The 144,179-nt window shown below is 38.1% G+C and overlaps 4 protein-coding genes and 2 long non-coding RNA genes across 8 annotated transcripts; 3 read left to right on the top strand and 3 right to left on the bottom strand.

Moving 5' to 3' along the window:
* Positions 1-85,286: 85,286 nt before the first annotated feature.
* Positions 85,287-86,807, bottom strand: LOC138881598 (uncharacterized). The gene is made up of 3 exons (XM_070161835.1): positions 86,752-86,807; positions 86,280-86,652; positions 85,287-85,766 (listed from the first exon to the last, which is right to left on the bottom strand). The coding sequence occupies exons 1-3, from the start codon at positions 86,805-86,807 to the stop codon at positions 85,287-85,289; spliced, it is 909 nt and encodes a 302-aa protein (XP_070017936.1).
* An 11,602-nt stretch (positions 86,808-98,409) lies between these two features.
* Positions 98,410-103,671, bottom strand: LOC104217315 (uncharacterized). The gene is made up of 12 exons (XM_070161834.1): positions 103,312-103,671; positions 103,123-103,178; positions 102,962-103,049; positions 101,273-102,079; positions 100,712-101,008; positions 100,532-100,562; positions 100,226-100,435; positions 100,054-100,116; positions 99,538-99,962; positions 99,329-99,388; positions 98,796-99,240; positions 98,410-98,618 (listed from the first exon to the last, which is right to left on the bottom strand). Exons 1-12 carry the CDS (start codon positions 103,669-103,671, stop codon positions 98,410-98,412), a joined length of 3,051 nt encoding a protein of 1,016 aa, XP_070017935.1.
* A 7,250-nt stretch (positions 103,672-110,921) lies between these two features.
* On the top strand, positions 110,922-111,740 carry LOC104223484 (uncharacterized). The gene is made up of 2 exons (XR_710098.2): positions 110,922-111,218; positions 111,295-111,740. It is a non-coding gene; the product is annotated as an uncharacterized lncRNA (long non-coding RNA).
* Positions 111,741-116,696: 4,956 nt separating this feature from the next.
* LOC104223488 (putative late blight resistance protein homolog R1C-3) lies at positions 116,697-118,724 on the top strand. The gene has a single exon (XM_009774938.1). The coding sequence runs from the start codon at positions 116,697-116,699 to the stop codon at positions 118,722-118,724; it is 2,028 nt and encodes a 675-aa protein (XP_009773240.1).
* Positions 118,725-126,806: 8,082 nt separating this feature from the next.
* LOC104223486 (uncharacterized) lies at positions 126,807-131,895 on the bottom strand. 3 transcript variants are annotated; one of them, XR_710100.2, is made up of 2 exons: positions 131,531-131,895; positions 126,807-127,196 (listed from the first exon to the last, which is right to left on the bottom strand). It is a non-coding gene; the product is annotated as an uncharacterized lncRNA (long non-coding RNA). The 3 variants fall into 3 exon arrangements; XR_710099.2 differs by having other exon boundaries at positions 126,807-127,190; XR_710101.2 differs by having other exon boundaries at positions 126,807-127,180.
* Positions 129,149-131,286, top strand: LOC104223485 (putative late blight resistance protein homolog R1A-10). Its single transcript, XM_009774937.2, has 2 exons — positions 129,149-130,276; positions 131,131-131,286. Exons 1-2 carry the CDS (start codon positions 129,166-129,168, stop codon positions 131,175-131,177), a joined length of 1,158 nt encoding a protein of 385 aa, XP_009773239.2. The 5' UTR covers positions 129,149-129,165; the 3' UTR covers positions 131,178-131,286.
* Positions 131,896-144,179: the final 12,284 nt, after the last annotated feature.

Below are 144,179 nucleotides of genomic sequence, written 5' to 3'. Positions count from 1 at the left end.
ACATTCTTCCTTTACTATTCCACAGTTAACTGAACCTCTTAACTCCGACTTAATACCATATCTCACCATATTCCCCCATTTAGGGGAGTACTAAGATTTAGTACTACGACGATCCACCTATAGTTGTTTTACCTCTTCATCTTTGGCGTATTTTCACATTATCAATGAACCTTAATCACCTTATGGTAACCTTCTGTACCAGGGATAACTAAATTTCTTACGCACGAAGGTGACACCTACTGTAACTGGCACACTTAGTCCCTTAAGATTAACTCTGCTCAGAGTGCTTGCTTTAGGTAAGCGACTTCCTAAATGGCCTTTAAAGGTTATTCGTCTGTTGTCTATTCTATTATTGTTGGAGCACGATCTTTGAAATTCTCACGATGTCGACCATTATCAAATCCTCCGGTCCCTAATTCATGTTCGGTTTTATCTTGTTCACCAGCCCATACTGATTTTTATTACTCTGGGGTCTAACCTTTCCTCCTGGTAATCACGTTGAAGTCACCAACTCATTTCTCGAAATAAAAATATGATTTTATGGCTTATACTCTTTTATTGCCTTAAGGCTTGTCACCTCTTGTATTTTCCTTCACTTTGACTATAGACTCTGTCATCGTGTCATATTTTGATTTACTGTTATCACCCCTATATCACATCTTACTCATGATGCTTCATTTATTTTCTTCTTATTCTCCGGATAATATTCTTTTTGTCTATCACTTTATTCTGAAAACTTCAACAAAAAGTTCTTTCCCTATAAGCTCCCCTAGCTTCATCTCATTAGAATGCCTAACATTCTTTTTTTTTACTCGGGGCTAGAGTCATACTAAGGTAAATATTTGTCCCTTCTAGGATCCCACTGCCTATATTCTGAAATTTTTGAATATTCCAGTATTCGTATCTGATTGTACTACTCTAGAGTTCACCATCTGGGTGTCTTAGAAGGATATCTTTTACCACATTTGTACCATCTTTCGGAAACATTGGTTAATGATAACAACCTATCCACAATTTTTGGGTTACTCTAACTCCAACTGGATCCTGATATCCCATCTTTCTCTTAAATAATATCTGTTAGCTCCCATAGAACATAACTGAGATGGGTGTGGCCAATTGTACTTACCTCTGTCATTGATGAAGGTACCAAAATGCTTATATTTCTCTGCCTGATTTGAAAATATTGATAATCTTCATTATCTGGGTGCCTCGTACCCCTCTTCACCTTACTTCTTTTACTTGTTAAAACTTGTATCTAGCTTCTGAATTCCTCATAGATTTTCACCATATTCGTGAATAGATATCCGTGCCTTAAGGCTCCTTATTAAGAAGCATACACATCTTAGTACACACATGATCTGTTGAAGACCTCATATTTACTCATCATAAGCATGATGTGAAATCGAGTTCCTCTGACTCAACTCTTCCACATCCACATGCAATCTCTTACCAACTGTCTTTGTGGATGTAGGTATCGTTGTATTACGACTAAAGTCGAATTTAGGAGTTTGAATTCTTACAACTGAGCTCTACTGCACGATCTAGAGTAAGAAGAAAGAGTGACAGACCTAAATGCCCTGTAGCCTCCTGCTTATAAGTGTGGTGCACAACACACCCATAAACAAGACTCTACTAGACACGGCTTGTAGACTCCCTAGGACAGAACTGCTCTGATACCACTTCTGTCACGACCCAAACCGAAGGGCCGCGACGGGCACCCGGTGCCTTACTCAACTGAGTACCAACGTAACATATCTTTCTTATCATACTATCATGAGTAAATGAGCCAGAAAACCCGTCATGAGATAACAAGAATAAAACATAAGGGAATACTCAACATATGAAGACCCAACATGACATACAAACTTATATATGTGACATACGGGCCTATAAGGTCGACATGACCATTTGTAAACTCAAAACATAGGTCGACAAGGCCATACAAGTATCCATACACCTGACATCTGTCTACAAGCCTGTAAGAGTACATAAAATCATAAAGGTCGGGATAGGGACTCGCCATACCAATCAATATATATCCAAAGCATACTGACCAAATAGGCAACTCCGGAGCAAGTAGAGTGCACCAACACCTTCGCTGAACTGATAGCCTACTAGGAGGACTGTCAACCTATCAATCGGGACCTGTGGGTATGAAACGCAGCGTCCCCAGGCAAAAGGGACGTTAGTATGAATAAAGTACTGAGTATGTAAGGCGGATGTAGGACATGAAAAAGCATCTCACACGGGACTCAAAGGCTCCGACCGAACACAAGTGACTCCGGTCACATGGTTGTACCAACTAAACTAACGCGACTTGGGGACGCCCAACCGTCGCTACAAAATCACAGGTCTTCAATTACTTCGAATCTACTTCGAAAAGAACTGGTTAAACAGGCTATCCTCGATATAGGCAAAAGAGTTTCGACCACGTTAGATCCTAAAAATCGGCTTTGAGATACTCAGCCTCCGAGCCAAACCTCCCGAGGTACTCGATCATCGCCACATAATGACTCACAATCGAGGTTTTTTCTTAAGCTGTCAAAGAGTCAGGCAAACACTATTTCAAAAATCCTTATCGAGGGAAAAATAAAGCCCATATAAATGGTCGCTTCGACCCAAGGCGTAAGAGCCATTGTCGCCAGCCTAATGAGCCTTAGGGCCACACACATAAAAAGGTCGCTTCGACCCAAGGCGTAAGAGCAATTGTCACCAGCCCACACAGATACAAAACTTGAGGGTCGAATGAGCTCGAGTCGTAACCCAGTTCGAAGACTGAACCCAAAATAGTTGACTGAATATGCCTAAGAGCAAGGCGTAAGAGCCATTGTCGCCAGCCCACACTAAAAAAGGTCGCATCGGCCCAAGGCGTAAGATCCATTATCGCCAGCCCACATAAAATGTCACATCGACCAAGTGAGTAAGAGCCTGCGGTCCAGCCCAATGAGCCCCAGGGCCGTATCAAGAATCTAAGGATTTCTACAAACTCAAGGTCGATTTATCTGGCCGAAATCTCGGCAAAAAGGATCTAGGAAGATACAAAAATCGCAAGGTTTCCCCCTTGTACATGCATGTAATAAAATACGAGCTCCATTTACAGTGTACTGTGAAAGCACTATATACAAAGACAAAGAAAGAAAATAGACGTCCCCCTTGGGGACTACGACCTAACAACACCGTCCTCCCCATCTTCGGCATCAGAAAAAGAAACTTGGCATCATACTCATCCGCCTTGGGTTGCTCGATCTCCTCCGAAAGATCGAAACCCCTGGCATGAACTTCCTCGAGTGTTTCCCTCCGAGATTTGAGCTTTGTGTACTCTTAATGCTGCTCGTGCGACCAAAAGTTCTCCTTAGCTCAGCTCTAGAAGTGGCAGCACTATTCAAATAGGCTGTCACTCTCTGATCCACCCTAGTACTGCTCATTACAGCCTCGGCCCGGGCATTCACCACATCGGCCTTCGCCTTCGAGAGCTTAGACTCAAGCCTTGAGAGCATGTTCACCTATGCAGAATCACTCGCACGAGCGGTCCAGATTTGCATCTCCAGAGTGGAAACTTTAGCCAAAGCACTCTCTTTGGCCGTAACTTGGGCACCTACATGGGCCTGCAACTCGCCGAACTCACGTTTGACCCTACCAACTTTTCCCCAAAGTCGTTCCAGCTCCTCTGTTTTGCTCTCCAACTGAAATATCGAAGCATTAACCTCTGAAAATGAAAGAATGAGCATACGTCAACATGAAATACAAGATACTTGACTCTCGAGACAACTCTCGCGGCTCCCACTTCGATACGCCTCACACCGCAGGGATACCAGCTCGCTTTATTTTTTCACACAAAGAAGCTTAAGGGATTTCTCCCTATCTGAAGCTTTCTGAATCGAGCCTCATGGAGAAGTAGCTCGGATTTGAGCCACTCAAAGGCTAGCGAAAGAAAATTCAATGAGAAAAGAAGAGTGTGAAGCCAAAATAGTCCTATGCCGGTTACCAAACTTACCATAAAGCTGAGCCGCTGAGCCTCACCAAAGGCCGAGCCAATGTCGAACGGCTTAGTATCCTCCGACGAGCCTTTATCAGGAGAAGAAGAAGGCACCACACGCTCTTCACTCTTTAAAGCGCCATCAACAAAAATGAGGAATGTTCTTTCGAGAATGAAAGCCTCCGAAACTAAATGATCGGTCGAATTGCCTCTGTTGAACCACTGAGAAGGACTCACCCCGCTGCAAGCCTCCTCACACCCCTGACATTCTATTCGTTTATCATCGACCCTCGACCCCGAGGTCGGCAATCTCTCCTCCTCACCTAGAGGACATGGCCTCATCTGGGAAAAATCTCCAATACTTGCGGCAGCTAAGTTAGTACGCTAAAAAGAAAAGTACCATTCTGGGGAAATAAGCCACCAAGTGCCTACCATGATGCTTTGCCTCCCATCTCCCCTTAGACAGGTCTCGCCACCTGCGCTTATCATAGGTCAAACAAGCAGCCAACTTACAAGACCACTCGGTCAAATTCGGGACTCGTTCGGCAACCAAAGAGTCGCTACAAAAAAATATATATGCATAAAAACGTTGTTATGGAGCCCGCTTCTAGACAAAGTGATAAAAATACAGGTGTGACACTTACATGTGAAATTCCATTTCTCAGGAAAAGGGAAGAAACTCTCCAGGAATGATATCGATCGTCCGAGCTTGAATGAATTGGCTCATCCATCCTCGGTCTCCGTTCTCTTCACCGTCAATGGTAGGAGACCAGATAGATCGACGTTGTAGAGTAATCAAACCCTGATAACACAACGGCCGATATAACCTCACGAGATGACTGAGGGTAAAGTCGAGTCCGGCCTTCTCTGCAAAGTATCTTATCGTCTGCACTATCTTTCAAAAGGATGGGTGAGCCTGCGCCAATGTAACTTGGTATCTATGACAATACTCAAGCACGACCCGGTCGGGGAGACCCGATGTAAAAGTGTGCGTATATACGCTCAAAAACCCCTCGACGTAGGTCATGATTCTCTCCTCAAAGGAAGGCACTTATAGCACCACCCTTTCTCCCCATCCACAGTCTTTTCTAATCATTTCGAGGTGCTCCTCCCCTACTGATGAGATGAACCTCAACGCGTGATCCTGATGTCCTTGGACTTTGGGAGGTCTCTCCAATGTAAAGTCTTTCCTCGAGATAAATCACCTTGAGGCCCATTCACCGGGCACCGGCGGTGTACCACCGATCGGACACAGAATAGAGGAAGAACTCCCCTCTCCTTGATGGGCGGATATCGATGCAGCAATCGTGGCTACGATAAAATAAGAGCAGGAGGATATAGATGTGGGCAATAATTTTGAGTTCAAGCAACAGGAGAACTAGCGCAAAACACCAAGTTCTATGGTAGAAATGGTTACTCAGAGTAGAAGAATCTCCACTAAGGAAGCAAGTGAATGAATATATAGGGGCAAAGCAGTGGCTGCTCACCTACCCAGAGGGCCAATTAGTCCTGGCCATGGTAGCGTCACTTTTTCCTTGGGAAATGTACTGTCAAGACCACCCGGGATCACCCCGGGGCCCCCTTTTATCAAATCGCATGAATACTACTACCCCCCAAGAGTCGAGAGGTTTCGAGACCTCGGGGGCTTCTTGCCATCACAAGCATCGGCCCAAAGAAGCTATCAACCTAACTTCGATTGTAGGACCCAATTTCAGGGGGTCCCGATTACTCCAACAATGGGATCCAAAGGATTAGTATTACAATTCAAAGATTAGCTCCGCAAGAGCAGCAAGATATAAAGAATGGAAAGATTTGGGGCCGAAAAACCCTTTTTTATTGCCAAAAATATATTTACAAGGGACGTCTTTACAAGACTCACTTCCCCGGGAGTACATGCACAGAAAGAAAAAAGGGAAAAAGCAAAAGTGACACAAGTCCTACTCCTCATCTCCACTATCCTCCGAACCATCTCCAGATCCTCATCTGGAGCCATCAAAAACACCAACTTTCTCTCCAGCTCTCGGGCCTCCTCAATTCCAACTGACAGATCGATGCCTACGACCTCGATCTCCTCTAAGGTTTCTCACCTCGCCTCCACCCTAGCATGTTCGATGGCCCGAGCCAGTTTCTGCTTGGCCTTTATCGATACGTCATTGGCTATTTGATTCTCTGGCTATGTCCTTTAGGTAAGTAGCAACATTTCGTTCGATCTCGGACTTGGCCGCAACCAGCACAACAATCTCCTTTCGAGCATCCTTGAGAATATCATGGGTCGACGCCAACTTTGAGGTCACTACCTCATTTTGTTTTCTCAGCCTGAGGATCTCCACATTCAGTCGCCCAATCTACGAGTCATTTTGCTCGACCTGCTAAAAGAAAGGTAAGCCACTCTGTGTTGAACTATAGGAGCAAAGGTTGGGTACATGCAAGACAAAATACCTGCCCAGCAAGATCAGTATTTTCCCGGAGCACTCTCTCCAAAGCAGCCCGAAGTTCACCTGATTCTTTCTCCTTTCGGGCATAGTGAGCCTTCGACTCCCGAAGCCAAGAGGTAAGCCTCTCACACTCCTTTTCATATCATGAAAGCTCCTCGTGAAGCCTGGAGAGGGCATGATCATACATATCCTTACACTACAGCATAATAGAAGAATTAGAGAAACGGAGAATGATGTCTGAGTGTCACGACCCAAACCGAAGGGCCGCGACAGGCACCCGGTGCCTTACTCAACCGAGTACCAACGCAACATATCTTTCTTATCATATTATCATGAGTAAATGAGCCAGAAAACCCGTCATGAGATAACAAGAATAAAACATAAGGGAATACTTAACATATGAAGACCCAACATGATATACAAACTTATATATGTGACATACGGGCCTATAAGGCCGACATGACCATTAGTAAACTCGAAACATAGGCCGACAAGGCCATACAAGTATCCATACACCTGATATCTGTCTACAAGCCTCTAAGAGTACATAAAATCATAAAGGTCGGGATAGGGCCCCGCCATACCAATCAATACATATCCAAAGCATACTAACCAAATAGGCAACTCCGGAGCAAGTGGAGTGCACCAACACCTTCACTGAGCTGATAGCCTACTAGGAGGACTGTAAACCTATCAATCGGGACCTACGGGCATGAAACGCAGTGTCCCCAGGCAAAAGGGACGTCAGTACGAATAAAGTACCGAGTATGTTAGGCAGGAAAGCATAAATAAGAATAATAATGTAAAGAGAGAGATAGATGAGATACAACTTGTAACATCTGAGTGCCTCTGGGGGCTACTGATATGAAATGCATAATACATATATATACATAAACTTTTAAAAACATTCACCTCTGTGGGCATCATAATCATCATATCGTACCCGGCCTCAAAGAGGACTCGGTAAAAGCGTACCCGACCATCATAAGGTTCGGTAGAATCGTACCCGGCCACGTGGAGCTCGGTAAACCCAACTGATCAGTGGTTGCACAATAGGTGCCGTACCCGGCCGACTATAGCGCGGCTCGGTAGAGTAAAATAGATACTATATATAATGCATGCTAGACTCATGGAATCATCTTCTAAACCTTTTGGAGTGACTTAAGAACATTATGGACATCCCTACCATCAATATGAACCTTAGTAGGATTTAAGGATCATACACACTTGTTTAGAATAATTTTATAAGGAAAGAACAACATGGACAACCTTAGTTGCTAGGAGTAGAGTCATTATGAAATAGCGTATCGTTTATGTTCATTTCATTTTAGACCATGCCAAAAGAAAGAAGAAAGTGCCTTAACATACCTTAAACCCGTTGAGTCCTTAATCCCTTCCAAGCAACTCTTCAAACAAGTCAACTCAATCTATCATAGTATAAGGAGATTCAAAATCAGTGCTGAGCAAAGGCTAAGTCTATAACTTAAGCTAGTAGCTCGTTTACGTAAATTTGGGCAGCATCTCCCTTGTAACAAGGGCCTCCTCCAATACCATATACCAACAACAATTACCAGAGCAATCCATCAATACATAATTATCAATATCAAGACACCATATAACAATAGCAAGTCACAACTATATTACGACGAGCGACAAGCTCCGATTGGAATCCGTATACCCCTTATCAATCCTTATAGACTTCTTACTTCAACATAAAAGTATCATTAACATGATAATGAAGTCATTAATCAATGATTCCATCCTTATACCATATATTTATAATAACAAAAATAATCCACAACTTCAACTATCCCCAACTAGCAACTTTATTCACTAGTTCATGTCTAGCCCATCCATTTAACTTAATCAACATCAAGATAATCTTAGGCACAAGAAAGAACACAATATACATACCTCCTACAGTAACTTCAAGTCAAAATCCAAGTTATATTCAGTTTACAACAACTCTTAATAGCAATACAACACCATAGAAGTGACTTAAGCTAATCCAAGTATTATCTTGTAGTTTATCAACCTAACAACTTAACCAACATACAAGTAAGCTTAAGCACAATTAGTAGGCTGTTATAATCACCTTAGACAGCAGCAACAACTTAGAATATTATCCAAATACAGCCCACAACAATCCTCAATGACAACACAACCTCAAAGAGGTGTTGTTCTTCACTAGAACTAAGTTTTGATGTTGAAATATAGTGTAATCACTTTGGAATCACTTCAAACCCTTGTGGTATATGTTTAGAGGGTTAGGAGAAGTTTGGAGATGAATTTTAGTTGAAAAATGAGCAAAAATAGGCGTCCAAATCGTTTATAAATTGAAGTAGGTCAACCACTGCCTAAGTGGGTCCCATTGGGGTTTGCTTGCGCAGTCTCGCAAAAATATAAATATCTCTCTACTCCGATGTCGTATTGATGAACGATTTAATGCGTTAGAACGTAGACTCGTAGACCTTCAATTTGGTAGGTAGAACACCCCATGATTCCAAGTATATTTGGATAAATGCTTAGATACATTTGACCTAAACTTCAGCAAATTTATGAATGTAACTTGTGATGACCTTTGCCAATTCTTGTTCCACAACTTGCTTGCCTTCAAAATGTAGAAAATGAATATCATACGACTAAAATAACTCATATAATAACATCCTTATCATGTTAAGAACCCTAGTCTCACCCCAAAGTACATGTTATAATATTCCAAACTTGTCGACTTTTGACGAAACTCATTTTCTTCAATTGGTTTAGCTTCTAAGATTTCCAACCCTCTTGGTACTCGTTATTCATGATCTTAAATATTTTTAACCTCAAAGGTAACATGATTAACTTAATTTATTTTCTTCCAAATATAATCTCATTTCCGAGCTTACATCAATGACTTACGACGTACTCTCACATATGAAAACTTGGGGTGTAACAACATTCCCCCATTTGGAACATTCGTCCTCGAATGTTGACTGATGCGCTTATCAATTTCATATACTATGGCTCTTACAAATACTTTAATGCTCATATTTCCATCTAAGCAACTGTTTTGTGAATAAATCCAAATGCTTGGGCATTCCTCCCTTTTAGGCCTCTTTGTCACACCATGACATGTGGTTGGAATTCTTCCAACATCGTAACATTTGATACCTTATGTCATGCAGTATGTACGATTGTGTCCTTGTATAAGCGCCTAGCGACTCGTCTTCTCTTTTTCCTCCATCTTTTATCCAATCTCTAAGCCTCACTTTATGAACATATACAAAATTATGACAAGCTGTCCCTCTAGGCATCTATAGGTGTACTGATGTCTTTCGCTTGGTACTTTATCGAACTTAAGACTATTTCTATCTCTTGTATATATATCCTTATGGATTTACTACATCTAGGTTGGTTATACTATACCATAAAACTTACTTCGGTTTATTATTACCAAGGTTTGCTACCCAACTCCAGGTTACTCTCTCACTGCTTATCCTATATGTATAAATCTAAGTCATTTAGTGCTTCCTCATTATTATTCATCTAAAATAACAAACAAATATCATCTTGTACTTTGGAACTTGTACCCATATATTGTTTATTCACCTTAATGTTGATCTATAATCTATCACTGATAACTTGCAACCTCTTACGTAATACACTGTCACTAGTGCTCACATCTTATCGGGGAACATATAAAGTGATTTTCCTGATCCACCTAGGGATAATACTATACTTCAATAACCGTATTTCATTGCATCCCAACGCGATTCATCTTATGGGAGTATTCTAGTCCCGTGAAATTAATGAAATCCCTTTCTCGTTAAATCATTACTCAATCAAAGGCCTAAGCATCATCCTCTTATCTATCAAAATTAGACCCTTATTCTACTGCCAGGGCAGCATTCCATCTCTTCTAAATGCACCTAGTCTCAAACTCCTCTGTGTTCATTCAGGCTGTACCGAGCTTTTTATTACATATAGAAATCATCAGCTCCCTTGTTTTGATGGGTTTAATCCCGAGGACATACATACTCTCGTCACCTTCTAACTCACATTTTCATATCCTTACTCCTATCAACCTAAAACCTTGTTTCTCTACAATACTTTACCTTAGGACCTATACCGATCTATTTATACTACTCGCAACCTTCCTTTAACTTGCTAGCACCATAAATTTCCTTTCGTGCCTTCTCAGTTGTCCTTAAATGTAAGCAATTACTTTTGCTGGTCGTTCTATCACTTGTTGCATGAATACTTGGCTTGTCATTTTGCCCACGAATACTATAATTTCCTGTACCTCATATGATCTCAAACATCACCTTTGATGGCTTTTTTTTACCATTCATTAGCCATGATAGGTGCCACTTTCTTATGGAGTGTATACAATATTGTAGTGAGACTGTTGTTACAGGATCATTTACTCTTTAGCTCACTATGCTTAGGTGGAAACCTTCTTCCTTATTTCCTCAGCGAGCCTTTCATTGTAGTACTTAGGGAGACCTTCTGGCTATTGTAAAGTTGTGAGCTTGATATATCGTACACCCGAAGGTAATTTTCGTTATTCTTACTCACCTATAATAATCTTTAGTTACATAAATTTATGCCTTGTGCTCGTAGGGTTACTTCTAAGCTCAAATTTTTATTGTCTCTTTAGTGGCACTCTCTCTTATTTTTTTAAACCTTAAAAATGGTACCTTTAATTGCCTCAACTCCTATCTGAAATTTGTTCAAATGATTGCGATCTCATTTCTGCGAGACTGAATTCACTATGCTACGGTTCACTACATTTATCTTGCATGATCTATTGATTTATCTGTGACCTCTTATCTAGCCATAACTAGGCTCTTCCGGAATCAACTACTAATTACTCGTTGGTCCATTCTCATATATATATATATATATATATATATATATATATATATATATATATATATATATATTCTGCATAATCCCTCTTGGGATATATCCTTTGTCTTAACTTATCTCTTGCTACTAGCTCCTGATGTATCAAGTGTCCATTCACACTTATGTATTAATAACATCCTAGCCGGAAACTTTTACTGCCTCTCCCCGGTGTCGTGCTTGTATAATGTTCTGGAGTCGCAACATATCTGCAGGAACTAAATAAATGCAACATCATCCCTTTCTTCTTTTTACCACATTCTTCCTTTACCATTCCATAGTTAACTGAACCGCTTAACTCCGACTTAATACCATATCACACCATATTCCCCCCTTCAGGAGAGTACTAAGATTTAGTATAATGGCGATCTACCTATAGTTGTTTTACCTTTTCATCTTTGGCGTCTTTTCACATTATCAATGAACCTTAATCACCTTATGGTAACCTTCTGTACCAGGGATAACTAAATTTCTTACACACGAAGGTGACACCTACTGTAACTGGCACACTTAGTCCCTTAAGATTAACTCTGCTCAGATTGCTTGCTTTAGGTAAGCGACTTCCTAAATGGCCTTTAAAGGTTATTCGTCTGTTGTCTATTCTATTATTGTTGGAGCACGAACTTTGAAATTCTCACGATGTCGACCATTATCAAATCTTCCGATCCCTAATTCATGTTCGGTTTTATCTTGTTCACCAGCCCATACTGATTTTTATTACTCTGGGGTCTAACCTTTCCTCCTGGTAATCACGTTGAAGTCACCAACTCATTTCTCGAAATAAGGATATGACTTTATGGCTTATACTCTTTTATTGCCTTAAGGCTTGTCACCTCTTGTATTTTCCTTCACTTGACTATAGACTCTATCATCGTGTCATATTTTGATTTACAGTTATCACCCCTATATCACATCTTACTCATGATGCTTCATTTATTTTCTTCTTATTCTCCGGATAATATTTTTTGTCTATCACTTTATTCTGAAAACTTCAACAAAAAGTTCTTTCCCTTTAAGCTCCCCTAGCTTCATCTCACTGGCTCTTTGGAATGCCTAACATTCTTTTTTTACTCAGGGCTAGAGTCATACTAAGGTAAATATTTGTCCCTTCTAGGATCCCACTGCCTATCTTCTGAAATTTTTGAATATTCCAGTATTCGTATCTGATTGTACTACTCTAGAGTTCACCATCTGGGTGTCTTAGAAGGAGATCTATTACCACATTTGCACCATCTTTCGGAAACGTTAGTTAATGATAACAACCTATCCACAATTTTTGGGTTACTCTAACTCCAACTGGATCCTGATATCCCATCTTTCTCTTAAATAATATCTGTTAGCTCCCATAGAACATAACTGAGATGGGTGTGGCCAACTGTACTTACCTCTGTCATTGATGAACGTACCAAAATGCTTATATTTCTCTGCCTGATTTGAAAATATTGATAATCTTCATTATCTGGGTGCCTCGTACCCCTCTTCACCTTACTTCTTTTACTTGTTGAAACTTGTATCTAGCTTCTGAATCCCTCATAGATTTTCACCATATTCGTGAATAGATATCCTTGCCTTAAGGCTCCTTATTAAGAAGCATACACATCTTAGTACACACACGATCTGTTGAAGACCTCATATTTACTCATCATAAGTATGATGTGAAATCGAGTTCCTCTGACTCAACTCTTTCACATCCACATGTAATCTCTTACCAACTATCTTTGTGGAAGTAGGTATCGTTGTATTATGACTAAAGTCGAATTTAGGAGTTTGAATTCTTACAACTGAGCTCTACTGCACGATCTAGAGTAAGAAGAAAGAGTGACAGACCTAAATGCCCTGTAGCCTCCTGCTTATAAGTGTGGTGCACAACACACCCATAAACAAGACTCTACTAGACACGGCTTGTAGACTCCCTAGGACAGAACTGCTCTGATACCACTTCTGTCACGACCCAAACCGAAGGGCCGCGACGGGCACCCGGTGCCTTACTCAACCGAGTACCAACGTAACATATCTTTCTTATCATGTTATCATGAGTAAATGAGCTAGAAAACTCGTCCTGAGATAACAAGAATAAAACATAAGGGAATAGTCAACATATGAAGACCCAACATGATATACAAACTAATATATGTGACATACGGGCCTATAAGGCCGACATGACCATTAGTAAACTCGAAACATAGGCCGACAAGGCCATACAAGTATCCATACACCTGATATCTGTCTACAAGCCTCTAAGAGTACATAAAATCATAAAGGTCGGGATAGGGCCCCGCCATACCAATCAATACATATCCAAAGCATACTGACCAAATAGGCAACTCCGGAGCAAGTGGTGTGCACCAACACCTTCGCTGAGCTGATAGCCTACTAGGAGGACTGTCAACCTATCAATCGGGACCTGCGGGCATGAAACGCAGCGTCCCTAGGCAAAAGGGACATCAGTACGAATAAAGTACCGAGTATGTTAGGCAGGAAAGCATAAACAAGAACAGTAATGTAAAGAGAGAGATAGAGGATATACAACATGTAACATCAGAGTGCCTCTAGGGGTTACTAATATGAAATGCATAATACATATATATACATAAACTTTTTAAAACATTCACCTCCGTGGGCATCATCCTCATCATATCGTACTCGGCCACAAAGAGGACTCGGTAAAAGCGTACCCGACCATCATAAGGTTCGGTAGAATCGTACCCGGCCACATGGATCTCGGTAAACCAACTGATCAGTGGTTGCATAATAGGTGTCGTACCCGGCCGACTATAGCGCGGCTCGGTAGAGTAAAATAGATACTATATATAATGCATGCTAGACTCATGGAATCATCTTCTAAACCTTTTGGAGTGACTTAAGAACATTATGGACATCCCTACCATCAATATGAACCTTAGTAGGATTTAAGGATCATACACACTTGTTTAGAATAATTTTATAAGGAAAGAACAACATGGACAACCTTAGTTGCTAGGAGTAGAGTCATTATGAAATAGCGTATCGTTTATGTTCATTTCATTTTAGATCATGCCAAAAGAAAGAAGAAAGTGCCTTAACATACCTTAAACCCGTTGAGTCCTTAATCCCTTCCAAGCAACTCTTCAAACAAGTCAACTCAATCTATCATAGTATAAGGAGATTCAAAATCAGTGCTGAGCAAAGGCTAAGTCTATAACTTAAGCTAGTAGCTCGTTTACGTAAATTTGGGCAGCATCTCCCTTGTAACAAGGGCCTCCTCCAATACCATATACCAACAACAATTACCAGAGCAATCCATCAATACATAATTATCAATATCAAGACACCATATAACAACAACAAGTCACAACTACATTACGACGAGCGGCAAACTCCGATTGGAATCCGTATACCCCTTATCAATCCTTATAGAATTCTTACTTCAACATAAAAGTATCATTAACATGATAATGAAGTCATTAATCAATGATTCCATCCTTATACCATATATTTATAACAACGAAAATAATCCACAACTTCAACTATCCCCAACTAGCAACTTTATTCACTAGTTCATGTCTAGCCCATCCATTTAACTTAATCAACATCAAAATAACCTTAGGCACAAGCAAGAACACAATATACATACCTCCTACAGTAACTTCAAGTCAAAATCCAAGTTATATTCAGTTTACAACAACCCTTAATAGCAATACAACACCATAGAAGTGACTTAAGCTAATCCAAGTATTATCTTGTAGTTTATCATCCTAACAACTTAACCAACATACAAGCAAGCTTAAGACCAATTAGTAGGCTGTTATAATCACCTTAGACAGAAGCAACAACTTGGAATATTATCCAAATACAGCCCACAACAATCCTCAATGACAACACAACCTCAAAGAGGTGTTGTTCTTCACTAGAACTAAGTTTTGATGTTGAAATATAGTGTAATCACTTTGGAATCACTTCAAACCCTTGTGGTATATGTTTAGAGGGTTAGGAGAAGTTTGGAGACAAATTTTAGTTGAAAAATGAGCAAAAATATGCGTCCAAATCGTTTATAAATTGAAGTAGGTCAACCACCGCCTAAGTGGGTCCCATTGGGGTCTGCTTGCGCGGTCTCGCAAAAACACAAATATCTCTCTACTCCAATGTCGTATTGATGAATGGTTTAATGAGTTAGAAAGTAGACTCGTAGACCTTCAATTTGGTAGGTAGAACACCCCATGATTCCAAGTATATTTGGAGAAATGCTCAGATACATTTGACCTAAACTTCAGCAAATTTATGAATGTAACTTGTGATGACCTTTGCCAACTCTTGCTCCACAACTTGCTTGCCTTCAAAATGTAGAAAATGAATATCATACGACTAAAATAACTCATAGAATAACCTCCTTATCATGTTAAGAACCCTAGTCTCACCCCAAAGTACATTTTATAACATTCCAAACTTGTCGACTTTTGACGAAACTTATTTTCTTCAATTGGTTTAGCTTCTAAGATTTCCAACCCTCTTGGTACTCGTTATTCATGATCTTAAATAATTGTAACCTCCAAGTTAACATGATTAACTTAGTTTATTTTCTTCCAAATATAATCTCATTTCCGAGCTTACATCAATGACTTACGACATACTCTCACGTATGAAAACTTGGGGTGTAACACCGAGACAAAGAAATACATGAAAAATAGCTATCACCTGCTGCAGGAATCTCTCCGTCGCCTTGACAACGCTAGGAACGTCGAGACCGACGTTATCGCTAACATCATCAAGGATATTACAAGCAAACCTCCCATTTTGAGAGGACTCCCCGTTTTGGCAGTGTTTATATTCTGAACATCCCTTAGCTCTCCTAACGAGAATCGAAGGCTCGAACCAAAATCACACAATTCATATAAGTCCTTGATGGGTAACTCCTGCCCCAACAAAGCTCTAAGTCTATATCCTTTGGGACCGGAAGCAACGGTTCCCCCATCGAAAACTGCACCACACCCGACCGCGGGATCGGGAACCATGTTAGAACCCTTCTCGAGGGTATCCACTTCATCACACCAACCTGAGTCGGTCATCCCCGATTCAGCAGCTTCCGATCGAAGTACCTGCGAGGCTCCCGCGGCCGACCTTGACCTCTCCTCCAAACGACATTCTCTCTCATCATCACTTTTGTCCCCGGTGCCGAGGTTTTCCTCGGAAGCTGAAGCTGAGATCTTAGCGATAGTTCGAGGCCTATGTGACTTAGGTTTCTTCATTATAAGGGGGTCGACAGCCTCCTTGACCTTCCTTTTATTACCCTTGCCATGCTCCAAAACCTCCGTCTCGCGACCAGGAGACAGTCTCATTAGCATATTCTCGCCAAGGTTTGCACGAGCATAGCGGCCACAACTTATCAACACAAAGGGTATAGGAAGAAACATAAAGCTAAGACATAGGTGGAAAGGGAAACTTTATCATGGTTCTTAGCCACCTACCGCTTCTTAGCCAGGTCGGTCCAATATCGGGCAAGATATGGGAACTTGTTATTCAACCGCTCAATCCACCTCGGCAGGTCTGAGACCACTTCAAGATACCAAGCGACATCTGCAAAAACCGAAAAGAGGTCTTTTTTTGGAAGAAAGGAAAGAAGATCACAAAATATGTCCGAAAAAATGCTTACGCCGTATATTCCACCTCTCCGGGAAAGGCATCCTCCCGGATGGAATGATGTCCAAGGTTTTAACCCGAACGAACCTACTCATCCATCCTCGATCTTTGTCCTTATCGGTGCTCGAGGAAAATGACTTTTTGGATCAGTGACGAAGCCTAATCAAGCCTCGGTAGAACCGGGGGCTGTACATCCTAATGAAATGGTTGAGGGTGAAGGTCTCGCCCCCAACCTTGTAGGTGAAATGGCGAAGCATCAAGACTATTATCCAAAAAGAGGGATAGATTTGATAGAGCGTCACTTGGTATTTGTCGCAAAAATCGAGGATAACCGGATCTATCTCCGGGGAGGGGATTCGAAAGGATCGGTCGGGCCCAAAGTAAAGGGGTAAGTATACACATGGAGGAAACTGACTTTGTAATCTGTTATGTTCTTATCAGGGCCGGGAATCTCCACCTTCATTGCTTTTCTCCGTCGGCGGTCTCCCTTCACCTTCCCTATATTGGTTAAGAAATTGATATACTGAGGCACGTGCTCGCATCGACCTGGTGTAGAAGAGGTTTTATAGATGGTAAAGTCTTTCGACATGTCAATATCAGGGAGAGTACATTGTCCCAGAGTGGGTATCACTTTTGTTTTCCCCTTAGACGTCCGAGATAAAGAGGCAACTTTGTCCCGCCGAGAACCGTCTTGGAGGTTCTGGCCATTGCGATGGTAAAAAATTTTCTAAGAAAGTAAGAAGAAAGAATGCAAAAGGAGATGGATCTGGGTTCGTGAATTTGAAGATATTGGGAAAGTAAGGATTATCAAATGGTTGGTATATTTATAGGAACCATAGGGGTAGCAGAAGGGACGAGCTAATAACGGTTGGTGGGCTTCTCGATAGTCGCATTTGATGGCGACACTTGCACAGTTTTTTGGGCATGGCATTTAATTCTCTAATAGGCTGATGTAATGATGATGACGCCCTTGGAAAATAAGCTCAAAATCATTTCATATCGCTTCATTCTAGGAAACACAGGGACTATCTGTGTACGACAAAATTAGAGGGTCCAATTTCTCGTCATTAAGGCATTTCAGAAGATCGTCTCAAAGCATTGAGGCTACAAGACTGTGGTCGAGTTTCCTCCTTCGAGGTTCGTCGACACTTGGACTAAGGATAACAACGACCTCGTTAATGGTAGAAATGGGAATCTCCCTAGGCCGACGGCTAGGACTGACAGAGCCTAGTGGGCTACTCTAAGACCCGAATCAGAGTGCCATCTAGTTGTCACATCTCCGTATCTTTGTAATTAATTCTTTTTGTACTATGTTGGCATTCCCCTCCTATATAAAGGAGATCCTTGTCATTTTGTAGAACCATGTTGCTCCCATTGCTCCACACGAAATATACAAGAGCATTCTATTTGCTCTCTAACATATTCTCTGTCGCGCCCTCTTTTTTTCCTCCGCTGAGAGAAGTCCGGGTTTCGACATTACATGGGGTGATAACTCGTTTCCTTTGGGGAATTAGGTATTTGAAGAGTCGCCACCTAACGAATTATGGTGCATTAGGGCACCTAGAGCAATTAACTCCTGGATTGGTTTGCCTTACCAGAGATTTAGGGTAAGGGCTCGAAATAACCTCAAAGGGAAGGTGTTAGGCACCCCTCTCGGTCTACAATGGTGGGTCCCGGCCGAACTTATACTTGTGAATTAGTTCTTTAGCAAATAAATAGTTGAAACAAATAATTGCAAATAAAACATGTTGGACATTGTATGACTATGATAATAAGACAAGGGATTTGAACAAGTTGTATACATAAAGGAAAGTTTTAAACATAAGGAATTTGGGAAAGGAGGGGTCCTAGGTTGGTTAGCCTACAGGATCACCCCACACAATGTCTGTTAAATACTGCTCAATGAGGGGGCTACACGTGACATTAGCGCATAGTCATCATATCCATATCTACCCATTCCCCACCCCTTAGTGGTTACTAAAGCGAGTGTTATTTAACGACCCTATGTGTGTTGTTACCCGTCCCTTCTTAATGGTCCTGGAGGAATTTAGGACCTCTACCTATAGGCAGTTCTAGACAGACCCTAAGGCTTAAAGGAGAAAATACTAAGGCAAAAAGCAAGAATACATAGGACTCTTAGCAAATAAGAACAGGAAAGAGCAACTAAAAGGTTCAGTTTTACCTCCACAGATAAGGCATGTAAACAACATGAATCAAACACAAATAAGGGCAGTATTGTTAAACAAAACCCTAAGACATGATGTCTAGGTGAGTATCAGAACACAAGAGGCATGCAGATCTATTTTATAACTCAGAAGTAGGGGTCCCTAATCAGTTTGCCTACTGATTTTTAAGCCTGTTAATCATTAAGCAGTACTCAAAGGGTAGTTTCCAGTTTTTCAAGAAATTGGATTACCAAAGGCTTGCCTAGGCATAGGATAATGCACAATTGTTACCAGAACCATTAGGACAACGAAGGAGTTATTTTACCTAAAAGCATACTGTTATAAGTGTTATAAAATACATGGATTATTACCAGTTTATTTTAAACAGGATAATCAAATGTGAAGTTGTTTTTACATCTTCCATAATCAGTAGTTTACACTAGGTGTGACTGAGCAAGTACGAATGAGATCCTAAAGCATGGTATCTAAGATGCACGTATAAATGTAGAATGATTTATATGCAGGGTTCCTAAAGCAAGATTTCTAAATGCACAGCAGGTCACAACATGATTGCATAAGTAATAGTTTATTTAAATGTTGTCGTTTATCCTAGAAATAGGATTTCTAAGTGATAATAAGGACGTCAAAATGAGATGCTGAAAATTATATACATGAAACCTAGGAGCGTGGTTTCTAATACATGAGATGTTTTGCATGTATTGGTCCTAAACATGAGTTCTAATGCATATACAAGAGAGTATAAACCTAAAACATGTTTTCTACCCATTGATATTGATAACATGTATAGCTACCCTCCCATTTTCACTATTCAACCCCATATTTGTTTACAAATTATTACAGACTAATATCGAATGAATTACATAAGTAGGTAAGAAAATAAGAAGTTACTCTATAGGGAGAAGAAAATAAGAATTTACTCTATAGGGAGCCTATCAATAGACCCACGTTACTAAAATTTCCAATGCCAGATTGCCTCATAGCCTTTCATATAATCCGGGTATGTTAGAGTTCCCTAAGGACCTCAAGGGATCCCGGGCAGTGCTCACACCCAGATTTCATAGTCATAGTTGAGTAAGCGCAGTGTAGAAGGGCCAACTCTATTGTATCAGAGTTTAGAGGGATATCATAGGGATCCCTAAACAGCACACATTAGAGGGCCAGAACATAAAACCTAAGAGTAGATGTGAGAGTGTTTGAAAAATTTAAGCAGGGGAACAGTTCGAAAAGGGACTTGTTTGAAATAGTTTTGTAAAAGACAACAGAGACAGATTTGAAAAGAGAGTGGGGTAGTAAGCAATAGTCCAAACACAACACCCCAAAACGGGTTCATACACATCCAGAGAATATTGAACCAAAGCAGGTTCAGCAACCACAAACAGGGGTCGAGGGATTTGGGGACACATAGGTCATGTAGGTAAACACATAGTTACAGGAGCATAGCAGTCCTTGTGAGGGTTTATGGGATTAGGGAATAGCTAGTGATATCAACACAGTATGGATTTCAGAAACAATCATAGAATGAGACATCTAAAGTGACAGATCAGTTTGCAAAGTAAGTGCATATCAAAACTGGACAACAAGTAGACAAGTATTCAAAGCAGGATAGAGTCATATTGAAAAAGACTACCAGGGGGAGTAGAACTAGCATGCTAGATGAATCCATAATGTAAACATGTCAATTACACATTGAACAATAGAACCATAGATAGAAACAAATCAGAAACATGATAAGCTGAAGTAGTAAATGAAACATATTGGTTTTGAAACTTGAATTGAAATCAGGACATACCAGTAAAGAGATAATAAACACAAAGTGAAGAATAGGAGAGCACAATAGTTAGTCTTGGCTTGCTGCCGGCTAACGTAGAAAAGTAGCAAGTGATCACAGAAAGAGAGCAGAAAGTTTTGAGTGAGAGAGAGAGAGAGAGAGGGAGTTTGAACCAATGTGTTCATGTGTTGTGTTAATGAAAGAGCAGGGTACTTATAGTTTGAAAACAGGTACAAAATAAGGCAAGAATCATAGTTCAGCAATAATTATGGAACTATGTACTAATTAGAATCAAATAAGTGTAAGTACTTCCCTTTAATTAAGGAGTTAAATAACAAAATAAGGAAAGAAATCAATGTACGACCAATAAGGACAGACTTTAAATACAGCAAGTATATAGTAAACAATTAGGGCTAAATTCATAAGGTTCTAATTAAGGAAATAGCATAAGAATCAATCAACAGCATAGTCGATCACGTAATAAGGCAAGAGAATGATTTAAAGGTCGAAAATCAGCAAGGGTATCAATCACAGGAAATCAGTAAAAAGTATCAATCGCAGAAGATTAGGGATTTAACTAAAAATAGTAATGATTAGAAGAAATCACCACAAATTTCCGTCAACGAATAAAGTAAACATAATATAGGCGGGAGAAGCAAAAATCAGAAACCCTAATAAGCACGAGGAGGTAGAAAATCATAGAAGCTCAGAACATATGCATGAGAAACAGGTATACATACAAATCAGATAAGCGAAGACAGTTTCAGAACCCCAGATTAAAACCAAAATAATTAGGGTTTTCAACATGATGAATCAAATAAAAGAAAAACTTAAATAAACCGTTTAAACATAGTAAAAATTATAGAATAATAGTGAAAATCAGAGGAGAAGTCATTTTAAAAAAGGGGTTAAGAAACCCTAGTCTTGAAGACGAAGACGGGTTTTGAAAAAATCGGAGAGTTTATCATGGAAAATAGCGAAAATAACTCAAAATATACTCAAATCTATGGTAGATCTGAAGAGTCAAGAGATGAATCAGGGTTTCAGAGAGAGAAAACCCAGAGATGGAGAGATTCCAGCTTAGAATCCATAGATCTAGCCGGAAAATAGAAAGATCTTACTTGGACGGGACAAGGTGGCCTGAGAATGGTGAGCACAGACCCTAGGTGTGAGTTGAACAACCACTGGTCCCTTGAGGGCCTTAGGGTAGCAATAACCCGGCATGGGGGATCCATGGAGGATAAGGGTGGTGGTAGAACCACCAGTGATGCCGGCGAGCCAACGGCCGGCGAGTAGAAGCTTAGGTTTAGCAGAGGGCTCTGACGAAGCTTGTGTGTATAAGATTTTCTTGTGATGACCCAAAATGTCATCTTTAAATTAAATAATCATCTCGGTATTTTTAAGACCTTAAAAAGTGGTATCAATAATTTCTCGACTTGCGTGCGCAGTCCGTATAATTTTTCGGAAGGTTTTTATGTGAAAAATGGATTAAATTGTGAACTAGAGCTTTAAAACTCAATTGAGTTGACTTCGGTCAACATTTTGAGCAAACGAACCCAGATAAAAGTTTTGACCATTCCGGTAGTTCCGTATCGTGATTTGGGACTTGGTCAATATGCCCAAAGTCGAATTTGGAGGTCCCTAGATTAAATTATCGCTGTTTAACGGAATCTAGAAATCCAAGGTTAAAGATTTTTTAGGTTTGACCGGAGAGTTAACTTTTTGATATCAGGATCGGAATCTAGTTCTAAAATTTTTCATAGCTTTGTTATGTCATTTATGACTTGTGTGCAAAATTTGAAGTCAATCGGACTTGATTTGATAGGTTTTTGCATCGAATATAGAAGTTGGACGTTCTTAGTTTCAATAGGCTTGAATGGGGGTGTGATTCACGGCTTTAGCATTATTTGATGTGATTTGAGATTTCGACTAAGTCTGTATTATGTTTTAGGACTTGTTGGTGTATTTTGTTAAGGTCCCGAAGGCCTCGGGTGGATTTCGGAAGGTTAACGGATATAAAAAGGCTGCCGAATTTTCTTTTACAGCATGTGAACAGTACCCGGACAGAATGTTAAGTTCTGGAAAATGGGATTCGCCCCTTTTCCATTTTTACCAAATTGGAGTTCGGGGTGTCACGACCCAAACTGGAGGGCCATGACTAACACTCGACCATACTTGCCGAGCACCAACGTACATTTCATCTAACCTTCTTTATTATCTTTTAGGGCTGACGAGATCAATATAAATGGTAGACCTGGATCATGGACAACCAACAATAAAATATGACGGCATGAACATACATAGCAGGAGATGACCAGACAATCAAGAAACTACATATAAGGTATGAGCTACCACGCTACCATGAAAGACTATACAACAAAAACCAGCCGATAAGGCATACCAAACTATACATGAGTCGACACTTGTCTATGAGCCTCTAAATGAACATAAGTGCTGCAACATAGCCGGAACAGGGCCCCGACATACCCATAATGTCTATAACAGAAATGCATACCAAGACCACGACAAGTCCGGAGAAGGGATCTCGCCAATCACCGCTGAACTGGACAGCCTACTGTGGTGGGGGAGCTGAACCTGCCTGTCTATCAGGACCTGCGGCACGACATGCAGCGTCCACAAACAAAAGGACGTCAGTACGAATAAAGTACTGAGTATGTAAGGCAGGGAACCATAAATACAAATAGTAATGTAAGAAGGGATAGAGAATATACAATCTGGAAAATTTGAGTACCTCTGAGGGCTACTAACATGCAATGCATGATACATATGTATGTATACATAAACTTTTAAAACATACGCCTCTGTGGGCATCATCATCATCATATCGTACCCGACCATAATAGGCTCGGTAAAAACATACCCGGCCATCATAAGGCTCGGTAGAATCGTACCCGGCCACGTGGAGCTCGGTAAAACCCAACTGATCAGTGGTTGCACAATAGGTGCCGTACCCGGCCGACTATAGCGCGACTCGGTAGAGTAAAATAGATACATATATATTATGCATGCTCGACTCATGGAATCACATTCTAAACCTTTCGGAGTGACGTAAGGTCGGTATCCTCTGTACACGTTATTAGGACCACCTCTTAATTATGAACCTTATAAGAATCAGGAAGTACCAACAACATTGATAACATAAGATTAAGAGAAGCAACATTAACATCAATCGTTCCATAAGAGGGAAAGCAATGTAAGTACTGCTAGCTTCTAAAAGTAGAGTATCTTTGGAAGCTCGTTCATTACATTATGTACAATCGGAGTCGTGCAAAAGAAGAAAAGGGATAGCCTCACATACCTTGTATATACTGCCCCAATCACAAGCTATGCAATTGTCACAACTCCTTAGTCTACAATAAGAGAAACGATACTATCGTTATCATTTAAGCGTCATAACTATTATGTATCGACCACAACCTATTTTACGTTGAAACGGACAGCACCTCCCCTATATATATGACTTCACACCATTCCAAACAATCACCAAACAGCCCAAACAACATCAATAATAAACATATTGAGCCTCCCAAAACAGTCCACGCACAACCTTATTACATCATACATACGACGACCACCGTAGTCGTGTCAAACGACCCGGAAATGTTACGAATCACTATCAGCCCACAACCCTACATATATATGGTGTTCCTCCACACACTTCCACCTCCAAAACTCCACAAAATAGTAGTAAAACATTCAGCCCAATAGCAACACAAAACAGTCCACAAAACAGTCCGCTACAAGTGAATAACTTGAACCCACGCTTCCGATCACCGTCCTGTGAGTTCTTACATGTATAGAACGAATTACCATGAATTCACAGCAGAGAAATATGTATGAAAGATGGCAATAACTTACCTTACTTGTTGTATAACTCATCCCTTCCCTTGGTTCTTCAAACTCTAGGTTTTACCTTCAAATAGAACTTGAAAGAGAGGGAAAATCGATTAGGGTTTGTGTGGGATTTTTGGGGAGGAGTTGCAGGGGTTAACTTTGGTTTTGAGGGTCTGAAATATGGATGAAATAACTGAGTTCATAACCCCTTAAAAGTCCTCTCTTGGCCGACTTAGGTCTTTTAATTTTGTCCTATCATTTTGGCAAGTAGGTGATGCACCTACTTGTCATCTACCAATCTGCGCAGGCTTGCGAAAATATGAATATATCTATACTCTGAGATCGTATTGGCAAATGGTTTAATGAGTTGGAAACTAGACTCGTAGATATTTAATTTAGTGGGTAGATCACCCCGTAATTCCTTGTAAATTAGGAGAAAAGCTTAGAAACATTTAACCTAATGTTTAAGTAAAATTATGAACCTAAGTTGCGACAACGTTTGTCGACTTTTGTTTCATAACTCGTTTGACTTCAAGACTTATGATACGGATATTATATGATTCAAACACCTTAATACATGACCTTGAGTGTATTAAGAACCTCTAGGTTTACCTGAAAATACGAGTTACCACATCCTTGATTCGTTTAACTTCTAATACTTGTTAATCACCCTTATACACCCTTGTATCACTTAAGACCAATAGGATTAACTTCTTATCATATGAAAGGTAATTCCTTCTTGAATTTATATTAACTAATATATGGCATGAACTAACGCGTGTGGATATGGGTTGTAACACGCTTCCCCCCTTAGGAACATTCGTCCTCGAATGTAAGGGTTCATTGGGAGTTTAAATCATCGTGGGTTCCGGTCAAGTTTCTCCCATAAATAGAGGACAAACTTGCAAGCGGTTAACTCAACGTATGGCCTTACAAGTGTATGCAAAGCATTATGGACATGTACATTATCTGCATATTTCCATTTTGTATTAAGGAAGAGTATTCTCAAGTTATTGCTTACCTCATAGAGCCATTTCACCTTCCAATGTATCATGTGTTCCACCATCATCCTTGTTATCTTCATTCTGGAATAGTTACGGGTATTTAGACTTCATCTCCTCTTCTGCTTACCATGATATTTCTTCCATATTCTTGTTTCTCCACAATACTTTGATGGAAGCTACATCTTTTGTTCTCAGCTTGCGGACTAGTCGTTCTAATATAGCCACTAGCACTTCTTCATATGATAGGTCCTCTTTAACCTGTACATCTTTGATAGGGACGACTCGAGAAGGGTCTCCAATACATTTCCTCAACATAGATACATGGAATACCGGGTGGACAAATTCCAATTCGGATGGCAATTCTAACTCATAAACAACCTGTCCAATCCGTCAAAGAATTTTATACGGCCCGGTATACCTTGAACTCAGCTTACCTTTCTTCCCAAAATGCATAATACCCTTCATTGGTGAGATCCTCAGGAAAACCCAATCACCAACCTCAAACTCCAGATCATGACGTTGGACATCGGAATAAGATTTTTGCCTGCTTTGTGCCGTCCTCAATCGCTCCTGTATCACTTTCACCTTCTCAATAGCTTGGTGAATTAAATCTGGCCCATATAATTCTGTTTCACCGACTTCGAACCATCCAACTGGTGATCTATATCTTCTCCCGTATAGTGCCTCGTATGGGGCCATTTTAATACTGGAATGGTAGCTATTATTGTAGGCGAATTCTATGAGTTTAAGATGGTCATCCCAATTTCCCTTAAAATCTAGAACACATGCTCGTAGCATATCTTCCAGTGTCTGAATAGTACGTTCAGCCTATCCGTCAGTCTGCGGATGAAATGCAGTGCTGAGATTCACTTGTGTGCCTAAACCTTTCTGAAAAGACCTCCAAAAGTTAGCTGTAAATTGACCTCCTCGGTCTGATATAATAGATACTGGCACACCATGAAGCCTAACAATCTCCTTGATATACAACTTCGCATAATCTTCAGCCGTGTAAGTTGTCTTAACTGGCAGAAAATGGGCACATTTTGTAAGTCAATCAATTATCACCCAGATGGAGTCAAACTTATGATAAGAGCGAGGTAATCCAATAATGAAGTCCATATTAATTACCTCCCTTTTCCAGGTCGGAATCTCTATATTCTGAAGCAATCCACCGGGTTTCTGATGTTCTATCTTTACTTGTTGACAATTGGGACACTGGGCTACAAATTCTGCAATAGACTTCTTTAGGTTATCCCACCAATACTGCTCCTTGACATCATGATACATCTTTGTCGAGCCGGGATGGATGGAATATCGGGATTGATGAATCTCATTCATAATCTTCTCTCGCAACCCTGCCACATTAGGCACACATAATCGGCCCTGGTATCTCAGTGCCCCATCTCTTCCGATCTCAAAAGCCATACTTTTACACTGCTGAATGCTCTCTCTTAATCGTACTAAGATAGGATCTTCATATTGCCGTGCTTTTACCTCGGCTACCAAAGATGATTCTGATGTATTCTGTACAGTAACACCTCCGTCATCAGAGTCTAACAATCTGATTCTCATATTGGCTAGCTGATGAAGCTCTTTAGTCAACCCCCATCTACCTGCCTCAATATGTACTAAGCTTCCCATTGATTTACGGCTGAGAGCGTCTGCCACAACATTGGCTTTACCGGGATGATACAATATCTCAACGTCGTAGTCTTTCAATAATTCAAGCCACCTACGCTGCCTCAAATTCAACTCTTTCTGCTTGAAGATGTATTGTAAACTCTTGTGATCTGTGTAGATGTCAACATGGACGTCGTATAAGTAGTGCCGCCATATCTTCAAAGCATATATTACTGCAGCCAATTCCAAATCATGGGTTGGATAATTCTTTTCATGCTTCTTCAATTGTCTTGATGCATAAGCAATCACCTTCCCACGCTGCATCAATACGCACCCCAAACCTATACCTGAGGCATCACAATATACCACATAACCTTCTGTTCCTTCAGGAAGAGTGAGCACTGGTGCGGATGTCAATCGATTCTTCAGCTCCTGAAAACTACGTTCACAAGTGTCATACCACTGGAACTTGGTAGCTTTCTATGTTAACTTAGTCAGTGGTGATGATATAGAGGAAAACCCTTCCACAAACCGCCTATAATATCCTGCTAGCCCTAGGAAGCTGCGGACTTCTGATGGTGTTGTAGGTCTCGGCCAATTCTTTACTGCATCGATCTTCTGAGTGTCGACACTAATACCCTCGTCAGATATCACATGGCCAAGGAACGCTACTGAGTTCAGCCAAAATTCACATTTGGAGAGCTTAGCATATAACTTACGATCCTGAAGCATCTGTAATACTATCCGCAAGTGGCCCGCATGTTCCCCCTCCGAACGAGAATATAATAGAATGTCATCAATGAAATAAATCATGAACATATCGAGATAGGGCCTAAATATAGTATTCATGAGATCCATAAAAGCTGCTGGGGCATTTGTTAGCCCGAACGACATCACCAAGAACTCAAAGTGCCCGTATCTTGTCCGGAAGGCCGTCTTTGGAATATCCTTCTCCTTAACCCTCACCTGATGATACCCTGAACGTAAATCAATCTTGGAGAAATACTTGGCACCCTGGAGTTGGTCAAACAGGTCATCAATTCTTAGAAGTGGATACTTGTTCTTTATAGTAGACTTATTCAACTGTCGATAGTCGATACACATCCGTAACGACCCGTCTTTCTTCCGCACGAATAGGACTGGTGCACCCCAAGGTGAAGTTCTAGGTCTAATGAAGCCCTTATCCATCAAGTCCTTCAACTGCACCTTCAACTCTCGCAACTCTGTCGGGGCCATTCTGTATGGAGGGATAGAGATCGGTTGAGTGTCAGGCAACACATCAATGCTAAACTCAATCTCCCTTTCAGGAGGAAGGCCTGGGAGTTCATCTGGGAATTCGTTGACCATGGGGATTGATTGTAAAGTAGGCGGTTTCGCCTCCGCATCCCTAACGCGAACGAAATGATAAATGTAACCTTTTGAGATCATTTTCCTTGCCTTAAGATAGGAAATAAACCTACTTTTTGGTGTAGCAATATTCCATTTCCATTCAATGATGGGTTCACCAGGAAATTGAAACCTAACCATCTTCGTACGACAGTCAACATTTGCATAGCATGAGGCCAACCAGTCCATTCCCATTATCACATCAAAATCAACCATTTCTAACTCAAATAAATTTGCCGAGGTTTGACGACTACAAATCATCACAGTGCAACCTCTATATACCCTTCTAGCAATCACAGAATCTCCTATCGGAGTAGATACCGCAAGGGGTTTACTTATCAATTCAGGTTCAATGCCAAACTTATTAGCCACAAAGGGTGTAACATATGATAATGTAGATCCCGGATCAATCAGCGCATATACATCATAAGAAAACACAGATAAAATACCTATAACAACATCTAGAGATGACTCGTGATCCTGTCGACCTACTAGAGCATAGGTTCGATTTTGACCACCCCTCAAACTCGGCACTGCACCTCTACCTCTACCACGACCTATCGACTGTTGAAAACCCCGTGCTGGAGGTCGAACTGATGAGGAAGAAGCAGACACAGATCCAGTCGGCTGAGCCATACCATCACCTCTCCTATTAGGACAATCCCGCATCATATGGCCAGGCTGCCGCAAGAATAACATGCATCAGAACCTCGACGGCACAGTCCAAAGTGGGCCTTGCCGCAATGATCACAACGTGGTGTTGTAGGTCTTGTCTAACTAGTATCCTTGTGATGTTGCGAGCTTAATGTCTGCGAACTCTGACCTGGACCAGAATGGGTAAATCGATCATATTGTGGCCTCTGAAACTGTGGGGGAGCACTAGCTACAGGGGGCGCCGAACTCCTCGAAGACTGGGGTCTGACGCTGCCTCTGAAGTCATTAGAATACCTTGCAAATCTCTCCCTTTTATGCTGGCCCCTATCCTGCTCCCTATCTGTTCTCTACTGGCGCTTACGATCCTCTAAGGTCTGGGCATAAGCCTGAATACGGGAAATATCCATGCCCTCCACCAAGGAGGCTGTCGTGCACTCATTTATCAGATGTGGTCCTAATATCTTCACGAACAAATGCACCCTATCACTCATCTCGACCACCATATGGGGAGCATACCTTGCTAAAGAATCGAACTGCATATTCTACTCTCGCACACTCATATTACCTTATCTAAGGTTCAAGAACTTATCAGCTCTAGCTCGTCGTATCTCAACTGGCAAGTAGTGACGAAGAAAGGTCTCAGAAAATTCCTTCCACACAGCTGGGGGAGCGTTCGAACCCCTGGATCTCTCCCAACTATCATACTAGAGAACGGCTAAATTCCGTAGCCGATAAGAAGCCAACTCTACTGCCTCTGTATCACTAACATGCATAACCCAAAGTGTACGATGAACCTGGTCAATAAAAGTCTGCGGGTCCTCCTTGGGGTCTGATCCGGTAAACACTGGAGGGTCTAAATTAATAAAATCACGAACTCTCGTACTAACTGGTTTCTCAGCAGCACCTGTATTCTGCCTCTGAGCCTGAGCAACTACCAAGCTAGTTAATAACTGCAAATCACTCCGCATATCCTGGTCTGTAGTGCTAGACGGAGGAACTGGAGGTGCTAGGTGCCTCCTAATATCCTCTGGAGGAGATGGGGTAGATGAGGTATGAGACGACATCTCACTCTGAGCCTCACTTTGGCCTGCTCTGGCTTGGGGAACCTGACTGGTACCCTCTCCCGCAGTTGTATCAAGCCGTCTACTAATTGTTTGATTCCTAGTTAAAGGCATCACTGAAAGAAAATAAGGTGAATATTAGAGACAAATACTTACGACTCAACTCTACGCACTATCTAGATTCAGGAAGAAGGTAACAACCCTAGATGTCATGTAGCCTCCTAATTATAAATGTGGCACGCTACACATCCATAATCAAGACTCTACTAGACACGGCTCATAGACAATCCCTAGGATAGACTTGCTCTGATACCAAGTTTGTCACGACCCAAACTGGAGGGCCATGACTAGCACCCGACCATACTTGCCGAGCACCAACGTACATTTCATCTAACCTTCTTTATTATCTTTTAGGGCTGACGAGATCAATATAAATGGTAGACCTGGATCATGTACAACCAACAATAAAATATGACGACATGAACATACATAGCAGGGGATGACCAGACAATCAAGAAACTACATATAAGGTATGAGCTACCACGCTACCATGAAAGACTATACAACAAAAACCAGCCGACAAGGCATACCAAACTATACATGAGTCGACACTTGTCTATGAGCCTCTAAATGAACATAAGTGCTGCAACATAGCCGGAACAGGGCCCCGACATACCCATAATGTCTATAACAGAAATGCATACCAAGACCACGGCAAGTCCGGAGAAGGGATCTCGCCAATCACCACTGAACTGGACAACCTACTGTGGTGGGGGAGTTGCACCTGCCTGTCTATCAGGACCTGCAGCACGAAATGCAGCGTTCACAAACAAAAGGATGTCAGTACGAATAAAGTACTGAGTATGTAAGGCAGGGAACCATAAATACGAACAGTAATGTAAGCATGGATAGAGAATATACAATCTGGAAAATTTGAGTACCTCTGAGGGCTACTGACATGCAATGCATGATACATATGTATGTGTACATAAACTTTTAAAACATACGCCTCTGTGGGCATCATCATCATCATATCGTACCCTACCATAATAGGCTCGGTAAAAACATACCCGGCCATCATAAGGCTCGGTAGAATCATACCCGGCCACGTGGAGCTCGGTAAAACCCAATTGATCAGTGGTTGCTCAATAGGTGTCGTACTCGGCTGACTATAGCGCGGCTTGGTAGACTAAAATAGATACATATATATAATGCATGCTCGACTCATGGAATCACATTCTAAACCTTTCGGAGTGACGTAAGGTCGGTATCCTCTGTACACGTTATTAGGACCAACTCTTCATTACGAACCTTATAAGAATCAGGAAGTACCAACAACATTGATAACATAAGAATAAGAGAAGCAACATTAACATCAATCGTTCCATAAGAGGGAAAGCAATGTAAGTACTGCTAGCTTCTAAGAGTAGAGTATCTTTGGAAGCTCGTTCATTACATTATGTACAATCGGAGTCGTGCAAAAGAAGAAAAGGGATAGCCTCACATACCTTGTATATACTTCCCCAATCACAATCTATGCAATTGTCACAACTCCTTAGTCTACAATAAGAGAAACGATACTATCGTTATTATTTAAGCGTCATAACTATTATGTATCGACCACAACCTATTTTACGTTGAAACGGACAGCACCTCCCCTATATATATGACTTCACACCATTCCAAACAATCACCAAACATCCCAAACAACATCAATAATAAACATATTGAACCTCCCAAAACAGTCCACGCACAACCTTATTACATCATACATACGACGACCACCGTAGTCGTGTCAAACGACCCGGAAATGTTACGAATCACTATCAGCCCACAACCCTAAATATATGTGGTGTTCCTCCACACCCTTACACCTCCAAAATGCCACAAAATAGTAGTAAAACACGAAGCCCAATAGCAACACAAAACAGTTTGCTACAAGTGAATAACTCGAACTCACGGCTTCCGATCACCGTCCCGTGAGTTCTTACATGTATAGAACGAATTACCATGAATTCACAGCAGAGAAAAATGTATGAAAGATGGCAGTAACTTACCTTACTTGTTGGATAACTCAGCCCTTCCCTTGGTTCTTCAAACTCTAGGTTTTACCTTCAAATAGAACTTGAAAGAGAGGGAAAATCGATTAGGGTTTGTGTGGGATTTTTGGGGAGGAGTTGCAGGGGTTAACTTTGGTTTTGAGGGTCTGAAATATGGATGAAATAACTGAGTTCATAAACCCTTAAAAGTCCTCTCTTGGCCGACTTAGGTCTTTTAATTTTGTCCTATCATTTTGGCAAGTAGGTGATGCACCTACTTGTCATCTACCAATCTGCGCAGGCTTGCGAAAATAGGAATATCTCTATACTCCGAGATCGTATTGACAAATGGTTTAATGAGTTGGAAACTAGACTCGTAGATCTTTAATTTGGTGGATAGATCACCCCATAATTCCTTGTAAATTAGGAGAAAGGCTTAGAAACATGTAACCTAATGTTTAAGTAAAATTATGAACCTAAGTTGCGACAACGTTTGTCGACTTTTGTTTCATAACTCGTTTGACTTTAAGACTTATGATACGGATATTATATGATTCAAACACCTTAATACATGACCTTGAGTATATTAAGAACCTCTAGGTTTACCTGAAAATACAAGTTACCACATCCTTGATTCGTTTAACTTCTAATACTTGTTAATCACCCTTATACACCCTTGTATCACTTAAGACCAATATGATTAACTTCTTATCATCTCAAAGGTAATTCCTTCTTGAATTTATGTTAACTAATATATGGCATGAACTAACGCGTGTGGATATGGGTTGTAACACCGGGAGAGGCGATTTTCGGAAGATTTTCAGAGAAAACAACGGGGTAAGTGTTCTTAACTTAATTTTGGTTAGATTACCCGAATCTATTACTAGTTTTGGCATTTAATTGGTGATTTTAGTTGGGAAAATCTTGAAAACCCTCTTGGTTTAATTTGAAGATTTGAGGGTCGAGTTGATGTCGGATTTTAGTAAAATTGGTATGGTTGGACTCGTGGTTGGATGAGGTTTCATATTCCGTAATTTTTGTCGAGTTCCGAGATGTGGGCCCCACGGGAGAATTTTTAGTGTAATTTCGGATATTTAATGGAAAATGTAGAATTTCATATAGAATTAATTTTTATAATTTTTATTGACTGAATCGAATTGTTTATGACTAGATTTGAGAATTTCGGGCACGAATTCGCGAGGCAAAGGCTTGTTGGAATTTGAATTGGTTGCAAAGCGAGGTAAGTGTTTGGTCTAACCTTAGCTTGAGAGATTAGGAGTTGTGTCCTATTTATTATGTGTTATTTGTTGAGTACGACGTATAGGCATGGTGACGAGCATCTATACGTTGGTGTCAAGCATGCCCGTGAGTCTTATACTTTGATTAATGTGACTCCGTTTCATATTGTATATGCTCTATATGATAATTTCTATTGAGGAATATGACTTGTGAAAGTATCATTGTTAATTGAACATGGTAGAGCGTTGGCTCAAGTTGAGAATTGAATTGTTGAACATTGTAGAGCATTGGCTCAAGTTGAGAATTGAATTGCTGAACATTGTAGAGCATTGGCTCAAGTTGTGAATAGAATTGTGAAGTAAACGTGAAAGAAGAAAGGAGAGAGAGAATCATGATATTGTCTCCCTTGCCGGGATGTTATTGTTTTGATGTTGTTTCCCTTGCCGGGATTTGATTGATATACTATTGTTCCCTTACCGGGATTTTATTGTGATTTTATTTATTTCCCTGCCCTTATTTCTTGTGATTGTTGTTTGGGTGAGGAAGAGTGTTAAAGCCTGAAGAGTGATGCCGTGTATGATTTTGTGAGGAAGAGTGTAAAGCACGAAGGGTGATGCCGTGTCGCACGATGTACAATTCCGTGCCGATTATATTGATTTTTTGGTGAGGAAGAGTGTAAAGCACGAAGTGTGATGTCGTGCAGTTTATATTGATTCTTATGGTGAGGACGAGAGTAAAAGCACGAAGGGTGATGTCGTGCACTTGTTCTTGATTTTTCCTGATTCTAATTGAGTTATGTTGTCATGTACGTTTATTTACTGATTTTCCGTTATTACTTGATTTTATTTCGATGTTATAGATTCTCTTACCCTATTTACCTTGTGTTTGTTGCTTGGGTGAGGAAGAGTGTAAAGTACGAAGGGTGATGCCGTATATTGTTTTTGTGAGAGAGTGTTAAAGCACGAAAGGTGATGTCGTGTATTGTTTTGGTGAGAGAGTGTTAAAGCGCGAAGGGTGATACCGTGCACTTTTTGTTTGTTGTGTTTACTTGTTATTAACAATTCAAGTGTATTAACTGTTTAGATCCCTTTACTGTTGTGATCCTTTGTGTTGGAATCCATAGTGTTTACAATACTTCGCCTTATTTTTTTTAATATGTTCAATACTTCAAATTTCAAGAATTGTTACATTTTAACTCAATTGATTTCTCAACTAAAGTTTCCTTAAACCATTTGAGGTTGTACTTTACTTAAAAAGGAGTTTCTACTATGTTTTAATTTATTAATTTCCCATATTAAAGGTAATGATTCCTTCGATATTGTACTTTAATTGAAAATGGTATTTTCTTTATCAAATGATTTCTAAAAATAACTTCATCTTTTCTTGTTGATTTCTTAATTGGGTTGGAAGTTGTACTCTACTTTATGTTAAGTGAATGAGGCTCCTTGAACATTCTTAATTGTATTGGGTTATGGAACTTATGAGCTGAGTAACATGAGAATATTGTTGTGCAATGTGAGCCAGAAATATGTGGGCACAAGGTGCCGGGGGAAAATATTATGATTTTATTTAATGGCACGTGAGTTGTCTGTGCGGTTATGACATAAATATGGGCACGAGGTGCCGTGAAAATATGAAAGTGGGCTGAGACCTATATTATTTATGATTATGAAATGAGGTGTCACAAGGTGACCTTTACTCGAAAGAATTGTATTCGAAAGATGCTTATCTGAAAGATATTTATTTGAAAGAAATATATTCGAAATATATTTATTAAAAAACATATTATCTTAGAGATTATTACTTGAAGGATTTATAGGCGAAAAATTTATATTTGAAGGGCTTGATTAATTGATTGCACTTGTATTTATTATTTGTTGAGAAACATTTATGGTGTTCTTGTTGCATGCTATTTATATCACTGGTTGATCATTGTTGCCATCATTGTTATCTGCTTTCTATTATTTTTGTACGTTATATTACACAGGTTTATTTGGTAGTCTAGTCCTAGCCTCGTCACTACTTCGACAAGGTTAGGCTAGGCACTTACCAGCACATGGGGTCGGCTGTGCTGATACTACACTCTGCACTCTTTTGTGCAGATCCCAGTGTGGTAGACTTCAGACCGCAGTGAGATTGCTATTTCTTGTTCTTCAGCGATCCGAGGTAGTCCTGCAGGCGTCCGCAGGCCTTGGTGTCTCCTCCTATCTACTATTCCTGTTTCTTTCATGTATTTCCAGAGACATTGTTATATTTATCTCTTTCAGATCTTTATTTGTAGTACTCCTAGACAGTCTGTGAAGTTGTGATACCAGTCTTGGGTAGATTTGTTATGAATTGGTATTAGCAGTATTATTAAATCTTTACAATACAGTTTTCTGCTTATTCAATTCTGTTGTTATCTAATTGTTGGCTCTTAACCGTTATCGGATTAAAAATGGAAATAAGGTAGATAGTTCAGTTGGTTGGCTTGCCTAACTTTCACTAGTAAGCACCATCACGACTCCCGAGGCTGGAAAATCCGGGTCATGACATTTCTGCTCGTACTCTGTCAAATTCTAGTATAGTTTATGATATCGTCCCACAGAGATTGGACAATCTAAGCTACAGACTTGTAATATTTTGACTACTATTTGAGAGAACCAAATTGATGAAAGGTGTGTTTGGAATTATAAATTAAGACAAATTTCTTCCGAAAAGTTTATATTTAAAAAGAGTTGGGAATTGTTTAATTCACTTGATATATCATTACAATAAAATCTCAGTTTCATTCGTATTTCTCTAAAGGAATTGCTTATTGCTAATACAATCATATTTTTACACTAAGAAATAAATAAATAATTAACACTCCGTGAGGTTATGTCAATTAATTGATTTAAAACTAGTGACGATTAAACTGAAATATCTTGCCTGACTTGTGCTCAAGTGTAGTAAAAACTTCGTGAGAATATTTTTACTAGAAAATCAATAATTTTGCCTTCAACAATTCCTCCGTGAGAATTAAAACTGAGGAAAGCAAGATTACAGAATCGAAATAATAATCTTACCAAAAATTACTTTCACTCTAATATTCTGTGCTCAAGTGTAGTAAAAACTTCGTGAGAATATTTTTACTAGAAAATCAATAATCTTGCCTTCAACAATTCCTACGTGAGAATTAAAACCAAGGAAAGCAAGATTACAGACTTGAAATAATAATCTTACCAAAAATTACTTTCACTCTAATATTCTATTCATCAGTTATTATATATTAATTTGCTCAGTGAGAATTACAGAATTAATATAAGAATAACTTAGATATATGTAGATGTGATAATAATGATTAAAATATCATCATTCCAGCACAATATGAAATATAAATAGAGTTTCAGGCCAAGAATGTATTGAAATTGAGATAGTATTATAATTATATCAAGCTTTATCAACTATCCCAACAAAAAGAAATTACTCTATTATGAAGTAAGAAAAGCTAAAAAATACTTTCAAAATACTAAGAATATTTTTACTACAAAGAGAAAGACTATGTGGGATGATCTTTCTTCTACAAACATATGCCTATTTATAGAAAAACATTTCTACAAGGCCTTGGTGAGAATTTGCAAGATAATATCAATATTTCATATGGCCTTGATGAGAAATTGACATGGCAATTTGTCATGAAATTTTGGTGAGAATTTGTCATAACTTTTATATCTATTGACTTTGTGTAGTCTTAGATGAAGTTGTCACGGATGTATCCTTCTTCCTTGAACCGTAAGTTCTTTCTTTTTCTCTTTTTCCATGTATTCTTTTTCCTGCAAGAATTGTTAGAAAAGTGTGAGAATATGATATAAATTGGTCATATTTTATATCTAAAATATTATATTTTTCTTATTAAAGTATAAGAATAATTTATATCCATCAAATACTCCTACACTTGAATTTTTGTTCGTCCTCGAGGAAAAGAAGTTTGAAAGCATGATATATATATATATATATATATATATATATCATGCTTTCAAACTTTATAAATTTTCTATATTCATCAAATCTTTACCTTATTTTTACTTTTATTTTTATTCAACAAAAATTGTACCTTCTTTCTTTTTGAGACTTCTCTGAAATTAATAACTTTATGATCATTTGCATTGAGTATTCTTCATCTTTTGTCCATAGACTTGCCCTTTATGTCTATCTCCACTAATGTAGACTAAACACTGATTTCTAAAATCTTTTAGGACTTTTTCTAGCTTGTAATGTTGGCTTCAAGCTGGTAGGTTAAAGGTTATATTTGTAGTGACTTGCCTTTTTCAGTTTTGGAGTAGAATATTTCTAAGATCAGACTTTTCAAATATTTGCTATTGATTTTTTTTTTTTTGGTACTTATAATTCTTGAACATAAGATCAATCTCTCTTTTTTTCTTTTTTCTTAATTTCTGATTCTTTTTCAAAATGAGCTCCAAACTTATTTTCTGAAAAATGACTTTTCAAATCATAAGCATGAATGTGATATCTAAATTTGGGCATATTTAGGTATTAAAAGAAAAAAATAGGTCTTCAAGCTTCAAAATAGGTGCTAGGAATTTATTTATTTTGTAATAAATTTTTGTGCAATATCTAGAAAAGACTGAGGTAAATAAAGAAAGCCTAAATTCATATTTCAAAAATCAGTGGTGTCTAGTATTTCGCCTCGAAAGGCATTTGGGGCAAGTTCTAGCATATAGATTATAAGTTCTACTTGCTTTTTTATCATAATGCTTCTCAATCTCAGAATGTCTTGCCAAGTATTGAAGATATTTGTTCTTGCCTTCATAAAAATAAACTTAAAAATAAGAAAGTTATGTAGTAAATATAAAAAATATATATTTGATATAGAATGATAAGAGTTTTATTTTGATAAATTAACACTTTACAAAAGGAATAATTATAAAAAAATCTAATATATATATATATATATATATATATATATATATATATATATATAAATAGATAGATAAAAATCTTTTTGGCTTTCAAATATACAATTGCAGAAGAAATGTTGAAAGAAACTACAGCCACACACCTTTTGCATACAAATAACAAATCGAGTTTGTATATAAACTAGAAAATTACCTGTGCCAATTAATCAAGTGTATTTCTTCTTATGCATATTGGACTTATAATAGGAAAAAAAATTAATAATAATATAGAACATTGGAACTCACATTGGAACTCATTACCTGGTTTTTTAACAAAAATAACGACATTAGTAAGCTAAATATAATAAAGTGAAAAGCAACATTAATGCATAAGTGTTATGATAAATATCACATTATGGTGGATGTCTACTCTTCTTCCATGATCTTCATCTCAAATGTTTAATGACATATTCAATGGCATATTCCATGACATATTTTCTTCACTTTTTATGCCTATATAAAGGCCTTGTAATAGATAGGAAAATACACACAATTGAAGAAGAAAACCTCTTCCTTCTCTCTATCTCCATTTCTTGTTCATGTTTTACTAAATTGCTTTATTTTCTTGTTCCATATTGTTACTTTGAATTATATTTCATAATACGTTATCAGCACGAGTCTCTAACCAATTGTATATATATCTACAAAATATTTTCTACATCCGGAAAGATTACAATTAGAAGTTATACGTATCATCACATGGTTAAATGTAAAGAGAAACTACATATGGTAAGTAATGAAATGTAAGAAGGTATGATTATCGTATACTTGTCATTCCTTTAAAATCGCATATGCACACAACTTCGTACTACACCTGTATTGCATAAGCACATATTAATATTACATTTTTTATATCACATGAATGGAATAAAATTTTCGAAGTTCTATATGTGAAAATCATAGTAGCAATTAATTGTTAATATGGTGCATGTCATGGTAACCAAGGATATTTTATATAAATTATCTTATGCATATTTGTGTGTTAACTATCTTCAATTTGTCCTGCCGCTTTTAATATTTTCTTTTACTTGGATGAATATTTTTATTCCTTTTTTTTGGTACTATATGCAAGTGTAAAAATCCAAAAAAAAAATTAACTTTGGATTGTTAGATTCTTGTCTTGATCAAAATAAAATTATATATGCTTAATAGCAACAAGACTGTGAACATATAAAGAGTATGCAATGCACATTTACTACTCCTTTATTTCTTTGAGTTGTTGATTATTGCTGAGAATTTGGCTAGACTTTGATGTCACCTTGGATGGTGATTTTCTCCCTTTATTTATGATAATTGTTATCAATTAGAAGCAGTCCTCAACTGATATATAAAAGAAAATCATCTTAATGATCAGGACATAAATGAGAATTATAAACTTCTGACAATAAAAGGCATTCATATTCAATTTTTTTTTTTGGAAATATCATAAATGAGGGCGATGACTATATCTTTTCATTTTTCTAGAGAGCATAATACTTAGTTTCCACAAAAGTGCATGGTAATTAATAATACTATTATTCTATTTGATACATCATTTTCCATAATGTTCTGGTCATATCACTTTTATCTTGAAGTAGACTTATTGCATCAAAGACTACATGTAAATTTTTAAGTATTTTATATGAATGATGCACAAGCTACAATTGGTAAGTTGTTACCTATAATGTCACTTTTCTGGTAATATAAATACTGAATTTATGTATTAGTACTATATATGTGATGTTACCTATATGGTGTACTTTTGATAAATTTATTCACTAGTTGCTTGGTTGAATTGAGTGAAGGAAAATTATGCCGTTAAATCAAATAGGTAGGGTATACCCCGAAAACAACAATATTTTTGAGAGAGACTCAATAAATATTATCATAATGATTTTATGATCCTTTTAAACTCTAATAGAATTTAGAAGAAATACTCTGACTACAAACGGTTGTATTTTATATAGATGCTACAAATAATTAATAAAGCTTTACGTTGATTTGAGATTTGTACACTTATTTAAGAAAACAAATTTGATTTGCTAAGTTGCAAATTAGTTGTGTATAACTTTCTTGGCATGTGATTGAAATTAAGGCTTGAGAATGAATTTCAATATTGTTTAGCCTATTATGCCATTGATTGAGGGTAAGACATTGGGATCAAGTCCTGATGCTCCATAATGATAAGAGTTGGATTTGAATCCCAATAATAAGCCTAACATGCCTTTATATTGGTAAGATATTGGGTTTGAGTCTCAATGTACCATATTGATGATATAATGATGACTAAAGAAAAATAATATATTTTTCATGAAAAGGCATGAAAATTGTCCCACTTGATTTGCTACATTCTTGAAGTGAATGTGATAGCAGTGCATAAGAAGTTTCAATGAAGACAAGTGGTTGAACAATGAACGTGGGCATTCCAAATATCAAAATAATAATAATCATGACTATAATTATAAAATAAGAACAATAAGGGTTCTCAAAATAATCCTTCAAAATGTAAAGGCAATGTTTACCATCAAATTGGTATGAAAATAATAAAGCACGTCGCTGATTATGATCCATTCCTTGAAGAGAATGTGATTTGTGATAAGCATTGAGAATGCAAACCTAAAGTTGAATGTGGCAATATGTGATAAAAATAATGAATAAAGACATGCAATTCATGATTATATGAATACCACACAACTCACTTCTAAGGGAGGTTTGAGTGAAATAAAGAGAATAAATATTATTATGTGGTTACATGAATACGTCATTGGTCGTATACATGTGATACGTCAAAATTTATTTTGTCATGCCTTATAAAATTCATTAAAGGCAAAATTAAAGCAAGAAATGATTTTGCTTATGATAATTTTGACCATGACAATTTATTATGATATAATTTTCTCCTTGAAAGAGACATTTACCATATGAATGGTATGATAAAAGATCTTGTAGTACAAAAGTTGTTAAGAGCTACGGAAAAATTAATTTGTTATTACCCGAATGAATAAAAGTATTCATGACATTGATATTGTAAAGTCTCAAAAGAAACTTTTTGATTTTCAAATGTATAAGTCAAAGTGGTTGGCATATTGAGATTATAAATGAAAGAAAGATTGAATATCTTCATATTTCTATAATCATACCGGGTAAATATGAAAGGTTACCCAATCTTCTTTCTATTTGTACTACACAAATATAAGCATGATGCTGGAATCATATGCCACAAGTAAACTAGAAGTTTACTAAAACAAATATTAATTGGCATGACCGGTTGACCATCTCGGTTCAATTGTGATGTGAAAAATTAATTGAGAATTACATTGGTATATATTGAAGTAATAAAAGTTTCTTCAAGAATTCTCTTGCACTGCTTATTCTCATGGTATACCAGTTAAAGGTTGGGAATGAATCCCTTGATTTCTGGAAGGAATAAAAGGTGATATATATATATATATATATGGGCCTAGTGACCTGCCATGTGGACCGTTTACTATTATATAATTTTAATAGATGCATCTATTCTATGGTCACATGTGCATTTGTTATCAACTTGCAATTTGGTTTTTGCAAGATTGCTTGCTCAAGTTATTAGAGCAGAATTCCAGAATATAAATTATGATGATTTATCTTAATAATACTGGTTTAAATACAAGTTAGTTTAGCAGAAATTGTATGCCTCCAATTATAGCTAAATCATTGGTTATAAGAACAAAACTCCCAAAAACGAAATTTGGCATGAGATGTATTATTTAATATACAACAACACTTGTACGTATCTAGCCAAGTTATAAAAATTTCTCCCTATCACAATCGGTTCAGGGTCAGGAACCAAATAATTTCTATACAGAAATATGGATGTGCTATATGATTTAATTATGCCACCAAAATGCACAAAGATGAGTTCCTAAAGATGGTTGGAAAATGTGTTGGTGATCCCAACATTAGGGGGAGAAAATGGGCAGCTGAGAAAGTGATACGTGAAATGAATTATTATGAATACATATAGATCCTCGTACAAGAAAATATAAACTTGAAGTTCAAGTGATAATTCATTTACAAATTATTGCCAGACGCATTTGCTGACCCAAAGCTAAATGTCATATTTCAGCTGCTAATGCTCCAAATAGAATAAAGTCCATGAGGGACAGAGTCTATGGCACGCATGAAGTGTAACAGACCAATCGGTTCCAAAGATAAAACTCCTTGAAGAAGGAGAGGGGCAAATATTCAAAATGGTCATAATAAGGAGGCAAGTGCCCTAGAAGAGCACCACGACATAACACTTCATAAGACCTCATGGGAGAGGCTCAGGTACCTGAAAATAATGAAATAAAGAGATCTCAATAAGTTATGTCTTTATTGGGTAATAATGGAACCGACATAAAATGATTGTCGACGATATTGTTAATATAATGTAGCGCTCAATATGATTAATATTGACGAGGATCTTGAGATCAAATCTGTCATGAAATTTGGACGGATAAAAGATTGGCCAAATAAAAAATACGCAATGAAATTGACTTCACTTGAAAAATGTGAAGTTGGACGGATAGTCCAACACCTGAAAGTATAAAGTCAATTGAGGTATAAATGTGTTCTTGTGCGAAAGGTTCAAGTCGATAGACATAAAGACGACTTGTGGCACAAGAAAATTAGTAAATATCCTCACATTGATTATATGGAGACATGTTCTCTTATAGTGGATATAGTCACTTCAGGTTTTAATCTGGCAATATATGAAAAACTTGATATGCGTATAGTGGATATCATTGAAAGATTTAAATTGTCTTGGAGCATATTATGGTTCCCAGGAAATTTATTAAATAAAGCTTCAATAATCCTTATACGGATTGAAACAATCAGGGCGCATGTGGTATAATCGCCCGAGAAAATACCTGTTGAAAGAAGGGTACAAGAATAATTCAATTTGTTCTTATGTCTTTATAAAATGATATGGATTTGAATTTGTTATAATCGCCATGTATGTTGATGATTCAAATATCATTAGAACTCCCAGAGAGCTTCCTAAAGTAGTAGACTATTTAAAGAAAGAATTTGAAATGAAAGATCTTGGAAAGACAAAATTTTGTCTTGGTCTAAAATTGAATATATGAAAGATGGAATTTTTGTCCATCAATCAGCATACACTAAAAAGATTTTAAAGAGCTTCTATGTGGATAAAGCACATCCATTAAGTACCCGATGGTTGTGAGATTACTCGATATAAAGATACACTCTGACCTCATGAAAATAATGAAGAGCTTCTTGGTCCTAAAATACCATATCTTAATGCAATTGGTGCGCTAATATATCTTGCTAACACTACAAGGACTGACATAACTTTTTCAGTTAATGTCTTAGCAAGATATAGCTCCGCTCAAGTAGACATTGGAATGAAATCAAGCACATATTGCGTTATCTAAGGGGGATTACCGATGTGGGCTTATTTTATGGCAATGATTGCAATACAGATCTTGTTGGTTATGCCGATGTGGGGTATTTATCTGACACACACAAGGCTTGATATCAAACATGCTATGTGTTTACATGTAGAGATACTGTCATATCTTGGCGATCGACTAAGCAATCAATCGTGGCTACTTCTTCTAATCATGCTGAGATAATTGCTATTCATGAAGCAAGTCGAGAATGTGTATGGTTGAGGTCTACTATAGATCTTATTCGAGACAAATGTGGTTTGAAGTGTGACAAACTACCCACAGTTTTGTATGAAGAAAATACAACATGCATAGCTCAATTAAAGGGAGGATTCATAAAGGAGTTAAGACAAAGAACATTTCACCTAAATTATTATTCACTCATGATCTTCAAAGGAATGGTGATATTAATGTGCAACAGATCCATTCAAGTGATAATATGGCTAATTTGTTCACCAAATATCTACCGACGTCAACCTTCAAGAAACTAGTGTACAAGATAGGGATACGAAGGCTCAACAATGTGAACTGATGATCTCATCAGGGGGAGTTAATACGTGTTGTACTCTTTTTCCCTTACAAGGTTTTGTCCCATTGGGTTTTCCTTGCAAGGTTTTTAATGAGGCAACCAAAAGGCGTATTTCTAAACATGTGTACTCTTTTTCGTTCACTAGGATTTTTTTTCCATAGGGTTTTTTTCTAGTAAGGTTTTAACGAGGCACATTATCTTTGGACATCCAAGGGGGAGTGTTATGATAAATATCACATTATGGTGGATGTCTACTTTTCTTCCATGATCTTCATCTCAAATGCTTAATGACATATTTTGTATGTTCAGTGACATATTTCATGATATATTTTCTTCACTTTTTATGCCTATATAAAGGCCTTGTAATAGATAGAAAAATACACACAATTGAAGAAGAAAATCTCTTCCTTCTCTCTATCTCCATTTCTTGTTCATGTTTTACTAAATTGCTTTATTTTCTTATTCCATATTATTACTTTGAGTTATATTTCATAACAATAAGGAAATAGGCATATATTAACATAGTGATCATTTGGTCCCCCATACCACAACAGTTAGCAAAAGTAGTCATCCAAATTATTGTTACATGTGTACATAGTGGCATAAAGGACAAGACCAAGCAAACCATAGAAATGATTCATAGGCATTAACTTAGCAAAAAGTTGAGACACAACAAATACTTCCCCCAACTAAAATATTTCATCCTTCGGATAAAAATGCTTTCACTTCCATCATTCATTTATTCTTTTCCTTCGCCAACCCCATCTCGTGGTCGCTTTCCCTTGTTCTCCAAATTTGGTTCCATGTTATGAGATACAACAGTAGTAAAATCATTGACCTCTGAAAAATTAGGTTATAGTGATGGGAGAGTTGGTAAAGATTGTGGTACAATTTGTGAGAAATCTATGAAGTCATCATCAAGTAAGAAATTAGGGAAAGAACTGGTAGATGGGTCATCAAAATTAGGTGATAAAAAATCCATTGATGGATTAGTGTAACCCCAATTTGTATTCATATCACCTGTAAAATTGGTTGGCAATTCCATTTGTTCTTTTTTATTTAATTCTTCCAGCCAGTAATTAGCAATGAATTCCCCCTGGTTTTTCTTCGCCGGATTCTTTTCCAAGGGTGTAATAGTAGAACCAAGACAGTAGAATGAAACATGTTGACCGGTTTGGTGTAATTGTCTAGTATCAAGCATTTGTGTCTGTATATAGCCTATACCCTTCCATTAATAAAAAAAGAGATCAACTATGTGAACTTGAGGCTCGCTCTGTGACTCTATGTCTACCTAGAGTTATACATGTATATATGATGAAAGCTTTGAGTTGCCAAGTGTTGACTCGAGGGTTTCAAACTATGTGAGCCAAATAGTTCGTGTGCCATGTGTGTGCTTTGTATAAAAAATTCTTGTGTTTGCTTCTGCCATCTAGAACTTGCCCTGTTGGTTTTTCGATGCTTATAATAATTACATTTGGTTGGAGAAATGACCTTAGGTAGTCTTTGTGATTTTTGGAAAACAAGTTAGCTTTTCAAGCCACCCATTATACAGATAGTATCACTAGTCACCCCATTTGAGCCTTTAACCTTTTCTTTGACTACCTCATTACAAGCCTTTCCCTTTTTGTGAAATAATTCCCTCTTTTGAACATGTCCCTCCTTGATCATTAAGAATGAGTCTAAAAGCCTAAGTTGTGGGTGTGGTGTCAAGCCGGAAATGGGCTAGGTTGTACAGTGAGTGTAGAAAAGTATACCTCAAAGTGTGAAACTACTCAAGCTCCAAAAGCAATATATATATATAAAATTGGCAAGAGAAAAGAAGAAAAAGAAAAAAAAAGAATTGCTTGTACATATATATATGGAGTCTTGAAAATAATTGAAGGGGTAGTTAAGGTGGCTAAATGGTGGAAAAGTTGAAGCTAATAAAGGCTATGTGGTTTGAAAAGAAGCAAAGAGCAACAAGAAAGAAAAATGTGATTAGTGTTCAAGGAGGGTGTAGTCATTTGTACCTAAATGCTTATCCGACCCTTCCCTAAACCTACATTACAAGCTTAAAAAGTCCTTATGGGATCTCCAACCGAGCGTTCTTAGAATTAAGAGACGAATTAAAATAAGGGCAAACATATGGTATGGTATGTTATAACACTTGAAACTCTTTCTGAAAGTGAGTGTATTTGTGAATTCGTCCCTTTTTGTTGTTATTTTAAATATTGTGATTTTTGGACTTTCTTTCTAGTGAAGGCACATGAACTATGAGGTTGGACAGAAGTTGAGCTTTTGGAATCAAATACAAGTGCACTCAGCCGAGGGTAACATTTTGTCAAATTGGTCGAGTCTCAAAGTTTCACAAGCTGATTAGTTCTTTGTAAATATTGATGATTCAGGAAGGGTAAACAATTGAAAAATGCATGCTTGTATACTGACAACGGACACCATCCACGGTCACTATTGTTTCATATCTGTTAGGTGGAGTCTAGAATAGGATAGTGTCGTTTTAGTTTTTTTTAGGACAAACAAGAGTTTAAGTTGGGGGTGTTGATGTGCCAGAGAATTTTGGTACATTTCAATGCAAATTGCTTAGATTTTAGCTTGTTTTGAATGCATTTATCTCCTATACTTATGTAATTTTAGTGTTTTTGTAGTACATGAGGTTTAAGGACCTAAAAGCATGGAAATGAAAGCAAAAAGCCACAAAAAGACAAGAAAAGACCAAAATGCAGCACAAATATGGAAATGCGGTCCAAGATGCGATCGCAAATCCTACATGCGAGCCGCATAATGCGCAAAGGATCGCAAACCACAACAGAATGTTGGCCAAAGTCCAGTGCAAGAAATGCGGTCCAGAATGCGATCGCATAACAGGTTTGCGGACCACATAATGGACCGCAAACTCATGGAGAGAAATGCTGATGGTGGAAAATGCGACGCAAAATGCAATCATATCTGGAATGCGGACCGTAGATCAACAATGCGATGACGGCCTGGAAACTAGGGTTCTAAAGTGCGATGGGCATGGCGAGAATGCAGACCGCATGTCTGTTATGCGACAGATATGCGGTCGCATATTTAACCTGAAAGGGAATTTTTGTCCGATTTTTGTCCCGAATTTTGGCCCTCTATAAATAGATTTATTGGGGTTTTGTGGGCTCATCTTGTCTGACTTTGGAGCTACAATACAAGGCATTAATATTCCTCTCTTTTGGAAGCTTTTGGGTTAAGAATCTTTCACTTTGTAAGCTTTATGACATTTAATATTCTCTTGTTTTTTTATTTTAGTATGTGTAGATAACTTTAAATACTAAGGTTGTGGACCCTAAATGGGTGTTATGTTAATGGGTATTTAACATTGAGTATGTATATAATGGTTGGTTGATATTTATTTACTTCTCATTCTTCATTTATTGTTGGTGGTTGCAAACATCAACAAGTGCCATTAAATTCTTGCTTTGCTTGGGAAAGTGGGTTAGAATTTGGTAGAAGTAAATATCAAAGACTCAAGGCTTTAAACCTTGTTTAATAGAATCGCTTAGGAATAAGTGGGTTTTATTTGGCATATATTGATTATTCTTAATTGCAACTCTTTTATATTTGGAAAAATCATAAAGAGGAAATACTACCCAACTATTGGAAAATATTGGGTAGTCATTTAGACATCATTTGCATATCAAAAGGACCTTCCATTAGAAATATATCATATTAACACTGATAGCATTACACTTCATTAAAGGGGACACAACCTTGGTTTCTTTAATCAAATTATTTACATTCTCAACATTACAATTAGCTATTACTTCAAACAAAAATCAATTCATACTCTTGTTACCAAAATTAATTCATACTCTTGTTACCATTAACCGGATAGAATTACGACTTTAGTCATGTAACACACTATTTGAGTAACCTTTTCACACCTATTCCATGTGGGATTCGACCCCAACCTTGTTGGGTTACTATATTTGACACCGACCGCCTTACACTATTTATTAAAGTGTAATTTGAGCGTATCACCTTGTGACTGGTATAATCTCGTGTGAGCTCTCTTCTAACCAAAGGAAGAAGCTCAAGCGGGATATTTTGGATTTCTATTGGGATGAGCCGTACTTGTTCAAGATTTGCACGGATGGTGTGATTCGAAGGTGTGTCCCGGAGGAAGAGCAATTGAGTATCTTGGAGGCTTGTCATTCCTCTCCCTATGGTGGCCATCATGGCGGGGTGAGAACGACTTCTAAAGTTCTTAGTTGTGGGTTTTATTGTCCAACCTTGTTCAAAGATGCGGGTGATTTTGTGAAGAGATGTGATGAATGCCAAAGAGCGGGTGGAATTTCAAAGAAAGATGAGATGCCTCTCAATACCATCCTTGAGGTTGATATTTTCGATGTAAGGGGCATTGATTTCATGGGCCCATTTGTTAGCTCTTGTGGGAACACTTACATTCTTGTGGCGGTGGACTATGTTTCAAAGTGGGTTGAAGCTGTGGTTTTGCCCAAAAATGAGGCCCAGAATGTTGTTGCATATCTCAAAAAGAGCATTTTTACAAGGTTTGGTACTCCTCGTGCAATTATAAGTGATGGGGGGTCTCACTTTTGCAATAGAGCTTTCGACACTTTGCTTTCAAAGTATGGTGTCAATCACAAAGTTTCTACCCCCTATCATACTCAAGCAAGTGGTCAAGTTGAAGTCTCCAACAGGGAAATCAAAAGCATATTGTCAAAGACGGTCAATGAAAATAGGACTGATTGGTCAAAGAAGTTGGATGACGCTCTATGGGCTTATAGAACTGCTTACAAGACTCCGATTGGTATGTCTCTGTATCGGTTGGTATTTGGGAAAGCTTTCCATCTACTGATTGAGTTAGAGTACAAGGCCATGTGGGCTTTGAAGAAGCTAAATCTTGAGTGGAATGTTGTAGCCAATCTTCGTGTGGAGCAGCTCAATGAACTTGATGAATTCAGATTCCATGCCTACTCCAGTTCATCCTTGTATAAGGATAAGATGAAGTACCTTCATGAAAAATATGCTCGTGGAAAGGAGTTCAAAGAAGGTGATTTGGTTCTCTTGTTCAACTCCCGTTTACGTTTGTTTCCGGGAAAGCTCAAGTTAAAATGGAGTGGACCTTTTGAAGTGGTGTGTGTGACCCCATTTGGTGCTCTTGATTTATTGAACAAAAATAAAGTTTTTAGAGTTAATGGGCACCGGGTCAAGCACTATCTTGGAAAAATTGATGACAGCCACGTGGCGGCACTTCTTCATTTCAAATGATGTGATGGTAACTTGCGTCGTACCGCGATGTTAAATTAGGTGCTTCTTGGGAGGCAACCCATGTATTTTTCTTCTTGTTTTTATTTGACTTTCATTGTAGTGTAGGATTGACTTTTAGGCTAACTAGTTATGAGATATTACAGGATTGTGTTGGTGCAGTGTAGGACACAGTGGAAAAAAGTGCTAGGTCTTTGAAGTTATTAGTGCGGACCGCACTGGTGAGGGTAAAATGCAGACCTCTCTGAAGTTTGCCACTGCGACCGCACTACATTTTGTGAGGTCCACGGTGGACCACTACGGCCGCAGTCCATTTTGTGCGGACCGCAGTGGGTTACTTGGTCAAACTTGGCAAAAGCTGTGTAGTGCGGACCGCGGTCCATTTTGTGCGGTCCACACTGGTTGTAAGACTGGCCCCATGTCCTTTTCTATAAATAGGGCCTGAGGCCCTCCCGTTCAAACTTTTCGAACTCTTGAATCTCAACACTCTAAAATCACTATTCAATATCCCTGTTGCTCGTAATTAATCATTTGGACTTATTAATCTTCTTCCCATCTCATATCTGGTAACTTAATGTCAATTTAATTGCTTTAAATTTTGTTATTTTCTTTTCCTTTCTATTCTACTTGGCTTTCATTGTTCTTCTTCCCATATTTTCTTCATAGATTAGGTTAGGGTAATTACTCACTTGATTAGAGTAGGCTTAGTTAGTTGAATACTCTGGGCAAACACATAGGGACATGACTTAGGTGCTAATTTAAGCTTAAAATCAAAAATTCCATGAACCCTAATTTAGTGCCACAGCTGGGCACTTAGTACGGACCGCAGTCGATTCTGTGCGGTTCGCGGTGCCCCTGTGTAGTCCACAATACCATTTTGTGCAGATCGCATTGATGAAAAACCGGAAAGCTAAACTTTGGGCAGTGCGGCCGCACTATATTTTGTGCGGACCGCATTGGCCCCTGTGCACCGCACTACATTTTGTGCGGTCTGCACTGCCTAAATACAGAGGGTGGGTAGTCTGAACCCTAACCATGTGCGGACCGTATGACCAATTTGTGCGGTTCGCATTGGCTCATATGCGGTCGCACACCATTTTGTGCGGTCCACACTGGGTAACTTCTACAACATGTCTGCAACATTTTTCTTCTATCTGCAATTCTATTTCTTTCCTGCTGCTACTGATACTAACAAAGTCATTTGAATTGTGTTTGCAAACAATGGTAAAACAACTAGGCAAAGGATCTAAACAACCTGGCAGAGGTGAATCCTCCCGGGGAGGGAAGCAGAAGATGATAAAACTCACTCCCCAAGTCCGGGAAAATATAAAAAAGACAGGAAAGATAATAAAAGCAGCTGATAGAGACATAGACATGTCGGGGAGTGAGTACAAGCCCTCCTGGGAGATCTCCTTAGACTCCATGCCAGAGTACATCCCTGACTGGCCAGGGAGGTTCAGACTAACAGATACACCTCCCGTATCCCCCACTACCCAAGCGTCAGTGAATATTTCTTCTGAGTAATCTAAGGGCTTAGGCAGGTAGTGGGGAATACTCCACCTCTCCCACAGCTTCATTATCCGAAGAAGGTGCAGTAGGAGATGAGGAGGAAGTAGGTGATGATGAGGTAGTAGCAGAAGGGGGTGAACCTCAGGTGGGGGGCATTGCGAGAACTAGAAAATCGGAGGTATGACAAGATCAATTTGTTAGTGAGGTGTCATACCACAAATTCCGGGAATGGTGGCCGATGAGGAAGTTAATCCCGGAGCAGAGTTTTATTGATAGAGACCTGTTACCTTACAATCCCAACGTGAGGAGGCATTTTAGGACAAGAGTGGGATAGGAGAATTTTTTGTATGAGTGTATGGATGCCAATGAACACTTGGTCAAGGAATTTTACAGAAACGTGCCCACATAAAAAAGGGCTCCAAAGTGACCAAGGTTCGAAATCTGAAGGTGTTGTTTGACGGAAAGTCAATAAATGAATACCTTGGCTTTAACGAGGAAGATGAGACCCTATACATGGCAAAGATGGAAATGGGCGATGAGGTTTGTCCCTGGCTAGCACAATACCTGGCAATCCCAGGTACCACCCCGACTGGTTGACTGCTGGAGTCAAGATCTTGAGACAAAGTTTGAACTTTGAAGCGAGGGGGTGGGAGACATTCGTATGTAGCAGGTTGGACCCTACCACTCATGACAACTTCCTACCTCTTCACCGGGCAATTTTAGTGGCGTCGATCATGGCGAGGTACCCAATAAAAGTGGAGAATGTGATGTCGCGGATTATTACTATTGTAGGTATCGAGCATGACAGAAACTATCCGTTCCCCAGTTTCCTCACTATGTACTTCCGGGATCTGAAGGTGAAAAAAGGCCCTTCGACATCAGAGTCAAGGCGAAGGCCCCTTTTTCCTGGTACAGCATGCAGGGGGATGACAACCCCAAGAGCAAGAAGTTCAAGAGTACAGTTACTGCTCCAACTGGCCAGTCTGAAGAGCAAGTTATGGTAGTGACTCCTGCTGAGCCTGCCTCCACTTCCACTACTATTCCTCCTAGTCCATCCACCTCATCATACCCGGAGATTCCATATTTCCGAGCCTATCCTATTACTCCCCACCAACTGATCCAGGCACTTCTTAGTATCAACAATTGGATACAGACTACCTCATCCAAGTTGTCCATCCTGACTACCACGGTAGAGGCTCAGTCAGCACCTCCAGCCCCATAAGTTCCCCAGTCGATAGAGGATGCTCTCAAGGAGATATTAGACAACCAAAAGAAAATCCTCGACATACAGAAGGTACTGACTGAGGCAGTAGATTCACATATCAAGGCTCTCAAGGAGCTTGCTCGGGAGCATAAGAAGCTGAGGAAGACACGGGCATCCAAGGAGTCCGTGAAGGAGTTGAGAGTTGATGTTGACAGACTGAAAGTAGATCAGCTGCCTTTAGACTTACTACTCTAGGACCCAGTACCCGCAGTTCATTCCCAGCCAGAGCAGTCACAGAGGACTCCCAAGAGGAAGAGGACGATTCCTAGAGCGGATGATGCAATCATCCAGTTGGCCGACCCACCGGAGGCTTCCTCCAGTCAGCCACAGGATGCACTTCAGGAGCCTGTCTAGGTCCAGGCCCAGGTCCTAGCAGTAGGATACCGGGAACCAGTCTAAGGTTTCCGAGCATAGTGAGGACCCTAGGACCACTCAGGAGCCTATGCAGACAGACAGGCCATAGGGAGTCCCTATATCCTTTTTCCTTTCTATTTTGATGCTTTGTTTGGTTTAGTTGGCATTGGGGACAATGCCAACTTTCATTTGAGGGGGAAGGCCCTACTTTTTATTCATTTGGATGATTGTATATATATTTGATACTTTTTTATGCTTTCTTTATCTTTTTATCTTTGGATTGTATATAATTTTAACATTTTATTACATCTCTCATACTTTTATTTTACTTTGGGTCTGTATATAAAGTACGTTAAATTGTACATATTCATCTCATCTATTGTATATTCAAATCCCCTCTTGTATATTGTCATTCCCCAAAAACTGAGGGGCACGACCGGTGCTCAATCGAGTAAACCCGACTGAGCAAGCCTATTAGGTTTCATTCTACCCAAACTAATTAATGAACAATAGGAGATGGACTCCATTAATCATAATTAGTAAGTATTTCATTAACAACTTCCTTTTTATTTCCATTAGCCGCTTAAAACTTGATTATCAAATTATTACAAGTTTTATAAATCTTTGCCAAGCATCAAGATTTCAAACTCAATTCCCCATTATCAAACACCACCCACAACCTGTATACGGAGCCTCTAAATACAACTGAAGAGTAATGTAATATGGAAATGCAGGTAACAAGGCTCCGGCTATACCTCAAAATACAAAGTACATGATAAACAGATGAAACAAGACCCCAAAACGAAGTGGGGCTCACCAAGTCAGCTGAAAGGATGATGCGGCACTAGCTGCGACCAACACTGTCTGTTATAAAAATACCTACATCCATTTAAAGACGTAGCGCCCCCAGCAAAAGGGACATTAGTGCCATCGAATAGCACTAGTATGTATAACTAAACACCATCTAGTTAGAAAAAACTTTCATACAAAGATAAGGAAACAACAAGTATAACTCAAAGCTTTAAACGATCACAACATTATCAATGTAAAAGAATCATACAATTTTCACCTCATGTTTCCATATCCTTTAGTTTGGGGCATTTCATATTGTTCATCATTTTTCGCTATATCACTGCTAGCTTGAGTGGAGTCCGATCACGACCCGATTGGCTAGGTTGCCTCAATTGAGACATATACTTCAATCACCATTCCTTTTCCCTTTTCTGGAATTCAATATCAGTACATTACCACCATATGTGCGCCATGGTGTCCGATCATGGCCCAATCAGCTACGCCGCCTTACCAAGGCGTTTCCCTTTTCTATCAATCATCTCAATTCAATCTTTATCTCACATATATCATTTCATAGGCACTTGGGGCCACAGCTATCCCATCATATATTTGGCACTAGGCCACATTTCACATCATTCCCAATTTCATTGTTAGATTTGTAATTTAGGATAACATGTGCACACAAGAGCAAATAAATTGTAAGCATAGATGAGACTTCACATAGATGGCATAAAATATGTAGCTTCAATCTCAATTTAAGGTCTAAGCATTTCAATACATGATTTATATTCCTTGCACGTTTTCAAGTTATCAAAAATAGCACATTGATCATATTGAGACATATCTTTCACTCATGTAAGGTTGCAATCCCAAACTTCATGTAAAACAACAATGAATACATCAATTCAACTTTAATCTTACCGTATTTACACAAACAATGACGGAGCTCAATTTCTAAAAGATAGGGTTTTAGCCATACATACCTTGTTTAAGCTTTCCTCAAGTTACTACGACATTTCAAAAATTCTAGCAATCCCAATCTACTTTAAGACATAACAAAATTGAACACAAATTAGGAAGGTATTCATGGTTTCAGCTTATTTGAGCATTTTATCAAATACTAGTTGAGCATCTTGATTTCAAATCTCTTTTACAAGGTTTCCTTCATTCCCCAACCCAATCTTTACTTATTTATGTTCAACAATCTTTCCACAAACCTAATTTATACATGCATGTATACATAATACTATTACACCCAAGAATCATACCTCAATAACCCATCTTATACTCCAAACTCGAAATTAAAGTCTAATGTATAGAACCTTACCTTTTAGATGAAGAACATGTGATTGGGTTCTTTGATTCTTGAAGACTTGAGCAAGAGATGGGTGATTATGAAGTTAGGCCCCTCCTTTATCTCTCCATATTCTCTCATCTCTCTCTAAATCCAGTAGAAAATGACCCCAAATGAAGCCTTAAAGACTATATATTAAAATGGGGTCAGGTTATAAAAAAAGAAAAAACAAGCCTCCGAAATCGGGTCTACTATCCCAGAATGGACCGCAAACCAAGAACACGGGCCACAGAATGCATCGCAAAATAGGTGCCCAAAACTGGGCAACACTGGCCCAATTTGCGACAGATCTGCGATCACAGAGTCAAAAATGCGATAGATTTGCGATCGCAGATTCGACACAGGATTGTATTTTTCAAGCCTTTGGTAATTTGATCATAACTTTGTGTAGGAATGTCCAAATGACAAACGGTTTGAAAAGTTAGAAACTAGACTCAAAGAAATTTCATTTGATAGGTTATTCATCACATAAAACATTATACATATTTAGATATGCTCGTTCAAAGTATGGACTAGTGCAAGTACCTTTGGAATCTTAGCCTATTATGAAATTTTTCCCATTTGGCTTACACTTAGGCCTCTCCTTAGACCCCACCTTACTTAATATATGACTTATACACTTGTTTACCAACTTCAATTGATGACCACCATGTTAATAGCACATAAAATATTATAATTAGCCTACGTGGCATCACGAAATCCTAGATTACTTAGCGAAATTTTCCGGGGCCTTACATATATATTCATTCTAATATTCGTAAACTTTTCGTTCTTAGCTTCTTATTTGTGATTCGTAGCTTCTTGTTTTCAATGTTTGCAATAAGCCTTTGGTTTTCTTAACGCCACGGTTCTTTCCAACGGTGGAGTGTTAGGTGAACCGGGTGGCTCTTCCCAATAATGGATGGCGTGACAACCTTCTTAAGGGTTTGAGTGCATTTTATCTTTTTGTTTTTAGTAGTTAGTAGTTAAGGGTTCCTCAAGCAAAGCTTCACTTGGGCCTAGCACATTTTCCTTTGATCTTATGGTCAAAAATAATTTGTTGTGTTTAGGATGGTGAAAGTCGTGACCTTGAGACTCTTGTGTTGACCGATAATCATCAAGTAATTTATTGGGACCATTGTGTGCTCAAATCTTATCTAAGGTCATTGTGGGCCCCCGACTCTGTGTCTTTAGCGATCCCATAGCTTGTGGGGTGAGTAATCGTAATACAAGTCCAAGTCCCGAGCCATTGGTCTAGAACTTGCCCTGAATGTTTTTTGAGGCGAAATCCTAAGTGAATTTTGACTTGATACATGACTATAGGCTCTCCTTGTTCCAAATGATAGTTGAACACATCCATAACCTACCAATGATAAGATCCCTAGTCAACCCTTTTGAGCCTTAGACATTTTTCCTTCAAGAACCATAATACAAGCCTATACCAGTTCTGAAAGATACCCTCTCTTGGCACCCGATCTTCCCTTTAGCACATGGAAAAAGTATAAGTTTGGGGGGAGAGACGAGGATTGCAACAAAGTGATAAAAAGGCACAACAATTAAGAAAAGGAAAGACAATGAAAAAGAAAGAAAAACAAAAGGGCAAGCATATGGTACTAAGAGCCGGTCTTGTGACTTTTCTTTTTGAGAGATGAGTAAATTACTATTAACCTCGTAATGAGTGTCATTACTCTAAAGGTGAGGTTTGCTTAGGAAGAGCTGAAGATGTGTGAGTTTGCGTTCCACAATGACCGAAGTAATAGAAAAGAGTTATTTGATAAGTTGAGTCAATTCTTGATGCTCTTGTGTCGCACTTAATCCATGGAGTTTCAAAGAGTAAAAGTTGTTAATGATTAATTTGTATTGAGGGCAATTGTTAGTCCCAATTGATGCTAGATGAGGTTACTTTAGGACATCTGATAATTTCTTGAGGACAAGCAAAAGCTTAAGTTTGGGGGAGTTGATAACTAGGGATTTTGACGCATTTTATACTCCTTCTTGCTTATGCTTTGACTAGAAATTCACACAAAATAGTCCCAAAAGGCTTACAAGTCGTGCTTGATTGCAGGTTTGATCAACAAAGTGACAAAATGTTAAAGATCAGCTCAAAAGGAGTGAAACTTGCACAAGTGCCAAGGACAAGGCAAGCTTAGGCAAAACAGGCCTAGTGCGGCCGCACACCATTCTGTGCGGTCCGCACTAGGAGATTCAGAGAGGTCAAAAATCGGTCACAAGGGCAATGTGGCCACACTAGGATTTGTGTTGTCCGCACTGAAGGCAATGCGGCCACACTCGATTTAGTGCGGTCTGTCGAATCCAAGATCAGAGAGTTGCCAGATTCAGAGTTTCAAGCCAATGCGGTCCGCAGTCGATTTTGTGCGGACTGCACAAGAAGCCTCCACGGCCGCAATCCATCCTGTGCGGTCCGCAGTGCCTGAGTTCAGAGAGTTCAATTTTCAAGATCAAATCCCTAGTACGGCCGCACACCATTTTATGCGGTCCGCACTAACCCCGCAGAGGTATTTTTGTCTAGAATTGTCAGCTTTGTATAAATAGCTTATTTTCCATTTTTAGGTTAAGGAGATAGTATCAGAACATAGTTGCGCATTCGAAGTTTGTAGCCATTTTGGGCAATTCTATCTACTTTTCATCATTAAATCTTGTTATTTAGCTTAGCAATTAATTAATATGAGTTTCTATTCATCTAATTCTTGCTTTTATTCTTCAATTATGAGTAGCTAGACCCATAAGCTAGGGTTGTGGTTCAACCCTAGTATGGGTAATTGATGGGTCTTGTATTTTAGGGCTAAATTGACTATGGGTGTTTGGTATTTGGGCCAATTTTATGGTTAATTGCTGAATTAGTTGTTGCAAACACTAGTTTGTGTTTAGTTGACTTGGGTTCTTCTTAAGTAAGAGAGCCTAAGTCTCCGAAGTTGGTCCAACAAGGAATTAGGGTGTACTCAAGAGATTGATAGCCCCAATTAAAGGGTTAAACCTAAAGAGAGTAATACCCGACTTGAACCCTAGTTGCTTGTGCAAATTTGCATACCCAAATGGTCTTGAGAAAGTCAATTCGGGCAAAAATCACTCGAACCACCGAGAGGTGTAGAGTGGGTAAAGTCGTGCAACGGTTATATCATACTCCCCAAATATGTCAAACGTGCCTTAGACTCAAGTACCCGTCAATTGACCACCTAGGCGGATGTCACTACCCTAGTGCTCTTTAAATCATTTGAACAACCCATAGCATTTAACTTTTAGCTTAATCTAGTTGCATTCACTATTTGTAGTTTGATAATAGTAGAAGTAAAAAGAAAACCCCAAATATGATTAGAAGTGTAATTTGGAACATATACACAAACCCAAACTAGATAGATACTCGATTCCCATTTGTAGCTCTCTGTGGAATTCAATCCCGACCCTAAATCGGGGTAAAAGCTGTTTCGACCCTCTCTCGCTACTTAATTAGTAGTGCGGAGTAGGCCGCGATCATGCTCCCCTTAGGTTTATGAGACAGGCAGGCAGGAGACAGGTCATACCACAGGTTGCTAAGATGAGTCACTTCAGAGCCGATTTTCAGAGTGACGTCGTCCCATCTAAGAATGAAGCACAACATATGTGGACTTTGAAGATTATTGTAGAGAAGGATACTATCGAGTCGGACCGATATCATGCGGGCCATTCATACTTTTACCCCTCATGGTTGGAAAACAATCTATCAAGAGTCTTTGAGCCAAGGGTTGGTCCAGAAAATAGGGTCACCGATGAGTTTGCCGAAGCAGAGGTAAAGTACAACAAGCTGCACAAAAGAGTTCGAGAGTCTGAAGCTGAACATATGGCGTAGCATAAGGCCAATATGGAAATGATTAACAAATAGAAATAAAGAGCGGTTAACTCTAGCGAAAGGCTAGAATATCTGGAGTACAATTTAATATAATTGGAGGGGAAGATAAGAAAGAGGGTCATCGACTGCCAGAACACTGAGGGAAATGAAGGAGGGCATTTGGCAAGGGCATTCCTACTGTTGAACCTGCACGAGCTGGGAGAGTTGATCAACAACAACATCCGGTGTGGAGAGGGTCCTTTTGGGACCAAGTAGATTAGATTACTTGCTTTCCTTTAAATGTAATAAGGCCAAGTGCCATTAGCAACATTATCTTATTTAGTGTTGTTTTGGGCATTTATTTTTACATTAATGAAATGAGGCAATTCTTGGAACTAAATTTCTCCAAATTTATCTATCGCTAGGCTTACCTCGGGTGCAACGAGGCTCCCAAATTAGGACGTGAATTTATATTCCCGTAATATGTGTTTAAATACTGCAAACATTTCAAAACCCTTACCGACTTGTTTACCTTTTGTTTTTCTTTATTCTTTATTCTCATCCCCTAAGGTTGGTTCGCACATACTGGCATCATCGGCATATCACACCAGATCTAGAGGCTCTCCACCTCCTCCTCCTCCAAGTAATACAAAGAGTAAAGGGAAAGCTAAAATGGACGCATTAAGTGGTATTCGAAAGGAAAATGTGGAAAATGCAGAAACTTCAGATGGTCGGAGTACTCCGGCACCAAATGATTTAGTTTTGAGGTTAGAACAAAAGATACTGGAGTTGCAGGGAGAGCTTGAGCAAGTCCGCAACTTTGCAAACCTATCCCTCACCCTGAATGTCCCCGATATCAACCAACAAAATAACAAAAACCCAGCACCTCCCTAAAATACACCAAACCAGCATCCACAAAACCCTCCCGCACCACATCAATATTCAAACACACCTCAAAATCTCAATCCCTTACCGATACTAACTCTGCCAAAACACCATCATCAACCAATACAATACCCACCAACCGCTACTTATCACACTCCCCAGAACACACCACAACCCATTCCCGATCCTCAAAACTCAACCAATGACCACCACTACACCCAAATCCTTGTCACTCACCAAAACAACCCTATATATGTGGAAACTGTACCTCACTCTACTCAGCCAACCTCCTATACACCAGAATCTGCTGAGAAGGACCTGCTCATCATGAACATAGCCGAGGAACTCAAGAAATTGAAAAGTCGAGTTTAGGGTGTTGAAGGAGGCAAAGGGATAGAAGGTTTGAACTATGAAGACCTATGCATACAGCCATATGTAGAACTGCCAGAGGGGTACAAACCTCCTAAGTTCAAGATGTTTGAAGGTACAGGTGATCCCAGGGTTCATCTGAGGACCTATTGTGACAAGCTTATCGGGATCAAAAAGGATGCAAAGATCTGGATGAAACTCTTTATGAGGAGTATTATAGGAGATGTTTTGTCCTGGTACATCAGCTAGGATCCTAAGAAATGGTCCAACTGGGTGAGTATGGTATCAGATTTCATGGACCGGTTCAAGTTCAACACAGAAAATGCACCAGATGTTTTCTACATTCAGAACATCAAGAAAAAACCCACCGAGACTTTCCGCGAGTATGTTACCGATGGAGGTCGAAAGTGGCCAAGGTTAGACCATTTTTGGACGAGGAACAGATAAACAAGTTCTTCGTCAGAGCACAGGATCTGCAATATTATGAAAGATTGATGGTTATTGAAAACCATAAATTCTCTGATATCATCAAACTTGGGGAAAAGATCGAAGAAGGCATCAAAAGCGGGATGGTAACAAACTTTGAGGCATTACAGGCCACAAACAAGGTATTACAATCAGGCGGTATATCAAAGAAGAAAGATGTTAGGGCAGTTATGGTGGCTTAGGGCCCGAAATCTCCACTCACATATCAAACACCTACACCCACATATCAAACACCCCTACCCACATACCAAGCACCACCACCTACATATCAACCATCATCTCCCAAATATTCCTAACCGGCCACTGTCTATCATACCTATAATTCCCAACAATCTCATTTCCATTCACCTCCAACTCACCAAAATTATCCAAGATCACAACCCAATTTTGACCGCAAGCTACCCAGACAATACACGTTATTGCTAAACCCATCGACCAACTGTATGAAAGGTTGAAAGCTACTGGTTACGTCACTCATATTACCGCTGTGGCATTAGAGAATCCATCCCAATAAGTCAACCCAAACAAAACTTGTGCATACCATTCTGGTATGAAGGGGCACACTGATGAGTTCCGAACATTGAAAGATAAAATCCAAACACTGATTGACAACAAGGTCATATAGGCGAAAGAAGCTACGCTCAATGTTCGCAACAACCCTCTCCCAGATCATAGGGGTAGTGGGATACATGTGGTAGAGATGGATGAAGAATGGGATCCTGGGGGATCAATTGGGCTTATTCGAGAAGGCGATGACTTTAAACCCGCAGTCACACTTACTCCTATCATAGTACAGACTTAGTCATAAATCGAGGTAGAAGTAGTTGCATCAGTTCCATTTGAGTTAGAGATAGCTCCACCTGCGGCCACCCCTGTTCCAAAAGCAATACCTTGGGATTACTTTGTTGAAGCTAGGTGAAAAGGAAAGGCAAAAATAGATGAATCCGATGCTGCACAAGGAATGACTAGGACCGAAAGAATCTATACACCTGAACACTTGGGAGGACCAAGTAAGGATGCCACTACTAAGCAGCCTGTCATTGAAACAGGGCCAGATGACCTTTGGAGGAAAGTACAAGCATGGGAATATTTTGTCATTGATCATTTGAACAAAACACCAGCTTAGATATCTATCCTGTCACTGTTGCAAAATTCAGAGGCACACAAGAACACTTTGATGAAGGTGTTAAGTGAAGCTTATGTACCCAATAATATCACCTGCGGAGAGATGGTCAATATGGTAGGTGCTGGAAATTCATAAAATAAACTTCAACGAGGATGAACTACCACCTAAAGGATTGAATCACAATTGAGCATTGCATATCACAGTGCAATTTGAAGACAAATGCATCGCCAAGGTATTGATTGATGGGGGTTCAGGCCTCAACACTTGTCTGTTGGATACTCTAAAAAGATTGGGCAAAGGTTTTCATGAAAAACGGGCAGGACGCATGAACGTGAAAGCCTTTGATGGGTCTCAAAGGGCCACGATTGGGGAGATTAATCTTTGTCTGCAGATGAGGCCAACTTAGTTCGGCATTGATTTCTAGGTTCTCGACATATCAGCCTCATACAATCTTCTGTTGGGCCGACCATGGATACATGCCGCTAGGCTGTGGCTTCTACACTGCATCATGCCGTGAAATTCGAATGGAACCATTAGGAGATGATCATTCATGGAGACGGGAGTAACCCCATTTACACTAGTCAAACCATCCCATTTTCGGGAATAGGAGAAGGTTGGAGGGGAAACCTATCATCACATAGAACATGTCAATGCCGTTGAGAAAGATAAATGGTGGAGTAGCAAAATAGAAAGCATACTGGCATGGTCTAGGTATGAACCCAGCAAAGGGCTTGGGAAGAATTTCTAAGGTATTACCAAACCGATATAGCTGAAACGTCACGGTACTACACCTTCGGGCTCGTATACCAGTATACATGGCAGGAGTATGATGATTGGTCGCCTCCATGGCGTGGACCTTATTACCCTCTCAAGAAACTAGTGCCACATTTGGATCGGGTTTTTCACTAAGCTGATATAATATGGGAAACTGCAGAAGAAGAAGCATTAGCTGGGATGAGGAATTTATTCTTGGAGGACGAAAACATGGATTATAGTGCAATAATTGAGGGGGAGGACGAAGAAGGCCTCACTATTCAAACTGTGGAGAAGGGATTTGTTCTCAGGAACTGGACTGCTACACCATCCCAGGCCCGCCGAGTCCCTACGTAGCTTGGCAGATTTTATTTCTATAGCCATTCTAGGCATCTAAGATTTTTAGTAATTTTGTTTTAAAGACTTACTTGTTTCAAAATTAATACTCGATTCATCAAGTCGTACTTGTTTGGATGTTTTTCAGTTTTAATCAAATGCATTGATCTTTCTTATTCATTATTATCTTCAACATTTTTTTTTCTACAGCATTATTATTACTTTTCCTGATGAACCGGTGACTGTGACATGTAATGAGGCAACACAATATGAGGATAGTGATTCAAATGGAGAAGATGAAATACTTGAGGAAGTTGTCAGGGAGGTTGAAAAATTTGAGAATAAGCCTAAGTCCAACCTGGACGAAACTGAAGCAGTAAACTTGGGGGACCCCAAGGCCGTCAAGAAGACTCGCATCACCATTCACTTATCACCAACAGAGAAAGAAGAGTACATTTGTTTCTTAAAGGAATATGAGGACATCTTCACATGTTCGTATGATGACATGACCGGTTTGAGCACGTCCATAGTGCCTCACAAGTTGCCTACTAACCATGTGTCCGCCAGTGAAGTAGAAACTCAAAAAATTCAAACCAGATATGAGGCTGAAAATCAAGGAAGTTACTAAGCAGATCAAAGCCAAAGTCCTCAGGGTGGTTGAGTACCCAACCTGGTTAGCCAACATTGTGCTAGTTCCGAAGAAAGATGGTAAAGTCCGAGTATGCATTGACTATCAAGACTTAAACAGAGCAAGTCCCAAGAACGACTTTCCACTACCAGATATACATATCCTGATCGACAATTGCGCCAAGCATGAACTCCAATCCTTTGTAGATTGCTTCGTGGGTTATCACAAATCTGGATGGATGATGAAGACGCAGAGAAAGCAGCTTTTATTACATCATGGGGGTATACTGCTACAAGATGATGCCATTTGGTCTAAAGAATGTTGGGCCTACTTACATGAGAGTCATAACAACCATCTTCCATGATATGATACACAAAGAAATAGAGGTGTATGTGGACAACGTCATTATCAAATCCAAGAGGGCTGCAGATCATATAGCGGACTTAAGAAAGTTCTTTGACAGGCTAAGGAGGTACAACTTAAAACTGAACCCCGCAAAGTGTTCATTCGGGGTTCCCACTGGAAAGATACTGGGATTCATTTTCAGTCGTCGAGGGATCGAGTTGGACCCATCTAAAGTTAAGGCTATTCAGGAGTTACCGCCGCCTAAGAGCAAAAAGGACGTGATGACCTTCCTAGGATGCCTCAACTATATCAGTCGCTTCATAGCACAATCTACAGTTATATGTGAACCCATCTTCAAGATGATGAGGAAAGATGCTGAAACAAGCTGGACCGAGGATTGTCAGAAAGCTTTCGATACAATCAATGAGTACCTATCCACACACCGATTTTGGTCCCGCCAGAGCCAGGATGGCCTTTACTACTCTATCTATCTATATTGGATGGAGCCTTCGGATGTGTTCTACGACAACATAATGAGATAGGGAGAAAGGAGCAAGCCATATACTACCTAAGTAAGAAATTTACACCTTATGAAGCACGATACTCTCTGCTAGAATGCACTTGCTGTGCTTTGACCTGGACGGCCCAGAAGTTGAGGCATTACTTTTGTGCCTATACCACATACATCATATCTTGGATGGACCCCCTGAAGTACATATTTCAGAAACCCATGCTAACTGGGAAGTTAGCCAAGGCGAATACTATTAAGTGATTTTGATATCGTCTACGTAACTCAAAAGGCGGTCAAAGGACAAGCATTGGCAGACCATCTTGCTGAAAATCCTATGGGAGGAGAATATGAACCCTTGAAAACGTATTGTCCTAATGAAGAGGTGTCATTCGTAGGAGAGGACATTACCGAAGCATACGACGGTTGGAGGATGTTCTTCGATGGAGCTGCAAATTTCAAAGGAGTGGGCTTTAGAGTGGTTTTGGTATTAGAAACAAGTCAACATTATCCGGTATATGTTAAACTTAGATTTTCGTGCACTAACAATATGGCAGATTATGAAGCCTGCATACTAGGGCTCAACATGGCAATTGACATGAATATTCAAGAGTTGCTACTAATCGGTGATTTAGATTTCCTTGTGCACCAGGTACAAGGAGAGTGGGTCACCAAGAATTCTAAGATATTTCCATATCTACACCATGTATAGGAATTGAGAAAAAGGTTCACGAAGATAGAGTTTCGGCATGCTCCCAAAATTTAGAATGAGTTTGTCGATGCTTTGGAAACTTTGTCATCCATGATACAGCATCCAGATAAGAATTTTATTGTTCCCATTCCAATGAGAATCCATAATCAACCAGCTTATTGTGCTCACGTCGAGGAAAAGACGGATGGAAAACCTTGGTTCCATGACATCAAGGAGTATTTGGCGAAAGGAGAATACCCGGATCATGCAAACCACACTAAAAAATATACACTCTGGAGATTGTCCAATCACTTTTTCCACAGCGGAGGAAACTTGTACAGAAGAAATCCTGATTTGGGATTGCTAAGATGTGTCGACGTAAAAGAGGCTTCTAAGCTACTTGAGGATATACATGCAGGGACCTGCGGCCCACATATGAATGGTTTTGTCTTGGCCAAGAAGATACTTAGGGCCGGTTATATTTGAATAACTATAGAGACAGATTGCGTTGAGTATGTCTGCAAATGCTATCAATGTCAAGTGCATGCCGATATGATAAAAGTATCACCAAATGAGCTCAATGCAACAAGCTCACCTTGTCCATTCACCGCCTGGGGAATGGATGTCATCTGTCCTATCGAGCCCACCGCTTCAAACGGGCACAGGTTTATTCTAGTAGCCATTGACTACTTCACAAAATGGGTAGAGGTTGCATCCTACAAAGCTGTAACCAAGAAAGTCATCGCAGACTTTGTCAATGATCGTATTGTTTTCAAATTTGGAGTTCCCGAGTATGTTATCATTGATAATGCCATCAATATCAATAGTGATCTGATGAAAGCCATGTGTGAAACTTTTAAAATCAAGAACAAGAACTCCATATCATACAGACCTCAGATGAACGGAGCCGTAGAAGTTGCCAACAAAAACATCAAGAAGATACTAAGGAAGATGGTAGAAAACTACAAGCAATGGTACGAGAAGCTACCCTTTACTTTGTTGGGATACTGCACTACATTTCGTACATCAACTAGGGCAACTCCCTACATGATGGTTTATGGTACCGAAGCTGTCATCCCAGCCGAGGTAGAGTTTCTTTCTTTAAGGATCATACAGGAAGTCGAACTCAGCGATGCGGAATGGATATGGAGCCGCTATGAACAATTAGCCCTTATAGATGGAAAAAGAATAAACGCAGTATGTCACAGTCAACTTTATAAGAATAGAATGTCCAGATATTTCAACAAGCGGGTCAAACCAAGATAGTTTGCACCAGGACAACTGGTGCTAAAGAAAATCTTCCCACATCAAGATGAAGAAAAAGGAAAATTCTCTCCCAACTAGCAAGGTCTTTATATGGTTCACAGGGTGCTAACAGGAGGAGCACTCGTACTTGCAGAAATGGACTGACAAATTTGGCAAGAACCAATCAATTCAGACGTAGTCAAAAGATATTATGCTTAGATGTTTTACATTCACATGACGTAATTGAACTATGCTTGACCTGATTCCCGTTTAAGAGGGGATACGTAGACAGCCCTATGGGTTCGGTCATATCATAATAAAGTTTCCATTTCCCCCCTCCCCAAGATCAGAAACTGGGGCAGAATTTTGAGGAGGACCCTCAAAATTCTGAAGCAAGTCCAGCCAACGCCAACATATGCCACATAGTCAGAAATGGGTTAAGAAACTGTGGCAGAATTTTGAGAAGGGTTCTCAAAATTCCGAAGAAAGTTCAACAAGTTCGTTGCTCGCAAACAGCTGAAGGATCATCTACCAAACTGGGGCAGAATTTTGAGGAAGACCCTTAAAATTCTAACATGATAAAACTGCAATGTCTCTGAAAGGTGTTACAGTCACTAGTTCATCTAAAGTTACTTGATATTTCAATAAGTTTCTAAAATGACTCTATTTTTATCAATAATTGCATATTTTCGAAAGCTCTATTTTTGTAACAGTCAGGTGTTATCCAGGGAAACTCAAACAAGGCCTCTAGAATAGAGCAAAGCAAGGCCAGCAGACAAAGGCACAAACCAACCTCCCCTTACGAAACATACAATTTTTCTTTGAGCGCAGACGCATCTGACGTAGCGATTGCAGCCGCAAACATATATACACGAAGCAAAATCACTATCAAACGAGACATCAGACACCAAATATATTTCTAGCTAAGAAATACGCTGGTCCTATTTACCAATTCCATATTTGCATAAGGCTAAGCTCTGCCTTCCATTTGCATGGGACTAAGCCCTGTCCCGCATCCTGCATGAGGCTAACCTCTGCCTCTATATTTGTATAAGGCTAAGCACTGCCATCTATTTGCATGGGACTAATCCCTGTCCCGCATCTTGCACGAGGCTAATCCCTCCCTCTATATTTGCATAAGGCTAAGCACTGCCTTCCATTTGTATGTAACTAAGCCATGTCCCGCATCTTGAATGGGGCTAATCTCTACCTCCATATTTGCAAAAGGCTAAGCATTGTCTTCCATTTGCATGGGACTAAGCCATATCCCGCATCATGCGTGAGGCTAATCCCTACCTCCATATTTACATAAGGCTAAGTACTGCCTTCCATTTGCATGGTACTAAGCCCTGTCCCGCATCTTGCATGAGGATAATCCCTGCCTACATATTTGCATAAGGCTAACCATTTCCTTCCATCTGCATGGGACTAAGCCCTATCCCGAATCCTGCCTGAGGCTAATCCCTGCCTCCATATTTGCATAAGTCTAAGCACTGCCTTCCATTTGCATGGGACTAAGCCCTGTCCCACATCATGCATGAGGCTAATTCCTTCCTCCATATTTGCATAAGTCCAAGCACTTCCTTCCATTTTCATGGGACTAAGCCATGTCCCTCCTTGCATAAATGTTGCTCTATTCCGGTACTATCTATTTGCTCTTCTGTCGGGCTAATCTTTGCCATCCATTTCACAAGACTAAGCCTAGTATTGTTAACATCTTATTATTACATCTCATGGGCTAAAATATCTCCAATCTGTCCAAAGGCGTCACAGTCTAAAGGCATCATCCTCATAGCCGAAAGACATCATGTCGTGGCCTGAGGATCTCTCAAATTTGCATATCATTATTCAAAGGCGTCATGGTTCGGAGGCACCATCTTCATGGCCCGAGAACATCATTTCATGGCCTGTGAATCCCTCACTAAACAATTTATGGCCCAGGACATCATGGTCTAAGGACGCCATCCTTAACCGTTCGAAGACAACTTTCATAGTCCAAAGGGAATCTGTATCATGTTTAAATTTTCGCACAAATACATGTTCATAGCATCTCTTTATCTACAGGTGACCAGTAAGCAACCGCTATCTCAGCAGGAACCAACCTCGCTCTGGTTCCTTCAACTATCACAAACTTGACCGTTCACCATAACCATTCTTTCATCCATCCCAAAATATCGTCTTCATTCATGTAATGATTTCATTAGCACATTCAGCCGATAAATCTGAAACTATATATAGCCTGATTCCTGTAAAATTAGGGATATGTAGGCAGCTCAAAGACCAGAGTCCGGATTGTATCATTTAAGACATCCTATTCGGTCAAAACTGGCCATCATTTCTTTACCCGAAAACTCTTTCATCCTTCCCGGGTAGAGAGGGGCAGTTGTTGATACCAATTTTTCCTTCATATATATTTAAATTTGCATACATACTTTAAAAATATTGTATACGCATTTACAAACATGCACAAGTATTTTGATAATTTTTCTATAATTTTAAAAGCCTTAAAAATATTTACTTCTGTATTTTTATTTATACAAATATTCAACAATTATTTCTCATATTATTTTTATGAATATTTAATCGTCTTAATTGATAATTTATGCCCATATAATTCTTAAATATTTTAATTGTATTTTTTTACAATCACATTTGTATTTTTAGGCTAAAATTGCATATTTTTGCACCAATAGCCTACATATATGCACAATTATATTATCCATATGGAAATGACTTTTCATATTTTTACAATATTAAGTAAGTATTTTAAAGCATTTTCATACATAAATTAAATTTTTATCATTTATAAATTATTTTATAAAATTAATTTACTAAATTAATTGGGTATTTAAAATCTAGCCCCTAGAAAATACCCAATTTCAAGCCTAGCCTATTCTAATTACCCCATACCCGTCCAACCCAAACCAAAATACCCATTTAGTTAAACCCGCCCCACCTAAACATCTAATCCTGGCCATTGATCTCAGAAGATCAACGACCCTAAATCAACCTACCCTTTTTAATATATAAAAAAAAACTAACCCTACCCATTCTTCCAAACCCGCCGCCCTCATATGTTCTCGTCTCTCACCCCTCACTAACCCTAGCGCATCACCTTTATCTTCTCCTATTCTGACCCAAAATGGATTCCCTTACATTATCGGTCTCTCTTCATTGCTGGTTACTCGTTTACGATCCTATTTAGTTGCTTCCTAATATGGCACATCAAATCTGTCCAAGCTCGAGCCAGATCTGGTTCAAAATCTTTCTTGTCTTGACTATTTCCATATATATTCATCCCAATACCTGTGAGTACGAATATCTTCGTATTTTAGGGTTTCAAATTTTTGGTTTAAACCAGAATTGTTCAACCTCTGTTTATTTTATGAATCTTGCTAATTTTTGGTTGAATCTGTTTAGATCTTCTCAGGTATGAAACGATTTCATATTTATTTTGGTATCTCTTCTTTAAAATTTTCAGTACTTCCACCTTGATATTTCCTGATCTTTCCCTATTATTGTTCTGTATATGGCAAAAATTGACGGCTCGATTTCACGAGCATCACCTGCCTATTGTAACCCGAATCGGTTTGGTTATCCCCTCATTCTCAGACCCTTATCTCGTCTCTAAGTATTTCACATAGCATCAACTGCCTAACAACTAGCATAAAAAATAGATCACATATTTTTAGAATCCCATAATCAAATTTAATTGTTATTACAATTTTCACAGTAAATAGTTTGGCGCCCACCGTGGGTCTAAAAATAATTGTGATTATTTTCTTGTCGGTTTTACTACACAACGCAAGTTATCTTTCACATTTTTTCTTGCCCTAGATCTTTGATTTCAGGTCAAAATGTCTGATTCAGTAAACAATAATCACGAGAACCACAGAGAGAATGGTGTGGCTATTCCGGGTGTTGGTATGCCACCACGAAACCTTGAGAACGCACCAGGGCCAATTCTAGTGGACGCGGTCTCACGCGATGCCCAACATATCGATATAAGATCCCACACTAATAGGAGTGTGAACTAAGCAGACCAATAAGAAGCTCAAAAAACCCCGACTAGGGAAGAATGGGAGGTTAGATTTCATGTTATTTTCAAAATGTTGCAGGCACAATAGCTAGCTATTGATCAACTACAAAGTCACCAAAAATCTCCTAGCACGGTAGCAGCGGGGACAGCTCCCCCAGCCGAGCAGGTACCAGAGAGATCAAGCAACAACAAGTCGGCAGCTGATCCCGCCATCATAAAGATGCTCGAGGATCTCACAAGAAGGATCGAATAGGGCGAGAAAATGATAGAAGCCAATGACAAGAAGGTTGAGACCTACAACTCCAGGGTCGACCCAATTTCGGGCGCACCCCTGATCTTGAAAGATGTGGATTCAAAGAAGTTCGTGCAGAAGTCGTTCCTATAAAAAGCGGCCCCGAAGTCCATTCCAAAGAAGTTCAGAATGCCAGACCTTTCGAAGTATAATGGGACCTCGGACCCCAATGAGCACGTTACCGCTTACACTTGTGCAGCAAAGGGAAACAACCTGAAACACGACGAGATCGAGTCTGTTTTGCTGAAAAGGTTCAGAGAAACACTTTCTAAAGGGGCAATGATGTGGTATCACAACCTGTCCCCAAACTCTATGGACTCATTTGCCATGCTGGTAGATTCCTTCATAAAGTCACATGTCGGGGCCATCAAGGTGTCCATAAGGAAATCCGACGTCTTCAAAATCAAGCAAAGGGAGAACGAGATGCTGCGAGAATTCATGTCTTGCTTTCAAATGAACGAATGGAACTGCCACCAGTCTCCGGCGACTAGGCAGTGCATGCCTTCACTCAAGGTCTGAATGAACAAAGCTCGATGGTTTCGAAGCAGCTGAAGCAGAATCTGGTTGAATACCCCATCGTGACCTGGTCGGACATTCACAACCAATATCAATCAAAAATTAGGGTCGAGGACGACCAACTAGGAGCCCCATCGGGCTCGGTATATCCCAACAGGCTTCCGGAAAAAGAGCCGAAGCCAAATAGGGAAAGATATCAACCATATGATGAAGACAGAAGAAATGCCTCGAGGTGCAACATACCCCGCAACGATCAAAGGATAGATCGAGGCTAGAATCCTCGGGGACTTGTTAGCAAAGCCGAGTTTGATAGGTACGAAGGGCCGACGGAGGTACAAACCTCGATTATGAGTCGTTATGTGGCGATGATCGAGCACCTCGGGAGATTTGGCTTGGTGGCTGAGTATCTTGAAGCCTGTAATTTGGAGATGACATGGTCGAAGCTCTTTTGCCTATGTCGAGGGTAGCCTATTTAACCGGTTCTTTTCGAATTATATTCGAAGTAATTGAAGGCTTGTGATTTTATAGCAACAGTCTGGCGTCCCCGAGTCGCATTAGTTTGGCTGGTACAACCTTGTTTTCGTAGTCATTTGTGTTTGGTTGAAGCCTTTTAGTCCAGAGTGAAGTGGTTTTGGCGTTTATTTCAAGGGTATGCCTTTTTAGGGGTCTTACAAGTTCGATATATAGCCTTAACTTTGAGATCGGATTTATGCCTTTAGTAAGGTCTTACAAGTTTAACATGTCTTTGATGTCTTACAGTTTTGGATACTTGGTACAAGTATGGTTCATGCCTTGCTTGAGGTCTTATAGATATTGTCACTTGGTACGAGTGTGGTTCATGCCTTGCTTGAGTTCTTACAGATATTGTCACTTGGTAGAAGTATGGTTCATGCCTTGCTTGAGGTCTTACAGTATTGTTGTTGCCTTATGGCCTCGGGTTTTTAATAAGTGGTGATTGGCGATAGTCCCCGAGTCATCGAGGATTTCTCGGCTCGAGAGCCATTATTTGTAAACATGGTATTGCCCTTGAGGGCTTACGATTTTGGAGTTCCGACCCGGAGGTCATGTGGTTTTTTAGATTTTACCGCCTGTCCCCGAGTGTCCGGGACGCTTTCGGCTTTGGAGACGTTTTGTGACTTTGATGTTGCCTCATTGAGGACTTATGAGTTTGGAACTCCAGCCCGGAGGTCATTCAGTCTTTGAATTGTTGACACCAGTCCCCGAGTGTCTGGGACGTTTTTTGGCTCTAGAGCTGTTTTGTAAAAAAAGCCGAGCTCCTTTAAAACGCGAAATGCTTTGGAAAGTATTCTTTTGATTACTTGGCATAAGTATACATGTTTTTGCTATTAAGGGCTCGGTTACTCTATGTGGATATGGCTCGTTCGACCGTTTGGCCCGGTACATTATCTTCCTATCGAGGCCCTGTTCAGCATATCTTGGCTTCTTCGAGGAGGCGATCTTCCGGGGGGATGCCCCCCAGTATTTGAGGTTAATTGAAAGGATGCCTTGAATACTTTGTTGATTCCTTCTTAGGTAGCATATAGATGTTGCCTCATTAAAAACCTTGTCGATAAAACCCTTCTTGGTATAAAACCCGATCGAAGGAAAAGAGTGCAATGTATGCTTTTTGGGACCTAAGGCCGTCGAGTTGGAAAGTGCTTTGTCCATTTCGCCCGGATACCTGCACTCAGGTTGTTGTTGAATGTAATTGAAAGAAATAAAGAGACAGTCATACCTTAGCACTGGCGGTGTTTCGAGCCCTAATTTATTTCAGTCATTTGTTGTGAGGATACGGTACGGTTCTTTGCTTCGTTTAGTCGGGCTTAGCTGAAGGTGTAGTTCGTTATCGCTATTTTGCTGTTCGATTACCCTTTGGCTCCTTCAAGGGTGGAGGTACTGGTGTCACATCGTGCATTGCAAACATTTCTCTTGTCGCATGTTGTTCCCCGCAGACGGTTTTAATCCCATCCTTTATTTGGAATATCATCATTTGATGAAGGGTGGATGGTGATGTTCTCACGCAGTGTATCCACGGCCTCCCAAGCAAGGCGTTGTACCTCATGTCTCCATCGATGATGTGGAATTTGGCATTTTGGATTATGCCGGCCACGTTGATCGGGATGGTGATTTCCCCTTTCGTTGTTACGCTCACCATGTTGAATCCGTTGAGGACTTGAGAGGAGGGCACGATTTGGTCAAGCAGTACGAGCTTCTCTACCACCCTCGACCTGATAATGTTGGTCGAGCTACCTGGATCCACAAGTACACATTTAATTTGAAATGTATTCACGAGGAAAGAGATTACCAATGTTTTGTGAGGCTGAGACAAGGTCTCGATATCCTCGTCGTTGAATGTGATAGCATCCTTAGGTACGTAACTCTGAGTTCGCTTTTCTCTAGTGATGGATATTTTTTTTCTTCTCATCATGGTCTCCTTCGGGGAATCGATGCCTCCCAAGATTATGTTGATGACATGTTGTGGCTCATTTGTTTCATTCTTCTTGGTTGCCTCTCTTTCCCGGAACTGATTTTTATCCCGGTCGTTGAGGAATTCTCGGAGGTGACCTTTGTTGAGCAGTCGGGCTTCTTCTTCTCAGAGCTGGTGGAAATCCTCGGTCCTGTGGCCATGCGTGTTGTAAATTCACACATTAAGTTATAATTTCTTTGTGAAGGGTCTGATTGCACAAGCCTTGGCCACCTGGTGTCTCTGATTTTGCTGATGGCAAACACGAAGTCTGATACATCGACGTTGAAGTTGTATTCTGACAAGTGAGGTGCCTCCGTCGGCCCTATGTACCTATCGAACCCAGCTCTGCTGACAAGTCCCCGAGGATTCTGGCCTCGGTCCATCCTCCAATCATTGCGAGGTATGTTGCGCCTCAGGGCATTTCTTCTATCTTCAGTGTATGGTTGGTATCTTTCCTTATTTGGCTTTGGCTCTTTTGTCGAAAGCCTGCTGGGATATACTGAGCCCGAGGGGGCTCCTAGTTGGTCATCCTCGACCATGATTTTTGATTGATATCGGTTGTGAACGTTCGACCAAGTCACGGCGGGATATTCAACCAGATTCTATCTCAGCTGCTTCGAAGCTACCAAGCTTCATTCATTCAGACCTTGAGTGAGGGCATGTACTGCCTAGTCGTCGGAGATTGGTGGTAGTCCTATTCGCTCCATTTGAAAGTGATATACGAACTCTCGCAGCATCTCGTTCTCCCTTTGCTTGATTTTGAAGACGTCAGATTTCCTTGTGGCCACCTTGATGGCCCCGACATGTGCCTTTATGAAAGAATCTGCCAGCATGGCAAATGAGTCTATAGAGTTAGGATCTAGGTTGTGATACCACATCATGGCCCCTTTAGAGAGTGTTTCCCCGAACTTTTTTAGTAGGACAAACTCGATCTCGTCGTCCCTTAGGTCGTTGCCCTTTACTGCACAAGTGTAGGCAGTGACGTGCTCGTTGGGGTCCGAGGTTCCGTTATACTTCGGAAGGTCGGTCATTCTGAACTTCTTTGGAATGGTTTTTGGAGCAGCTTCCTACAGGAATGGCTTTTGCACAAACTTCTTTGAATCTATACCCTTCAGGACCGGGGGCGCGCTCGGAATTTGGTCGACTCTAGAATTGTAGGTCTCTACCTTCTTATCATTAGCTTTTATCTTTTTCTCGCCTGATTCGATCCTCTTTATAAGATCCTCGAGCATCCTTATGAGGGTGGGGATCGGTTGTCGACCCGTTGTTGCTTGATATCTTGGGTACCTGCCCGGATGGGGGGGTCATCCCCGATGCTACTGTGCTGGGAGTTTTCTGGTGATTTTGCAGCTGAGCAATCGCCAACTATTGTGCATGTAACATTTCAAAAATAACGTGAAGGCTAACCTCCCATTCTTACCTAATCGGTATTTTTTGGACTTCTTGTTGCTCTTTTTGGTGTACGCTCATGTTGGTATGGGAGCTTATATCGACGTGTTGGGCATCGCGTGAGACCGCGTCCACGGGAATTGGTTCTGGTGCATTCCCAGGGTTTCGTGGTGGTATACCAACATCTGGAACATTCACACCATTCTCTCTGTGGTCCTCAAAATTGTTGTTTTCACCTCCATTTACTGAGTTAGACATTTTGACCTGAAATCGAAGATCTTGGACAAAAAAAAGCGTGAAAGATAACTTGTGTTATGTAGCAAACCAAGCAAGAAAATAATCACTATTATTTTTAGCCCCACGGTGGGCGCTAAACTGTTTACCGTGAAAATGGTAATAATAATTAAATTTGATTATGAGGTTCTAAAAATATGTAATCTATTTTTATGCTAGTTGTTAAGCAATGGATGCTAAGTAAAATGTTAGAAATTAGGATTATGGCTTAGGGATGGTAAGATAATTGAACCAAACGATTGTAGATCGGAGGCCTCGAGCTGTTGATTATAAAACCTCGGGTTCGAGATGGATGGTTGATTCGGGGAAGTCGAGGGGGAGATAACAGTGGAGAGCTATGATATGACTGTTTATGATCAATGATAAGCAATAAATGAAGTAATGAAATCAAGAGAATATGTTAGAGAGCAGAGAGAATGTTCGTGTGTTTCTTAGTATTGAGCATCGGATCCTTACAAAATGACAAGGATCCCCTTTTATATATGAGAGTGAATCCCAACATAGTACAAGTGCATTAATTGCAAAGATATGGGCTGGTACAACCATTTAATGTCTTGATTCGCTTTTGGAATAGTCCACTAGGCTTTATCAGCCCTATTTACGCGCCTTGGGAACTCCCTACTCTTCCATCGTAACCGCTAAGCTGTATTGCCTCGAGGTCGAGTGTCGGTAGCCCTTCGGTGGTCAGCCTCGACCATAGCCTCAAGCTCTCAAGATGTGCCCACGAGCCATCGTAACGACAAAAGATTGGACCCTATGATTTTACCGTATACATGTTGAAAATAATTTAGTTTCAGTAGGTGTCGCATAATAGGTTTGAAATTAGGATTTTGAGTCTAATTACTTGTTGGCTTGTAACTGTATTTATAATTCCTCCCCCTCCCCCCAATTTAGGTGGATCTGTTTTAATAATTCCAAGGCCCAAGGATAAATTTAATGCTTTTATTATTTTTAAACTCAATATATAAATATTTCACAAGTAAATTTATTGGAGTGGATCTGTTTTTATAATTCCAAGGCCCAAGGATAAATTTAATGCTTTTATTATTTTTAAACTCAATATATAAATATTTCACAAGTAAATTTATTGGAATAAAAACTTACGATTTTATTATTAAAAGAAACCTAAAAAGTCAGTTGGATACGATATGGTTGGGCCGGTTTAATAGGTTTTTAAAGTAAAAATTGCAAGGGCGCCCCTTTTTAACCTGTAGCCCCTTTGTCTTTCTGTTTGCACCCATACCCGTGTTTTTGTAAAAAGGCTATTTTGCCCTTCTTCATTAAAAGACTACTTTCTCTCCAAGTATACGCTAGTCCTTTACTATCTCTGTCTCTCTTTCCCGTTATTCGCGTTTTTTGATTTGTTCTTTTCTGAAATAAAAGGGTTTTTGTCGTTGTTTTGATTTTTCAACTGTTATTCGTCGTTGTTCCCACATTACGATTTAATCACAGGTACATTGCATTAATTTTCTGGGTTTTATTTACGATTTTTTGGTTTTTTTTCTGGTTTTGGTTTTGATAGTCATGTATTTATGATTAAATAGTTTCTTAGTATTTAGTTTGATAAGTGCATTAGTTTTACTTTTACGATTGTGTTTTTATATTTTTTGAACGAGTTTTTATGTTGTTGATGAAAATTCTATAAATTCTTCAGTGATTAGACGTCCAAATTTTTAAAAATTTTGAGAGTTAAATAGATGATACTATTAAAGTGATGATAACTTAGATATGAGATGAAGTTTTTTTTCATGTTTTGGCATTATTTTTAGATTTGAATTTGTGTTTTGTTTTTTGTAAAAACTACAGCATGGGGCTGAATGTTTTGTGTTTTGTAACTGGTGAGCTGAAGTTTTGTGTTTTGTTACTGGTGAACTTCAGCTCTAGAGCCGAAGGTTTTGTTTATGTAACTGTCGAGTTTCAGCTCTAGAGCTGAAGTTTTTGTTTTTATAACTGGCGAACTTCAGCTTTGGAGCTGAAGTTTTGTTTTGTAACTGTCGAACTTCAGCCTTCTTAGAGATTTAATTGAAGTTTTAACTGATCTTTTTGATAATGTCCTGATGTTATTTTTTGTATGTTTTACTTTTTTTTTTTATTAGATGGCACCTAAACCACCTAAAGATCCTAATGCAGCTAAAGTACGCAAAGCAGCTAATGCACCTAAAGCACCTAGACTACCTATAATACCCCTAGGTCCTTATGTCCCTGCTCCTCCACCTACAAGACCAGGTCAAAGATATTTTGAGTTTCGATATTGATTTAACTCTAAGGGTTACTGGAAGGGGAACCATGATTTGAAGAAATTAATTGCAACTTTCTTGACTCCTACACAATGGGATAAGCTTCATAATGGTACATTTCGATACATTATGGCTACGGAGAATTTCAAATGCAGCATGAAGTTGGTTCATTGTTTGTGTCTTTCTCGAATATTCACGAATGATCGAGTCTCGATTAGTTTCAAGATTTTTGGTCATGATGTTTCCTTCACCCTTGAATACTTTCACATTATGTGTGGTTTGCGGATCACAACACATAATGTTAAAAACCAACTAATCGAGAGAGCAATATTCTGAAACGCTATTTTGGTAAGTCCAAGGGTGTGACTTTGAAGGATATTCGAGATTTTATGACTCGGAATGAAATTCCAAAGAATGATGTGAATCACATACACGTATGCGAGAGCGATGATGATGTTGTGAAGCTTATGAAAATTCTTGTTGTAGAGTCTATTTTGTTTGGGAAAAAGACTGAGTCATTTGTGATGAAGGAGTATGCATCTATTGTTGAAGATGATAGGGTTTGTGCTGAATATCCTTGGGGTAATGTGGCTTATGAGAAGCTCATTTACTCACTGAAACATGCATTGGACAAGCAGAACAAATTCCATGCAACTGAGTATAAACTTGGTGGATTTCCTTATCCGTTATGTGCTTGGTTCTATGAGCACTTCCCAGATATTCGGGAGAAGTATATAAGAGAGGATAAGTACCTTGATACCCTTCAGGTTCCCAGGATGTTACGTTATGTATGTGTGGGAGAGCCTAAATTTCCCGAACTTTTTGAGATGTTCAGTAATCATGAAGTAAGTTACTTTTTTTTGACTTTGTGTTAATATGTTGGCGTATTAGTTTTCTTATTCTCATAATATACTTTTTTGTATTAAACAGAAATATAGCAGCTTTAGGGTATTGGATATAATTTCTACAGAAGAGGAATTGAATTCAATGCCTTTAATTGGTTAATTACCATGCAGCAGGATTCATTCAAAGGTACTTAACACGGGTCTTCAACTGGTGAATCACCACGTACTCTGAGTTGATCGAAAGAATCGAATCGATCTCCTGTTATTGGTGAATCACCACATAGTCGGAGTCGATCAAAAGAAGCGAATCGAACTCCTTTTATTGGCGAATCATCTCGTACCCAAAGTCGTTCTAACCATTCTACAAGTGACTTTGATGACAATGAATTACTCGACACAATATGTTCTGTAAGTTTTGATCTGAAGTTTTTTGGTTTTGTGTTTTGTAAAAGTACAACATGTTTTTGAGCTGAAGTTTTCTTCAATATCTGAATTTTTGTTGTGTGTCTATTCTAGAGATTAACGATGGAGGTTCAAAGGCATGCAGAAAAAGAAAGAAGCACAATCGTGAAAGAAGTTTTCGATAAGTTTAAAAAGGAGGAGCGAACTGCTTTTGTGGATGCGATTTTTGTAAAAGTGAAGGTAAGCTAATTTATAGAGAATTCTTTCTATTTCTGCTAATGTTATTCAGATTAATCATTGTTAATAATTTTTTTCTAGGAATATTTAGATGAGAAGTTTGAACAGTTGTTTAAGATTGTCAACAAATCAAATGGAATGGACGATGGCAATTTTGATTTGAGTAACCATCGAGAATATGATAGGGGGAACGACTGTTACGAACATCCATTGGATATTAATGTTGTTGATGATGCATCAGATAAAGTCGCATATATAAATGCCACTTGAGGAACCGGCTTTGTAGGCGATCAACATGTTCAAGAACAATTTGAAGAGGAACGCCCCAGTGCTAATAGATTGAGAAGAGATAGAAATGATGAAGCACAATTATCAACTGAGAATATTGGAAGCAAGCAAGGTGCAGATAATCAAGTTGTTGAGACTGAAGAACATAATGCTCATGATGCATTGCGTAAAGTCGCAGATGATAATGCTACACATAAGGAAGCGGTTGTTGAAGGCGATGAACATGTTCAACAACAAGGTAGAGAGGAACAATCCAGTATTTGTAGACAGAGTAAAGATGGAAATGATGAAGAGTTAACAACTGAGAAAGGTTCAGATGATCAAGTTGTTGGCACTGAAAAACATGCACCGAGTTGTGATTTGGAAAGTGATATTGGAAAAGGCAATTTGTTTGGCGATGAAGATCAAGCACATGTTTGTACTTTAGAACTGAAAGCGAGTGATGTGTCTCGCACTATTGGGAAAGACGACCGGTATGCAGGATTACTAACTATTTGTAAAGAACTTCTAGGTGATGATACACATGAAATTGTTACTACAGGTACAAAGTGTGAAGTTTATAATATTTCAATGATACCTTAGATTGGAGCTGAAGTTTTTTTTCATGTGTTTGTGTTTTTTGTAAAAACTACAGCATGTTTTTTTGCTGAATGTTTTGTTTTGTAACTGGTGAACTTCAGCTCTAGAGCTGAAGTTTTTATTTTTGTAATTGTCGAACTTCAGCTTAGAGCTGAAGTTTTTTTTTGTTACTATTGAAGTTTTTGTTTGTGACTGTCTAACTTCAGCCTTCTTAGAGTTGAAGTTTTAACTATTTTTTTAATAATATCATGTAGTGAAATTTTCACTACAGGTATAAATTTTTTCTATGTTATATATATAGAAAAACTAGTTGATCTATTCACCCTCTTTATGAATATGCAGTGGAAGTTGAAACTAGTTGTGCTTTAATTGACACAACTCAAAAACTCTCTGATGATGTTGAATTGAATGAAGGTAGAGTTGAGAAAAACCTTCCAGAGAATACTCCAATGCTCCTCGACATTGGTTCATAATTGAATGAAGCTGTAAATGCTGATATTGACAAAGGGATACAGCCTGGGAAAACCACAGCGGAAGACAAACGTTCAAGGTATTCTATAGATCATGAATTTATTATATTTGATTGAAGTATATTTTTTACAGTTTGAAATTTTACATACTTTATTTTCTTTTTTATGTTTTTGAATGATTTTTCAGAAAGACTCGAGGCAGCTCAAAAAGAATTTGGTGAGCTTATGCAGCTATATGAAAAAGGATAAATACATATATTCACACTTGTTGCCTCACAGACAGGTGTGAAGTGTGTTGGTATTATTTTATTAAATTTATTCAGTATTATTTAGTTTTTTTTTTTGCATGAAGATACAGGATCTGTTGGAATGCAAACACCTTCTGTGTCGCAACACTTAGACCAGGTAGTTATATTATGCAATTCAATTACAAGCTGTTTTTTTGCCTAATGTGTGTTTTCTATCAGTTTTATTTATGTTTATATATTCCTTGCTTTTGCAGATCTCATCTGATGCATCGGAACTTCTTCCAAAACCTAAGAGAAGGAAGATTTCCAGTTCTCCTATGTGTCACACCAGTGATATCCCCAACTTCAATTTATGTTCATTTTCACTTGGTAGTATACAAGGGACTGATTCAAAAGGTAATTCTGTTGTTGTTGTTGTTGTTCGTGAAGAGACACAAGAACGTCATGAACATCAGGGAGTTGGTCAAGCATCTGCCATGATGGCTGTAGTTTTTTCCCCTGCTGCTGAACAACAGCAGTTAGTTGTGACGGAACAGCAGGAAGAGCAAGCAAAAGGAAAACCAGATAAAAATGGGAAAAAGATTTGCATGGAGAGTATTTGGTTGAGATCTCCTTATGTAGTTTATAAATAAATAAAAAAAGCAAAGGGGGCAAGATTGGAAAGTAGGAAAGAATACAAGAAGGTGTCCCTTCCATTATGTTAATCAAGACAGTGGATTGATCCAAAGATTTACAGAGTGGTTGGAGATGGATGCCAGTGAATATGATTCCAATCGATTCAGATTAGCTGGATTTGATATTGCAAAATCATTCTTTACCGAGCTTATGGATCCTGACTCTGATCTTGCGGATGAAGTAAGTTATTAAGTTTGTTTTTTGAATTGGTTTTCAACTGTATTTCCCAAAACTTCAGCTTATTTTTTATAGTAAATTTTTTGCACTGTAATTTGGAAAACTTCAGCTTTATTCATAGTAAACTGCTGAAGTTTTTAGCTTATTTGCTAAAACTTCAGCCTAACACTTTAAACTGAATATGCTTAAGTTTTTGTCATGCTGTTTGTAATTTTGTAATGCGTTTTTTCTAAACTTCATAGTGGTAATTTAACATGTTATCATTTATTGTTGTTCATTTGCAGCATATTGATGTGGGCATATATTACTTGCACAAAAAATATTGCTATCACCTTCCACATTATCCAAAATCAAGATGTGCAGTAACAGATTTACTTTTTGATCAGTATATGACTAAGCTGGATGGTATTCATCCTTCAGAAGAAACAATGAAGATAATTAACAAAAGGAAGCAAAAGAGAATGCAGGATCAAAAAAAGAGCAAATCAAAGAGAAAGAGGATATCCAAACAACAGGCTGAAGAAGAAGAAGCGGTTATTCAGCCACTTACGAACTTTAGTTGGTTTGAGGAAGAATCAACGAATGAAAAGGTGGCCAACTACGTAAAAGGCCTCAACCTTTCCTATTGTATCTCATGGGCATCTGCTAGAAAAGTATTCTTTCAATTTCTACTTAAGCCAAGGACTGGCCAGACATTTACGCACTACTTTTTTGGAATTTTGGACTTTAAAGATAAAATTATATATATGTATGATTCCATGGGCAGTGTAACATACGATCGAGTGCTTGAACATGTCAAAATTTATGCCCGGTTGATCCCACACTGTCTCAAATGCTTGGATTTTGGGGCACACAATAAATTTTATGGGGAAAGTCCTGTGAAAAAATTTCAAATTATGTGGATGAAAACACCGCAACAGACTAACAAGTACGTGTTTCGCATATGTTTTGCCATGTATCTTATATTTATTATTTTTTGCCCTTGTGTTAACTATTCTTCAATTTCTTTTTCATGTGTTTTTTGTAGTATTGATTGTGGTATATTTGCTACTAAGTTTATTGATATGCGGTTGAAGAAAGAAGATGTCTTCAATTTCGATCAAAGTCAGTTATTGACATTCAAGAGAGAATTGGTTGTCAATCTTTGGGCTCATGGAAAATGTTGGCTAAGACATGCTTATTGGGTGTAGCAGGGAGTTCGTGGGAAATAAAGATAGTGAAGGAGAAGTCGAAATACTTCATATGTGAAGGAGAGTGGCTAGATCAAAAACTCGAGCTCCAGGACAATTTGCTCTTTTTACTAGTTGATAAATTTAACTTTTAGGAAAAAGTGCAAATTTCCTGGGGCTCGAGTTTTTGATGTGGCCACTCTCCGTCACATATGAAGTATTCTGGACTTCTCCTTCACTATCTTTGCTTGCCACGAATTCCCAGATGCACACCAGTAAGCATGTCTTTGGCCAATATTTTCTTATTTTTTCTTATGAAAGAAGACGGTAGTTGCTAAAAAAATTATAGTACTAAACTTCGTCAACCTGTGTCAGGTGCTTGTATTGCCGCTTCTGTGAATCAGTTGAAGACATAGTGAAGGTTCATGGAATATGATTAAGAAAACCAAGAAGAGCAACTAGGATATGACTATGGAGAATATGAAGACACTCTGTGAATTTTTTGAATAGAGAATAACTTGTAAACAAAAAAACTATTTTTTTCTTTTTTTTCAAGAATGTAAGTGAAAACAAAATTGGATTTTGTGAATATACATTATTTTGTGTGAATTATGTGACTTGGATTGATTCAAATATGTTTTTGTGTTTTTCCATGAATTTCAAGTATATTTTTGTTGAAATTCAGCATGCTAAACTTGAGCATGAAGTAAATAACTTTTGTTTTTTAAGCTGAAGTTTTGGTTAAAAGTCATAACAAAAGTGTCAAATGTACGACAAAAACTTCAGCTCATCAGTAAATACACTAAATAACTTCAGTTGTTTCTGCGTAAGTTATTTGAAAAAGCTTTACGACAAAAATTATCGATTCCAGGAAAATAACATCAGCTTATCAAGTGCTGAAGTTTTTAGAAATGTACTAGATAACTTCAGCACATTGGGCTGAAGTTATTAAAAAACCTTTACGACAAAACTATTGAATCCACGATGAAAAAATTCAGCTTATGATGTGCTGAAGTTTTTAGAAATGAACTAAATAACTTCAGCACATTGGGCTGAAGATTTTGAAAAGCTTATGACAAAAACTTCAACATGTTTTGGTATTTTTTTAAGTTGATACTTATCTTTTTTGTATTTACTATCTACTTTTTGTCTTTTGTCGCCTATTTCATCTTTCATTTACATTGTTTGACTATATAGTAAATGATCCGAAAAGATATTTTTAAGGCTGAAGTTATTTTTTTAGTATAGAAAAACTGTGGGCTTTATTAGGGCTGAAGATACATTTATTATTGCATTTACCACATACTTGTTTTTACCACCTACTTATCTTGTTTCATTCATTTTCTCTGAACGTAAAACAGTAAAAACATCTGAAAAGTTACTTTTACATTTATAGATATTAAATTGATTAGGTGAACTCTTTGTCTATATTAACAATCTCTTCACTTGAAAATTTAATAGTCATTCATAGACTTCCATCATATTTCTTTAAATATATATTCATCCTTAGTCTTTCAGCTTTTGTTAAAGAAAAAATATCTGGTGCAAGCAGAAGTAGGAAGCCTAATATGGATGAAATTATGCAGAAGTGGGAGAGTTTGAAGTGTGAGTGGTACACTAACAAACCGATGGCTAATCTTATGCTTTTGTGGGATCAAATAAAGGTTGATTGGGAGAGAATCAGACCAAAGCTCTTTGCCAATGAATCATTCCAGAACAGGCTTAACCTGGAACGTAGTTGTGGAGGTTATTCAACCTCGTTCGACAAGGTTGTGCAACAGTTTGATAGTTTTCAGTTTCCTAGCTGGAACGACTATTCCAAGATGCAAAACAACCTGAAGACTCTTCTTCCTCTTATGTACAGGGTAATCGTCGAACAAAGTCAACTGCGTGATGAATTCAACAAGTTGAAGATTGATCTTCTTGGATTCAATGGTCTTTTGCCCGACTACCCTATAGTTATCTCTGATACTGATGATGATGAGATATTTAGAGAAATTGAGGAGTACTGTGATGATAATGATGATGGTGATGATTGTTAGTGTTTGTAATCCCTTTTTTATGTTTTAATGCTATGCTTTTTTGTTTACTTCAGCCCATAGAGCTGAAGTTTTAGGTTCATTTTGTATAACTTCAGCCCAGAGAGCTGAAGTTTTGTTTGTACTTTGTTTGTTATTCTCATCTCTTTTTATATCAATGTAATTGTCATCCTCTTTATTCTTAGCTTTCTATTGCATTATCCATGTTATTTGTTGGTATTTGCTTTATATTTCTTAGTTGCAGTATGGTTCTTAGTTTTTATTAAGTTCTTTTTCTATAACTTCACCTTAGAGATGTTACAGCTTTTGTTTGTACATGTTTTTTTTGTGTGTTGTACGTGTATGTGTGTGTATGTGTGAGTGTGTGTTTGTGTGTGTGTGTGTTTGTTTGTTTAAGGATATGTATTTCACATACTGTAAGCTGATGTTTCGTAGAAGTCATTGTGTACTTTTTAAAAATGCAACCAAACATGTAAGCCTACGCAAGAAAAATGAGTGATTTGTACTTTAGCAGTATATAAAATAGTCCAAGAGCTTATTTTTTATATTCCTATGAAAAGAATCACATTTCAATTATGTCATACAATAAAGAAAGTCTAAATTCAGACAAAGGATTATTGAAGGTTGGAGTATTTTTCAATGTGTTTCTTGGAATATGGATGAGGTGCTGGAGAAGGCAAGCAAGTTGTTCTGTTATGCCCAGCTTGTTTACATCGACTGCATTTGGTAGACTTGAATGGTACTGATTCAGTCGCGGGTATATGCCTCTTCTTTTGTCTTCTTCCTTGTAAAATCTCCACATCGGGAGGTTTCGTGATCTCAGATTGTACATTTTGTGGTATATCCCATGATTTTTGATCTCCCACAGTATTCACATGTCCTTCATATGTTTTCAACCATGTTTCCCTTGAATACCAATTTGAGCAGTAATTAGATTTCTGCAAATATCTCTTATTTATAGCAGCAATTGCATGTGGACAGGGCAATTCATCAAGTTGGAATTCCAAGCAGTCACAAGTTCTCTTCTTTAAGTCCACAATGAATTCGATTCCTTCACTATTTATTCTAAACAACATTGAGTCAAGGTTGAACACCTAACAAGGAATAAAAAATTAAGAAAAACTATATTAGTATATTTTTGCTTCAAAAAGAAAAAGTATGAAATTTTTTAAATATAAGCAGTGAATCACTGCAACAGATATAAAAAGTTGAAGTTAATAAATATACTCACAAATATTTTGCAAGCCAAGTCCATCTTCTTAGTCATCTCTTCTTCTGCCCATATTGATACTCTCTGAAAAGTTTCATTTGCCTTTTTTCTCCGTTCGTAAAACCACTCTCCCAATTTTTCTTGGATGAAATCTAACATTCTTAAAATAGGCATTTCTCTCCCTTTTAGTAAAATGGAATTCATTGATTCTACCATGTTTGTTGTTAGCATAGCATATCATAACGTAGTCGTGGGAACTATGATCGAGCCCATCTCTCGGGGGCTCTTCCATTATGTAATTGTATGTTTTCTTGTCAATACTTTTGAGTTCGGATATTAACTGATTAAAATCTTTACGTTTGTATGACCTTGCAGCACTTTGAAAAAGATTTATTACCGTGACTTTTGCATGTCTTTGCTTTAAATTTTTCTCAAAGTGATAGAGGCAGATACCATGGTGAGCTTCAGGAAAAACTTTTCTAATCTCATTTGCGATAGATTGGTTTATATCTGACAAGAAAACTAGTTCACGGCGGACTTGAATTACTTTTCTCATTTCCCCGAAGAACCAAATGTATGCCTCATTATTTTCTGAATCTGCTACACCAAAACATAGGGGAAAGATTTGATTATTTGCATCCTTTGATACAACAACAAATAGAACACCACGATATTTTGACTTTAAAAACGGTGCATCTACTGCAATAACGGGTCTACAGTAGGACCAACCAGCTACTGATGCCACAGGAGCAAAGAACATGTAAGCAAATCTGTACAGTGAAATACAAAAAAACAAATCATAAGGTGTGAAGTTTTTCAAATAGGAACATTTGAAACTTCAGGCTGATGGTTAGTATTGTTTTGCTTACCTATTCTGCGCATCTCTTTTAATGCTTGTGTATGTTCCTGGGTTTTTGCCCACCATCATGTGTAGGTATGAAGGAAGAATCTAGTAGTTCTCTTCAGGTATTCCCCTTATGCAAGCAACAACTTTTTGAATAGATGCCATGCCTTATGATAACCAATGTCAATTCCAAATTTCTTTTTCATTTCATTTTCTACAAACGCTGGTGTAACCTCTATCTTTTTGTCTCGAACATGTTCTATAATTTGTGCACTTATAAAATTTGATGTAGTATGTTTCTGATCTGATTTTCTTGCATCAACCGAGCATTCATGGATGTTATGTGATGACCCAAAGGGTCATCACCGTAATTCTTCCTTGTTCCATGCTTCCGAGGCCTTGAAAACCTCGCTTTTAGTTGCCTCGATATTTCGTGCACAGTCCGGGCGCGTAGCCAGAAAGCTTTTATGTTAGAATATGTGAATTTTGTGAAAAATTGTTTTCTGAAATTAATTAAGGAAAATGAAGAAGAAAATTGATTAGAAAACTGTGGTATCGGGCTAGTATTTTGGTTCCGATGCCCAGTACGAGTCTTAAATATGTTTTAAGCACTCTCTGTAATGTTTGGCTAAAAACGGACGTCATATGACGTGTTTCGGACTTAAAATGGGAAATTTGAGTTTTTATGAAAGTTGAAAGAAAACCATGTATTTTGAGGCTTGATCCTATGTATATGATGTTATCTTGGCGATTTGACCGCACGAGTAAGTACGTAAGATGTTTTAAGGTTGTGAGCATGTTCGGTTTGGAGCCCCGAGGCCTTGGGTGAGTTTCGAGTGGGGCCCGGGAGGGTCTTAGAATTTAAAAGTGCAGGTTCAGGTGTTGCAGGCCCAGTGCGGACGCGGTCATTTCCGCACGGTCCGCACTGGCAGCCACGCGGCCGCAGTTCTTTTCTGTGCGGTCTGCGTGGTGGAGTTCTGAGGGTCGGTAGTTCAGGTCGACCAGCGTGGCCGCGCACCAAATCAGTGTGGTCCGCGTTGGGTGGGTTCAGAGAGAGCCCACTACTTCCCTCCCTTGGCGGGGCCGCGGACATTTCCGCACGGTCCGCGCTGGCAGTCACGCGATCGCGGTACATTTCTGCGCGGTCCGCGCCAGCTCCCTAGCAAAATATATAAAAATCGGGATTTTCAGTCATTTTTCCACTTTTCAAAAACCCAAAACCTAAGAGGCGATTTTCCAAACAACTTTTCTTCTTCAAAACGATTGGTAAGTGATTTCTAACTCATTTTCTTCACTTCTTAACATCTTTTAACATGATTTCAACTTCAAAACAAAGATTTTCATGGGGGAAATTGGGTGCTTTGGGTAGAACCTAGGTTTTCTACAAATTGAGGAGTTGGACCTCAATTTGAGGTCCGATTTCTAAACAAATCATATATTTGGATTCGTGGGAGAATGGGTAACCGGGTTTTGGTCCGAACCTTGAGTTTCGACCACGTGGGTCCGGGGGTGTTTTTGACCTTTTTGGGGAAAACCATGTAAAAATTATTTTCATGCATTGGGATTGATCCATTTAGTAATTATTAATGTGATTGAGTAACTTATGACTAGATTCGAGCGGATTGGTGGTGGAATCAAGAGGTAAAGCTATACTAGAAGCATGAGTTGAGTTTGGAGCATTCGAGGTAAGTGTTTGTTCTAACTTTGGCTTGAGGGAATAGGATTAGGATGTTATTTTCTACTTGCTAATGTGGAGTACGGTGTATAGGCATGGTGACGGTTATCTATGCACCGGAGTCTAGCATGACCGTGAGTCTTAATTGCATTTAATTCGAATAATGTCGCACAATCTCCTTGTTTATTTGATGAGTTTCATATAATGTGAACGGTTGAGGTAAAATTGTGATTAGTGTACTTTTGGAGCGTTAGCTCGAACATGAATGTGTTAGTTGAGAAAGAAGGGAGTTAAAAAGAGAATGTGTTGTGAGTACTCCCTTGCCGGGATGTGTAGACTGATATATATATTCTCCCTTGTCGGGATATTTTGGGCTGTTAGCTGTACCCTTGCCGGGTTAAAGGTATTGAGTTGTTATTCTCCCCTGAAGGGGTCTACTATATGAAGTCAGATATTATGAACTATATTATGGGATCGTGTGGCACGCCGTCCACTTATATATGATATTATGGGATCGTGTGGCACGTCGTCCACTTATATATGATATTATGGGATCGTGTGGCACGCCGTCCACTTATATATGATATTATGGGATCGTGTGGCACGTCGTCCAATTATATATGATATTATGGGATCGTGTGGCACGCCGTCCACTTATATATGATATTATGGGATCGTGTGGCACGCCGTCCACTTATATATGATATTATGGGATGGTGTGGCACGTCGTCCACTTATATATGATATTATGGGATCGTGTGGCACGCCGTCTACTTATATATGATATTATGGGATCGTGTGGCACGTCGTCCACTATATATATAAGTGCATATATATATATTATGGAAATCGGAGTTTCTTCTGTTTATTTCCGATACTTCATTTTTATCTGTTACTCCCCGATAGCATGTCCCCTCCCAGCTTTACTTTGTATTATCTTGTTATTGTTTCTTGCACTTGTTATATATGTTTGTACAGGTTAATGGTGGTAGGTCCTGTCTAGCCTCGTCACTACTTCGCCGGGGTTAGGCCGGGCATTTACCAGCACATGGGGTTGGTTGTGCTGAAACTACACTCTGTGCATTTTTGTGCACAGATCAGGGAGCAGCTTTCGGACCGCAGCAGTAGGACTTTTGGGAGCTATCTTCAGCCCAGGGACTCTCGAGGTAGCCTAGCTGGCGTTCGCAGGCCGAAGTCCCTTTCCATGTTTTTCGTTTGTTTATCTTGTATCAGACAAATATGATGTATTTTCCTTTCAGACATTGTTTGTAGCATTCTTTAGTTGTCCGTGAGCTAGTGACAACCAAACTCTGGGTAGCATTTTGGTTCAAACTTCCGCATTTTCGGTTTTCAGTTGTTTTAAATTTAAAGTCTTCTGCTTAGATTTTGTCTCGCTTATTATATTGTTGAAAGAAAGAAGGAAAGGTGTTTTAAACATTTGGCTTGCCTAGCTCCGATAGTAGGCGCCATCACGACTCTCGATGGTGGGAAATCCGGGTCATGACGTGTTATGATATTTTATCACCCTGAATAGTGTGGAATTTTTTATTCTGCTAACACGTACATTCCAACCACATTTGTCCACAATGCATTTCAGCTCATATCTCTTTGAACATGATCTAACAGCAGTGAATTCAACTTTCTAGTTTATCTCCAAGCTGCAGAAAAATTTAGTCATGTTTTGTTTGTTCTCAAAAATTGATCCAACTCTTACTTCGTCAGGCAACGCATTGTGCCTAAGTATTTTACATGGTGGAGATTCTTTCAGCTTTCTCCTTACTCTTTTTCTTAATTTCTGAGAAGCACAAGAACTTTCAGCAATTTCTTCAATTCTATATGATGTTATCGGTATAAGCTACATGCTTACTTCATCTTCGTTGTTACTGATCATTGGAGAAGGTAACAAAAAGCTTTGTTGGATTGTGTGTTGGTTGTCAATTTGCATTATTAGCTGTTTTTCCTTTTCTTGGTCGTCGACAAACTGGTATGAATTTATTGGAGGAGGGGTAATTGTTGCAGCATTATATATTCTGAAGCAGCTGTAATGTTAGAAGGTTGTTGCTCGTTGTCTACTTCCATTATTGGTTGTCCTACTTCATGTTGATAATCAACAAAAGGTTTTGAATCTATCTCATATGCAAGTGATTGTTTGAATGCTGCAGATTCTGAAGATTGTATTTTTTTCGATAATGAAATGGCAATTCTTGTAGGGTGAATCAGTTGTAAGCAAATGTATACAGGTACTGAGTTCTTCATCTGAAGTTACAAGCATTCATTTGCTTGTATTTAGTTTGATATCAAACCATACTTTTAGTGCATATCTGGTTGAATCAATATTTGCAACTTCACTAATTTTCTTCAGGAAAGTATTGAATGATATGTGCTTATTAAGTAGAACAAGTTTTGTATCATGATCCAAGTATTTGAAATCAGGAGTCAACTCCCATTGAAAGTTCTAACAATGCAAATCGAACTCATCCTGCAGATTCATGTTTAGTGGCAAGTATTAGGAAAGTGAACAGAAGATTTTTTAGGTTGTTTGTGCTGAACTTTTTACAAATGAACTAAATCACTTAGGCATCTTCTGCTGAAATTTTTGAAAAAAAATGTATGACATAATTAGTAAATGCTGCACAGAAAACTTCAGCTTATTAAGTGCAGAAGTTTTTAGAAATAAGCTTAATAACTTCATCATATCAACTAAAGTTTTTTTGAAAAAGCTGTATGACAGGGATTCATGAATGTAGGGAAAACAACTTCAGCTCATTAGGTGCTGAAGATTTTAGAAATGAACTAAAGAACTTCAACACATTAGGCTGAAGTTTTAGCAAATGAATTCAACAAACTTGAACATGTTTCAGCATTAATTGCATAGTATACAAGAGTAACCTGCACAATTAAAATAGTAATTATATTGCTTTGGGGGTATGTGTTCGTGTAATAATTACATTCCTATCACATTCATGCACGCTTTTCATTAGACAACGTTTAAAATTCCTCTTTGCCTTTTCATATACCATGCATGAGTTTTTTTCCCTATATAAGCACGCTATTCCTTGTGAGTTTATTCACTCAAACACATATATTTTAGCAGACATAAAATACAAAAAGGAGAAAAATGGATGATGTCATCAGGCAAATAGTGGAAGAAATCAAGCAAGACATTTATAGAGGCTTTTGAGCTGAAACTGGATGAGCTCATACACAAATACGACAGGGAGCTGGAAGAAATTAACAACAAGCTTGATACGCTTGGGATGTATGCAAGATTTGATAATCTTGTTGATGAAGATGCTCGTCCATCTGGTAGTGACGACGATGATGATGATGATGATATGGACGATTAGTTTTTCTTTTTGTTATTTATGTTTATTTTGTTATTTATATAATTTAATTTATCCTTTTTGATGTTTAATGAAATATTCAGTTTATTTTTAAGTTTTTTCTATTTTTTTTAATATTAATTCTATTCAAAGTCGAAAAATAGCAGAGGAAATGAACTATATAACTTCAACAGGAATTAACAAAAACTAATCCGAATATTAAGCATTTTTTGGTATGAAGTTTTTTCAAAAAATCATAATAAAATACACAGTACAATATTCTCATCTTACGCATTGCCTCCATGACCTCATCGACCTCAATGTCCCTACAATAACTTAATTCATGGGGACTGTCGGCATTCCTCAATTCATCCAATACAATATCATGATCCCCTTTTTCATTTAGAAGTTTATGAAAGTAGGTCTGTCATCTCCTCTTAATCTGGTCAGCCCCCATCAATACTTTGCCGTCATCATCTTTTATGCACCTCACTTGGTCTAGATCCTGAGCCATCCTCTCTCTCACCTTAGCGAGTCTGAATAACTTCTTCTCCCCGCCTTTTTCCCTAGTTCCTCATATAGACGAGCAAAAGTTGTCGTCTTAGCCTCCGTTACTGTCAGCATACAAAATATTATATGAAAAATATTTTACATATTCCTGAAAACATAAGCATTTTTTGGTATGAAGTTTTTCCAAAAAATGATAATAAAATATATAGTGCGGGAGGAAAACTTCAGCTCCATTAGCCAAAGTTTTTACAGATTAACTAAAGAACTTCAGCACATGTGCTGAAGTTTTTTGTGCAATATGAAATTTTAATTTATGTTTTATTTTTTACCCAGTGTAGGAGGAAAACTTCAGCTCCTCCGGCTGAAGTTTTTACATATTAACTAAAAAACTTCAGCACCTATGCCGAAGTTTTTTGTGCAATATGAAATTTTAATTGATGTTTTTTTTTACCCAGTGTAATAGGAAAACTTCAGCTTCTTCTGCTGAAGTTTGTAAATATTAACTAAAAAACTTCAGCACATATACCGAAATGTTTTGTGCAATGTGAAATTTTAATTCATGTTTTATTTTTTTTACCCAATGTAATAGGAAAACTTCAGCTCCTCCTGCTGAAGTTTTTAAATATTAACTAAAAAAAATTCGGCACCTATGCCGATGTTTTTTGTGCATAGGTGTTTTAAATATTAAAATACTCATATAATATTTTAATATAATTTTTTCTTCGTTGTGTTATTTGCTAGCTCATTTTGCTGAATTTTTTAGATATGAACCAACTAACTTCAGCTTGTTTCAGCATATTTGTCGGATTAGAATGTCAGAATTCATCGTCAAATAGATTTAGAATGAAAATTCAGCATATCAGTGAAGTTCGTCAAACAACTTCAATCAATCAATTAGAAAACATGCAATTCACAAACTATTTTGAATTCTGAAGATGAATTTGAATACTTACAATGTATTTTGTAATTTTGAATTTGGAATTTGAATCTGGTTCAAATCTGGTTTGCGAGAGGCGATCTCAGGAGAGACGGACTGATGGAGGAGATATGGAGAAGATCTAGAATTTGATTCTGAGTATGCTTGATGCATCTTTTATATGTTTTGGAAGGGGTATAATGGCCATATTATTATGGATTTTTTGTTAGTTGGTTACAAATTAATAATTTTTAAAAATAGAGTATAAGTTAAAAGGTAGCATAAAAATAGGGTACGAGTGCAAATAGCCCATTTTTAAATATGCATAGAGTCGCCAAAGTAGTTGTTTGCTATTCGCACGCCCCACCCCTATTTCTGAGGGGAAAAGACAAGACTACCTATAAAAGTAAAACTATTTACTCTCCCCTACCCATTAAAGAATTCTACCCACTAAATAATTACAACTCCTACCCATTTAATAAATAAACAACAATAACAAAATAACTACCCACACTTTTAATGCCCTACGTATAAAAACGCAGAAGCTGCTCAAAATTTCAGAAAATTAGCGCACAAATGTGGAAAAACGCAGAAGCTCTTCAAAATTTCAGAAAATTAGCGCACAAAATTGAGATTTCCACTGATCGAAGAGCAGTAAGTGTGAAAAAACAGATCGAAGATGCCGATTCGGATTTTAATTTCGCTGTTCTCTTCTGATTTTGATTTTGTTGTTGGTTTGATTTTGATTTCGGAGCTAAACTTCTGAATTTTAGCTGAAAAATCTAATCTAGGTTTGGAGATCTGGAGATCTAGAAGTTTGATTTCGCTGTTGTTTTGTTGAAATTTCGAACACTGTTGATTTCGAACACTGTTGAAATTTGCATTGTTCAGATTCAATTTTGGACATAAAAGTGATTATAACTTTAGAATCATGGAAAATATTCCAATTCTGCTGCAACATAGTGGAGAATGGGATGATAACAATAATTTCATAAATTTTCATGTTGATGCAATTCTAATAAAGACCTATTGGAAATTTGAACAACTTCTCAGAGAAATTGCAAAGCAACTGCAAAAGGACAGTAAAACAATAGTTATTCAGTATGCTATTGCTCAAAGATATCCACCAATTACAATTTGCAGCGATATGAGTGTTAGTGTTTATATGGAATTGAAAAAATCAAGTGCAGGGATGACAACACTTCCCCTGTGTGTGTCGTTTGCTAAAAACACTATAGCTGTATGCACCTCAAGTTTCGATGTTGCTCCAATTTCACCAGAAATTGCACAATTTGAAAGCACTGATATGATTACTACGTTTGATGTGCAAGAATGAGATGACGTCATTTTAGAACTTGATGATGCAAACATCATAACTGATCAATTTCATCAAAATGTTGAAAAAGGACAAATTTACGAAGACAAGAACCTGCTGGCTCTCGTTATGAAACAGTATGCTGTTAGAGAAAAATGTCAATATCGGGTTCATAAATCATGCCCAAGAAGGTTCGTCTGCATGTTTTCAAGTAAAAAAACTATGTGATACCTATATAGTATATAAGTATGCTAAATCAGTATACTATGAGAGTATGGAATTGTATTGGTTTGTCTGTGTTTTTTATCAGTGATACTGGTATGGTATATAAGTAGGCTATATCAGTATACTATGCGAGTATATAACTGTATTGGTTTGTCTTTGTTATTATCAGTAAAACATAATACCAATATAGTATATATGGATGCTAAATCAGTATACTATGTGAGTATAGAATTGTGTTGCTTTGTCTATATTTTTTATCAGCAAAATATGATACTGATACAGTATATAGTATATCAACAGAGTATACCATGTGAGTATATAATTGTACGGATTTTTGTGTGTGTTTTTTATCAATAAAACATTATACATAACTGTATTTGTATTATAAACAGGTAGATCCTTGAATGCGTGGATGAAAGATGCACTTGGAGACTTAAAGCATCAAGCCTGCGAGAATCAAATCTTTTCAAAGTGACAGATTTCAATTATGTCCACAATTGTTTAACTGATAAGAGATTTTGTTCACAAAAGCAAGTTGTCTCAGCTTTTGTTGTAGCTGTGGTACAAAATAAACTTGTTGACCCGAAAACCATATATACACCAACTGATATCCAGAGAGACATCCAAAAAGCATATGGTATGGACTTAAGCTACATGCAAGCATGGAGATCAAAAGAAAAAGCAATGCAATTATTGAGACGATCACCAAGTGAATCATACAAGAAAATGCCAACATATCTTTATATGTTAGAGTACGCTAACCCAGGATCAGTGACACGACTACACACTGAAGGAGATGGGAGCTTCTTGTATGCATTCATAGCTATATATGCATCGATTAGAGGATGGGTCTATTGTAGGCCAACAGTTGTAGTTGATGGAAGTTTTTTAAAGTCAACATATAGAGGGACTATACTCATGGCTTCCACGCAAGACGCAGAGGGTAAGAATACAATCCAATTACATTCAGTTAAAGAAACAAAAAATATTTTCAAATATTATATGATACCAGTATGGTATACAAGTATACCAACAGAGTATATAGTTGTTTTGCTACACACTTGCACGTACCTATAACTATACTACTATATGAAATACTAAATTAATATTTTGTGTACAATCCAATTACATTCAGTTAAAGAAACAAAAAAAATATATTCAAATATTATATGATACCAGTATGGTATACAAGTATACCAACAGAGTATATAGTTGTTTTGCTACACACCTACACCTACCTATGACTATACTACTACATGAAATGCTAAATTAATATAGTGTGTTGTAATTGATATTTTGTTCTTTGGGTTTACAGGACAAATTCTACCCCTCGCATATGCAATTGTTGATTCGGAAAATGATGCATCGTGGGAATGGTTCTTCATGCAGTTGAGAGAAACCTATGGACAAAGAGAGGGAATGTGCATTGTATCAGACATGCATGATGCTATATGGAAAGCAACTTCAATTGTCTATCCAGAAGTCCCTCATTGTGCATGTATGTTCCATCTGTGGAACAACATAAAGACAAACTTCAGGAAGAGCCAAAAACAAATCAAAGAAGTATATTTTGCTTTAGCAAGAGCATACATTGTTGAAGAATTCAACAGGCATATGGCAGAGTTAGAAGCTATTGATAGTAGAGTGAAAACATACCTGATGGATATTGGATATGATAAATAGTCCCAGGCGCATTCCAAGGCAAATAGAACCATGACCATGACATCGAATATTGCGGAATCAGTAAATGCAGCAAACAAGTACGCAAGAGACCTCCCAGTAGTGAATTTGCTTGACTTTATGACAACATTGATTCAAAAATGGAATTACACCAATCGGAAGGATGCAGTGGAATCATTTATGAAGATTGGTGCAAAGTATGAAAAAATATTGGCAGATAATACTATCTTATCACAGACGATGACGGTATGCATTTTCAAAATCATAAAAACACTGCATGTACTGTATTTTTACTTTTTTACCTTAGTGATTTCACTAAACAACTGAATATTGTTATTTAAAAAATACTATTACTTCATATAGCTAATGACTTTTCTTAATTAAAATTATACTAGGTGTTGCCATCAACTGAATTCTTACATTTAGTAATTGATGGCCAAACAAGAAATGTGGTGCGCCTACATGAAAGAAACTGTAGTTGTGGGAGGTTTCAGCTAGACGATATTCCATGTCCACATGCAATGGCACTTATACAAAAATTCCATATGGATTCATACAAGTATTGCTCGGATTACTACAGCATAGACTACTTGCTGAAAACATATGAGATACCAGTAAATCCATTGCCTGATGAAACAACGTGGCAAATTTCAGAACATATCTCTTCGCAGGTGGTACTGCCACCAAAAGGAAAAATCAAACCAGGAAGACCTAAAAAGAAGAGAGGCATAGGAGGCTGGGAAGGAAATACAGTTACATGTGCACTATGCGGGACAAAAGGACACAACCGGAGAACATGCCGAAATATTCCAAAGAGAGATTGATATAATGCTTCAATATTTTTATACAACTCATATATTGTAGAATCATAGCATTTGAATAGCAAAAAATAAAATGCATTTCTTGCACTGGACATATATTTGGTATGATGATTCTTTGCGAAATTACTTTTTGGCAACAAATTTATATGGCTACTTGTATTTTCAATAAGAATCTGTTTATTTTCTATTTTAGTATATAAAAGTGGGATGCATTTACATCTAGTTGTTGCAGGAAAAAAGATGCTAAAATATATTTGTGATACCCAAGTGGTATATCTGTATACCTTATTGGTATATCTGTATACCTTATTAGTATCAAAATATGTGCAGAAATAGAAGTAGTGCACGCTTTGCAGCTCATGTCTGTATTGAACTATAACAAATTGGAAGTCATTTACATGCAGTTATTTGTGCATCATCAGGTACATTAATACAAGGTGATACCCAATGTTATATTTGTATACCTCGCTGGTATATAGTGGTATTGCACTAATATGGATAAAACAAAATATGCGCAGAAATATAAATGGTGCACCAAATACAACGTGATACCTAAAATGCGCACACTTTGCAACTCATGTCAGTACTTACATCTAGTTGCTGCAGGAAAAAAGATGAGTCAAATATAACGTGATACCCAAATGGTATATCATTATAACTGATTGGTATATAGTTCTACTATACTAATACAACATTTATGCTAAAACTACAGATGAACATTAAAGCTTAGACCATCATCACATTCGAAAGCAGATAATTAACTTCTGTCACAACTACTTTGTATGTTGCTGGAAGTGTTCACTTCATCTACCCCTAATTTTCACTTGCTGAATCCATTAAACCTTACCCTATGGCAAAGGAATGGACCTCGGCATCCTAATAAACCAACAACTTTATGGAAGAAGCCTAAGAAAAGCCTAATAAAACAAGCTGAAATCAGAAACAAAATCAGCAAATTTTCAGCATCAAGAGACATAACTATACTGATAACCCCCATGTACTTGAAGAAATCTATTACCACATATTTTGAACCAGAATAATTAAATATGACAAAAGAAACATTAGCAGCTGGAAATATTTTATAAAGGCACAAGTTTCCTACAGTCTTGAATCAGCAGAAAGTCATTTACTACTAATAATACCATACTTCACCAAAAACTATTAAAATCCTGCAAAGTTTTCATGATACAATTAACTAAAACCAAAAAGAGACCTATACTACTTCTTGCGTTTCTTTCCACGAGTCTTTTTAGGTGCTACTGGAGCTTCAGATTCACTTGATTCGCCATGCAACTGCTTGTTCCTCCCATAGTGCCACAACAGTATACCAAACCTAGCTCGAAGACCATCCACATCAAAATTGGCAACAGGGATTGGAAGATATTCAATAATATACTCTGCAAAGCAATCAACATATACTCCACAATCTTTGAAATAAAACAAATGAATAGAATATAAAAATCAATTAGAAGTGAAAATGTTAATATGAATGAGGAAAACAAAGTAAAAAAAAAGTAGTTATTCTTACGAATTTTGCTGTGTTGGCCGATTTGTAATTAGTTCAATATCAAAAGGATCAGTCAACTTCTTTCCCATGTGCAGACCATTTTCTACTACAATGTCACTTCTTTGGTTATAAAATTCAATACTAACTAGAAATAGGGGGATCAACACAGCATAAGCCTTTGCCACTTTCTGAATAGCTTTTTTGTGCTTTCGACTACGTAGCGAGTCATATACATAAAAACATCTCTTGTGGAATGACACACACCCCAATATCCAATGCCAAATTTCTGCCAAATTAATTGGAAAAAGGACATGATCAACCTGGTTCCATGGAGTGTTGCAATGCATCCTAAATCCTTTTATGTACTCCATGATATCGTCTGATCTATCAATCAAATGATCTTGTTTCCCACCTTTTACAAATTCTGTGAAAACCCTTTGAATGATATTATTAAAAAGAGTATTTGTAGTTGTGACTTTGATTTGCATATTAATTCTATATTTCGCCTTCTTCCTAAGATAGTAGAATATAATATTCAAGTGCTGCAAAAAATAGAGGAAGAAAATATGACTGCCACTAACAATATCAATGAACTACTACAACAACAAAAATAAAAAACAGTACACATACCGAACTAGAGAGCGGCCTGCTAGAATAGTTTAAGGTATGGAAAAACGTCTTATCATCAATCTGTTTAACTTCAAAGTCAAAACAAGGCTCTAGCTTTTGATCATCAGGTAAATACACTTCCATATTTCGTATAAAAGAAGATATGGATAAGAAATATAACAACAAACATTAAGAAAAAAATGAAAACAAAAGTACATGGAAACGAATACGCACTCTCCCAATTGCATATTTGCTTCAACAAAGTTTGAGAATGCAGTCGTAAGCTTAAAATCAACCGTCTCTGAAATGTCATTTACAAATGGAAATCTTCCTTTGATAACCTTCGAGGATCCCCCAACTGCACTAACACCAGATTGCCAATCATTCCTATATGATGACTGTTTTACAGTTGCGGGGCGCCTTTTCCGTGTTAAAACTGCAAGAGTAGTTTCAACATCTATTTGTATCTGAATAATATTTCTTGATACCGATTGATCAGGTTTAGACTTATTTACAGTACGAGTTGTCAAATCATTTCCAGATTGATTTACATTACGTCTCCCTCCTTGTGTAATGGCAGCAATTAGATCAAGTTGAGAATCAGTATATTCAAAATCAGAATCCAAGTGAAGATCACCCCCGTGTCGACATGGAGCTTAAATTAGAAAATGCTAGTGAATAAATAAATATACAAAGTTAAGAAATTTAGAAAAAAAGAATGAAAAGTTATATATAGAAGACATTACCAGAAGGCAAATTCACATTACTTCCACCAACATCCACTTGACCAACACCATCAACCCGACATGCTAAACACATAAAAGCATTATCAGCATCACTACTTAAATAAAAAATAAAAACTATCAAGAACCTATCATTTACATACTAACTACAGAATTAGTAACATCAACATTGTACCCTGTGGAGCAGTATTAGACTCAATAACAACATTTGCTCGTGTCTGTACAGGGATTCCTGATGGCAGCGGAGCAGGACCCGACTTTTTAACATCATGAGATGACTGCTTATATGTTGCTTGTTGTGTAATAGCGGTGATTTGATCAATTGCAGATGCAGATAGTTCAAAGTTAGAATCCAAGCCAAAATCATGCTCATTTACGAAGGAGGCTGAAAAAAGTTTTTAAAAAAAAGGTTAGTCAATGCACAAATACATATAGTTAAATAAAAAAAAAATAATCAAAAATTACATATACAACATTTTACCAGAACGCAAATCATCATCCTGTTGCTTGTGCTGAAAATGAGAAACTAACAATTTTAGTCTTATGTATATTACAAGAATACTATGTGCACTAAAAGTAAAGAATGGAATAGTATCCTATAAGCATATATTGCATCTTTGAACAATATACTATAGCATTATATTATATAAAAGATGAATACCGCTGAATTTCCCTCTGGTTTCACTGACTGCCTACCAATAGCTGCAAGCACCTCCTCAAACTTGTTCTCTACAAAAAGCTTCAAAGCTTGTAACTCCTTCATTACCTCAACATTGGTAGGTTGGGAATCACCTCCACTACTTTCAGGCATACTTTGTGTCTTTGGTAATTGAGTGCCAAAAACTTGAAAGCTATCGGGCTGGCTGGGTTGGCTGTCAGTGCACTCAACTTCAATTTCAAAGCTTAGACCACGCACATCAAATTGTTTCTTCTCATCATCAGGGGTGATGTTCTTTAGCTGCAATTATTAAGCACACTAGTTAGAAATAGAAATGATAATAAAGTATGAAAGAAAAAAGATTCATATTACCATATGATACCAATATAGTATACATGTATACCAACAAAGTATATCACTGAACTGGGATATAGTATACATAATACCAATATAGTATACATGTATACCAACAGAGTATATCACTAAATTGGGATATTGCTACAACTATGACTAAACTAGTGTACCAAAACATTAAGAGAGGCAATAAAACTATGAGAAAATTACCTGCTTGCGTTGCAAGCTACACATTTGCAAAGCAACTCGGTCATTCGGGATTTGACCCATGACTGCCCATTTCAAAATTCGTGGAAGTTTGTTGTTTCCAAGATGATCAGCAAAGTGACCATCCAAACTTGGGCAGCATTCATACAACCAAGTCTGTAAAGCCAACGGAAAGCCACCAAGTCTATAAAAAGAAGGCTTATCTTGAAACTTGTTGGAACACGAGTCAATTGTAGCTTTATAAACATCTATACCCCAGGGATAATTATTAAAATTACCAGACTCAACCAAGTCAATGTAAGACCGTGAAATAGCCTTTGTTTTGAGTTGAGAAAATAAGAAGTTGTTGACAAAATACAGAACTACTATCTTCAACGCATCATCATTCGTTTCCCATTTCTTCTTCTTAAAACAGTCTGCTAGTTGGGCAAATGTCACGGATGCAGTCCCAAAATATTTTGAAATCAACCTATTCTCTGCTATGCTCTTTATACTTGTATCACCCTTACATTTCAACCCAGTAACAAGTACAAATTCACCCAAGCCAAACCGCAACCTAGAATCATTCACTACAAACCGCATCTCATTTTTAACCTCATGATGTACTTCTCTCATAAGCAAATGGTGCATAACACGAATCTGCACAATCACTGGTGGCAGATCCAAAAAATAGCCAAAGCATATTTTCTTAAACAGTCGAAGTTGCCGCTTTGATAAATTTGCTTTCAATTGATGAATAACATGGCAATTGGTATCCCAATCAACCTTTGGTTTATAATCTAAGTCAATAGGCACAAGGAAATCCCAACACTACAAAACATGTTCATATAAAATAATTTTAGAAATAGAATTCACATAAAATGCAACTAAACCAACTAAAAATATCACAACTACCATACGATACCAACACGACATATAATTATACCAGCAGGGTATACGATTATACTGACTAATTTTCGGCAACTACAAATGACTATACTACTATTACATAACAGATAGGAATAAAGAGAAAAAGCAAAAAGGAATGCAGCTATAAAGTATTTTCAAGATACTGTACGATACTACTATTATTAAAGGAAAAACAAATAGCGAAGACAGCTAAAAAAAGATCCAGAAGCATATGATAGTATATAGCTATACTAACAGGGTAAATAGTTGTACGGGGTTATTCCAACAACTGTCTATAACTATAAAAACTATCACATAACACACATACACTATGTCTATAGGCACAAAACTTCTATGGGAAACATCATGCGTTCCATTGCCACTGCAACAAAACACCAGTTACGCAACAATCGGATAAAGAACATAAATGTAATATTTTAGAAGAACTATGTCAAATAGCATTGCCTCCCCCTTCCAGACTCAAGTACTATGTCAATCATGTAACTGAGTACCTGACATCTTTTTTGTAGATTACTTAGCACCAATTCAACAAATCATTTTCATTAGAAAATAAGTTAATCATGTCCTAACTTATTACTTAAGGTTAAGGGATTCTTCAGATGTTTCAAAAGGGACAATGGGTGTTATTCAGAAAACGCCTCATACATTATCACTCTACCCCGATACCTGCCTATAATCAATGCCAATGGTGGTCACCAGCCAAGGCCGTGGGGCTTCTGCACATTGACCCCATCCACACCATGCCACCTATAAAGAAAAGCTCATCTTGCACACATAACTTACACGGTCCCATTCCTTCCATACTTGCTTCTCCCCACTACTATCAACTGGCCTAAACACTAGATCACGTACAAAATCATCTAATGCAAAGCTGAAAATCAGAAATCACACAAAACAGCTCTGGCTTCAATAAATTTGGTTGACAACAACAGCTATTGATTGACAGCACTAGTGAATCAGCGACCATTTTTTTAAACCTCAAGCAGAACATTAATTTAATCTGTCTATTTAATTCAAAAAATTAACACAACTGACTATAACTATAATATAATACAAAAGCATAATAAGAAATCAAAAAATAACAATGTACTATACATTAAAAATCGCAAAGATCATAATTGTAAGAAAATTACCTTCTTGGGTGCGACACCAATTTTTCTCTTCTTTAACTGAGAATCATCGCTACAATCAACATCTACTGGTTGAGTCTCTGTTTCAGGCACGGATTCACGTCGGCTTCCCCCTAACTCAGAATCCTCAATAATTTTACCTTTTCCCTTATCAGTCACAGGAACATCTCCTATGACTGGTTCAGAATTTGTGTCGGGTAATGACAGGTAGGGAGTTTCATCGACTGACGCGGCATTAATATTTTTGCCTTTTCCACCCTCTAATTCTATATTTTCAGTTGTGTTTTCAACATGACTACTGCTAGGGTTACGACTAAGTAGAGACTGAGAATCAGAAAATAAGAAAAAACTAGGCCCAGACATGACTGAGGCAACGGATTCAGCAGCTACTTATTTTGAAGAATGATATTGTCCAAAGCGCCACCATCTACGCGCACAACTCTTCCGACCCATAGAGAAAACAACAACCCATAGACATTAATTCACAAAAGTACAAAGGAAAACATAAATATTCTATGATTTTGAAAACCCACTTTCACTAAAATGTACTTTTAGAAGCAAAAAATTCACCCAAAGCGAAAATGTCACCCAAAATTAGGTACTAGACGAAGAGATAGAACGGAATCGGAAGAAAAAAATTACAACTCGAATTGTTTCACTTTTGCGTTCTCATCGGTTGGCAATGGAGTTATGGAAAGTGTACTCTGTTAACTGATAGAGAAAGAAGGAAAACTTGGGAATAATAGGCAGAATGGGCTGGATCGAAGATAAGGGAGAGATGGGTAGATTGGGTCGGGGCCGGGTAAATAGATTGGGCCGACTAGGTAGGCAGGGTAAATAGTTTGGGGATGGGTATTAAAAGGTAAATATTTTAGGCCTAATAGGTATAAAGTGAGATTTTCTCTTTATTTAGTACATAACTAAACTTTTTCGGAGTCCTAATTATTGTTTTGGAGTGGTTATTTAATAGCCTTTATTCCCTAGACTTAGGACCCGTTTGGCCATAGTTTTTGTCAAAATAAATTTGAGTTTTATTTGGCAAACACATGTTTGGCTATAAATTTGCCTACATTTTGGCAAAATCCCAAATCCCAAAACCAGCTCAATAGCTGGTTTTGGACCAAAATATTTATAAACACTAATAATATATGTTTTTCCAAAATAAATTTGGGAAATATTTTTTGAAAACGGATGTCCAAACACATTTTCATCTTCAAACCAAATTTCACCCTAATCAAATTTCTCAAAACAAATTTGGGAATGTATGGCCAAACGCTAACTTAGAATATGAATACTTTATTTTGATACTAGCTGATCCAAAAATAGAACCTCGTTTTTCTTTTCAGAGATAAACTACATATGACAATTTTTGTGGTCTTGATGTCATCCCCACCTCCCCCCTCTTTACCCCTCCTCCCTAGCTCCCCGCTTTTGGTCCCCTGGTGACTCAAATTCTCAATTTTTGGGTTGGAGGTGGAGGGTGCTTACTACTTATCACTTGAGCAACCTTTTTTTGTCAATCTTAATGTCATGATTATTGAGAATTGGTAGCTTACCCAATTATAAACTTATGGAATTCGTTAATGATATTTGTATTGTATGAAAGTTTTAACTGATGCAAACCCCATACGTAACATACGGAAATGACCTCTTCGCGAATGTCATAGCTTTAAGTGCTTTAGAATTATGGATGTTTTATTTATTTATCAATAAAAAATAAATTAATGAGGATATCATATGAATATACTGCCATATTTTTTCGAGAGAAGAGATTTTGGAGACCAAAGCTGTGAGAATGTCAAAGTTATGACTTGTGAAGTAGTGTATATGGAAATATATTCATCATTTATCATGGTTGAGACCTTGTTTTTGTTAACTAAATCTGGATTATTAATATTAAAGAAGATGTATATCACACATTCATATAAGAGCTTGAAGAAACGTGAAATGGAGAGGAACTTATTCGTTTGCACTAAAAGTGTCAAAATTATAAAATTGCCACGAAACATGGCAATCGTCATAATTTTTCATGTGGGAAAGTTCTGACAGCAACAAAATGTATATATATACATTCTGTATGTTATATACAAAAATTATACAAATTTTATGCACTTTTTTGACTACCAAATATAAATAATTTCTGACGCGAGCTAAAAGTGATAATACCCCAATATAAATTGTGCGTCCTCTTTTTCTCACTGGCTTGGGATAATTTAAGAAAAGAAAATTGTTTGTGTTATAAAATAAAAGTAATGCAGTAAAATGTAAATAAAAAGAGATAGGAAGAAGGGAGAAGTGTTTTCTTCTTTCACTTTGGTATATTTTTCCATTACAATTATATGACCTTTTATAGGCATAAAAAGTAAAGATGATGGACATAAAGTAGGAAATTTAATCTTTAAGTTATTTACAACATGAACATCCAATCTAGCATCCAATATAATATCCAAAGTAGTATCCAATGTACAAACTATTCATAACACTCCCCTTGGATGTCCATGTAAGATAATGTGCCTCATTAAAAACTTACAAAAAAAATATTGGGATGTACATAGTTATTTATAATATGCATTGCTTGTTGCCTCATTAAAAACCTTACCAGGAAAACTCAGTGGGACAAAACCTTGGTTAAGGAAAAGAGTGCAGCGTGTAGTAACTCCCCCTGATGAAAAATCACTTAATGTCTCGAAGACGACGCATTCTAATCTTATATATCAGCTTTTCAAATATTGAGGTTGGTAACGCCTTAGTGAACAGATCAGCCAAATTATCACTTGAACGAACTTGTTGTACATCTATTTCACCATTCTTCTGAAGATCATGAGTGAAAAAGAATTTCGGTGAAATGTGTTTTGTTCTATCTCCTTTGATATATCCTCCTTTCAATTGAGCTATGCATGCAGCATTGTCTTCATACAATATTGTTGGAATATTCTCTTTCGAAGAAAGACCACATGTTTGCTGAATGTGTTGAGTTATAGATCTTAACCAAACGCATTCTCGACTTGCTTCGTGAATGGCTATTATCTCTGCATGATTTGAAGAAGTAGCAACCATAGTTTGTTTTGTCGAACGCCATGATATGGCTGTACCTCCACTTGTAAATAAATAGCCTGTCTGAGATCGACCTTTGTGTGGATCAGACAAATATCCTGCATCTGCATAACCAATCAATGATGGCTTGGATTCATTTGAATAAAATAAACCCATATCAATGGTCCCTTGGAGGTATCTGAATATATGTTTAATACCATTCCAGTGTCTTTGTGTTGGCGAAGTACTAAATCTTGCCAATAAGCTTACTGAGAAAGCTATATCTGGTCGGGAATTATTGGCAAGATACATTAATGCCCCAATTGCACTAAGATATGGTACTTCGGCACCAAGAAGCTCTTCATCATTTTCATGAGGTCGGAATGGATCTTTCTTTATATCAAGTGATCTCACAACCATCGGGGTACTCAATGGATGTGCTTTATCCATATAGAATCGCTTTAAAATCTTTTCGGTGTATGTTGATTGATGGACAAATATTCCATCTTTCATATACTCAATTTGTAGACCAAGACAAAATTTTGTCTTTCCAAGATCTTTCATTTCAAATTCTTTCTTCAAACAGTCTACTATTTTTGGAAGCTCCCCAGGAGTTCCAATGATATTTAAATCATCAACATACACGGCGATTATAACAAATTCAGATCCAGACCTTTTTATAAAGACACAAGGACAAATTGGATCATTCTTGTACCCTTCTTTCAACAGGTATTCACTCAGGCGATTGTACCACATACGACCTGATTGTTTCAATCCGTATAAAGATTTCTGAAGCTTTATTGAACAAGTTTCTCGAAAACTTTTATATGCTTCTGGCACTTTAAATCCCTCAGGTACTTTCATAAAAATTTCGTTGTCTAATGATCCATACAAATAGGCTGTAACAACATCCATTAGATGCATATCAAGTTTTTCTTGCACTGCCATATTTATGAGACACCTGAAGGTGATAGCACCCACTATAGGAGAATATGTCTCTATATAATCAATTCCAGGCCTTTGGGAAAACCCTTGTGCCACAAGTCGCGCTTTATATCTAACGACTTCATTTTTATCATTTCGTTTTCGCACAAAAACCCATTTATACCCTACTGGCTTTATGCCTTCAGGTGTTCGAACTATGGGTCCGAAGACTTCACGTTTTCCAAGTGAAGTTAACTCTGCCTGGATAGCGTCTTTCCATTTTGGCCAATCATTTCTCTGTCTACATTCATTGACAGATTTTGGTTCAAGATCCTCATCTTGTTGCATTATTTCAACAACAACATTATAAGCAAAAATGTTATCGATAACAATATTATTTCGGTTCCATCTTTTCCCGGTTGAGACATAACTTATTGATATCTCTTCATTTTCATTATTTTCAGGTACCTGGACCTCTCCTAAGGTCTTATCATTTGTTACGTCTTGGGGCTCTTCTTGAGCCACTACCTCTGTGTTATGTTCACTTTGATCACTTGCTCCTTTTCTTCTTCGAGGATTTTTATCTTTAGAACCGATTGGTCAACCACGTTTCAAGCATGGCTTAGACTTATTTGTTTTAATTAATTGTCCTGCCGGGATATCAACTCGAATTGGAGCATTAACAGCTGGAATATGTGACTTAGTCACCCTTGGTAGGTCAGTGAATGCATCTGGCAATTGATTTGCAATATTTTGTAAATGAATAATCTTTTGAACCTCTTGTTCACATTGATTTGTTCGAGGATCTAAATGAGACAGTGATAATGCATTCCAATCTATCTTCTTTTTCAGCTGCTTATTTTCTCCCCCTAATGTTGGATATACTGATTCATCAAAATGGCAATCAGAAAATCTTGCCGTAAATAAATCTCCAGTCATCGGCTCTAGATATTTTATAATAGAAGGAGATTCATATCCAACATATATCCCCAACCTTCTTTGAGGACCCATCTTTGTGCGTTGTGGTGGAGCAATTGGAACATATATCGCACAACCAAAGATCCTAAGATGGGAAATATTTGGCTCCTGACCAAAAGCCAATTGCAATGGGGAGACTTTATGATAACTTGTGGGCCTTATCCGCACAAGTGCTGCTGCGTGCAAAATAGCATGACCCCATACTGAAATGGGAAGTTTTGTTCTCATAAGCATTGGTCTAGCAATTAATTGGAGGCGTTTGATCAATGATTCTGCTAGACCATTTTGTGTATGAACATGAGCAACTGGATGCTCAATTGTTATCCTAGTTGAAATACAATAATCATTAAAAGCTTGAGATGTAAACTCACCAACATTATCAAGACGAATTGTCTTAATTGCATAATTTGGAAATTGTGCTCTTAGCTTTATTATTTGAGCCAACAATCTCGCAAATGTCATATTGCGAGTTGATAGTAAGCACACATGTGACCATCTTGTAGATGCATCTACCAAAACCATATAATATTTGAATAGTCCACATGGAGGGTGAATGAGCCCACATATATTACCTTGTATACGTTCCAGAAATGCAGGGGATTCCATCCTAACTTTAATAGTTGATGGTCTAATAATTAATTTTCCTTGAGAACATGCAGCACAAGAGAATTCCTTAAATTGAAGAATCTTCTGATTCTTCATTGCATGTCCATGTGAATTCTCAATTATTTTACGCATCATATTAGAACCAGGATGGCCCAACCGGTCATGCCAAATAATAAAATTATCTTGATTAGTAAACTTCTCGTTTACTATGGCATGTGTTTCAATCCTGCTAATACTTGTGTAGTATAAGCCGGAGGAAAGAGCAGGTAACATTTCAAGCACATATTTCTTACCGGACATTATTGTAGTAATATAAAGATATTCAATCTTTTCATCATTTGTAGTCTCAATATGATAGCCATTTTGGCGAATATCTTTGAAACTTAATAAGTTTCTTTGAGATTTACTACAATATAGTGCTTCATCAATAGCCAAATTTGTTCCTCCTGGTAGTAATAAATTGGCTCTTCCAGAACCTTCAATTAATCTTGTACTACCGGATATTGTATTAACATTCGCTTCTTTCATTACCAAATAAGAGAAATATCTCTTATCTTTTAAAATAGTGTGTGTTGTAGCACTATCCAGAAGACATATATCATCTTTATTAATCTTGAGTCCAACTGAAGACTGGGGAATTTTCATATTCTTCATAAAAAAGACAAATAATACATCATAAGAAATATGAAAGACAAGCAGGAAAAAAACATTAAGAAATACATTAGAAATGTAGAAACTAGCAACACATGATGCATTAGGAAAATACACTCAAGAAAAATAAACTAGTTGCAAACATAAACATAACAACTTTTATAGCTTCATTCCCCAGTAAGATGATTAGTTCTTCAGTCAATATCCTCAAAGAAGTCCCCAACTTCTAAATGAGTAATATTTGTTAGGCCTTCAAAATCATCATCTTTATATGCAAGATGTGCCTTAGAATCATATTTATTTGAGGTGAGAAAGCATCCGAGAGTTATTTAGTGGTCAATAAAGTATGCGATATTTTAAAGACCGGGTTCAAATCCCAATTTAATTTATTTCTTCTAATATGCCTGAGCTTTGGTGGGCAAATCGGTTATGTGGTAACCTTGTTGATAGGAGGTATAGTAGTAGGTACTCAATGAAATATTTGAGATGCGAAAACTGGCCTGAATAGTAGCAACATGAATGAAAGAATGTCAATATGATTTTTCATAAGTGGACGTGTTCGTTTGAACACAATACATGACTGTTCATGAATGGGTTTCATCTTTGATTTGTAGAAAACATGACCAGCTAATTAATATTATATTATATTATTAATTAATTAATTAATTAAATATTCTTCAAGAAAGCGAAATGTTCCTCGCAACCCCTCTATAAAAGAAGCATAATTAGCATCTTAATCACACATTATAGTTAAACTACAATCAACATGCCTATATTGGGAGAAGTACAAAGCCAAGTCTTAATAAATCAAGTACTTAACAAACACTTCCGTACACATTTTTGGTGAAGATATTGACTGGGGGGGAGGGAGGGAGCGCTTATAGGACCTCGATTTTTGCTACCAGAACCAAAGTTTAAATGGACATAATACATCTAAGGTATTAGAAATTTAGTACTCCAGTTCTTTGTTGAATCATTCCAATTAAATGGATATTAGTGAAAAATTGGTGATATGAGTGGTATGACTGATTTTTGTAACTAATAATGCTGCCGAGAGGCGAGAAGTTCGTGTAAATCAAATAACTCTATGAATTGAAAATGTGAATGCATAATTAATTAAAGAATATGAAAGGGTAGAATATTAGTACTTAAGTTGGTGTAATATCCTCAAATTATACATCCTTGGCTCTTAAAAATTGTGGATGTTTTTCTTAATATATTATAAAAATGAGCTTAAAACTTTAGCTGGAACAATAAAAAAATTATTAGTGAAAAAAACTCAAAGAAAAGCAAAACGGAAAAGGGTCAATTGTGTTCCTCTGCTTTGGTTTATTGTATAAGCTAGTCCCCGTTATACTTTCCGGCTAATAAAATCCCTACTGTTAGGTAAAGTTACACCCAATCTTGTGGACTAACCCGCCCCGACCCGACCCCTAACCCGTTGGATCCCCCAACTCTAAATTAAAAGGGAACACCCGATAAACCAATGCAACCCTAAAACCACCGCTGAAAAATCAATAGCATTCAAATCTAGAGTTCTTCTGTTTTCTTCTTAAACTTTTGTGTTAGGACTGTTTAGGTCGTCGAAAAGGCGTACAATATCGGAGAATAGTTGTTCATCGAAGAAGATGTACCATTGTGGAGAAGTTGCCAATCATTTCACTTTGAAAACTCTCCTAAACCCAGGAAGGAGATTCTACAAGCACCCTAAAACTGAGGTAATTTTTCCCCCTTCCATATGTGTTAATATCTATTGTTTCAGCACTTCTTTAAATTTGTTTGCGTTTCGTTTAGAATGAGGGCTGTGGTTTTTGGCAATAGCAAGATGAAGAATTCTCCGATGCTGCGTTAATTGCAATTAACAATGTACTATTAGAAGCTGCAAATCGAGAAATTAAAATGTTGAATATAAATATGGAAGCTCTTAAAGTTGATAGAGATGGCTTGAAGGAAAGGGTTAAAGTATTAGAGGCAATGAAGAATTCTGAAGTTAAAAAAGTTATGAAATTGAAAGACAAAGTGTTGAAGATGAAGATGTTCATCATAATTTTCAGTGCCCTAATGGTTGGATTTGCTTCCTCGTTTATGAAGTGAATTACTTTGTACAATTTTGCAACTTTAATATTTTCATTTAGTATCAATGGCAACTGTTAGTTAACTGAATTTTTTTGCTAAAGTAATGTTTGTAATGTATGAATTCCAGCCATTTATCATTTCAAATGACTATTAGTAGTTCAATCTATCCAGTAGAATGTGTTACGTTAGTAACATATGTGATGTTGGTTCCAGTAGAATGTGTTATCTTTCCATTAGAATTTGTCATTTTTCCAGTAGAATTTATCAGAGCAGGCTGCAGTTAATCTATGTACATTACCAACTGATCAAAGAAAGAAGTCACGACTGATTAAAAAGGGCTAATTAAATGCATAAATTACCAACTGATTATACACTAATTAACTGCTTAATTTACCAACTGATTGCACACTAATTAACTGTCGTAATTACCAATTGATAACTGACTAATTAAGAGAAACAACAACATAAATTACCAAATGATAAAATACCTTTAAGTGAACAAACAGAAGCAGCTTACCAAGTCAGAAGTTTGACATTTACATCAAATTAGAATAGTTGATGCTATACTATAACTGCAAAAACCTACACAACTAAGTCATAACATGACATTCTCTAAATTCACACAACCAAAAAATTACCAAGTACTGTCATAATGCAGTAATTACATACCAATTTAAACCAACACAAACTAAAATAAAGTGACATGGGACATATTGTCAAATCCCCTTTCTTGGTATTAATTTTTGGATTTTCTGTGTACGTTGCTTCTCCAACTGATCTCCAGTCATTGCAGCCTTTCCCTTCCATGTCAAGTTTGCTGGAGAGTAAGGAAGATCAGTTGGTTCACAAACACCAGTGTGATCCCCCTTGAGGCTGATTTTCCTATTTCCAATTGGCTTTAGGATCTGCTGCCTTTGATGCAATCTGGTGTCTGATTCTGATATAACCTTTGGCTATATTGCTAGGTCAGGATCATGTTTAACAGTTGGATTGACAAAGTTTGGAAGTGAGCTCACTGTTGGAGTAGGCATAAAGACAAAGTCACTGAATTGATTATTCTGAGACACTTGAGGAGCATCTACGTCTTCAGCTTCTATTTGTGATTGTATCACATCTTCATCCTCACTGTGTTCATCAATCAAAGTTCTCTTCTTATTTGCTTCTTTGATGTTTCACCTACTTCAGATGATTGTTTGCCCTTTAGAGTTTTTTTCCCTTTTAGTGGCTATTTATACAAAAAAAAAAAAAAAAAGCAAGTTAGAGATGCATCAGTGTAAAGTATTATTTACCTTTTTGCATCCTCTTGCACTGTGGTTTGGCTCCCTACAATTTCCACAAGTCATAACTCTACCCTTCCTTGACAAACTCCACTCACCTAGCCTCTTACTTGCCTCATCTTTTTGTCTAACCCTTTTAACCTTTGGCCTCCGGCCAGCTTTACTAATTTTGGTGGTTCCATAGCTTGAGATGGTTCAATTTTCCAGAATTTCTCACCAGGAACAGGTTGTATCGTAGGCCAATAAGTTAGAAGATAGGCCTCCTTGCTATATCACCAATGAATCTCCCTCAAAGGGTCTTCCTTCAAGTGTATTGATGCCCTTATTGCATGAGGACATGAGATTCCAAAAAGGTCCCATGCCTTGCATGTGCACTTTTCACCTCCATCTTCACAATATGCTTATCTCCTTGCTCTGACACTTCATAACCATCATCACCATTAGCTTCCACCTCACATTTTTGAGCTATTTTCATAAAATTTCTATACAGTTGCAAACACTTAGAACTGTACTCATGTTTCTATAACCTCACACCCTCTTCATTCTTTCTCAACCTATTCATTACCTTGATCCTTATGTCCTCAAACATCTTAATTATGGGCTTGTACCTAGCTTCCAGAATCCAAGAATTAAAAGACTCAGTGAAATTGTTGTCCACTGATGGATTCTTGCAGACAGTATCAAAATATGCCCTACACCAACTTTGTGGAGGATACTTTAACAATGCTGTCACAGCAGCTTCATCCAGATGCCCCATACTCTTCAACTGGTCTTTGAATTCTTCATCATAGGTGGACGATGCACTCTACCAGAATAACTTCTTCAGTTCCAGTCCTCTATAATTAATGACCCAGTTTGCCTCAACATGTCTAGCACAATATCTCTGCTTTGCATCTGGAAGGACTGTTTTAATGGCCTCAAGTAATCCCTGCAAATAAGTACATAAATTAAAATAAAATATGTACATCAAAAGAATTAAAAGATAGAGAGAAAGATAATAATTGTACCTTCTGCATATCTGACATGAAGTTACTCCTTCACCCATATTCAGCTCCAATGAATTCTTCAAAAGCTCCATAAACCATGTCCGGCTTCTTTTTGTTTCTTTGTCAACTACAGCCCAAGCTATAGGATAGAATTGGTTCATATTGTCTTGCCCAACAACAACCAATATTTGCCCTTTAGCCTTCCGTTTCAAGAAAGTACCATCCAATCCAATAAATGGTCTTAGTCCCTGCTTATATCCCAACTATAATGCATGGAAACAAATGTACATCTTAAGAAATTTTCTTTTGCCTTGAAGTAGTGCCTCTTTGGATAAATTTATGACAACATCAATTCCAGGATTACTATCTCTTAAAGCATTTGCATATGCTTCCAGTTTGTTGTATTCATCAGTGAAGCTACCTTCAAGCTTCTCTAGGATCATTCTTTTAGCCCTTTTACACTTTCCATGACTAGTATTAAGCTGAAATAAATCCTGCAAATCAGCCCTCATCTATTTCACCTTATACTTAGGATTATCCTTCAACTTCCTTTTGAAGTAGTGTGCTATGGTAGTATGGTCAACACTAGTGTTATCATAAGCTGGATTACATGTGTGTTCTGGATCTAATGTCTTCACCCTACAACTTTGACTACCCTTATCCTTGGATATTAGACAAACAAATGGGCATTCATCTTCACATTTATACCTCAACCTAATATTGTCACTTTTTAAAAGCTCTAACTCCTTCTAGTTAACCAATGAATACAATTTCATGAACTTTCTAGCTTCTAGTATATCCTTGAAAGACATACCCTTATGTATCTCCTTGTACTTATTAAGTTGCTCAGTAACTTCTTTTCTCTTTTTAGTTGGAAACATTTCTAACTCTTCAGAATCACATTCTACATGTTCATCCTCAGATTCATCATTAGAGTCACAACTACTACAATCAATACCAGCTAATGCTACAGTTGCATATGACTCAGTATGGTCAACAATGTTGGTGACAAGAACAAAAAACTCACATTCATCTACAACATACATATTTATGACTTTATACTCATCACAAACCAAACTTAAAAGCTGCTTAATTCCAACATCTCCTTCAATTTCACAATATTTTCCAGATGGGCCAGCAACTATTAATTGTTATACCCCAACATACCCTAATTTATATATATATATATATATACACACTAAATCTTTAAAAGACAAGACATCACAGTCATAACCTCTCCAATGGTGGACTAAATTCTTTGAATAGATAAGTTCATGCTCAGTGATCCAGTCACCACCATAGTTGAATACAATGTCCAAAAGAACCATCTTTAATCTACAAACATTCAGGACAGAATATATTAGACGGCAGAAACTAATACATTGAATAAATTAAAAAATATAAAAAAACAGAGACAGAAGGGTCCCCCCCTAAATAAAAAAAACTAAGGAACAGAAACATAGAGTAACATGGTAGTGGTCCCTCTTTAATAAAAAATGTAGACCTTTACAATAAAATACTGAACATCTGTGGTCCAATGTACTATGTCACATATGGGGACCTAGTCCAATCGTACTCAAAACTAAAAAAATTGAAAGCAAAAACACAACAACCTATAAAGTCAGCAACCCTAAATCGTATTCAACTTCTGTGGTAGGAAACATACCATAGAAATCACATGCATGAGAAGACGAGGCATAAAATCAACATTGGACCAAAAAATAAGACTAAAGTCAAAAAAGACTATAACCAAAAAAAAAGGCTAAACCCTAACTGAAAACCCAATATTTAAGGACCACCAACAGAAATCACATGCATGAGAAGACAAGGCATAAAATATCAACTAAAACCAAATATAACAATAGAATAAAGTCACAATCCCATAAGTACACAAAACCCTAGACAACGACCAATTTTTTAAGCCATTCTAGTATGATATACTACCCGAAACAGAGATAAACACCGGCTAAGAACTAATTTTAGGATGTAAATCATACCCTTGAAAGATTATAGCCTTCAATCGCTATGATTTTTAATAAAGCTAGAGAGAGAAGTAGGTCGAGCAACCTCTCTTTTTTGGTTTATGTTTTGTCTTTCTAAAATGAATTTGAGAGAGGGTATTAGTTTATCGGGTGTTCCCTTTCAATTTAGAGTGGGGGGATCCGACGGGTTATGGATCAGGGCGGGTTAGTCCACAAGAATGGGTGTGTTTTTAAGTCCTAATCTGCCACGTGTCCCATTCCGTCAAAAATGGGACATATGTGTAACTTTGCCTAACGGTAGAGATTTTATTAGCTAGAAAGTACAACGGGGGACTCAATAAACCAAAGCAGAGGAACACAATTGACCCTTTTCCGAAAGCAAAACATGTTCAACCATTGAAACATAAGAAATACTAGAAGAACGAAAAGAAAATATTTTTTTAGTCTGTTCCAAAATAAATGACACATTTCTAAATTTGGAAATAATTTAACTTTAAACTCTTTATTTTACCTTTTATACCCTTAATGATAAACTTTTATAACCACAAAAATGTTATGGCCCCACAAAATTTTTACCCCTTAAGCTTTTAAGACAACAAGTTTCAAAAGTTTTTTTTCCTTAAACTCGGTGCCGAATTAAACTAATTCATCTAAATTGAATCGGAGGGAAGGGAGTAATAAATATGGACAGACACTGTTAATAGGACCCACACGGTTTTTTTAATTTTTCAAATTTGGCATGCGTGACCAAGGTTTTCCGCAATAGCTGTGTCAATGGCTCTGTTCCATTAATTAACTGATGGAATTTTGGAATCTTGGAAACAGATCTCTACTGCGCTAAGAGTAACAGTGGAAAACAAAGAGATAAGAGAGTTATGGCGTATGCTGCTGTGACCTTAACTCTAGGACTGCTAATGCAATCCAATCCCTGTTTAAATCTTCCCCAAGAAAAGATTGAATCTCTTCACAGAAAAGTAAAAGAACAGATTCAATCCTTTCGCCAAAAAGTCGGTTCACTGCAAGCGCTTCTGTACAGCTTGATAACAAATTCGGTGGTCCAAAATTTTGATTTACCACACCATTCTGTACAGCTTGATAACAACATGGTTGGGCATGAAAATGAATTAGAGGATATGAAGAGTACTCTCATGGAAACATCATCCGACGAAACACAAGTTGTGGCAATTGTAGGTATGGGGGGCATCGGCAAGACAACTTTTGCTAGAAGAATTTATGATGATCTGGAAATTAAATCACATTTTGACATTCTAGCATGGGTTACTATGTCAAAGGAATACGGTGTTAGAAAAATGCTGCTGCAGCTTCTTCATTGTATTCCATCAACCGAAGCCGTAAGCCGTGAAGCAACGGATGATGGCGAGCTAGCAGACAAATTGAAACAAAAGCTGTGGAAGCGCAGGTACCTAGTTGTCATCGACGATATATGGAGCACCAAGGCTTGGGATGATATAAGTCAATGGTTTCCAGATTCCAAAGGAAGTCATGCCCTACTTACAACAAGGTGTGGTAATGTGGCCAGTTATGCTGCATCAGGTAAGCCTCCTCATCACATGTCTCCTCTGAGTTCAAAAGAAAGTTGGGAACTATTGCAATCGAAAGTAGAGCTCTCCCCAGAATTATTGGAAGTTGGAAAGAAAATTGCAGATAATTGTCACGGAGTGCCTTTGGCTGTTACTGTAGTTGCTGGGCTTCTATCTAAATGCAACAATGCACTAGACAGATGGGAGCAAGTTGCAGAAGATGTAAAATCAGCAATATTTAAAGATCCTGGTCAACAATGTGAAAAGGTTCTTGCTTTAAGTTACTATTATCTACCTCAACACCTAAAAGGTTGCTTTCTGTATTTTGGGATTTTTTCCCAAGATGATGAGATTAACGTGACAACATTAATCAACCTATGGGTTGCAGAGGGGATTTTAAAGGAAGTTGATTATAAAAGTTTGGAAGACGTAGCTGAGGAATATTTACAAGAACTTATAGACAGAAATTGGGTTCTAGTAGGCCAGAAGAATTTTTGTGGAGATGTGGAAACATGTAGGATACATGATCTCTTGCATGAGTTATGCTTGAGACAAGCTCGAAGTGAGAACTTCCTACCTGTTATAGACGATAAACCACCATATCGAGCCTCACGTGTCCCCCAATCATTCATGCAGGTCTGCGTGATGATTGTTCGGTCAATTGGTGGTTTTCATCGCTTAAACTCTCATAGCTATGATCAAAAGGTAATTCGCACTATTGTCTATCAAGGTGAACATGCATATTATGCGCCTCGTAACAAATATCTTTTAGTAGTTGATAACGAAAGAGGGATGAGGGAAATATCAGAATTCAAGAATTCCAAAATGATCAGAGTATTGGCCTTGAGAAAATTATGCTTTCATAATGACATTCCAGCTTCATTATTTGATTTGGTGAATCTAAGGTATCTATCCTTGTCCATTGACAGTCCTAAATTTCTCCCTCTTCTCAAACTTCAAAGACTGCAAGTTTTGACTGTTGAAATAGAAAACTTTGCGAGCAATATGATACCTTTACAAATTTGGAGGATGCCACAGTTAAGGAGTGTTCACTTTATAAAAACAAGATGGCGATGTCCTCCGAATATGGCCAACGCTGAAGGGAAACAAGTAATTTTGGAACACCTACATACTCTAAGTGGTGTTGGTCCAGCATGGTGTAAAAATGAAATCTTTGCACTAATGCCTAACTTGAACAAGTTGGAGATTGTGTTAGACAGGAGTGTTGATGATCAACACCGCGATTTGTGGATAGCTATTTCATATTTACCTCTAGTTGAGACACTTAGAATTAAAGCTGGGTGGTGGGATTTTGATGAACGTTGTGTCATACTAATTATATGCCAACTTTTATATCAATAGGAATAAATTTCACAAAGAAAGACAACAACAACAACCACCTAGTGTAATCTCACAAGTGGGGTCTGGGGAGGGTAATATGTACGCAGACCTTACCTCTACCCCGAGGGGCAGAGAGACTGTTTCTAGAAGACCCTCGGCTCAAAGAGGCAACAAGAGACACTATATTAATACTATCAATAGACTCATAATAAAACAACATAAAGTACCATAAAATCCATAACATAACATAAATACCATAAAAAACAACACAACAACAACGACCCAGTATAATCCCACACGTGGGGTCTGGGAAGGGTAATACGTACGCAGACCTTACCCCTACCCCGAAGGGTAGAGAGGCTATTTCCATGAGACCTTCGACTCAAAAAAGCAATAGGAGATGATATATTAGTACCATAAAAATGCATAATAAAAATAACAACAATATATAAGAGATATGAAATACAGAATACGAAATACGAAATACGAAATAGATGGCTGGTATAGTACAACTAGAAGGTAAAGCCTTGCATCAATAGACGACCAATGACATTTCTAGTCTAACTCCTAACTGGATAGTCTCACTCTATTGTGCTGTAGAAATATTCACCATAAAAAACAAAGTAACAGCAATATAAGAGATATAGGAAATACGAGAAAGATGTAAGGTATTAATACACAGAAGATAAAGCCCATCATCAGTAGTTGATCAATAGCATCCTAAGACTAATTCCTAACTGGCTAGTCTCACTCTAGTGCGCTGTAAAAAAGACATCACAATTTCCCCTAACCTACAACCTTAATGCTCGATCTCCACAATTCCCTGTTTAGGGCCATGTCCTCAGTAACCCTAAGTCGCGCCATATCCTGCCTGATCACCTCTCCCCAATACTTCTTAGGTCTCCCTCTACCTCTCCTCGTACCCACCACCGCCAGTCGTTCACACCTTCTCACCGGTGCATCAGTGTTCCTCCTCTGAATGTGCCCGAACCATCTGAGTCTTGCTTCCCGCATCTTGTCCTCCATGGGGGCCACACCCACCTTCTCTCGAATATCTTCATTTCTAATCTTATCCTTCCTTGTATGCCCGCACATCCACCTCAACATCCTCATCTCTGCAACTTTCATCCTCTGGATGTGTGAGATCTTCACCGGCCAACACTCGGTCCCATACAACATAGCAGGCCTAACCACTGCCCTATAAAATTTACCTTTCAGTAACAGTGGCACTTTCTTGTCACACAGGACTCCCGTCGCTAACCTCCATTTCATCCACCCCACCCCTATACGGTGTGTGACATCCTCGTCGATCTCCCCGGACCCCTGAATAAACGACCCCAGGTACTTGAAACTACCCCTCTTAGGGATGACTTGAGAATCAAGCCTCACTTCCACTCCCGCTTACGTCGGCTCTGCCCCAAATTTGCACTCAAAGTATTCCGTCTTCGTCCTGCTCAACCTGAAACCTTTGGACTCAAGAGTATGTCTCCAAACCTCTAACCTCTCGCTGACGTCGCGTCATATCTCGTCGATTAGGACTATGTCATCAGCAAATAGCATGCACCATGGCACCCCCTAAATATGATGCGTTATAGCATCCATCACCAGGGCAAATAGGAAAGGGCTGAACGCAGACCCTTGATGCAACCCCGTAATAACCGGAAAATAATCTGAATCGCCTCTTGCTGTCCTAACCCGAGTCTTAGCTCCATCATACATGTCCTTAATCGCTTTAATGTAGGCAACCGGGACCCCTTTAGCCTCTAAGCATCTCCAAAAGACCTTCCTAGGAACCCTGTCGTACGCTTTCTCTAGATCGATAAACACCATGTGGAGATCCTTCTTCTTATCCCTGTATTGTTCCACCGTCCTCCTAATAAGGTGGATAGCTTCTGTGGTAGATCGCCCCGGCATGAACCCGAACTGGTTGTCTGAAATAGACACCGTCCTTCGCACTCTCATTTCTACCACTCTCTCCCAGACTTTCATGGTATGACTTAGTAATTTAATACCCCTATAGTTGTTACAGATCTGGATATCGCCTTTGTTCTTATACAACGGGACCATTGTACTCCACCTCCACTCTTCGGGCATCCTATTAGTCTTGGATATAACATTAAGCAACTTAGTAAGCCATTCCAAGCCTGCTCTACCCACACACCTCCAAAGCTCAACCGGAATTTCATCTGGTCCGGTAGCTCTGCCCCTTCTCATCTTACGCATTGCCTCCATGACCTCATCGACCTCAATGTCCCGACAATCACTTAGTTCATGGGGGCTGTCGGCGTTCCTCAATTCACCTAGTACAATATCCTGATCCCCTTCCTCATTTAGAAGTTTATGAAAGTAGGTCTGCCATCTCCTCTTTATCTGGTCATCCCCCAACAAAACTTTGTCGTCCTCATCTTTTATGCACCTCACTTGGTCCAAATCCCGAGCCGTCCTCTCTCTCACCTTAGCGAGTCGGAGTAACTTCTTCTCCCCGCCTTTGTTCCCTAGTTCCTCATACAAACGAGCAAAAGCTGCCGTCTTTGCCTCCGTCACTGCCATCTTTGCCTCCTTCCTAGCTACCTTATATCTCGCAATGTTCGCTCTCTTCTCCTCCTCTCCAGTGCTCCCCACTAACCGCAGGTAAGCCACCTTCTTCGCTTCCACTTTACCTTGTACAACTGCATTCCACCACCAGTCTCCTTTGTGGCCACCGGTGCGGCCTGAAGATACCCCTAACACCTCTCTCGCCGCCTTCCTTATATAGTCCGCCGTCGTCGACCACATAGTGTTTGCGTCCCCACTACTTCTCCAAGCTCCCATTGCCGACAACCTTCCTTCCAACTCCTGGGCTTTAACCTTAGTCAAGGCGCCCCACCTAATCCTCGGGCGGCCTCGTACTGACCTCTGTTTCCTTCTTATCATAATACTAACGTCCATCACCAAGAGCCTATGTTGCGTTGCAAGGGTCTCACCTGGGATAACTTTGCAATCCTCGCACAACCTTCTGTCGCATCTCCTAAGGAGGAGATAGTCAATTTGAGTCTTCGCCACCGAACTTTGGTAAGTAACCAAATGCTCCTCTCGCTTCGGAAAACTCGAGTTTGCAATCACTAGATCGAATGCCTTGGCAAAATCCAGCAGTGAGATGCCCCCTCCGTTCCGTTCCCCGAAACCAAAGCCGCCATGCACCTCAGTATAACCACCTGCAGACGACCCAATATGACCATTGAAATCCCCTCCTATGAATAACCTCTCTGAAGGCGGAATACTACGAACAATGTCATCCAACCCTTCCCAAAAACGCCTTTTAATCTCCTCATCACAACCTACTTGCGGTGCGTACGCGCTAACGACGTTTAAAGTACACTCACCCACCACCAATTTAATAGTCATTAGTCTATCATTCACACGCCTAACCTCTACCACTGACTCCCTAAGATGGCTATCTACTAGGATACCCACTCCATTCTTACCCCTCACGACTCCAGAGTACCACAACTTATACCCATCTGCGTTTCTCGCCCTCGATCCGACCCACCTAGTCTCCTGGACACACGCTATATTAATCTTCCTCTTCTGAAGAATCTTCGCCAACTCTATAGACTTACTCGTTAGCGAACCTATGTTCCATGACCCGATTCTCAACCTATAGGCTCCCTTGCCCCCTCTACCTCCCCTGCCTCCCGACCCACCCCCTGACCCCGAGCCCACTCTTTGCCCCACACTCTGCCCCACCTGAGGACATGCCTTTAATCTATCATCCCAGACTGCCGCCACTACACCTACGACAGATCTACAAAAGACTCGCTAGTGCACCACGGACAACGAATCAAACTAGAAGGAAACAAGTGACTACCTGTACACCTATTGAATGATTTAACTATTGTGAACTAAAGTAACATCAATTTAGCTAACACCAAAAGGAAAACAGTAGAACGGGAGGTACCAATTCCCGAGAACTAAACCTGTGTTGATTTGCAGCCCTCGATATACTTGCAAGCTCACGCACTGCTTCCCACCGCCCTTTGCTGACGCTCGTCCAGGTTGCTCTCCTTTGCTAGTGCTCGTGCGCCCAACTTGTCACCAACCACTTCGAGAATTCCCCTGAAAACATAGAAAATACCACGACCCAAAGACCAACAAGGGCTATCACCGCTACCACTGGTGTAACACCGAAAGTAACTAGCAGCCGAAATTAACTGAAGAAAAACAACAAGCAAGCTTCTGAAATAGGCGAGGAGATCCGACAACATAACAGCAACAAACCGGTGACCAAACGAGAGCAACTCGATAGCAATGGACAGCAATTCAATCCGCCAAATTCCAGAAATTCTTAAGCTAAAATCAGAAATCAAATTAGCAAAGAAACAAAATCGAAAATCTTCCCTTATTTCTGGTTTTTCTTGTTTATTCTTTCAGCCCTTTCTAAAATTTCAAATCTAGATTTTTATTCCAGATCTGTCAGGTTCTAGTGAGGGGGTGAGAGGAAGAAGTCAGCGGCAGCTTCCTCAAAGGGGAGGAATCGGGGAAGAAGATAATAATTTTGGGAGAAAGCAGCGGCCCCAGAAAGAAAGAAAGAAAGAAAGAAAGAAAACAAAAATAAAAGACAAGATCTGAAGGTGAAAAATCAGAAACATATCTGTGCTTTAAACTTACAATGATACGGCATTAGCGAAAACAATGAGAAATCAGAAAATGCGCGTTAAACTTACAGTGAATTTCGCCGATCCCGATCCGAAAGCGATAGCTCGTGCTTGTGAGGAAGAAAGTTGAAAGAATAGAATGCCGGTGAAAGGTAAATAAGCTTAATCAAAATTTCCAAAGTTCTTAACTCTGTAAATAAGCTTAATCACAAAGAAAGAGATGGAAATAAATTTCAATACGCGTGAAGATTGTACTTTAACTCTGTAATTTGATGGTCAATATGTTAATATATGTATTTCTTTTATTTTAATAGCTTATTGCCGCCAATGTCATCATTTACTGAAGAGAAATTCCAGCTGACGGAGGAAGGCAGTTGCACCGATATTTCATCACACTTCATTTAGAGCTCTCAATTTTCTTGAGCAAGGTGTTAAGAAATTAACATACTTATGCATTTGATTGTGTTTTTATTTCTTGCTTTTCGTTTTCAAATGCGGAAATAATGTTTGAACAAAAATATCACTACTTAACACACTACGATGGAGTTTGAAAAGTCCGTACAGTGAAATATGAACTTCTGATCAATATTAGAACAAAATATGTGTGTCATGAACTCCGGATTTAATTATTTCTATATTTCAGTTTTTTCAGCAGCGAATAGCACAGAAATTATAGTCCATGTAATTTAGAAAATCGAAAATCAAATTGGTTTGCTTCACCTGTTTTCTTTCGCTCGCCGGCGCGACGGAACTGAAAAACCAACGTTGCAACGTGACGGTAAACTCCGGTAGCGTTCAACACTCTCTAGAAAGAACTTCCTCGATGGCTCGACGGAACCCTGACTTCAATGCTTCTGCATTCCAAATTGTGAATAAATGATTGGTATGGTTGAACTTTGAGGAGCTTGCTGTGGAGATAGGTTTTCGGTTCGTGAACCGAATGTCTCACCTGGCGACTCCAGACTTGAGTCCCGGAACCACAGTCATTCAACGGGATTCGAAATGCCAAGGCTCGAAGACCTCTGGGACATGGAACACGAGTACAGAGATGATGATGGTTATGGTTTCTCGTTCAAATTCTGCGCAATGGTGGGATTAGTTACTGAAAGTACAAGGGGGTGAATTGTTGATTTTTCTTCTCTGTGTTATAAGCTGTTGACTAATTTACCAGTTAGTCGATTAGATATAAGAGCAGAATAGTAATAACTCAGAAATAAAGTACAACAATTAAAGACACCAGGATTTTCAGTATTTGAAGTTTCTCGATTACAAGATGGTTGATGTAGCGTTACACCAACAACTTTGTCACTATATGTCACTTCTCTCTTTTTCTTCTCTCACTAATTACACAGCAGATCTAAAGAGAACTACAATGCTAGTTTGGACAAGAACAAAAAGAGTGATAGTGGTTCGTTCAAAGGATGTCTGCTTCAAGCCTGGAACAGATGTATATATACTTCGTGAGACCTTCTTGACTTTTGATTGACGTGAATCTTGAGAGATTACAAACCCAAGGGAGTTGATCTTTGAAATGAATTATTAATTGGTTCTTTCCAAGAATAAGGTCAAGTTTTCCTTAATCTTACTTGACTTGTGGCCTTGACAACTTTTCTTCCGCTGGGCAGATCTTTCCGTTACTTGAGTGATCAACGATGGATCCCTTGATTTCGGCTTTAACGATCTCCAGTGGAGAGTTTTGCAATCTTGTCTTCCTTTGATTTGGGACCTTCCTATAATAGCTTCCGTCAATCATCTATATTGATTGATTCTTCTTTTGAATCTCCGCTTCTTCTTCCTTTTTCATCTCTAATCATTGATGTTTGTCCTTTCCTTTGCTTCTAGTGCTCTCGTTGATAGACTGTTTCCTTAATCCATACTTGAATGATAGGGCATCTTAATTCCTTTGTTTTATCCCTTGGGATCCTGCACCAATAGTGATATACTCCCTCCGTTTCAATTTATGTGAACTCATTTGACTGAGCACGGAGTTTAAGAGAAGATTGAATACTTTTGATCTTGTGGTATAAAATGAGGTATATATATATATTGTGTGGCTATAAATCATTGTGTAAAGGTAAATTATTTCCAAATAAGGAAAGGGGTCATTCTTTTTTATACAGACTAAAAAGGAAATAGATTCACATAAATTGAAACAGATGGAGTATTATTTTTCATCATTGAAACTTATACTTTACAATTATATAGTGCGAAATTTTTTTATTTTGTGTCTCACACGATTGACAATATTGGTGTTTTTGTCTCACAATTTTGTGAACCCAAAAGTGTAAGATATGAGTCCATAAATTTGTGAGCTAAAAAGAAGGGATTTTTTTCTTCCTATTATCCTATATAATATTTGAAACTTATTTACCAAAATAGTACTAATTTTGTATATTACCCTCCTTAAATAAGGATTGCTTACAATTTATATACAATCCACTATTAGTGCCTTAAATTAGGGGATTCAATTACACCATTTTCCTTTTTTTCTCCTCTCCTATTTCCTTATTCTCTGTCATCTATATCCATATACAATTCATTATTAGTGCCTTAAATTAGAGATTCATTATTCTTGTCATCTCTCTATGTACAAACATTGTGTCTGGTGCCTTAGATCCACTTGTTTTTGTTCAGGTCTACACATTAATACGGTAGAATCTTTTACTGCTACAACCACAAAATTTCTTTCCTCTAAATTAAAAACCACACATCCTCAACCACAAAATTTCTTCTTCTAATGTCACAAATTCTACCTTCTCCTAAGAAGCATATATTTTTTCTAAGACAAATATATCCTTGTAACAAAATTTATATTTTTCAAATTAATTTAAGCTCCTTTTCCTTCTTTTATTTTTACCATGTTTTTCTTCTGTTTCTATTTCCAATGATTTTTTTTTAAAATGCAAGACAAGTCTTTTTGTCATTACGGAGGCATTGAATAATAAAGTTAGAGATGAAATTACTGAGAAATATTATAATGTATGAATAACTTTATTTATTATTTCATGGTAGATTTTTGATGAATAATTATTTATGGAGTAGATTTTAAATTTATACTGAATAATGTATTTTTGACTATCTAAATCATGTGAAAAACAAGCAATTATACCAGATACTCAATATTATTGCTTTGGTGTAACTATATGTAATATTGATTAAAATTTTAATGTATATATTTTTACTTTTTGTTTATATTAATTAAAATAGAAATAAAAAATTAATTAAATTCTCTTATAATAACTATTTAAATTAAATTTTTCTCTTTTAAATAATTATAAATTGATCCTTGCTAGTATCCTTATTTGTAATTTGATACTCAAAAATACCTTTTAGAAAAATTGGTCAAAAACAATCTAATGAACACAAACTGTTATTCTCTAAAAGTATTTTTTCGAAAAAAATTTATGACAAAGGGCATATTTTCAAAACAAGCAGTTTTTGGCACATGACCAAATGGGCTCGCATGAAATTCATGTCCAAAAATCATTTCAATTTCCAAATAATCTTATCTAAATTTCAACTTTAAATACTCACTTTTCAACTTCAACCAAATATCATCCAAACGACTATTAATAATTTAAAGTACACATTCTTTTTATTCCTTCTCACTTTTTTCTATTAGATCACGTCACATAATGATATAAATATATACGACCAAAGGTTGTGGTGGGATGACAAGTACTCCTCTATCCTTAGCCATAAGTCTTAAGTTCAAGCCCGTGAAATGAAATCGCCTTTGGTAAGGAATGTTTAAACTCCAACAGTGAAACTTTCCAATGCGAATCAGGATAGTCCCAAAACAACACCAAGTGGCTCTATATCATCAATTGCATTGAGCCGTCCCTGCTTAAAACTTTAGCTGGAACAATCAAATTATATTTTGTGAAAAAGAAAAAACCTAAAAAAAAAAAAAAAGCAAACATGTTCAACTAGAAGAATGAAAAGAAAAAGGTAATATAGTTGGTCAGACATTGTTAAAAGGCTTACGTGGTTTTCCACATTAACCCCATGATGGGATATTGGAATCTGGGAAATCATGCAATTGGACATCATAAAAGACGACAACCATTTTATTTCTTTAAGTTAAATTAAACTAAAGAGGGCTGGCCTTGCTCCTCTATTCAGACTTGCATAGGAATATGAGACGCTCCATTTGAAAGTCAAGCCTTTTTTCCATTTGTCATCATTTTTAACAGATCTCTGTTGCTCTCTAAGCTAAGAATAACAGTGAAAAAACAAAGAGAGAGAGAGAGAGCGCTATGGCTTATGCTGCTGTGACCTCTCTTATGTCAACTCTTGGATTGCTACTGCAATCCAATTCCCGTTTAAATCTTCCCAACGAAGAGCAAACTGAATCTCTTCACAAAAGAGTAAAAGAACAGATTCAATCCTTTCGCCAAAAAGTCGGTTCACTGCAAGCGCTTCTTGAAACATTGGAGAAGAATATCAATGATCCTAAGACAATTGAACATTGTGAAGTCAAGATCAAAGATGCAGCACATGATGCAGAATATCGAATTGAATCAGTATTGGAAAAATTTTACAAGGCTCAAAATGAAAAGGTTAGTAGAGAAGCTTATGAGGAGTTTTGCAAGAGGTTGCAAAAAGCATCTGAGTCCATAGATTCCAATTCCAGAAAGTTAACTGAAAGTATGAAGAGTGGTTTGCAGGCAACTAGTTCACTTATCCAAAGTTTTGATTTACCAGAACATTCTCCACAACTTGGCAATAGCATGGTTGGACATGAAAATGAACTGGAGGATGTGAAGTGTAAACTCATGAAAATCTCATCCGATGAAAGAGAAACTATGGCAATCACAGGTATGGGGGGCATAGGCAAGACAACCTTTGCTAGAAAAATTTATGATGATCCAGAAATTAAATCACATTTTGACATTCTAGCATGGGTTACTGTGTCAAAGGAATACTGTGTTAGAAAGATGTTGCTGCAGCTTCTTCATTGTATTCCATCAACGGAAGAAGTACGCCGTGAAGCAAGGGATGATGGTGAGCTAGCAGGCAAATTGAAACAGAGGCTGTGGAAACGCAGGTACCTAGTTGTCATCGACGATATATGGAGCAGCAAAGCTTGGGATGATATAAGTCTATGGTTTCCAGATTGCAAAGGAAGTCATATCCTACTTACCACAAGGTGCGGGAATGTGGCCAGTTATGCTGCTCCAGGTAAGACTCCTCATCACATGTCTTCTCTAAGTCCGGAGAAAAGTTGGGAACTATTGCAATCGAAGCTTCTTGAGAAAGTAGAGCTCTCTCCAGAATTAGTAAAAATTGGAAAGAAAATTGCAGAAAATTGTCATGGAATGCCTTTGACTATTACTGTAGTTGCTGGAATTCTATCTAAATGCAACAATGCATTAGAAGGATGGAAGCGAGTAGCACATGATGTAAAATCAGCAATATTTAAAGATCTTGGTAGACAATGCGAAAAGGTCCTTGGGTTAAGTTACTACTATCTTCCTCAACACCTAAAGGCTTGCTTTCTATATTTTGGAATTTTTCCCGAAGATGAAGAAGTTGATGTGAGAAGATTAGTGGAGCTATGGGTTGCACAGGGATTTTTAAAGGAAGCTGATAATAAAAGTTTGGAGGACATAGCTGGAGAATGTTTGCAAGAACTTATAGATAGAAATCTGGTTCTTGTAAGCGGGCAGAGTTTTTGGGGAGAAGTGGAAACATGTAAGATCCATGACCTCTTACATGAGTTATGCTTAAGACAAGCTCGAAGTGAGAACTTCCTACCTGTTACAAAAAGTAAACCACTGAATCGAGTCACGTGTGTCTCCCGATCATCTGTACAGGATTGTCTAATGATTGTTCGCTCAATTAGCGATTTTTATTGGTTAAACTCTCTTCGCCGTGATCAAAAGAAAATACGCACTATTGTCTATAAAGGTGAACGCAAACGTGCGGAGAGAGAAAGATTCGAATTCAAGATCTTCAAAATGATCAGAGTATTGGACTTGAGAAAGTTATACTTTGATAATGGTATTCCAACTTCAGTATTTGATTTAGTGCACCTAAGGTATCTATCCTTGTACATTGAAAAACATGAATATATCCCTCTTTCCAAACTTCAAAATTTGCAAATTTTGATTGTTGAAATAGGAAAGAATTGGGCAGATAAGGTGCCTATAGAAATTTGGAGGATGCCACAGTTAAGGACTGTACGCTTTGTCAAGACAGGATGGCAATGTCCTCCCAATATGCCAATAGGTGAAAGGGAGCATACGGTTTTACAACACCTACATACTTTAACTGGTGTTGGTGCTGCATGGTGTAAAAAAGAAATCTTTGCATTAATGCCTAACTTGAAGAACCTGGAAATTGTGTTAGGCGGAGTTACTCGCGATTTGTGGAAACGTATTTCCTGTTTGCCTCTAATTGAGGTACTTAGAATTATAGTTGGAAAAATTGATTATAGTGCCTTTTCCCTGTACAGATCAAAAGCACATGACGATTTTTTGAAATATCGAAGCACTTTTCCACCAACCCTTAGAAGGTTGACATTAGGTGGGACATGTCTTCCTTGGGAGGCTATGGACATAGTTGGCATGTTGCCTAACCTCGAGATACTGGAACTGGAAGACGATGCCTGCGGAGTTAAACCTAAGACCGCGTGGAAACCCTCCGAAGAAGGGTTTCCTCAATTAAAGTTCTTGTCACTATGTCATATGCTTTGTTTCACAGAGTGGAAGGCTACAGAAGATCATTTTCCTGTCTTGGAGAGACTATTTATATCTCATTGTCCGCGGCTAGAAGAGATCCCACAAGAATTTGCAAATATTTTTACACTTCAATTGATCGAGTTACATGACTGCTGTATTCACCTGGCCATATCAGCACAGCAGATTGAACAAGAGCAAGAAGCCACTTATGGAAGCCAAGTGACAAATGTCCATACATACAATTGTGGACAAGGTAAGATCATCCATGTTTGATCGTGCTTTGACAAATAGAACATATCACCAAGCTTTTTAGTGAGTGTTAAATATTTCTTTCTTCTGGAGTTTTGATTTGATCAACTTCATCACTAATGTGTTAAAATAGCTATCGACTGAATTGAAGGAAGAGGAAAAAAGGGAGAGGAGAGGGGGAAAATTTTAAAATGAATAAAACCTCTGAACATATTTTGATGAAAAAACTACACTAAAGCCTCTAATCCTTTCATTTCTCTTGTGGCCGTTTCAACGACAATAACAACAACAAACCCAGTGTGATCCCACAAGTAGGGTCTGGGGAGGATAGTGTCTATACAGCCTTACCCTTACCTTGTGAGGGTAGAGATATCTTGTGGCTGTTTCATACGGTAAAATTTGATGCACATTGCTTAGTCTCCTGCACTCCTCTCTTCTCTTTAACTTGACAATTCGAGTACAGTAGAAGTTTTTTAATATGGTTGAGGAAATATTAGTACAATGTTTTTTTAAATTTGACATTTCGAAACACTTGAGTTATTTGAATTGCACTGAATTCTTAGAGTAACTTTGTTACATTTGGCATACCACTTATACACCAACTTTTATAACAATAATATCATTGGGAATGATTTAACACAGAAAGAGCTAGAAATATATTGGTTTTGAACTTATTTATTACTAGTATTTTTTATATGCGTGAAGATTATAATTTAACTGTAATTTGATGGTTAAGATGCTAATATATTGGTTTTGAACTTATTTATTACTAGTATTTTTTATATGCGTGAAGATTATAATTTAACTGTAATTTGATGGTTAAGATGCTAATATTTGTACTTCTTTTCTTTTTAATAGCTTACTGCTTCCAATGTCAACATGTACTGAAGAGAAATTCCTGCTGACTGAGGGAGGTAGTTGCAACCATACTTCATCAAACTTCGTTTAGAGCTTTCTATTTTCCTTGAGCATGGTGTTAAGAAATTAAGATCCTTATGCATTTGGTTGTGTTTTTATTTCTTGCTTTTCATTTTCAGTCGTCATTTTTTAATGCGAAAATAATATTTGAACAAAAAATACCCCTACTTAACACACTAATATATTCAGAATAAAATATGTCAGAGGAAAATGTGTGTCATGAAATCCAGATTTAATTATTTCTATATTCCAGTTTTTTTCAGCAGTGAATAGCACAAAAATTATAGTAAAGGTAATTTTAGAAAATTGAGAGCATTCAAATCAAATTTGGTTGCTTCACCTGTTTTCTTTCTCTCGCCGGCGACGGAAGCGAAAGTTGCGACGTGACGGCAAACTCCTGTAGCGCTCAACAATCTCTGGAAAGAACTTACCCGATGGATCGACGGAACCCTAACTTCAATGCTTCTGCATTCAAAATTGTGAAAATTAATTGGTATGGTTGGACTTGTGTCACGAGTACAGAGGTCAGAGATGATGATAGTTATGGTTTCTTATTCAAATTCAGTGCAACTCTTTTGAGTGTTTTCACATGTACTCCCTCCTTTCATTTTCTCCAGTTTAAACTTTAAACTTCAGGAGCAATTTTGGGAGTTCGAACTAATAAAAATTTAAATTCCATGAATTGTTTTCGGAGACATCTGAAACTTCAAAATAATTCATGGAGTTTCTTAATAATTCAAAAATAATTCGTTAAGGTATTTTAATTCAAAAAGCTTTTAAATTAGTGACTAATGTTTGATAGCAAGAAATGGCTATTTGCCCATTTATCCGCCTATTTATATATATAATATAAGTAATGTTATTATCGATTTTCTTTTCCTAAAGTTCAAGAAAACAAAAAAAAGAAGCTTAATTTATTTGTAAAAAGGCTTAAATTACAAATAATTAAATCATAATATCCCCTCCGTTCACTTTTAGTTGTCTAATTTTAACTTTGCACTCCCTTTAAAAAAATAAATGAAAGTACGTATTTTACAATTTTACTCATAATAATGATAGCATTTTCAAAAGTCTTGAAACATGATTTGGGGAATGAGTAGTTAATAATACAGGTAAAAGAAGGAGAAAAATTATCTTTCTCTTGATTTAGTATAGTGGATAAGTAAAAGTGAAAATATATTTTTGGTATAATAAACAAGTAAAAGTAAACGAGGGAGTATATTCCAAGAACTTACGAGTTTACTAAAAACTTATGAATTGCATTTAAGTGGTTGAGATATGTTCATCCTAAATAGGTTTCAAGTTCAACCTGTATCAATTTGTTTTTTCTTAAAAAGCCTTTTGATAGAGAGTTATTCCCTCTTTAATGACCTTATACGATGTGAGTCTAAATTAATCGAGTTAGTAATTTCAGATGCAAGATGATTTTTTTAAGGGGGAAGTGGGGGGGGGGGGGGGATCTTCTCTAAACAGTGATATCACAATTATTTTGTTCCCAAATTATATTCATCTTGCTCTCTTTTTTCTTTCAAATTGAAGTCCTTAAAACATTTTAATCAGCAAATTTTGACAAAGTACCTACCAACTAGACAAATATAGCTATTAATATCCTAATAGTTAAAAATCATGATTAAGGGAGAACATGCTTATGCCAAATAGTTTACGGTCATTTGATGTTTTCTTTGTCTCTCTTTTCCCCTCGTAAGAAGAGAAGATAATCAAAATCCTACTTTGTTCATCAACTTAATAATGTTGTTTCATCAAGTAATTAATATTATAACTCATTTGAAGTTACTTTTGTAAATTACGAGATTGAAGACTACATATTTTTTACGGGTAAAACCGAGGCTAATGAGCACCCAGATTTCCTAGTGAGGCAAACGAAGCAAGAAAGTAACTACAAGGAATCGAAATCGAAGCTAGGAGTCTCACGTATCGAGTGTCACACCTCCTTTTTATCTACACCCCGCAAAGGGCGTAAAGGGAGTTTTTAAAGGACAATCGAAACGGGATTTATTATTTAATTCAGAGTCGTCACTTGGGAGATTTATGGTGTCCCAAGTCACCGGTTGAATCCCGAATCGAGGAAAAGATTAACTCTGTATTACAGTCCGCGAACCAGAAATCCAGACAAGGAATTCTGTTAACCCGGGAGAAGGTGTTAGGCATTCCCGAGTTCCGTGGTTCTAGCACGCTCGCTCAACTGTCACATTCGGCTTATTCATCTGACTTTAACAATTATGAGCTTATATGCAAGTTTTAACTATTTACCGCTTTTATTATTATCATTATTATTTTAACAGAGAATTGCAACGTTGTGAAGACGTATCTCGAACCACGTCACATCAATGTACCCGTGGTTGTCGACACATTTCGACTCCGTTGGGATTTGGATTTGGATCACATAAATGTGCACCCGAATTTGAGAAAGTAATGTTATTTAAAGTACGCGCCTAAAGAGATTAACGCGTGGTTATTTTGGGAAAAAGGCCGTGAAGTTCGCTAAGCGGCCGATCCCGAGTTCTAAGTAATTAATACATACCTTTGTGAGGGCCCCGCAATTTATGCGTTTTACTAGGCGAGGCTCATCTCGTTTATTTTAAAAGGATAATCCTAAAGTGACTACATTTTTCTAGTAAGTTCGTCTCTAAAATAAAAGAGAAAAAGTCCTAATTAGTTACATGTTTATAAGCTCGTGCCTCTTATTAGTTATTAGATTAAGACAAATGCAAACGGAAAATTGCAACCGAGCTTGCTCAAAGGGAGATTGTATCGTTCCTTGTTCTATTAGTTAATAATACTAAAGTTGAGATTATGAATTGAACACGAGATTGACACACAGTAATATAAAAACAAACTAACTATTCTTTGATTAATTTAAACTAATATTATTAGATGAATGAGTTATTAGAAAAACCAAATGTTATACCAAGCCATTTTTGAACTCTTTTTACAACTGTCGAAAATACCTCAGTATTTGAAAATTGACGTTAGGCTAATATTATTCAAGAACCATTTCGTTAGCTTTGAACCTATACGATGATACCTTCAATTCATTTGAATTCAAAAAGAAAACTTGGAAAAACGGTAGCTCACATGGTCTAGATACAGTCCAGTTAGGTACATTTACACGAACCAGTCTTATTACAAAAAACTAAACATTATACATATGCAACCCTATGACTCATTAATCAGTCAACTACATATTTAGACAAAGAAAAGAAAACTCTATTCGAGCACAAATCTAAACAGGAGGAATTCAACAGGAACAAAGTCTGGTCAACACTTCATTTCGCTTCAAGCCAAGAGTGTACAAATGTGTACCTGGAAGGAATACAATGGGGAAGAAGAAGAGAGGAAGGTCAGCAGCAGCAGTAGCAAACATCAGTTGTAACAACAATGCAACAAAAGATAACCAGCAGCGACTCAGGAAACCAGTTAAAATTCCCAGCAATACCAACAGCAACACAAACACCCAGTAACTGACCCCAAAACAGCTTGATAGCAACCAAATATCAATCAAAACACAAGCAGAAACACCCCTAGAATTCAATAATAAAAAAAAACTCAAAAATACAATTCCACAGTTAAAGCTGAAGCTCCTTTCAGTTTCAATGGGATAGCACTAGTTGAACTAGACTAACTCTTAAAACTCTCTTCCAGTTTTTCAGAATGTTCAACACACTTAAGATTTCCAGAATGTTCTCCCTCCTCCCTTTTTAACTGTGTCCAACTCCTCTCCTTTATAGCCAAACTTTTTAACCCTTTAGCTCTTAGGAGCATTCAACTAATTAAGAGAGTGTTTCTGCCCATGATATTCCCTGACAACCACTACTACATGTTTTTCTCTTTTTTAATCCAAGGTTATGGCTGACTTAACTTATTTAATCAACTTCTCATGCCATTAAGCCTTGTTCCCCACTATTACTAAACAATTAATTAGTTTATTGGTACTTTAGTACCCTACTGTCAGCCATTCAAACTAAAGCATTTTTCAAGTTTTGACACCCCAAATTACCCATGTGATGCCCTGAACAACTATTCTACCTTAAACCCCTGCGACCACATCAGCTATAACCAATTCTTAAATAAGAAACCTAATCACTGATTAATCTAAACTAATCCTTAATTAATGACTGAAAACAAATGAACTGACTCTAAACCAATAAACACATCAGTTATAACCAATTCAAACTTATCAGAATCAGTTAACGAATCAAGCTAGAAACTTAGTTTAGATCAAATATCATCAGAATGAAACCAATGATTCCGGGCAACATATATTGAACTATTAAGTTCTGATTGATTCTCACAGATACAGTGAATAAGCTAACCAATTCTAACCTAAACAAGAACAAATGAACACTGAACGAAACAAACTGAACTCATATGAAAAAACACGGTGAATAACAATGAGAAAGGGAAATTGGAACAATTTGAAACAAATGATACCAACAGACTTATTTCAACACAAAATTAAAACAGAAAAGAAACAAGAGGGTAAACCTACTGGAATGAACCAAAAATTAAACTATTATCATGCTAATCTAACATTCAAGCATAACAGACTAATCGACGACACTTATTCAATCGATTACACAAATTATAACATATAATAATCGACAACAAACAGAAGTAATGACAAAATTGGACCAAATAAAAGGTCTGATGGAGAAAGAAAAGAGTAATTGATAAAAGACGAATTTGAACTCATCTTAAACAAACAAACAACAAAACATGAAAAACAAATAGAGAAACAGAAGAAATACATCCGAACTCAGACCTATCTCTCACTCGCTCTGCTCGTAACTCCGAATTGAGCCTTTTGGGGTTAAAACGGACTTTAATCGGTGTTCTTAACTGAGAACACTCGACTAAAGTCGATTAGAACCCCCAATTTTTCCTCGAACTGCCTCTAGGTTTGGTGTTAGGGTTTGTTTGTTCGATTTGGGATTTGAATAGTTCCGATGAGATTCAAACAAAACTGGGGTGTGATTTGGGACTGGGGAGGTCTAGTGGTCAACGGGTGTAAGTCTGGGGGCGATTGGGTAAACTAGGTTTTTTGGTCGGATTTTTCGATCTAAGATTCGAAGAGCTCTGTCATGATTCGAGGTTAAAGGGGTATGGATTCGGAAAGAGGAAGGCATGGAGGTTCAGCAGTGTTATTTAGGTGGCTAGCAGCGTCGTTTCCACCGGGTTTCAGGCGAAGGTGTGGGGTGGCGGCTCTAGGGTTTCGAGGGGTCGTTTGGTTTGTGGTTTGGGAGACGAAGAAGAGGGGTCGGGAAATGAGAGGGGGTAAGGGGTTTAGGAGTTGGTATATTGAGATGGTGAGATTAATGTGGTCCGTTGAATCAATGAAGATTGACGGTCCAAATTAGATCGGGGGGGGGCAAACTGGGCTGGTAATTGGACCGGGTAAAGGGGTGAAATTTGGGCCTGGTTTTGGTCAAAATAAAATGGCCCAGTTCCGATTTCTTTGGATTTTTCATTTCTTCCTTTTCTTTTAACTTCTTTTTAATTCCTAATTACCAAAAATTAAATTCCAAAAAATCTTAAATTAAATTATAGAACTTAAATTAACTTGTTAAAAACACAAATTAACTTCTATTACAACTATTAACACAATTAAACATCAATTACAAACAAAATCACACAATTGGACTAAAATACATATTTTTTGTGATTTTCGTTCTTTCCTGGTTGTAAAATTAAATCCTAAATGCACAAGCAACACCTATTTTTGTATCTTCATAATTAAAGTAGAAATAGATACGTACGGACAAAAATACAAATAAATCACAAACAACACAAAACTATTTTGTTTTGAATTTTTGGGAGTAGTTCTCGTAGGGCAAAAATCACGTGCTCACAGCTGCCCCTCTTTGTTCGGAAACACGAAGAGTTTTCGTGCAAAGATAAAGTGAGCATATACGAGCGATTTTTGCCCGTTCGGCTACTCCGTGTGAAGTATTTTTTAAAGATTTGACCGAACCTCTGCTTCAAAGGTTTCCTATATATCCCTGGCTAAAGGGGAATCAGATCAATGTAGTTCGGGAAGTTTCGGTAGCTGGGACTACCATGAAGCTGTAATTTTGCTGTTACTACTGCTGCATGCTGTTACTACTACTTTCCGACCTCCTTATTACACCGTGCTAAAAGAAGACAAGAAGCTAGACTAAACTAGGGATTACAATATCTTATCTATCTTCAAACTTGCTCTTGTAGCCTCCCTTCTGATTTCTGCAGCGGAATTTATGCTGGGGATATTTTGTTGTAACCCTCCGCTTTACTGACTCTTGACTTGAAATTGAGTGTAGTCCTCTGTGCTACAGGCGGGCTCCTGACTTCAAACTTGAAATTTATTCCTCTGTTCTACAGGCGGGCTCCTGACTTTGTTTTGAAATGTACTCCTCTGTTCTACAGGCGAGCTCCTGACTCCAACTTGACTTTAAAAGATAAGACGGCCTCCATTCTCCAGGCGGGCTCCTGACTTCAACAACAACTATTTCTCCAGAATATAACACTTTCATTCTCCGGGCGCTCAACAATTTCTTAAAAACATAACACCTCCATTCTCCAGGCGGACTCCTGACTTCAACAACTTTTTAAAAATATAACACCTTTATTCTCCAGGCGGGCTCCTGACTTCGACTACAATTTAAAAAATATAACACCTCCATTTTTCAGACGGGCTCCTGACTTCGACTACAACTCAAAAATATAACACCTCCATTCTCCAGGCGGGTTCCTGACTTCAACTTCAACTTGAAATGACAACAACCTCCATTCTCCAGGCGGGCTCCTGACTTCAACTTCAACTTGAAATGACAACAACCTCCATTCTCCAGGCGAGCTCCTAACTTCAGCTACAACTCAAAATGTAATACCTCCATTCTCCAGGCGGGCTCCTGACTTCACTACTTCCCAAAACATAATACCTCCATTCTCCAGGCGGGCTCCTGACTTCAACTACTTCTTAAAAATATAGCACCTCCATTCTCCAGGCGGGCTCCTGCCTTCAATGACTTCTAAGAAATGCGTTTTATTGCTGTTGCTCCTTCCTACCTCCTGAACCATTTTCCTTCTAACTTGAAATTATCTTCTTTCAGAACTGCTTCCCTCAAAACTGGTGTTTCATTCCTCTGAAAACTGCTGGGGATAACACCGGTGTTTTATTCAAAAATATGTTATTTTCCTCATTCAAAGACTACTTCCCTTAAAGCTGGTGCTTTCCTTCCACTGGAACTACTTCCCTTAACACTTGTGTTGTCTTCCTTCCGAAATTGCTTCCTTTAAAACTTGTTTGGCCTTCTTCCGAAAACTGCTGGGGATACCATTTTTCCCCAAACTTGTGTTATCTTGCTTCTTCCCCAAGTGGGTACCGGACTTCCAAAAAATTTTCAAAATGAAAGAAAATTTTCTGCCTCAATTTGACAATCTTTCTTGTATCATGATGTCTTTTCATCATCTATAACATTTCCTGTCCCAAAGCTTGCTGGGGATGAGATTATTTGTTGGGGATGATATTCCTGTTGGCGATCATATTCCTGCTGGGGATGGTTTTCCCCTCTTCTTTCCCTGCTCCGTGTTGTCCGACCCTCTTGGAACTTGGTCGATAATCTGCCAGGGATGCTCTTGTTTCTTGACGATTCTTTATTCACCAATTGTTGCTTCCCACTTTTCTCCATACTCTCCCCGAAATCCTAGACCAATCCATCATTTGGTCTTGCAACGAACGTCTTTCTCGTTCCATTGCATTATCTTTGGCCCATCCTATCCATATTGTGTTTTTGCACCATCTTGGCAACTGGTAATAAGCTCTGAAAATCCTTTTCAAAAACAAACTGTTGGGGAGATAAAGTCTTTAAAAATAAAAAATGATGAATTCAAGAAAATAAGAGAAGAATAGTTTTCTGAAAAATGTTGGGGAGAAGAAAAAAAAAGAACTTATCTGAATGGTACAACCGATCCCAATGATCACGTCGTGCATTTTGGATTAACCAACCCAGTCTATTTATATCAATCAATCTTTCTGATGGCCTTACTTTGTTGGGGATATGTAAGCGCCCAATTCTTTTGTCGACTCAACATCTTTGCACTGCTTGATGCCTCGACGGATCCTTTCCGTCAATCTTATCTTGTTTGCCTTTTTTGACCCCTTGTCGCCTCATAGTGCCCTTCGAGGGGTTTTCACTAATAAGACTCTCTCATTTCCCTCAACTCCCGTCGCCTTATGGTGCATGTGAAGGTTTTCACCGATAAGACTCTCTCATTTTATTTCTCTCAACTTCCGTCGCCTTATGGTGCCTGTGGAGGTTTTCACCGATAAGACTCTCTCATTTTATTTTATTTTTTTCAGCTGGGGATTGGAGTGCTACCTCTCTGCTGGGGATTCTTTCGGCTATCAATTCATTTCCAGCTTATGATCCTCTTCTCTGCTGGGGATCAAAGTGTTATTCCCGACTTCCATTTGTATGACTTGGCACTTCTCGGATACTGATCGGGAGGTCTTTTTGGACATCAATATGGGTTTTTGTGTATGGCTAAAAGAAAAGGGGTATCAAAAGGTTCAAAATAATTTTGATGGGTAAAATATTACAACTCTTGGAATCAAACTTCCTTCCCAAAATTACAAACACAACTTTTACCCCAGTTTCTTGCTTGGGGATTTTTATTTTTGTTACACTATAACCGAGTCGTGAGGCGCCTACGTATCCTTTTTGAGGAATCAGGTCAAACGTAGTTCCCAATTCCTTTGTTTTTCTTGTGACTTTTCTTTTGTCTTTATTATTATTATTTTTCTCTTCTCTTTTCCTTTCAATTTTATTACTGATTCCAAAAGAGGGGTATGAAAGAATAAATAAGGCTCAAAAGGGGAAGCAAAGGTTGAAATGTTTGGATGGAAGAACAAATTGTCTCCGTCATTTCATTCTCCGATACCATGCCAAATGCAAACAAACAACAATTACAATTAAAAGAAATCATACATAATATCTCTTAACTGCGTCAGAATTGATAGTTATGTCAACGCATTTCCCTTCGATATCTGTTAAACATAAAGCGCCATTGGACAACACTCTGGTTAGAATGAATGACCCTTGCCAATTCGGGGCGAACTTGTCCTTTGCCTCAGCCTGATGTGGGAGGATGCGTTTCAGCACTTGCTGGCCCACTTCAAACTTCCGGGGACGCACCTTTTTGTTGTATGCTCTTGTCATTCTCTTTTGATATAACTGGCCATGACACATGGCTGCCAATCTCTTTTCATCAATCAAGTTCAACTGCTCCAAACGGGTTTTGACCCACTCGTCATCATCAATCTCAGCCTCAGCGACAATCTGAAGGGATGGAATTTCAACTTCTGTCGGTATCACTGCTTCAGTTCCGTATACCAACAAATAAGGAGTTGCACCTACTGAAGTACGAACAGTAGTGCGATAACCCAACAATGCCAAATGGTAACTTCTCATGCCATTGTCTGGACCCTTCTACCATCTTCCTCAGTATCTTCTTTATGTTCTTGTTGGCCGCCTCGACCGCTCCATTCGCCTTGGGACGATATGGTGTGGAATTACGGTGTGTAATCTGAACTGTTGACATACTTCTTTCATCAAACCGCTGTTAAAATTAGCACCATTGTCCGTGATGATCACTTTTGGGATCCCAAATCTACAGATGATATGGGAATGAACAATATCTACCACTGCCTTCTTGGTTATCGACTTGAAAGTTTTAGCTTCAACCCACTTAGTGAAATAATCGATGGTCACCAGAATGAACCTATGACCGTTGGTAGCTACCGACTCAATAGGTCCAATGACATCCATGCCACAGGCAACAAATGGCCATGGTGCTGACATTGTATGTAATTCTGTCGGCGGATAATGAATCAGATCTCCGTGTATCTGACACTGATGGCATTTTCGCACGAAAGTGATACAATCATGCTCCATAGTGAGGCAATAGTACCCTGCTCGAAGAATCTTCTTCGCTAATACATATCCGCTCAAATGTGGCCCACAAACTCTAGCATGTACCTCTATCGTAACTGTCATGGCTTGACTAGCATCTATACATCTCAGCAATCCCAAATCTGGTGTTCTTTTGTACAACACTCCTCCACTGAGGAAAAATCCATATGCCAGTCGCCGAATGGCTCTCTTTTGATCTTCGGTGGCCTGCTCCAGGTATATCCCTATCTCGAGGTATTCCTTGACATCATAGAACCATGGTTTGCCATCCAGTTCTTCCTCTAACATGTTGCAATAAGCATGCTGATCACGAACCTGAATATGCAACGGGTCAACATGAATTTTGTCTGGGTGGTGCAACATTGATGCTAAGGTGGACAAAGCATCGGCAATCTCATTATGAACTCTTGGGATGTGTCTGAACTCCACTGATCGAAATCGCTTGCTCAGATCGTGCAAACATTGTCGATATGGTATAAGCTTCAAATCCCTTATTTCCCATTCACCCTGAATCTGATGCACCAGGAGGTCCGAGTCTGCCAAGACCAAGACGTCCTGGACATCCATGTCTGCAGCTAGCCGTAGACCCAAAATGCATGCCTCATACTCAGCCATGTTGTTGGTACAATAGAAACGCAGTTGAGCCGTAACAGGATAATGATGTCCTGTTTCAGAAATAAGTACTGCTCATATTCCAACTCCCTTCGCATTTGCGGCTCCATCGAAAAAAAGCTTCCATCCTGGTTCCTTGGTCATTTCCAACTCATCTATATGCATCACTTCTTCATCAGTAAAAAACGTCCTCAAGGGCTCGTATTCTTCATCAACAAAATTCTCAGCCAATGCTTGGGCCTACATGGCCGTCCTCGTCACATAGACGATGTCGAATTCTGTGAGTAATATCTGCCATTTCGCCAATCTCCCTGTGGGCATAGGCTTCTGGAAAATATACTTCAATGGATCCAAACGTGAAATGAGATAAGTAGTATATGATGACAGATAATGCTTCAATTTCTAGGCCACCCAAGTTAGGGCGCAACATGTCTTCTTGAGTTGAGTGTACTTAACCTTATAGCCTGTAAACTTCTTGCTGAGATAATAGATGGATTGCTCCTTCCTTCCGGTAATGTCGTGTTGGCCGAGTACGCAGCCAAACGAATTCTCCAGGACCGTTAGATAAAGAATTAACAGTCTTCCCGGCTCAGGTGGAACCAACACAGGTGGATTTGATAAATATCCTTTGATTTGGTCAAATGCTTCCTGACATTCTGCCATCCATTCTACCGCAGCATCTTTCTTCAGTAGCCGAAAAATGGGTTCACAAGTTGCTGTGAGTTGAGCAATAAACCTGCTGATATAATTCAACCTTCCCAACAGACTCATTACTTCTGTCTTGTTCTTCGGCGATGGCAAATCTTGGATGGATTTGATCTTTGATGGGTCCAACTCAATGCCTAGCCGACTGATGATGAATCCCAACAGCTTTCCAAATGGAACACCAAATGCACATTTGGCCGGGTTGAGCTTAATATCGTACATTCGAAGTCTTTGGAAAAACTTCCTTAGGTCTGCTACGTGGTTTTCCTGATGCTTGAATTTTATGATCATATCGTCCACGTATACCTCAATCTCTTTATGAATCATGTCATGAAACACAGTAGTCATTGCTCTCATGTACGTTGCCCCAACATTCTTCAAACCAAATGGCATTACCCGGTAGCAATAAGTCCCCCACGGCGTAATAAAAACCGTCTTTTACGCATCTTCTTCATCCATCAGAATCTGATGATACCCAGCATAGCAATCCACAAAAGACCAGATCTCACGTCTGGCACAATTATTGATCAAGATATGGATGTTGGGTAATGGAAAGTTATCCTTTGGGCTTGCCCTGTTCAGATTGCGGTAATCGACACACACCCTGATCTTCCCATCTTTCTTCGGCACTGGCACCACATTAGCCAACCAATCAGGATATCGAGTGACCCGAATAACCTTTGCTTGCAGCTGCTTGGTTACTTCCTCTTTAATCTTCACACTCATGTCTGTTTTGAACTTCCTCAATTTCTGCTTGACGGGAGGGCATGCCGGGTTAATGGGCAATTTGTGAACCACTAAATCCGTGCTTAACCCCGGCATGTCATCATACGACCATGCAAAAACGTCTTTGAACTCAATAAGTGCTTTGATTAGTTCTTCCCTGATATTCGGTGCAATGTGGATGCTTATTTTAGTTTCCCTGATATCATCTGCATCCCCTAAATTGATGGCTTCTGTGTCATTTAAGTTGGGCTTGGATTTCTCTTCAAACTGGCTTAACTCTCTGTTTATCTCTTCGAAGGCTTCATCCTTATTGTATTCCGATTCATCATCATAATCGACCTCTTGTACAACTAGTTCGGAATCAGATTGATTTTGTAGACTAGGTTGAAGATCCGTTGTGCATGCCATGTCATTAGAACCAATATAAAGAGAACTGTTCAGAAAGAGAAAAGAAGAAAACAAAATTAAAACAAAATAAGAAGAGAAAAGCTTTAAAATACGGGATAACAGAGTTTCACACTTTGCCGAATACAAAACAAAACTGGATTACAACCCAGGAATAATCCAAAAAAAAACAAGAAAGAAAAATCAGAGCCCACTACCAAGACTCCCTCCGAGTAGGAAGGGGAGTAGCCATCTAATTGTTGATATTTGCCCTAGGCCCCGCAAACTATACATCTAACCTACTGGACCCTTCTCCAGCTTCTATCATGTTGACATCGGCGAACAGCCTTTCAAATCCCTCATTCAAATCTCCATCTGGCCCAATCAGTGGTCCGAGAACTTTCGAGACCGATAACTTTCTGATACCTGCTCTGACAAATGATCTGGATAGGTGCGGGATTGGCTTGGGAAGGACCCAGACTTTTTTCTTCAACTTGCGGGCCCGTATCACATCCGCCGCTATAGGCTTGAACCCCAACCCAAAGGTATCCAGATTTTTGGGCAAAGAAACCAGCTGAACAATACCCTAAA

The sequence above is a fragment of the Nicotiana sylvestris genome, chromosome 11, assembly GCF_000393655.2.
Source record: "Nicotiana sylvestris chromosome 11, ASM39365v2, whole genome shotgun sequence".
Lineage (NCBI taxonomy): Eukaryota > Viridiplantae > Streptophyta > Magnoliopsida > Solanales > Solanaceae > Nicotiana > Nicotiana sylvestris.
The sequence above is the reverse complement of the archived record's forward strand: the minus strand, read 5'-3'. Positions and strand labels throughout refer to the sequence as shown.

Coding starts and splice junctions, on each gene's coding strand:
- LOC104223485 (XM_009774937.2), top strand. CDS start 129,166: ATGATTGTTCGCTCAATTAGCGATTTTTATTGGTTAAACTCTCTTCGC. Junction 130,277..131,130: donor TACATACAATTGTGGACAAG/GTAAGATCATCC, acceptor TCTTTTTAATAG/CTTACTGCTTCCAATGTCAA.
- LOC138881598 (XM_070161835.1), bottom strand. CDS start 86,807: ATGGTGGGCAAAAACCCAGGAACATACACAAGCATTAAAAGAGATGCG. Junction 86,653..86,751: donor AAAAGAGATGCGCAGAATAG/GTAAGCAAAACA, acceptor TTCACTGTACAG/ATTTGCTTACATGTTCTTTG. Junction 85,767..86,279: donor AAAGACATGCAAAAGTCACG/GTAATAAATCTT, acceptor ATTCCTTGTTAG/GTGTTCAACCTTGACTCAAT.
- LOC104223488 (XM_009774938.1), top strand. CDS start 116,697: ATGGCGTATGCTGCTGTGACCTTAACTCTAGGACTGCTAATGCAATCC.
- LOC104217315 (XM_070161834.1), bottom strand. CDS start 103,671: ATGTCTGGGCCTAGTTTTTTCTTATTTTCTGATTCTCAGTCTCTACTT. Junction 103,050..103,122: donor GTCGCTGATTCACTAGTGCT/GTCAATCAATAG, acceptor TCTGATTTTCAG/CTTTGCATTAGATGATTTTG. Junction 100,117..100,225: donor GTCTAATACTGCTCCACAGG/GTACAATGTTGA, acceptor TTATGTGTTTAG/CATGTCGGGTTGATGGTGTT.